General features: G+C 41.7%; 5 protein-coding genes and 1 long non-coding RNA gene across 9 annotated transcripts in view; 5 read left to right on the top strand and 1 right to left on the bottom strand.

Moving 5' to 3' along the window:
- Nucleotides 1-19,403, bottom strand: part of insyn2b (inhibitory synaptic factor family member 2B) — a 33,609-nt gene extending 14,206 nt beyond the window's left edge. For 2 of the 3 annotated variants that reach the window (XR_016113526.1, XM_088987397.1), the window contains exons 1-3: nucleotides 19,268-19,403; nucleotides 6,185-7,926; nucleotides 2,926-3,000 (exon numbers count right to left, since the gene is read on the bottom strand). Coding sequence is in view for 2 of the 3 variants with exons in the window: in XM_088987397.1 (XP_088843523.1) it covers nucleotides 2,926-3,000; nucleotides 6,185-7,662 (1,553 nt within the window). In the remaining variant the exon portion in view is untranslated. The remainder of the gene's footprint in view (nucleotides 1-2,925; nucleotides 3,001-6,184; nucleotides 7,927-19,267) is intronic. The other variant, XM_088987408.1, reaches the window with a different exon arrangement.
- The window catches only part of dock2 (dedicator of cytokinesis 2), a 105,419-nt gene extending 63,677 nt beyond the window's left edge, over nucleotides 1-41,742 (top strand). Inside the window, exons 27-51 of the mRNA XM_088987437.1 lie at nucleotides 24,627-24,725; nucleotides 24,799-24,893; nucleotides 25,067-25,145; nucleotides 25,239-25,339; nucleotides 25,583-25,641; nucleotides 26,203-26,351; nucleotides 26,596-26,681; nucleotides 27,831-27,987; nucleotides 30,328-30,368; nucleotides 32,195-32,285; nucleotides 32,852-32,959; nucleotides 33,486-33,575; nucleotides 33,992-34,096; nucleotides 34,493-34,634; nucleotides 36,142-36,223; nucleotides 36,321-36,405; nucleotides 36,496-36,582; nucleotides 36,718-36,894; nucleotides 37,844-37,927; nucleotides 38,128-38,265; nucleotides 38,998-39,125; nucleotides 40,095-40,296; nucleotides 40,379-40,484; nucleotides 40,585-40,733; nucleotides 41,550-41,742. Coding sequence (XP_088843563.1) covers nucleotides 24,627-24,725; nucleotides 24,799-24,893; nucleotides 25,067-25,145; nucleotides 25,239-25,339; nucleotides 25,583-25,641; nucleotides 26,203-26,351; nucleotides 26,596-26,681; nucleotides 27,831-27,987; nucleotides 30,328-30,368; nucleotides 32,195-32,285; nucleotides 32,852-32,959; nucleotides 33,486-33,575; nucleotides 33,992-34,096; nucleotides 34,493-34,634; nucleotides 36,142-36,223; nucleotides 36,321-36,405; nucleotides 36,496-36,582; nucleotides 36,718-36,894; nucleotides 37,844-37,927; nucleotides 38,128-38,265; nucleotides 38,998-39,125; nucleotides 40,095-40,296; nucleotides 40,379-40,484; nucleotides 40,585-40,733; nucleotides 41,550-41,612 — 2,703 coding nt within the window. The 3' untranslated portion in view covers nucleotides 41,613-41,742. The remainder of the gene's footprint in view (nucleotides 1-24,626; nucleotides 24,726-24,798; nucleotides 24,894-25,066; nucleotides 25,146-25,238; nucleotides 25,340-25,582; nucleotides 25,642-26,202; nucleotides 26,352-26,595; nucleotides 26,682-27,830; nucleotides 27,988-30,327; nucleotides 30,369-32,194; nucleotides 32,286-32,851; nucleotides 32,960-33,485; nucleotides 33,576-33,991; nucleotides 34,097-34,492; nucleotides 34,635-36,141; nucleotides 36,224-36,320; nucleotides 36,406-36,495; nucleotides 36,583-36,717; nucleotides 36,895-37,843; nucleotides 37,928-38,127; nucleotides 38,266-38,997; nucleotides 39,126-40,094; nucleotides 40,297-40,378; nucleotides 40,485-40,584; nucleotides 40,734-41,549) is intronic.
- Nucleotides 41,743-63,533: 21,791 nt separating this feature from the next.
- Nucleotides 63,534-120,232, top strand: trpc7b (transient receptor potential cation channel, subfamily C, member 7b). Its single transcript, XM_088987282.1, has 12 exons — nucleotides 63,534-64,014; nucleotides 66,170-66,932; nucleotides 73,515-73,697; nucleotides 80,537-80,701; nucleotides 85,379-85,595; nucleotides 93,645-93,878; nucleotides 98,014-98,278; nucleotides 113,610-113,805; nucleotides 115,658-115,879; nucleotides 116,106-116,192; nucleotides 117,415-117,490; nucleotides 118,158-120,232. The coding sequence occupies exons 1-12, from the start codon at nucleotides 63,542-63,544 to the stop codon at nucleotides 118,295-118,297; spliced, it is 3,021 nt and encodes a 1,006-aa protein (XP_088843408.1). The 5' UTR covers nucleotides 63,534-63,541; the 3' UTR covers nucleotides 118,298-120,232.
- On the top strand, nucleotides 101,652-103,970 carry LOC148901459 (uncharacterized). Of its 2 annotated transcripts, none has more exons than XR_016113520.1 (2): nucleotides 101,652-101,987; nucleotides 102,346-103,970. It is a non-coding gene; the product is annotated as an uncharacterized LOC148901459 (long non-coding RNA). The 2 variants fall into 2 exon arrangements; XR_016113519.1 differs by having other exon boundaries at nucleotides 102,256-103,970.
- Nucleotides 120,233-133,852: 13,620 nt separating the features above from the next.
- On the top strand, nucleotides 133,853-137,714 carry smim32 (small integral membrane protein 32). The gene is made up of 3 exons (XM_089017023.1): nucleotides 133,853-134,584; nucleotides 136,430-136,810; nucleotides 136,905-137,714. Exon 2 carries the CDS (start codon nucleotides 136,454-136,456, stop codon nucleotides 136,799-136,801), a length of 348 nt encoding a protein of 115 aa, XP_088873149.1. The 5' UTR covers nucleotides 133,853-134,584; nucleotides 136,430-136,453; the 3' UTR covers nucleotides 136,802-136,810; nucleotides 136,905-137,714.
- Nucleotides 137,715-139,031: 1,317 nt separating this feature from the next.
- LOC148901456 (uncharacterized) lies at nucleotides 139,032-142,578 on the top strand. The gene is made up of 2 exons (XM_089017010.1): nucleotides 139,032-140,752; nucleotides 142,360-142,578. The coding sequence occupies exons 1-2, from the start codon at nucleotides 139,559-139,561 to the stop codon at nucleotides 142,384-142,386; spliced, it is 1,221 nt and encodes a 406-aa protein (XP_088873136.1). The 5' UTR covers nucleotides 139,032-139,558; the 3' UTR covers nucleotides 142,387-142,578.
- The last annotated feature ends 1,601 nt before the right edge of the window (nucleotides 142,579-144,179 follow it).

The following is a 144,179-nucleotide window of genomic DNA, read 5'->3' as shown; positions in this document are numbered from 1 at the left end:
CGGGGTCAAAAATTTATTCCTTTGTGTCCATCCATTGACTTTAATTAAGAACGACAAAAGTAAAGTATATTTTTGCAGCCAACCCACTTAAAACGGATTTTTTTTTATATTACCAATCATAAGCGATTACGGTTCAATTTCAGGTCCATTACTCATCTCCATTGACAGAAATTTCCTTTAAGAGATATACAGTAAAGTCTCGTTATATCGATATTCAAGGGAGTCCGAAAAAATATCGATATAACCGGGACTATCGATATATCCGACCCTGTTTGCATATAATTTTCTCCGTGCGTGCATAGAAATAGTATCGATATAACCGGGACTATCGATATATCCGATATCGATATAACGAGACTTTACTGTATAAATACATACATTGTACAATTATAAACAGAACTGACTTTTTCTGTGCATGTACGTCATTTAGTCTGGACAGATCCCTATGGAATGCATGCGTCGACGTGCTGTGATACGTCATTGTGGAATGATTACATAAATAAGATATGAAATTTTAAATCTCGGAGAAACAAAACAAAGTCCTTTTGTTTGTTTAATTAGCACCCGCTTAACGCTCAATGTATTTGCATTTATAGAGGGCAAATGTTTGCATTATATTGTACTGTAGTTTTAGTGTGTGCATTCAATGCTGTAGGAATGATAAAGGCTTTTGGCAATTGCCACATGGATCCAGGCTTCAACACATGACAATACATAATGATGTGAGGATGATATAACAGTAAAGTCTCGTTATATCGATATCGGTTATATCGATAGTACTGCTTATTACGATACTATTTCTATGAACGCAAGGAGAAATTTTACATGCCGCAGGATCGGATATATCGATAGTCCGGTTATATCGATATTTTTTCCGACTCCCGAGAATATCGATATAACGAGACTTTACTGTAATAATAATAATAATAATAATAATAATAATAATACAGTAAAGTCTCGTTATATCGATATCGGTTATATCGATAGTACCGCTTATTACGATACTATTTTCATTTCCCTTGCACATTTCTAGTCTTTTTATGTATAATTAGTACCGTTTAGTACGATACCCGGTTATTACGATAATCCGGTTATTACGGTGCTCCTTTTCATCCCCCGCCGGCCATTTTTGTTGTTTATATCGATATATCCGTCGCGCCATTGGTCGACTTGGTCACATGAGCCGCCATCGGTCGCGCTATTGGTCGACTTGGCCGTGTGACTTTGTCACGTGACACGCCATCGGTCGCGCCATTGGTCAACTTGGTCACGTGTCTTGGTTACGTGTCACGCCATCAGTCGCGCCATTGGTCGACTTGGTCACGTGTCTTGGTTACGTGTCACGCCATCAGTCGCGCCATTGGTCGACTTGGTCAGGTGACTTGGTTACGTGCCCAGCACTCGTGTAGCAGAGCCATTTTCATTTTCAGACGCTAGCTCGTGTGTAGCAGACGAGATTGAAGTGTTTGTGTTAAAAGGTAAAAATGGGAAGCAGAAGAAGATTGATGACTTTTTTAAATTGTATACATAATACAGTAAGATGTAAGTGTTGCAGTTTCCCTGTTGTGTTATGTACATGCCCACTGTACTGTATATGAATGCAATCGTTTTTTGCAACAATGTTTCTTGTTTTGTCTGCTGAAGCGCGATGATTTTGAAAATTATTAACATTCCATACTGTGTATTAAAGGACAGCCGATGTCACTTTTTACTCAAATGCAAATAAAAATGACTTCACGCCAAGACGTCTTGCATTGCTTGTGAATCCAAACAATGGCTTCAGATTCGGTTAATATGCTTTCTTGTTACACATCCAGTTATGAATATGTTTCAAATACACTGTAGTTCTGAAGATTAAAGCATACATGTTTACAATCATTAAAGAATTATATGTGCCATTTTGAGGCAACATTGGGGGAACATCTCTCACCCAAAAAAAATGGGAGCTAATGGCCAGCTCCGTTTCTTATATGGCCCTTGGCTGCCCTCTTTTGGCGGCTTTTGTTTAATGCAGTTCGGCGCAGGATCGGATATGTCGATAGTCCCGGTTATATCGATATTTTTTCGGACTCCCTTGAATATCGATATAACGAGACTTTACTGTAATCAATTTTATTTTAAGCACCTTTCAAAGCTCTCAAGGACACTTTACAGTCACAGGCAGGCATAGATACTATAATAAATAAAATAGAATTACAAATAGAATGCAATAAATACAATTATACAGACGACACAGAAAATGCTATTTTAAATAGGTGCGTTTTGAGATGGTATTTGAAGGTGGGAAGGTGGTCGATGTTACGAATGTTGGGAGGAAGTAAGTTCCAGACTTTGAGGGCAGAGCAGCTGAAAACTATGTACCCCATCATGCTGAGACGGGCAGGGGGGAACACAGATGTGAAAGGAGAAGAGGATCTGAGGGAACGAGAGGGAATAGAAATTTGAAGAAGGTCAGATAAGTATGGGGGGCAAGGTTATGGGTAGCTTAAATGTATAAAGCAGAATTTATGTTGTGTAAGGAAGTGCGAATGAATACCCCTAAACTACATAGGATCACGAAACTTTGATTTATTACAGGATTAAACTCGCTCTACAAAGACAATACTGACATGACTGATTCACTGTTGTGATGCGCTTGGACATTGCTTTGTTTAAATAACTATCTGAGGATTCACATTACATCACTCACGTATTGATAAAAAAATAGAGATGACTGTAAACATTTCAAACATCCAAACTGATAAAATAAGTGAGTACTGTCTTTAGTATTAGGAGCAGAATGGGCAAACTCAGCAGGAGACCAGGTTGAAAAAGTGCCGGGAAAAAAAGAATGGTGTGATGAAAATGTTTTGAGGCAGAGAAAGGAAAGAGAGAAATAAAGTAACTTCAATACCAAAACAGATAATGTACAGCTTTTGTTATTACCTGTAGATGATGCAGGCTGTCTTTTGGCAGGTGGGACAGTTGTTTATGTCCTGACCTGTTCTGTATGAGCTTCGACTGCAGAAAGAATAAACTTTTTTTTATGTTAAGTACTTAACATATCACACAGTATCAGATCTGACAATATTATTCCTTAATAAATAGATACATACCATTGTATCTAAGTGATAATACTCATGAAAGTGTATATGCGAATACTTTATTTTGCACACTATAAGGCACTTCAGAAGACGAACCTTTAATGAATGGCCTATTTTAAATCCGTTTTCATATATAGGGGTCATCGAAATAACAAGATGCATAGAGTAGAAAATACAATCCACCAGATGGAGCTACACCAAACGGAATACAATCGAATGTTCAAGCACATAGGGACGCCACACAGAAAGTCCATAGCTCGGAATTGAATTCATGACCCATGAGACATGCTCACCAGTCAACCACTGTGCCAATCCCATGAAAAAAAAGTGTATTTTTCTATGAGAAAAAAAAATCACATTCTCTTGGTTCAATAAATTGCTCTTTGTCCAAATATTGGGGTATGAAGTTTAATTATGAAATCCAAATTTTAAACAAAATTACAAGTGGTCATTAAAATGAAGACTTTGAAAATTAGGACTTGAACAGTACCAACCACCAATTCATCGGCACAACTATCAAATATACTGTATTTAGGCATGCAGTTTATTTTTGACAGTAATGTGTAATATACAATAACAGAGAGTATCTCAAACTAGATTTGCATACAGTAAACCTTCTTCAACTTCCACACCTGGCATTTTGCCTGTCACTTTAAAAAAATAGTACTGAGTCACAAAAGTCACTCAATATTGTGAAAACATAGCTAAATTGCCATCAGTTCCGACTCCTGCTTGTTACCCCACTTGTTGGTGCATCCCCTGAGAGGCACATTAGATAAAAACCATAACTTTCAGAATAAAATCACACAGTTTATCTTTTACTTTGTGTTCACGGTCACTGTGTAAACTGATCAGAGACTGTGCACATGCCGGATGTGGTCTGCGGTGGTACTATACAATGTTTGTTCGATACAAATCTGCAGTTTTGCTATCAGAATTATTCCCAACGCAAAGAAATACTCCATATTGGTGGATAGAAAACATAGCATCCATCCATTTTCAAAACCATTAATGCTAAAGAGAGTCGCAAAGAGTTGCTAGAGTCAATCCCAGCTAACTTTAGCGGAAGGCAGACTACATCATGAATTTGTCGCCAGTCAGTCACGGGGAAAATATAGACGCAGAATGTTTCACATGCACATTCACACCGTCACTGAGTCGGAATAAATTCCACGCTGTCCACACACAAGTCGTGTGTAACTAAATAATTATATCTATGTAGGCCTAATAGGCCTTTTATGGCTATTTCCTGAACGTATCAGCCACATATTTCCTTTCATTTGAGTGAAATACTATCAGCTAAAGTTAGTATTCAAAGATATGTTTTTTTTTCAATAGTAGACAATATGGTCACGGTGTGTGTGATTGTGTGAGCTGGAAGTAATTTTCTTTCTTTTGGCTGAACTTGTCATGTCACAACCTTTCTCGCTCTATCCACCCACTCACACTGCACACAGTTGTGTCTCTTTGTTATTGGTACCAAAATAGCATTGCAAGCTTTACAGGTGAAATTTATCTCTATAATTTGAAATTGTTGAATAGGAGCTTTTGCCAAATGTTTTCAGAAAGACAAATATGTTGTATATATTTTTTTAGTTTAATCTGTTCAAAACATGACATGCATATCCAATAGGTGCAAATTCATCAAAAGAATGGTGCCGCAGCACTCAAGAGGAAGTTTAAAGGAAAAGGCAGTTGGCTAGTTGGTGCGGTGGCTGGTTGGTACCTGATCATTTATTTTGTCTTATCAGAACAGCATGGGTCTTTTTGCTTATCACAGTTTCCTTCTGTGGTCTGGTCTCTTTTTTTGACCTTGCACATTTTTTTAATCATGATTCTTCCATTCAGCTCATTGTTTTCATCCTTAATTTTTCAAATTCTTAATGTGAGATACAAAGGCCCACAACACTCAGGTACTCACACAAAGTGCAGAAGAGCTTGCATATTCAGTTAAGGAGCCTTAAACATATAATTGCATTTCACAAATGTAATCTGATAGGGTTTAGCCTGCTGTGCGAGACATATGTCGGCCCTGAAAGGGAACGAGGGCACTCCTGCGTTTAAATAAGAGTTTAGGTGGACATGCTACTTGGGGAAACCTGCCAATGGTTGCATCTGTTAAATAGCCATGCCAATGAAACAGTCGGGTCCCTCTTTATGGGAAGGGAGATTAATTACCTGCTCAATGCAGTTGCGATGATACACTTACCGGCCACCATTACCAAATGAACACCAACACAAGTGCTATGCATTCTGTTTTGAGAATAAGACCATGAGGTGTCCTTAAAAATAAGTTAGATGTCAAGTTTGAGAGTGCAGCATGGTAGGTGAAGAGGCAAACACTAGGGAGCCACAGCAGATGTATCATAGCCCATGACAATGTACTTAGGTTGTCAGGATGCAAGCAGATGGCAGAAGGCGAGAAAGAGTATACATGAGGGTTGTTAGTCAGAAAGGTGATATGAGTTTCACAAAGAAAGACATATAAACAGAGAGATATGTCTCTAGCCCTGCAAATCATCTGAATACCATTCTATAGCTGGGAGCTGTTCAAAGAGAGAGAAAAAGTACACAGCGTTTTGGTAAATTAAATGAGGGCATTGGCCAATTAGGATGTATGAGAGATTCAGGAATAAAACAAGTAGCTTGAGTGGGCTTGGGACTGATTTTTTCCCCCTCTTTTCGGTTCAATACCTCTGGAAGGAATGTGTTACCATGGTGACAACTCACCTTATAAGATAGATGAGAAATAAGAGCGTAGGATTTGCAAGGAATTGACTCAATGCCCTCAGGATTTGAGATAGGATTACAAGGCATGGCTCTTAAAATTCATTGCATTATATCTGAGGGCCGGTGAGTGAGCCATATTTCCCTCAAATAGTGTTTGAAAATGTAGAATTACACAATATTAAAGCACCAGGTTTTTATTCACAGGTAAGACATTTCTGAAGTAGACAACACACCCGGCGATCAATGGGGTCTGATCCATCAGACCCAAGACCACTGTTTTATGAATTCTTGTGAAATGTATCCTCCACAAGCTTGTGAACTTTATCCAACTATCCAAACACGGACAAGTAATGAACACCACATTCCCTCACCCTTCGCTGAAGGCCTTGCTTTTCTCCAGGTCGAGGATGACATTGAGGAGGACTTTGATCTTCTCTTGATTGGACATAAGGTTCTCCTCCACACTCTGTAACTTGCTCTCCAGGCCACGAGGTGCACTCCCAGGCGGTATTGCTACCGGAGCTCTGTTACATTGCACTGTTTTGTGCGTCTTGCAAGACTGAGTGTGATCGTCTAAAGATTTGCTCTTCTGTTTTGTGTAGTTCTTCATTTTAGTCTCCTTGGAAGAGTTTGGTTTGGGACTGTTTATTGTCTTTTGTTTGTTTTTGTTGGGGTCTGTGAGGCTGGAGGTTTTGGAGGCAATAGATTTGGTTGGTATTTTTACAGTGAGAGGTGGAGGGGTGCTACATATTACACTTGTTTGACCGGAAGGTTCTGTAGTTGTTGACTCTAATTTTTTTTGCTTGCTTTTGTTTTGCTTGTTTTTGTCTGATAAAAGTGGTTCTGTTACCTCTGTTTTAGTGGGACAGTTTGTTATTGGTCCCTGTGGTGCAGTCCTGCCATCGTGTGCTTCAGCTGTTTGTGTGGCTGTGTTCTTGCAGTGTGTAAACTCTGTTGAATGTTGCCTTGTATGGTGATGATTTGTTTTTTTCTGAGTTTGTGCTACATTGCTAGAGGGTGAAGTGCTTGTTTTTGGCATTGTGTGGGACAGATGTGGTATTTTACTGATTTTCACTGATGCGTCTTGGGTTTTTGCATCCAAAGCCGATTCCTTTTTTGACTGGTTCTGCACTGCACCCTGCTTCCATGCAGGATGTGGCAAAGTCTGGCTGGATGATATTTGAGGTGCAGCCCTTCTGCGACATGCGCCTGTGCAGTGGGTAAGCTGTGACCGTTTCCTCCCACATGTTCCACACAGCTGGGGCGAGGAGGTCGTCGGCATCCGACAGGGCCGAGTTGGGGTGTTGTGAACGGTCGTGCAAATGCCCCCGGTCTTTGACACAGAACGATGCCGCTCCCCACGTAAAGATTGAACCATTCTTTTTTCTTCGATCTGCTCTTTGCCTTCTTGGGCCTCGGTGCACACGCCTCCCAGCATTTCAGAACCCACCACGCTGCCATTGGTGTACTTTGATGTCCTTTTCCTTTTTGAGTCTGTTGGGTTTGCCCTGATCATTTTTATCTGGCAGTAAACACCACTGCCCGACCCTTGTGACCCCATGTCATCCTGTGTCTGGTTGTTGATTTTGTTCTGCGACGTCTCCTTGGTCAGAGGCAAACTGTTGCTGTCACTCCTGATCAGTCCTGCTGTCTCCTTCACACTAGTTGCCATGGTGAGGGCACGCTGCGAGTTGACCGCTTCGCTGACGTGTTGTTTGATGAAAGAGAGAGTCTGCAATCCAGGAGATGTCTGCACCCCAACACTGCATAGCGGTCCCCATCGTCCTCCTGCCAGCGGAACCCCCAGTGCAGGAACAGGAGTCGTCGGATCGGCCACCCTGCGGCCCATTCTCCTCGGCAGGTTGCCTCAGCCCCCTGAGGTGCTCAAGAGGGACGCAGCAGGCAAGGACATCACTCAGAGTCAGCCAGATTCCATCCAATCGAAAGCAGGGTCAGGAAATTAGTACTGTCCTGGAATGTATTTGTACTGAATAGCCACTCTAGACCCAAGGACTCAATGCCTCTTCATCAATGTTCCCCTTGGTCGTTCAGTAACTTGGAGTTTTTCCAATTTTCCGGTCAATGACCCGCAAATGATGAGTGGACACAGCATCTGTGGAAAAAGAGAGACAGTGATTGACAGTTATATACACATTAGCACCATCTGTAAGCTTCAAATGCCGGGTTGGTGCTGTATCAATACAAGTCTATCACGCTCATGGACTACTGGACTACATCATCACAAGACAACGAGACCAAAATGATGTCTGCATCACGCGGGCCACGTGTGCGGCTGAATGCTGGACTGATCATCAACTGATCAAGTCCAGGCTCAAGCTGAGAATTTGACCTCCTCGTAAGAAACAGCAACCCCAAAGGCGTCTCAACTCCATGGCCCTGGAGTCCCCAGAATGTGCAGCCAGCACATTCTGGCAAGTCCCTGGAAGGACAAGGACACCAGTACAGTGAACTTGATGTTGAAAGCAGGTGGAAAAAAACTGAGGAAAACAATTCATCAAGCTGCCTCTGAGACCAACGGCTTTACTCAGAAATGTCACCAAGACTGGTTCAAGAACAGCTTAGGTCCCATACAAGAGCTTCTGGAAGCCAAGCGCAAAGCCCATACCACACTGCTCTCCAACCCTCACTCTCCACTTCTCCTCTCTCACTACAAGGCCATCCATGGTGAAACACAGAAACAGCTGAGGATTATGGAAACAAGTGGTGGCTCAGCGAGGCCCAAGAAATCCAGAGGCATGCAGACAACAACACACACGCCTTCTATGATGCTGTAAAATCCCTGCATGGTCCACAAAGACAACACATTGTTCCAGGTAGATCTGCACACGGTTCTGTGCTACTGAAGGACAAACAGCTAAAACTTGAGCGCTGGGCAGAGCACTTTGACTCCCTGCTCAACCAAGTAAATCCTTTAGACCCATATGTCCTTGACTCCCTCCCAGATCTTCCATCAGTACTCTCCCTTGATGAACCTCCTCAGTTCACAGAGGTCGTCTCTGCAATCCGGAGCCTTAAAAACAACAAAAGCCCTGGCCCTGATGGACTTCCAATCAGAATCAGAATCAGAATCAGAATACCTTTATTCGTCCCGCAATGGGGAAATTTGCAGTCCACAGCAGCAATTGAAGAGGGATGGGGTTGGGGTGGGAGTGAAAGGATAGAAAACAAGATATTCTAAGCAACTGAGGTTTTCAAGAGCGGCGGTGACCTCCTGACACGGCAGATATACCATCTCATCTGCAACAACTGGCAACACGGGACACTTCCTCAGGAATGGAAAGACAGCAACATTGTCACCATTTATGAAAGGAAGGGGGGCAAGTCAGTCTGTAGCATCTCTCTGCTTTCTGTTGCTGGCATGATTCTTACAAAAGTAATGCTGTTCCGTCTTCCATCGCACATTACCATACTGCAGAAATTTGCCGTCCCCTTCAAATTTCTCGGCATCCTTAAACAGTTTCACAGCGGCATGCAAGCAACTGTACTTGTTGGTGGCCATCAATCTTCCCCGTTCCCTGTGGAGGTCAGGGTGAAGCAGGGCTGTGTACTGGCCCCTGCTATACTCAACCTGTTCCTGATGGCAGCTACACTCCTCTTCCTTAAATCCATCCAGGACTGTGGCGGCGAACAAATCCAATTCCGCCTGGATGGTAGCTTTTTTAACATCAGACGCCTACAGGCCAAGACCAAGACCCTGATCAGCGACATCCACAAGTTTCAATATGCAGATGATTATGCTCTGCTGGCCCACAGCCCAACTGCCACGCAATATGCCTTTGATACCATGTCCTCCAACTACCGATCACTCAGTCTCGTGATCAATGTAACCAAAACAGAGGTCATGGCATAAGAGAATTCTCCACCCCTCGTGTTCACCCTCAGTGGCACACCCCTCAAGGTTGTCCAGCAATTCAGCTACCTCGGCAGCATTCTAACACCCTCCTGTCTAATTGATGATGACATCCAGGCCCACATCAATCAAGCCTACAAAGCTTTTGGCAGATTGCATACTCGTGTGTTCGAAAACATCCATTTAAGAACAAAAGTCGCAGTCTACCAAGCAATGTGTGTGTCCACGCTGCTATATGGCGCAGAAGCCTAGACCATCGACCGACGCCATGTGATACGCCTCGATGCATTCCACATCAAGTGCCTCCAACGAATCCTTGGCATCACCTGGCAGGATCATGTCCCACACACTGACATCTGTCAACGCACTGCCTCCACCAGTATAGAGGCTAACTAGCAAAGAGCCAACTCCGGTGGGTTTGGGCATGTCATCCGGATGCCTAGCCCCCGCTTGCCTCGACAGGTGCTTTATGGACAACTCTTGTCAGCGAATAGGAAGCCAGGTGGTCCTAAGCTGCGATAAAAAGACCAGTTTAAACAGACTCTAAAGAACTGCAACATCAAGCCCAGCGATCTGGAGTCTGCTGCAGCTCAACAGGCCAGTCTGGCGTTCCTTATGCCACGAAGCGATGACACACCTTGAAGACAAACGCACGAGGATCGTGCGGCACCAGCAAAGACACCTTTGTGCTGCTCCAGTACTGCCGGGGCAGCCTGGTTCTGGCCTCACATGTCCTGAATGTGGCAGGAGTTGTGGCTCCAGAATCGGGCTTCATAGTCACCTACAGTGGCATCGCCGCCAGCAACAATAACCACTGTCCAATACCCCACATAAGAATGGAAGCTATGTCATCTTCGAATTTGATGGACTGCCGAGAGAGAGTGCATGCCATATTATCACGTCATGCAAAATAAAAATACAGTGAACAGGGGAAAGGGAAATGGAAAATACATCACAGGTGATAATTTTCCACAAGTGAGATTAGTGAGCCAGACAATGTTTGTACGTGAGATTGAGACAACAGTTGTCTGCATATGTAAGAAAAATGTGTACTCATGTTTCTTCTTTGGGATTTCGCCAGTCAATTTAAAGCAGTTTCACTTTATCTAATTTGTAACGCTTGTCTCTACAAACGGCAGCCGTGCCAGATACAATGTGTATGTGAACATTACATCTTCACCTACTTCTTAGCAGTGCCTGTCAAATGGTACTCAACATCACCCAACCCACCCCCCCCCACACACACACATACATGGTCATGAGACTGCAAATGTCTTTATAGCCTATTATGCCACCCACCACATCTTTGCGCCCCCCTGCATTCCTGTTACCCTTGCTCTCTTCATTTGTTGCATGCCCACTCTCCCATGATTACAGCGGCCAACAGCATTACCGCCCCTTCTTCTCCCTGCTCATTTTTCATCATCAGGTGTGCGATGTGGGTGAAATACAGAGTGACCAAATAGGGAAGGCTGAGGATCAGAACATGTGATCATCAATTGACAGCATGACAAAGATTTGAAAAAGTGGCTATGAGCACGGAAAAAAACATATAAATCAACAGTGGCAAGCGGTAGTGGTAGAACACACATAGGCGAGAGAAGAGATGAAGAACGATTGTGCATGAGATGAGAGTAATATACAAAAGTCAGGGGAAGAAATGGAAAGGCCAATATTCCCAAGTTGAAATCGCCCAATGTGACAAAAAGAATTCTCCCAATGGAATAAAGACAGGAGAGGAAAAAATAAAAGTGGGGCCAGGAAATAAGAGACATAAGAAAGAGATACCCTTGCTGCTTGGGTGAAATCAATATGCAGTGCAAGCATGCATGAGCATAAAAATTCACAGACGCTTTAAATATGACTGAGTATTAAACAGTGTCTTTTTTTTAATTTACTGGAATGGGTTTCTACATGCTGTGAATTTAACTTGCCAGTTGGCATGGTTGTGCTTCTCCCGAGTTGCCTGCAGTGCAAGCAGGCCTGTGGTCACTGTGAGCAAATGCTCGTGTCTGTCTATGTGATCTCTCCATTGTATGTGGCAACCTAATTTGTGTCGATGTTTTGGCTTTTGGCACTCAAGAGGTGAAGCATGATGATTGCGTCATCGTTATTTTGGGCTGTTTGTCTTCAGATGAGCCTGGGGCCATCATCAAGGTGGAGGTAAAAGTTGAAAAGTTCACAATAGCAGAACGTAGCCATTCGTCCATTTTCAACAGCACTTAGCCTGAGGAGGGATTGCGAGGTGTTGCTGGAACCTATCCCACCTGACTTTGACAACACGCTGAACCGGTCTCCAGTCTCTCACTGGGAACATACAGTATATAGACAAACAACATTTCATGCTTCCATCCACACCATTACTAGATAGGAACGTATCACACGCTGCCCGCATACAAGACAGGCAAGTGTACCACCACTGCACCACCATAGACTTAGCAGAACACATTTTGGTTAAATTAGAGGCACGTCCAATGGCTGCAAGACGTGACTTATTAAACGATAAGAGTAAATGAATCCATAGGTCACAAATTTTGAAGCATCTGTGTTTTCATTTATTCTATATTTGATTTGGTGCCTCAAAATATTGTTTCCCAACGAGAAGGCTCATAATTACATTTGTGTGGGAGGTGGGGGGGTAAGTGCATGGCCACACACTGTTCTGCACTCGAAACAGATCACTAACACATTTCAAGGTGAGGTGCATTATTTAACTGGTATTTGATGTGTGTGTGTGCGTGTGTGTGTGTGTGTGTGTGTGCGTGTGTGTGTGTGTGTGCGTGTGTGTGTGTGTGTGTGTGTGTGTGTGTGTGTGTGTGTGTGTGTGTGTGTGTGTGTGTGTGTGTGTGTGTGTGTGTGTGTGTGTGTGTGTGTGTGTGTGTGTGTGTGTGTGTGTGTGTGTGCGTGCGTGCGTGCGTGCGTGCGTGCGTGTGTGTGTGTGTGTGTGTGTGTGTGGGCTGTGAGAGGAGCGATTACAAATTTGGGTTTCTTTGACATGAAGAATTCCACTCCAAACCAATAGTCAACGGTTTTTACAGATGGGTGTCCTTTACTGTAATATATAGTAATAGTACATTTCAAGGTGCCTCACGATTTAAAACAGACCACTTGTAAACATCAACTGTAGAAATAGAAGATACATCCCCATTGGCAATAACCTTGAAGGGTCCTCTTCAAATGAATGCAAATAAGCCTGCAAAATTGTCACCAGAGATTTCTTTGCATATTTGTGAAAGCCAACAAGCACAAAGCCCTGATCCGTGCACAGATCTATGTCTGCCTGCAATTTTTTTCACATACAGAGGGCTCTAATGATTGCTTTGTCTTCATAGAAAAGCTGAGCTCATTGCTGACAACAGATACTGAACTAAATATGAAAATAAATATTTGAACATGAGAGCATTTGTGTGGGAGATGTTTCTCACCCCCCACCCCATTTTTTTATTTACCATTTCCCCCCTTCCCCATTAAATGGTTATCATTTTTGCGGAGTCTTGAATATTCTGATTTTGCAGATTTAGGTCTTCTGCCTAATCAGCATCTTTATCATTTTCAACATTTCATCGAAAGTGTCATGATGCGACATTTATGCCCACACCTCAGAAAAGTAAGCATGTGCAAAAAGATAACGAGCAGAAAAACCAAGCCGGTTGTTTTCTTCCTCACTCATTTTTGCTGTTCACTTTAATTAGATGCCTCTTTAATTTTAAGGCACAATGCGCTTTAATCATATTCTCGACTGAAGAGCCAGATGTCACCAAAGCTAATCTCCAAATCGTGCAAAAAGAAAAACATGGCACCCCCGCCCGGCCCAATTAAACCCAAAAGTTCACACTGAAGCAGCACGAGGCAGAATGGACTCGTTCCTCTTTTTTTTTCTTTTCAAGTAGCCCGGAAAGGTACAACATTACATTCACACATTCAAAATCCACTCTGGTAATAGAAAATGTAATTTGAGGCTTTATGATAAATTTACATTCCAATTTTTCTGGCTGTTTCACACTGTATTTTCCCCACATAGCTTTATCATTGTCACAGGCTGCAGCTGTTGTGTTTTTTACGCCCAATATTTGGTTGTGTGTGTGTGTGTGTTTATGTGACTTGAACAACATTGATGTTAGAAACATTTGTAGTAGGACATTAGCACGGCTTAAAGGACAACCGACACCACCAACTGAAATCAGAAAAACGTTTTATCGCATCTAAAATACCCAAAACACACAGGCTGATATTTTTAGTCAGATACAAAACGCGAATAAAAATGACTTGAAGTGTCCCCAAACTGCCACAAATTAGCTCGAAACTGGGTTGATTCAGAAAGTCCCGTCCCCTTGTTCGGTATGTCACGTCAGGATACTCCTTCACAAACTGCCTTGCTCCAGAATCAAAACAATGGCTTCAGAGAGTTCAGATTTGGAGAATACGCTTTCTTGGTACTCATTCAGTTATTAATATGATTCAAATAGTTCTGAAGAGGAAAGCATAAATGTTTGCAATCAATTATAGAAGTCCATCCATATCAGTTTGAGCCGTCTGCAAGCGATGAATCCGTTGATCTGAACTCCGACGTAGCGCCCAGAAAATGCACAAGATGGCGCACAAGCTGCATTTTTTCCAGTATATAAAGCAGCTTATCAGAGCCGTAAAGCCGCCCGTGATTGGTTAAAATCCGTGGTAGAAGACAGAGGGCTGGGTTTTACGCACACACACAAAGGAGACCGCGACACAAACATCAGATGTAGAGACGAGAGAGAAAGCTCCGATAGCGCTCCAGAGTAAAAAATGACACGGTGGAAAGTGGATGTTTGTCTGATCGGGTTGCTCCACTAATATGGCCATTGTTCTCTTTCACCAGGTGAGCTCACAGTTAGCATGCAGTGTGACTAAATGAGTAAACATGCATCAAACTTCCGCTAATCAAGCGCCGAATCGCTAACTCTGGTTAGCTTCCTTGTTCGCCTCCGCTGGTGCTCGGCTGCTCTGCTCCGTTGGAAATGGGCTGATTTGTCCGCTGGGAATTTGTGTAAACTTGCACCTTCTTCATGCGTGTTCCCGCAATTGGCTGCGACACGCAACGATTCACCATCGCATTATTTATGTAGTTTTCTTTCTAATATCGCAATCAACACGGTGTTTTCAGGCGAAAAAAAGTCAGCAAAATGCATTGTTTGTCGCTTTCTCGGTCAGGGGCGTTCCGAATGTGACGTCACTTCGGGCATCGTCATCAACTCGAAAACAAGACCTCATGAATATTCAGCGCCAGTCTTAAAACATAAAATATAGCTATATGCGGTGAAATATTTGTAAAATGCGCTCAGTAGAAGTCATTTGAAGTGATTTGACAAATTATAGATGCAACTTTTCCGGATGTGTCGGTTGTCCTTTAAGGAAGGACCTATATGTTTGGGTTCTCATCGAAGTGGAGTTCCAAAATGTAATTTCAACTTAGCGGGCATCCATCAATTTTCTTTCGCATTCATCTTCATTAAGATTATAGCCGAGATGAATTCTACCCCAGTTGACTTCAGGTGAGATGAAAGGTACACATTGGACTGGGCAGCATCCAATCACAGGTCTATAATTACGGTAAACGTGAAACTCAATTAACTGTAATCCATTTTAAATAGAACCTTGGTGCTGAGATGAGGCCATTATGGAAAAAGTAATAATTGTCATTATTTTGATGATAATCACGATTAATAAATTCAATTACAATGATGAGCAGCAGATTTTAATCAGAGATGGCTTTATAAGTCCTTAAACATATTTTTGATGATGATTTTTATAATGTATTTGCATTTATTTCATCCAAGGAACATTTTTTTGACATTTTCTTTTCTGTGTGTTTTTGATCTCCAAAAGCTTTCATACCACATATTTTACCATGAATTGGAATGTATACCCTGTACGTTTCAGAAGAAATTTCAGCTGTTACTGAACAAAACCCTGAATTTCTAAATACGGTATTACTAATTGTATTGTAGCTGATGACGACGATGATGATTATTTTATGAATATCTGATCTACTCCAAAAACTCAAAGTGATGATTCTAAAATAAAGTAGGCATCTTTCTTGTATTTATGTATATATAGAATGTGTGTAAGTATTTTTGTTGTGGTTTTAGTTTTACAGTAAGCGCCAACTGGGATCTAATTAAACAGCACGCTCAGGGAAGGCAGAAAAATATGTTTAATGTGTGATTCAAGTAACATAGCATGTTCAGTGTGTGTTTGCAAAACATGAATTTCTTTACGTGTATAATGCCTTTCAACGCATTGTTACCTGATTATAATGTAGTCATAAACTTGAAATGCCTAAATGAGAAAGAAAATTAAAGTTTGCATTACTTTTAATGACTAAACAGCAGACTGTCCAGGCTTAACATCGGTTGTCAACTTCAGTGTGAATGCGGACCAGATATGTACTGAACGCTCAATTGTTAGTCAACATCACTCACACTTTGGACTTTTAGACCAACTTTAAAATTGTGAAGGAATAATAGGAATAATAAAGGAATAGCTATTCTTTCAATGCTTTTTAACTCATTCACTGCCAGACGATGTGGAAAATTTTTTCCACTGCAGTGCCAGGATTTTTGTCATTATTACTCGAATTCCGGGACCCACAGAAAATTGAGTCTTCGGGCTACATAAACATTCAATGCCGCGTAAGAATGTTTAGATTCTCTTCTTTTATCAAAAAAAAGTTATTCCCTAAATTATATGGTTCTGGAGGTATATGAGCTTGAAATGAGGGTGGCTGTATATTACAATGTAATACATATTGGTTTTTTATAGCGCTTTAAAAGCAGCTGAAGCTGGAACAAAGCGGGGGAAATGGGGGAAAAAGGGACATGCTCCCCCCCTTGCGGAAGGGCAAAAAAGAGAAATGCTTTTCCCTTGTGGAAGGGAAAAAAACATTGCCAGAGGTCTGGCCAGCGCCTTATCAGAACTCAATCAAGCAAAAAAACAAAACCCGAACTAATTAGAGAATGGTGCTGTACGTCATATTATTTAAATACAATTTAAATAAAAGCCATTAATTGGCAGACGCATAATGGATGTTGGAATTGATCATCTAACTGGCTGTTAGCTAGCTAATCAGTCCGTGTGACCGTATACAAAAGCAAACTCAGCTCAGTAAAATATGACCCATCCACAGTCACCCCACCCATATTGATTGAGATTTTGTGTTCCTATGGCCAGTGGCCACCCAACCACAAACTTTCTCCTTCTGCCCTCATAAATAATGGCGAAAAGTCAAAAGTTTCAACTTTGAATGTAAATCCCTGCCATCTGTTTTAGCAAGGGATATTTCCGGCTTTTCTTTCTCAATGGTATGACAAACAGGATGCAATTCTCTGCAATGCGACCTTCAAATCACAGAAAGAAAAGGCGTCTCTTCTTTTGATTTATGAGGAACACTTGTTATGAGTCATTAGCTAGCAGAGAATGAGGATTTTTTAACGGGTATCAATTCTGTCCACCAGCAGAATCGATTTGTGTTGCCGTTGCTTGGCATGTGCTGGTGGTAACTTTTGAACAAAAGAGGACGACTAAGACTTAGTGTGTCTTTATCGAAATTGGCCTCTGTTGCTCCTGCAGTTTTGCTTATTTCACCTCATCTTTCAGCTCGCACCTTTCCACATGCTGTCCTTCTGCTCTTTCCTCCCACTCCATCATTTTATCATCACTCTGACTTATCACTCATCCTGTCTGTATGTTGCCTCAAAGCACTCCATCATGAACCTGATTGTCTTCCTCATATATCATCAGGTTTCCTATATTGACATATAACATCTCATCTCATCTCTCATCTCATTTTCCGTACCGCTTATTCCTCATTAGGGTCGCGGGGGTTGCTGGAGCCTATCTCAGCTGTCTTCGGGCACGAGGCGGGGGACACCCTGAATTGGTTGCCAGCCAATCGCAGGGCACACAAAGACGTACAACAGTCACTCTCACACTCACACCTAGGGACAATTTGGAGTGGTCAATCTGCCTGCCATGCATGTTTTTGGAGTGTGGGAGGAAACCGGAGGACCCGGACAAAACCCACGCGGGTCCGGGAGAACATGCAAACTCCACACAGGGAGGCCAGACCGGGACGCGAACCGGCGACCTCTGCACTGTGAAGCTGGTGTGCTAACCACTCGACTACCGGGCCGCCCCCACTGACCAACAATCAAGCCAAAAGTTCAAAATGTCCTCGTGTTGTGACCATATTCTACCATTTTTGTTCATTTGTACATATATCAGAAAAAATATTTGCTAAATTACCCTGTAGTCATTGGCTATGTTAAGTGAATTTGACATGAAAACACAAATTGCGATTGGAAGTCTAACAATTAAATCTTGGTCTTCCTATGTTGCCCCGCCCCCAAAAAAATGCTCCTGCTTACCAACAATATGTTTTGGGGTCAGGGACTCTGGTTGTTGTGAAAAAGCCAAAGAATATTGGGCAGTTGTTTTTATCTACAGTAAAGTCTCGTTATATCGATATCGGATATATCGATAGTCCCGGTTATATCGATACTATTTCTATGCACGCGCGGAGAAAATTACATGCAGACAGGGTCGGATATATTGATAGTCCCGGTTATATCGATATTTTTTCGGACTCCCTTGAATATCGATATAACGAGACTTTACTGTATTTATTTTGTCTCTTTAAGTTCTGAGTTACTCACATTTTAAAAGTCGGTGTAATTGTGTGCTATTTACAGTAGGGTAACATTTTGAAATATGACACCCCACTCACTGAGTACTCAATACTGGCTTCATAAAAGCGTTATCATGTTTGCAGAACCAATTATTTCCATTTTAATTAGTTTCTACGGAAAGAAACAACAGCTTACAATTGGCTTCATAGATGCCACCAATGGCACTTTGGCACCCTAGACACCTTTTAGGTTGTACAAGTCTACACAGCTTCCAATAATTAAACCCAAAGGTGCAGACCAGTGCAGTGTAACCTGCCGGACACAAATGACCTGTTTCTATAGCCTCGTCCTTTTTCCTGTAGAAAAGCATGCACTTTGTGACTCTCATCTTTCCGCCTGGACCACAGGGTCAGCATTAGTATATGAGTGGAGGGTTATTGCCTGCAATATAATCCCATATTAGAACGATTCGCACGTGGGCTTTTAATAGCAATCAGCTGAGCTTCTCTGCCTTTTTCGCTCACACACGTCTGGGAAACATCTAGAATTGCAAATGTTAATTGTCACGAATACCGAACTCTATTTGATGCCTGCAACTGTGTTACCAGAATCAGATTCAGAATCATTACTGTTAATTTTTCAAGAAAAATCACGCACAGCTGTCACACCTGCAGAGCTGCGCAGCAAAATGCGCTCTCGGTACACTTTGGTGTTGTTTGCTTGTTTGTTTTTGTGATCCATTAGTCCCGCTGGACCTACCCCGCATGTTTGCATAAAGTTGCCATCAGCTCTATTCAATTACCTGGACGTACAGCTGGACGCAAAGTGCTCACCGTAAACTGAAACGGCTGTCCACCAAGGCTCATAAGACATTGATTTGCACATCAGCAGACACTCAGTAAATATACAAAAAGACTTACTTGATGTTTTTCTCATATTTTGATTGTCCCCTCGTCTGTTTGCTCAGATCTCTAATAATCCTTTAGTCCTCTCCGAGTCTTGGGCGCTCTCCTTTGCGATCCTCTTCGCGCTTGATCCTCAAAAATGTGCAGTGATCCACCCTCCCCTCTCGCTCACTGGCTCTCTCACCGCTCTTCTCTAAAACTCTATCATCATGTTGATGTGTCACTGCTACAAATGCAGTCATCGCTGTTTCACTGTGTGTTTGTCCATCCGTTTTGTCTCATGGATCATTGCCTTCTTATGAGTATATCATCCCATAACGTCTGTTCTTGTGGCTCGTGTGTGTATATGTGTGTGTGTGTGTGTGTGTGTGTAGGGGCCTTGGATTTCATCGCTAGGCCTTCAGTAGTGCTATGTCTGAATCGATCCAGACTGAAAAAAGTGTGCTGTTATTTACTACAAGTCCACTAGAGGGTAGCATTAGCTAGGAAATAACCGACCTTCCTTAATGATGTCCATTGTTTTTCTTAAAGTCTGTCTTGAAAATTGCATTAACAGTAAATTTGCAACTAAATCCATTTCTTCTCCTTCCGCAATGTGGGTTGACAAAACCGCTATTAAATAAACACAATATATTTGCTTATGCAGCTTGTGACTGACCGTGTGCTAGCTCTAGGCAGTATTCCTTTGTCACTTGTGGCGAGTGATAACAGCAGTTTTCGCATACTATGATTGACTAGTGACTAGCCAACCATAGTTTGTGAAAACTTTGACTTTAACCAGCGCCTTGGCGTTGATACTCCTTTTGCGTTGCTAACTTGAAATCTGATTGGTTAGAGCAACAGTTTGATCAACACATTTGATGGCAGGGGGCCCGCAAACATATTGTGAAGGCGTCCAGGTAGATTTCTGACCCTGGTAAAAAGTGATGGCTGAAATGTGATTGGTCCAATGCTTAAATATGAAAACACACACTTTTCCTTTTGGCTTTTCCCTTCATGGGTCACCACAGCGAATCAGTGTCCTCGACCTAACCCGGTTTTGTGCATCCTCTTCTCTCACACCAGCTACCTTCATGTCCTCTTTGACAACATCCATAAACCTCCTCTTCGGTCTTCCTCTCGATCTCCTGCTTGGCAGTTCAAGATTCAGCATCCTTCTCCTGATATAATCGCTCTCTCTCCTCTGGACATGTCCAAACCATCTCACTCTGGCCTCTCTGACTTTCTCTCCAAAGCCTCACACATGTGAATGAACCTAGTAAAACTTTGCCAAGATGGACGTTTCTCTTGCCGAGTCATATGCCAGTGCTTTAGCACAAACACACAAGTGTGCATATCAACAACACACGCTCACTTTATTTTTATCTTGGTCTCTTCTCCGTCCATGTTCGCCATTCACTTTTTATCTCTGACCTTTTTCAGATGCTGCCCTCCTCTCCTTCTTCCCCACTTTACCCTCTTGACGCCATTCACATGTTTCCAATGTTACTTTGGTGTTAGCATCAGGCACACAAGTCAAGTGATGTGTTCTTAGTGAAATGAGCCAAAGGCATAATGCATTGGAAAGGCAGAATGCAAAATGAAGCTTAATTATCAATGCCTTATCTGGTGTGCCTTTTTTGTTTGTTGGTGAAGTTAATTTCCTCTGTTATTTATCGAGAGGGATTCTCTTTGAGTGGAAAACCAGATTAAGGCCTAGAACCTGGGTTCATTGAGGCTTCATGTGGGTAGTAATTAATAGTTTTAAAGCAGATGTGCTTGTTAGGTTTTGATACATGCAACAAAAACATACTCAAATCCCAACATGAAAGCGTTTGGTTTTGGCCGTGACTGGGCCACCATCTGGACCAGTGTTTTCATCACATCAAAAATCCAGCACGTCAGATTATACACAATAAAGCTGTTGGTGGATCCTAAATGGCGCCATAGTGCAGATTAGAAACGAGATGGGCCCGAGTGTCCAAACTGAGACATAACTGTTGCTTGCATACATTCTGGGGATGACGCTTGCTGTTGTGGCGCTTCGGGCCTCGTTTCCATTTGCAAAACAGATTTGCCTCATTTATTTTTAACTTCTTTTGACTTTGTCTGTCGGGAAAGGTCCCTGCACGGTTAACCACCACAAACAGACAAGTGCACAAGGTTTTCTTGAAGCCTCAAGCAGCTTTCTTCTGCAGTCTAAGCCTATGTCAGCATGACTCACAATTTGCAATTCTATTTGTGTTGATATTTGGGAATTATTTAGTCCCCTGCCCGTCCTCCTTCTTGTGGATTGTTTATTTGGTGCAAAGTAATAATAGGACCACACAGCAACGTTATGAAAGGTAAGGGGAAATAAGATGATTCAATATTTCAATCACATAATATTTCAAGTCAGAGGACTATTTTCTGAGGCTTTGCTCAGAAAATAAGAATAGAACAGAATCAGAATAGAAGCACTGATTGCTTCTATTGTCCTGACTGATTACTTCTCTATCCTCTGCTCCCCCCACCTTAGAGCAGGGACCTATCAGAACAGAGGGCTGGCACCGCCACCTCTGGACAGTAGGGATATATTTATCGGGCCAGAGCGACCAGCAAAATTTTAGTTCGCTGACAAAGCCTCTTGGATGAGAAGCGAAATGTCCAACACCTTCAAAGAAGTACAGATGATGGCTGAAGAAACCTTTTCATTGATGGACCACTTTGTACGACTGAGAGCTTATTTTTATAAATCTACCATCAACCTTTTCTGCTTAGCAAAAATGTACATTATGCTTTGGGCTCCACACTATTTGTTTTCGCATTTGGTTGGTAAATTCACATGTGTTGGCAGCTAATCCCCTTGTCATGAACAGTTGCTCTTCCACGATCCAAAGGCAGATATTTAACATCTTAACACACAAATTCAGTACAAACAGTATTTTCATTTCCATTGTGTTTTCCATTCCAGTGTGCTGTGTGTTCAAATACATTTCCGACGGTGTTTAACGAGCTTTAAGAAGGTAAACTGTGTCTGAAGCTTGTGCGAGGAATATAACTAGATGGAACAGAATGTACGTGGTCCATCTGTATCACAAATTTTCATCTGCTGCACTGGTATAAACCGAAATGAGAGTAAATGGATTTGATGAATCATTTTGTTTGACTTTTAAAGATTTTTTTATTCGTCTCTTGCATATTCGAAACATTCAAATGACATCATTTGGCAGGGGAACTTTGCTGATGTTTGGATACAGGTGGACGATAACAGGTATTGTTGCATTGTGTATACGGGTGATAAGTGGGGAGGAAAGATGAGGGGAAATTGAAAGAGTGACAAGTAGGAGGGGGAGGGCAAATCCCAGGATCGCCAGCTCCCTAGCATCTGTGTCCTCTTTTGTCACTAATCTCCTCACGGTTGCATAAGACCACACATACACACACACACACACACGCACACACACACACACACACTTCATTATATATTCAATTTTAATGATGTAACTGTATTGTAAACATTCTCTCCCAAGGGATGTTTCATAGCATATACTCATGTATGTAGTGTACTGTAGCTCCATATAGCATCAAAGGCTAATTACTGTAAACTAAAGTGGGGCAATATTGCATGTGACCGGCTGCACTCAAGTTAACTGGTTTGTGTGCTTCTGTACATGTTTGTAGTGCCACGCAGTGTTTCATTTTTTTCGAAATCCAACCATACTCATGTATTAATTCATCCAATTCATAATATTTTTGTGGTCATCTTATTTAGCTGAATAAAAAGGAGCAAATATTCTGAAACACCCCTCAATGTTATGTACAGCCACATGATCACATGTAATTTAATTTAATTTGTGAGGGTAGATGTTTAACAGTACACGCTAATAAATAGTATTTATTACACATGCTGGTACATTTCTCTTAAATTTAGATGTAATTCACTGCTGTTTTAAAAGCCTTTACTAGTCATTTAATAACCAAGAAGCAGTAATGTCTAGCTTAACCATCCAAGTGAAAATCAAAACGCAGACCTCGAGCTCAGTGATTCCCAACCTTTACTGAGGACAAGGCACATTTTTTAAATATTAAAATTTGCTCGACACACCACCACAAAAAAAATGTCCCAAAAAAGGTTACATGTAAATTCCAAACTTTGCTATCCAATAAATCACACATTTGTTATTTCTGTTGTATCAGCATATAAATTGCTGGTGTAGATAGATTGAAAACAATAATTATTTGTGTTTCACCCTTTCAGTAGACAGCTTCTCATCTTCTCGGGTTACAGGGTGCATGAAAGAGGAATAAAAAAGGTTTCACCATTTACGTAAAATGTGACAAATTCCCGCAGAACACTGTTAAGAGCTCTCTCGGCTCACTTACTGCAGCCACTTCCATGCAGCAAAAGTGATCAGAGACTATCCCATTTGGCAAGAACAATAGGCAAAAGCATTTTACTCAACTTCATGAAAAATGAGCATCACAGAGGTCTGTTCTGTCTTTACTGTTCTGTTTGCTTCACTGACCACTTTCTGATGCATTTGGATTGGATTGGATTGGATTGGATTGGATTGGATATGCCTTTATTAGTCTCACAGTGGAGAAATTTACATTTCACAGCAGCAAAGTGATGAAAGGAATGAAAATTTGTTGTACTTTCTCTGCACACAAAACATTTGGTTCACCTACGTATTCACATATTCTGTTTTTATATTGCCACCATCGTAGGTTTATGTTCACGTAGTCATTGCTGGCTTGTTTTTACCTTGTTTTCTTGATCAGTGTTTTTACACTTGTGAAGATCCTCTCCATTATGGGCTGAGCTTGTTTTTCAACGAATGAATTGGTGCGAGATCTCTACTCAAACTTGCTGTTTCTGATACTGGTAGTTGTCAGTTTTTCTTGAAACATTTTGTGTCAGGCATTCCTGTTGGGGGGTAATATTTGTGAAGTGGAATTGGAATGATGCATAGTTTTCACAGTTTCAGATAAATAAAGCTCTGAAAAATATTTGTATGCAGCTCTGCATGAATCATTTGGAGAGCTACCATTCTTTGCAATTACAGCTGCAACTCTTTTGAGGGGCATTTATCGAAACGTTTTGTGCATCGACAGTAAAAATGTTGCTTATTCGTTTTTTACAAAAGCCCAACAGCAGCCTGATTGAATGGAGAGCATCTGTGAATCGCAATTTTCTTGTCAGCCTTCAAATGCCATTCCAACACACCAATTTTCTCTAATCAAAGTAAAACTCCATATTTTTTCAGGGCAATGCAAACAAATAAAATGTAAAGAATGAGTATTTGTATTTCTCTTTTTGTATTTCTCTTTTCTCTTCCTCCCCCCCCCCTCTCTCTCTCTCTCGCTCCCCCTCCCCCTCCTTGTCTTCTGCACCTAAAAATGACCTGAATAGTCCCGTGTGGTGGCCTGCATGACAGCCATCCTCAGTCAGATGGATGACCGTCATTATGCTACCTACATTGAAACCTTTGCTCAAACCTCAGATCTAGTGGTAAGTCCCCACGCATGCATATGTAATAGTTGAGTACATTTTTCACAAACAAAGTCTTTTGTCTTCATTCCAGGACTTCCTCATGGAGTCCTTCTTACTTTTTAAAGATCTGATAGGGAAGCATGTGTACCCCTCCGACTGGATGGCCATGATCATGGTGCAGAACAGGTACTCTCTAATTGTGAATCTTTACAAAGAGTTCAAATGGCATCAGTGGTTCCACGGCTATGGGATGTAGCAGGTCTTAAAGCCACTTCTTTATGGAGTGTTCAATCCTAGTGACTTAAAAGTTTTTGTTGATTAATTACGCTGCCTATGTGGTAATATTTGTTGTGATTTAGGGTGTTCCTGAGAGCCATCAATACTTATGCTGACACCATGAACAAAAAGTTTCTCAACAATGATGATTTTGAAGTACAGGTGAGCAGTGACATGTAACCTTCAGGCTGGATTTTGTCTAGACTGCTCTTTTTATATTAATGCATATTCCTATGTGCTTCTCCACTTGTCTAGTTATGGAATAACTACTTCCACTTGGCGGTTGCATTCATTACTCAGGAGTCTCTGCAGCTGCAACATTTCTCGCCAACAAAGAGAAACAAGATCCTCACCAAGTGAGCAAAAGGCCACATCACAAGCACACCTTCTCCCTTTTGATTTAATGAAACACATCTATTGCAGGATTGTTTATATTCCCACACCAGATTTGGACTACGTGGGCATAGAAAATTCAATTAGGTTCATGTTAAGGCAGGGCAAACTACTGCAGCATTACTTTTCCCAGCGGGATGGTACTTTTTTTAATGGTGGAAAATAAGTCTTGGAATTCGAATGGTTCACTGGCTTTTTTTTTTCAGATATGGAGACATGCGACGGCTCATTGGCTTCTCAATTCGCGACATTTGGTTCAAACTGGGTAAGAAAGTCCTACACTTCATTCAGTTACATAATGTCATGTAAAATATGGCATCATCATACATGACCGTTATAAATAAGTCAAGTAGTAATCATCCAATTTTGCATTTATGTTATAAGAAGGTCTTTCATGTAAAACGAGTAGCCCATTTATGTTAGGTAGAATCCAGAAAACAGTCGTTCTTTTTTAAAAAATGAATGAAAAAAATGAATGCAATTTTAACAAGTCTCTAATGTATGAGGGTGGAGTGTTATTCTGTAAAACATGCACTTCCAATTTGAAAATCAAGTAACCAGCAAAATTATATTTTAAAACAAGCCATCTGTAATGGAGTGAAGTTACTTTATCAAGGTAAGTGAAGCAACAATGCTTTTGAGTTGGATTAATCAGAGCACTTTTCCCCTTTCGTGCATCCTTGTCACCTGATAACATGATTAGATGTCCACTGTAGTTACCACTGGCCTTGAAAGGGTTAAATTGATCGCCTACAGTGGTAATTTTCACATCTATTTATCAGGGCTGAGAAGTGACATGATTTGCGCTTCTTTTCACATCCCACAGGCAGCCATAAAATCTGTTTCATACCTGGTATGGTGGGTCCTATCCTGGAGATGACTTTGATCCCAGAAGAGGAGTTAAGGAGGGCCACCATACCTATTTTCTTTGACATGATCACTTGTGAACATGGACACACTGGAAATTTCAACCAGGTTCATACACACTCTCCATGCCAATGTGTCTTTAATCACCACACGTACAAATGCCTTTGGATTCATGGAAATGCACTGCACCGTTCCATTGATTTTCTTTGACACAGCACATAAAATTAAAACAGACGCCTTCATTCTCCTGGCATAATTAATCCCTCTATCTATTCTATCTCAGCTCCTGTCTTTTGTTTTTTTTGATCATCCTTTTGTCGTTTGTCACCCATTTAACTGTCGTCTTTTGCAGTTTGAGAACCAGATCATTCTCAAGTTGGACCACGAAGTGGAGGGTGGAGGCGGTGATGAGCGATATATACACCTACTGGAAACCATGTAAGACGAACTGCAGGCACATGCTAAAAAAATGGGCATAATTATTGTGCACCTCGTGTTAATCCGTAAAATAATGACTCAGTGTTTGACTTCTGACTCTTACCGAGACATTTTGTGACAAACATTTGCGAGAGACCCTCAACAATTTGGAGAAAATTTATGTAATTTGTTTTTAATATTTATTTATATCATTGGTAGAGCTGTTTTTGTGTATTATTTTACTTTATTATATACCCTGATTTGCTCAAAATGTGGGTCCATTTCCTGTCGGTGCAATGTAAATGTTCCAATACTTTAGTCCTCATGTCCGTTACGTTACAAAATGTATGACTACAATGTCATTATTTTTCACACACCATTAATAACTTCAAAAAGTAAAATAACATAACCGGCCGCCATATTAGTCAAACACATCATGAGATAATGTGTAAACATTAAACGTGGATTCACATTGATATACTGTATACACACATAGCTATGTTGCAAACATAGTGTTATTCCTGAAAAAATGAGCCCATACATATCGTTTCCAGCCAAACTGAAATAAATCAACCAAATGCAATTTCACATTTGATATGAAAGATGCTACACTGGATGGTCTTTTGATGGCACAAAAACCACTTTAGAAAACGAGCAGACGAGAAAATACAGCAGATGGTGCTCATGTACCAGCTACATACACAAGGGCAATCCTTGAATTCATCCTGTATGTACTTCTTTCTTGTTGATGAACAGAGTTCCCTTTACTCCCGTGTCTCGGTGGCTTAATTTACAAGCACGGTTTTCACTCATATTATAGCTGTAACGTCCGCTATACTGTCGCCCAAGCCTACCAGGGATGAGAAGGGAGAAAGCAGATCCTCATTCCGGCAATTTAGCTCATCTCCCATTGCTTGCTTCTTAAATATTCTGTCACCTGTTTGGCATGTCTCTTCTCCAACTGGAAATTACTCATTTCCCGTAAATGTTCACTGCACATGTCGCCTGCCTCCTGTGCATGAGTGCACACGGGGACGGCGTAATTAAACCTTTTGTGACAATTGACATTGTGCAATATCCTGATGATTCAGGTAGATCCATTTTTTATGCATTATGGCTTTGCATTATGGCTTTTTTATGCATTATGGCTTTGTTTTTCTGTTTCTCCAGACTGTTGGACTGTGCTGCACAAAATCCTACTTTGAGACCTCAAGTGCAGCATTTCGTTGCCTTGGTAAAGGGACTCCTCACCCGTCTGCTGGACTACCGCACCGTGATGAGGGATGACAGCCGCAACAATCGTATGAGTTGCACAGTCAACCTCCTTGTAAGTACTTTTTGCAAACGTTTGCTGGCAGGGTTTTTGCAGCTTCAGGTCTTGAGGTCCATCAAATCATAGCTCAATGTCTGTAGTTATAACACATCCTGTTTGTTTCAATGGAAATCATGTTTTAAAGAGGAACATCTGTGTAAGCTCTCAGTCATACATGAGTGGCCCATCGATGAAAATGTTTCTTCAGCCATTATCTCTGTACTTCTGTGAAAGTGTCGGACGTTTCGCTTCTTATCTAAGAGGCTTCGTCAGTGAACTAAAGTCTTGGTGGTAGTTCTGGCCCTATATACAGTATATCCTTACTGTCCAGAGGTGGTGGTGCCAGACCTCTGCTTTGATAGGTCCCTGCTCTAAGGTTGTGGGGAGCACAGGACCATTTCCTGAGGCTACATTGATCACTACTATTCTCCTGACTGATTATGGTCTACGACTGGTCTGATTGCCCCATTTACTCTGGTATCACCTCATCAACATAACTAAGCCTGTGTGGTAACGATCTCAGAAGTGTGTTGCAAGCATGATCCAAATTAAACCGCACACTACCATGGCGATTTAGTGAAGGGTTTTGCTGTTTTACTATGTTTGGTTGCTAGCTTTTAGGTACATATGGACTGCAGATTGAGTCCCACTAGTATTATCCCTGCGATCTTTTTTTGAGAATTTGTTTTTGTCTCCCCAATGTATTGCTCTTTCCAAGATTGTTATAAATTGGGGAGTTTTGCTCCTTACAAGATTGTAATACAGTAAAGTCTCGTTATATCGATATCGGATATATCGATAGTCCCGGTTATATCGATACTATTTCTATGCACGCACGGAGAAAATTACATGCAAACAGGGTCGGATATATCGATAGTCCCGGTTATATCGATATTTTTCGGACTCCCTTGAATATCGATATAACGAGACTTTACTGTACAGAGGAAAACATAGGGATGTCCAAATCCCTATGTTTTAACCCATATGCTCTAATTTCTATGAATATTTCTATTATGTTACTGTAGTCACAACGGGGCGCCCTCTCCTCACTTCATGCATTTCATTTTTTTCATACCCCTTCCCCATTTTAACACTCACAGAGGTCTTTCATGATCTCGTATACTACTTTTATTTTTTGCTAGCAAAATGGATGGTGTTTGCAAGAGGCAGATTGATGTACTGTGGCATTCTGTTATTTCCTTTGTTCATTTACACACCCCTTTTACTGAATTTTTATCTGACTCCCTCGGGCTGATTTAATTTCCAAAACGGCATTCCACTGATGCAGCTGCAAACTAACATGAGCACAAAGTCACACGGACAGCAATAAAGGATCTTCATGTTCGCCCAGAAGGCTTTTTATCCCCCCAATTACTCACCTGCAGACGTCACAGTAGTACCAGTTACATGTTAACTGTTGCCACTTTGATGCATCATCACTTAATGAGCAAGTGACTCACTTCGCTAGAAAGCACTATAGAGAACATGACCTTCATGTAAATGGACGTCCTCCCGTGGGATGCTAGCGCACTGATACTATTCCACATCGACGGTGCGTCTGACCTTTGCAAGAAAGAAAAAATAGTGGCGAGCTCACGGAAGAATGGCTTTTTGCCCCTCAGTGGCTGTGTGTTAACACTCACTTATTAACACAAATATCAGACTATTTAGGAACAATATGTAGATTTGTTAAAGTCAAAGTGATGCTATACAATCATGTCAATGTCAATCAATACACTTTCAATTATCCAGACGAGTGTCATATTTTGCAGTTGTTTTATCTCCAGTCGTATGTATCCCTTCACACAAAAAGATGACTGATCACCCCACCCGTCTTTTAATGCAGCTCAACATAACCATGAGACAGTTGAAATGTGTGAGTTCCAGCAGGACAATAATCCTCAAAACCTCCATTTTAACATTTATTTATTGGTAAAGCTGCTTAATTATTACCTTGTCTTTACCAAAAAAGACCATTATCGGAAAAAAAAGAAAACTTCAAACCTATCACCATGTGACATACAGTATTTGTAAATTCAGTCAAAACTATAATTAAGATCCTTCAGCTCTTATAATGACGATATATAAGTATTATGAAGTGGCTGCTAACTCCACTTTGTGAATTAATATGTCTGGTGATTCCTGTTGCCAAAGGGTTGCACCACTCATCTTCTGATTTATGTTGAAGTCATTGAAGCTGATTAACCAGAGGTCTTATGTGACACAATGAAAACCGTAAAACCATAAAGCCCAGCATATTAAAACAAACGCAGTAGCTCCCGAATACTCCTCAAAATAATGTATACACTGACGCTCTGCACATTATCACTGACCATGATTGCTTTGCATTTGCAGAACTTTTACAAGGACATCAATCGTGAAGAAATGTATATCAGGTATTTGCATGCTGCTTGTGACATATTGTGCATTTGAATTGTGTATGCATATGTGCCTGTGTGTGTGTGCATGTGTGTGTGTGTGTGTGTGTGTGTGTGTGTGTGTGTGTGTGTGTGTGTGTGTGTGTGCGTGTGCGTGTGCGTGTGTGCATGTTTGTGTACTTGCGTGCATGCGTGTGTGTGTGCATGTGTGTGTGTGCGTGCGTGTGTGTGTGTGCGTGCGTGCGTGTGTGTGTGAGAGGCTCCATAATCTCACGAGCGATTATACATGTTCTGCTGAATTAATGCCACAATCCACTGGATCAGCACTTGGTCTGGCTAAGGAAAATCAGTATGAGAACCAAGGCCCTGATGCGCGGGAAGTGGAAGACCAGCTCATAGCACAAGAGGAGATTATGCATTTTGTCAGGTCCCATTGTGTGTATCTGATTACAATTTGTGCTGCAGAGTGCAGACCCAAATCAGTGTATATTTGTGAACGTGACGCCCACACTCAAGTGGATTATCTGCATCATTGTGTACCATTGGTAGGCATGCTTTCAATTAAATGTAATACATCTTATTGGTATTGTTATTTTATTTATTTATTTAAATCACAGCCCACAGCAGTATGTACTGTATACAGTACCTACAACATAGTTGTACAAGAGCACGCCCTTCTTTAAAAATAAATAAATAAATAAAATACCATGAATGTCCAAATATTTTTTCCATTGTTATTTCTAAAATGAATTGAAAAAAATAACTGTCAAATAATATATTGGTGAAGGCGGATGTATTTATTTATGTATCTATTTAAAGGACAACCAACGTCACTTTTTTGTTTTTTAACTGACACCAGAAAAACGTTTTATAGCATCTAAAATACCCAAAAACACGCAGTATATTTTTAGTCAAATCCAAAACACCAATAAAAATGACTTAAAGTGTCCAAAATCTACAAAAAAAATGAGCTGCGAATTGGGCATTTCAAAAAGTCCCGCCCCCCTTTCGTGACGTCACGCCAAGACGTCTTGCATTGCTTGTGAATCAAAACAATACCTTCAGATTGGGAGAATATGTTTTCTTGTTACACATCCAGTTATGAATATGATTCAAATAGTCCTGATGAGCAAAGCATACATGTTTGCAATCGATTAAAGAATTTATTTCGGCCATTTTGAGGCAAACGGGCGGGGGGTAATGTCTCACCCAAGAAGAGGCAGAAAAATGGCGACCAGCTCCGGTGAGGAAATGAATCAGCTCGTTTCCACAGGCTGATACTAGCTTTCCACGGAGTTTGCTTCCCTCTGCTAGCGGCTTTTGGGTGTAAGACATGGTTTAAAAAAAACAGTACAGCAAAATACATTGACGTGATGGAAAGACGCTACAATGCGTCTTTTTTTACGGTGAGGAGGCGGTCCTTTTCTGACGTCACGTACGGACTCGTCACCAACTCAAAAACAAGACTTCCTCAATGTTCAGCGCGAGTCTTAAAACGTAAAATATAGCTATATGCGGTGGAATCTTATTAAAATACGCCCAGTAGAAGTCATTTGAAGCCATTTTACAAATTATGGACATAACTTGTCCGGAGACGTCGGTTGTCCTTTAAGTCTCTTGTATCTCGCATTGTTTGTGGAAGCCTAGTTAGTTAAAGAAGCATGTGTGAGTTGTATAACCATATATTGGTGAGAATTAGAGATGTGTGATGAATACATCAGGTTGTCCAACAGTGTCATCTAGTGGAATGCCACATTGCTCACATTTTGCACTTGTTTTCACTTTGTGTGTGTGCGTGTGCGTGTGTACGTGTGTGTGTGGGCGCGTGTGTGTGTTTATGGCAGGTACCTTTACAAGTTGCGGGACCTTCACCTGGAGGGCGAAAACTACACAGAGGCAGCATACACACTGCTATTACACTCACGCCTGCTAAAGGTATGGGACACGTGAACACATCAAAAGGAATTGAGTCAGTCACATTTATATTTTGCTCTTGAATTGCCTGCCTGCCTGCCTGCCTGCCTTGAGTGAGACTGATACAGGCACAGATACATGATTGTTACAGAGCCAAATAACAGATAAGATACCTGTTACTCTACATAATAACACACAGAGGTCAGTTTATGGCACAACATTGGACATTTCGGCTACATCTCTGCATCAATAGTTGTAGTACATGCAAACACACACACACACACACACACACACACACACACACACACACACACACACACACACACACACACACACACACACACACTTGTGTGTATTACAAGTCATGCCTGTTTTGGGATGGTTGTTCAGCTATCTGTCTATCCATCCATCCATCCATCCATCCATCCATCCATCCATCCCACCCTCCCTCTCTCTACAGTATCTATCTGATATCTATCCACCCATCCATCCATCTGTGAAAAATGAAAAATTACTGTACATTTGCTGCATTTTTTTTTTTTTTTTGGGTGGAGCGTCCCTACGTCTGTGTGTTTTTCCTCTTCCAGTGGTCAGATGACTCGTGCAGCCACTTTGAATTCCGTGGCTCCCAAACCCAAAGGCAACTCAAAGAAACACTCTCTGACACCATCATTGACTACTTTGACATGGGCAAGGTCTGCACAATCTTGTAACATATTTGCAAGTTGTCATTTGTTTAAATTTGCTATGTTTACAAAAGTCCTCCTGTACCCTGAAATCAATAGGTGGCGGATTGTGATTAGTTTTTCTTTCAGTTGAAATCTATTTAGTTAAAAAGTTATTACACCCGCAGCAATATAATGATGAGTTATTTTATAGCCACTTTTTCATGTGGTCGTGGCACTTTCATTTTTGCTCTCCACTGAATCCTTTATGTTCTCTCATGCAGTGATTGAGTCTCTTCATTTGTCACAGAGATTTCCATAAAATGCATAACCCTGAGGACAGCTCGTGGCTGTTTGTCAGCAGCTGGTGTCGTGAATGACACTGTTGTTTTTTATTTTTTTGTCGCACGTGGCGTGCGTGCGTGTGTGTTTGTGTGTGCGTGTGTGTGTGTGTGTGTGTGTGTGTGTGTGTGTGTGTGTGTGTGTGTGTGTGTGTGTGTGTGTGTGTGTGTGTGTGTGTGTGTGTGTGTGTGTGTGTGCGCACACACACACTTAGATGTGGGAAGAGGCCATCACTCTGTGCAAGGAACTAGCTGATCAGTACGAGAATGAGATCTTTGACTATGAGCTACTCAGCAAGAGACTGGTAATGTCTGTCGATTTACAATGTCACATTTTGGAGACAAATAATCTTAAAAAACGTCTTATCTCATTTCAGTATTAATGTACATATACTGCACATGACCATTACTGAGCTATTTCTCATTGACTCCCATTTTTATCAATGTATTATTTATAAATTTATTTATTACCGCCCATCCTCTCTTTACATTTCTCTTCAATTTAGTACACCTGTGATACTTTCGGCGTTGCTGAGACTGCAGTTATATAAATACTTGAAAATAGTTTCATTGTCTTACATGACTACTGCAATTGTCTCAGCGAATGTAGATTTTTGTTGTAAAAATGATCCTGAAAGGTTCATACTTCATTGCTATACCACCCATACATTCACTGTGGATTGATGCAACGAGGAAGGCATACATCTTTTTCTTTTTCCAGGAGAAACAAGCAAAGTTCTACGAGAACATTATGAAGATCCTGCGGCCCAAACCGGACTACTTTGCAGTGGGCTACTATGGGCAAGGCTACCCTCCATTCCTCAGGGTGTGTATTCACGTTGTGTGATAACACAGGTCAATTTCATTTGTACTATCATAAAACAGATGTCAAGTCCATATTCAACACAGAGTTCACTATAAAAACGAATCAGTCATACAGAGAGGAGCTTTAAAACATAGAAATTGTTGCTTGACAGTCTTTAACTTTTTACTTTTCTAATTTTGAAGGGATTGGTTCATCTGTTGTTCCAAAGGTTATGATTAAAAAAAAATCAATTTAATCTTCTACGGAAGCAGGGGAGATGTAGAAGCCTGCAAAAGCCTAAGCTTTCGGCGAAAATGGATACTACAGTGCACAGGTTGCGCACAACGGTTAAAGTGGTCCAAAAATCTAAACAAATTCGAGTGACAACAATTTTTACAGCAGTCTTTTATCCAACAGAACAAGGTCTTCATTCACCGAGGAAAGGAGTATGAGCGCAGAGAGGACTTCCAAAACCAATTGATGAGCCAGTTCCCCAGTGCCGTGCGGCTCAATACCACCACCATGCCTGGGGACGACATCCAGAACTCTTGCCTCCAGTGTATCCTTGCAGCAGAATAAACAAATACACATAAATATTGCACACGCGTGTTGCTAATGCAATGCGTGTGTCTTACTTTGTTGCTGTCAGGCAGAATTCTTGCGTCTCCGAAACTAAACAGAAAAAAAAAATCAAAAACAAACAGAATACCCCTCAAAAAGCTATCTTGCTTTATTCATCAAACGCCATAGCGTTCTATTTAAGTTGGTATTACACCTAACACGGTACTCTTATACAACTGGGCACAAGCATCAACACCACACTACCCCGAAATCATGTTAAATCTCCACTTTATTTCACTCCCTGATTGATTATAACGGACATTAATTTCATCTGTGCTGTATGTCATGCATATTAGCATATTTGACAATAAAGCTGACTTTGACTTTGACATGAAAGTCTGCACTCTTCTCAACTGCCAATCAGATTCCAACATCTTTGTATTTTTACACATATACTGTGTATTGTTTTTTTTTAGCCCATTCACTACCAGCCGATATGCAAAATGTGTCCACTCCATTGCCAGGGATTTTGTCATTGTCACGTTTGGGACCCTTTTACTGAGTGAGTTGCTTGTTCTGTAGCCACAAAGGGACATAAGTCTTCTTGTGCCGGTCCCAAGCCCGGATAAATACAGAGGGTTGTGTCAGGAAGGGCATCCGACGTAAAAGATTGGCCAAAATAAACCTGCGGATCAAACCTCTAAAGGTGGAGGACACTGATTTGAGAAGAAGAAGACTCAAGTTGCAGGGCCCACAGAATATTGAGTGTTTGGACTACATTAACATTTAATGCAGTGTAAAAAAAACGTACGCTCGCTTCTTTCATCATAAATAAAAACAGTTAAAATGTAAAGTTATATGGGTCTGGAGTTAAATGAGCTTGAAATGAGGGTGGCTGTCCAAAATACAATGCAATACATACATATTGGTTTGTATAGCGCTTTAACTACCGCAGAAGCTGTAACAAAGCGATAATATGGAAAAGAGGGAAATGTTGCCCCTTCATGCACGGGAAAAACATTGCCAGAGGTCTTACCAGCGCTTTATCGGCACCCTCGCAAGAAACACCAAAACCCGAACAAATTCAGGAATCACGCTCCACGTCATATTTTCAATTTCTGAATGAATTCGGGGATGCCAGTGATTGAGTTAATTTTAAGGTGACTGCGCGTTTCCAATGCAGACAGTTCAAGTGTGCAAGAGAGTTTGATTATTTGTTCTCAAGCTTTTTTTAAATCAAGAGTAAAAATAACAGCTGGCAAGGACAGATCAATGTTATCAATTCGTGGGGGAAAAATGACTGACCATGTCTGAATGTGTACAAAAGTCTCCATTTGACAATGACAATGTGCAGTAATGGACGTCTCGTGTAACACAAGACAGCGGTTCAAGGACTCATTTTTTAATTTTTACTGATGCGACTTTGGTAGCTTTGAACTCCAGCAATCCTCACAGTATTTCCCGTCGTGCTACATAGTGTTTAAATTCTCAGTTATTTGGTACAGATATTCAGTGTTTCACTGTCCAGCCTGTCCTCGAAATCCCTCCTCGCCTGAAGAATAAACCGGTACCTGACCAGATCATCAAGTCAGTGCTGTCTGAAGAGGAGAAAGTGTGAACTGAGCTCACACTGCAAAAGTGTTTGGAATTTCAATGACACTGACCTTTGTTTGACTCCTTCTAGCTTCTACAAGTCCAACTACGTGCAACGTTTTCATTATTCCAGACCTGTGAGGAAAGGACCAGTAGACCCAAACAATGAGTTTGCTGTGAGTAGAGTTTTATGGTCATCGAGGAGTGAATGTCATTCAATGTCAGTTTGAAACGATGCCCCAAATAGAATTGCTCCTCTCTTAAAGTCTATGTGGATCGAGCGTACAACCTTCACCACTGAGTACAAGCTGCCAGGTATCCTGCGCTGGTTCGAAGCTACTGACATTAAACATGTAAGGTTGAATACATGCACCCAAGGATTTGATTGATGTTTTTTGGGGTGAAAAATCTGTATACTCAGATTACGCCTGGTCATTGGTGTCTTTTAAATCTTCTATCCCGCCATGTATGGATCACTCCATCCCCAGACGACCTTGTCCCCGTTGGAGAATGCCATTGAAACCATGGACTCCACCAATGAGAAGATTCTGGCCATGATCAACCAGTACCAGGCTGACTGGAGCCTTCCCATCAACCCTCTCTCCATGCTGCTTAATGGTATCGTGGATCCGGCAGTCATGGGTGGCTTTGCCAAATATGAAAAGGTACTCTGAGGAAAGCCATAAATGGCAAGCATATTTACACTGCAAGTGATTAGAGCATGCACAAAGTCACCTCTAATTAACGACGTATCAGAGATAAAGTGTGTTTGACAAAGCAAGTAGCTTCACTGTCCAATCAGGACTGCGTGAAGGTGGCCATAACTGGGTAAATTAGCACCACCTTTATGATAGAGTGAATTGCTGACTGGCTTCCTCAAAGTCATATTTTCAGCAAAGGCAGACACTCCGGAGACCCAACTACCAGTAATGTATCTGTTTGCATGCAATTAAAAAGTTCATTTACATAATATGTCCTTTTTAATGAGTGAGTCGTCACTTATAATCAAGCAAAACATTTACTGATCATTTAGAATTCATCTGTCTTTCTGATGATTTCACGTGGCTTTTAGGTCCTCCTCAGTAGCTATCAAAAGTCTCAACATCCCGAGTCAAATGAAAAGTATTTATGATGTTAATATGAGACCAAGATAAATTATTTTACAACTTTTTTTCCCCATTGCGCCTCCTTCATGTGTGGATATGTAACGGATGTGTATGTGATGCATCTACAGTATGATCGCTCTTCTGTTTACAAATGTCATTAAATAGCCAATATATGCTTCATGCGGGTGGAGGAGAGTGCTTGGGAGGGCTACTGCTTACAATCATCTGTGAATCTGCAAAACTGCCCCAAAAAAGTATTACGTGGCCTCTCAAATATGTTTCAGGTGAACTGAAATTTTCTGGGCCTACATCACATGAATAGTGTTTTATTTTGGATTTGTCTTTGCCAAATGTTTTGTACATCACTAATTGACATTTGAATGTGGAATATCAACATATGTACCATATCTTCCATTAATGCTTATTATTTTAGGTATTGTTTTGTAGGCTCATATCAACATCCAATTCTTCTCTAATTGTATTTGATTTGTTTTGCTTTTGCTGTCAGGCTTTCTTTACAGAAGCGTATACTCAGCATCATCCGGATGACAAAGAGAAACTACTGCGTCTCAAAGACCTCATTGCATGGCAGGTACTTAACAAAATGACAAAAACATGTAAATCATTTTAAAATTAAAGTTACAAATATTACCTCTTTTAATGTACTTTTTTTCTCTTTATTAACCCATATTTACAACCCCAAGAAAGATCAAAGATTTACTCTCTTTGCTACTCACTCCTAAATTCACGACTGTTTTAATGTCCTAAACCCATGAATCTTTGTGTTTATAGATCCCATTACTGGGTGGAGGCATTGCTCTCCATGGGAAGAGAGTGACCGATGATCTGCGACCCTTCCATGAGCGCATGGAGGAATGTTTCAAACAGCTGAGAAAGAAAGTTGAGAAGGAATATGGTGTAAGAGAGCTGGTAAGAATTGCAAATTGACCTGACAGGAACTCAGACAGTCATTATTGTCCTTTTTTTCACTGTACCATACCTTTACGGATGTATCGACTAATATTGATCCACAACAGGTCTCGCAACTACTGTCAGCAGCAATGACTTGATTTCCCCCTGTAGAAGTGTGTAGACCATGCTAGGATATATAAACCATGACCCTAGCCTCTACTGTAGCGCCTTATAATGTGGTGTGCCTTACTGTATATCTGGAAAACTTAAAATATGTAATTCATTAAAGTTGCGCCTTATAGTTTGTTGCGTCTCATGTATGGAAAATGTTTGAAAATACATTAATTAGAGGTGTGCGTTATATTCCGGTGCGTCTTATACACCGGAAAATTCAGTACCCTAAAATGGTCCTAAAAGTCATGACTTTGTGCCAAGAAACAGTAATATAGTAATCATTTCAAACAAAAACATGTGCCCTTTGCTGTTAATAAATTAGAATCAGAATAAGTCTTTATTGGCCATGTAGAACACGCAAGGGATTTGTCATCGGTAGTGCAGGCTGCATCATCATAACAAGGACAGAACAAATACCGATTGAAGGACATTCAATAATGTAAATGTACTGTTGAGGGCCAACTCTTGAAGATCAGTCTAAGGTGCACACATGAGATCAGATGAAAAGCAGGATAGAAAATTGATAGACGGAAAGATAGATCTTCCACAACTCTGCCACACTGTTTTTCTCACCAGTTGGACCTGGATGACAGAAAGTCTACTCGACCTTGCTCCATGCTGCGGTCTATTCGTCAGTCCATAATCTCCATTTCCTCACTACAAGGATCCGAATGCGCAACGCCAACCAAACTCTCTGTTGATAGGTAAGCAAAGTGACATTATCAAAAAATGACAAAAGAATGACTGTAACAAAGAGTAGATTGTAAGGGACTGGTTATTAAAAGGCTGCTGACTTAATCGCCACAAAAATCTGGTTACTGGCCACATCCAGAATTCTAATGGCAGGAAAGTTAAAAAAAAAAGCCCGACAATTTATTTTGCACCTCCTAATTAAAGGGGTAGATGAAAATATAGATCCATTTAGTATGCACAGTAATTCATGAAACATGAAATTAATTCAATACTTCATCTGAAAGGCACTGTAAATCGGCACCAACGTGCAGAACAAGGACTGCAGTTGGTGATAAGGGGGTGCCAGCCAAATAAAAGCTAATGGCAAAAACGGAGCTTTTCTGTCTATGTACATTTACGAAATGCTTGAAACAAATATTTCCAACTCAGCTATTCAGTTTTTTAAATGTTCGATGATCTAAATGTGGAAATGGGGCGTTCATGCCATACCACCTTTGGGAATATTGTATATATATTTTTTAACTCTTTTGTTTCTTTCTGGGTAATTTCATTGCATGGTACAATTGTTACTGGCCTCTCCCTTCGAACATTTTATCCCCCTTAGAAACCATAAACACGCCCAATTTGAATGTGCGCACCGTTTGTGTTTGAAAGGGATCAGAGAATGAGTGGCAACATATTGAGCATCTGATAGCCTCTTCCATTCACACTCCCAATTCCATCACTTTGTGTGTGATTTTGCACTTGTGGAGTTTTGTGAAAATGTTCTTGGTGAAAACCAGAAATGTTGCCTGAACAAAAACAACCAATTTAGAAAGGGAGGTATCCACCACATTTACATCCATTGCCAATTTTGCTGCAGTCTCTATACACACCCAACAGCAGTGTATTAACATTGTTTGCCATGAACACACATTGTAGTGCCCGCTTTTTGGGATTTGTAAATTACACTCCACAAATCTTCCTTTTCCTCTTTGCAGGGACTTCCCCCCTGAGTCATTCCTGAGCAGCACGTTTCCACATTCGAGCGGCAGCCTTAGCGCTAGCACACAGGATGACGATGTTGTAACTGTGGGCGACTCTGAGGTGAAACTGAGGAAAAGTAAGAAGAAGAGAAAGAGGAGTAGCATGATCTTCATTACAGAGGAGAGAGAGCAGACCAACACTCTGGACTGCAAACGGGTGAGCATTGATTATCACTGTCGAAGTTCTGATTTTGAGCATCTGTGTGGATGTGTCATGACGATCCCGGTCACCACTCCAGTTGTCCAAGAAGCAAGAGTTCCGTAGTGACACCAATTTGTCAGAGCCTAACAATGGAAACACATTGCTTAGCGGCACCAATTCCAGGTCGCTGCCTACCATAACAGGTAAACTACTGCTGCACTAGTATCTACGAACTTATTTATTTATTTACTTATTTGGAAAAGGGGTACGGGTGTAATTTGATTAGTTGTACTCATACTGTAGGTTTATCATTGGCTGTGGTGGGTGGGGCGGATGATGTGGACACCACCCGAGCCAGGAGAGACAGTAAGTCCATGTCCCTTTGCATCACCTCAGACCGAACAGCGGACAGACGCTCTAAAGGCGTCATGGGGCTCTTCTTCAAGTCCAAGGTAGGCAATCCATAAATCATTTAACGGCACGCATCAGTAAAAATTATCATGCTGCAACTAAAACCTCTGCATCATTTACTGTGGGCTTAAAAGAGCAGAAACTTCTGGTGTGACACTCGTAACCCCTAAACGTCAAACTTTGCGGGGAACCTTAAGGCACATCCTCAGGCAAAAGATTCATGAGAGTTGGGGGCAGTTCACATCCAGATAGCAGCTTGAGGAGGCTAACTTGCTACCCTGCATAGAAATTCAAGCAGAGAATCTGCAAAAATCTTCTAAGTTCAACTGATGCAAAACTTTTTTATTTCAGTATGACCTCCTCATTCTGCAAACTCAAATAGTATCAGTGCTTTATAACCTAACAAATGTTTTGAAACAGCCATAATATTTGACAGAGGGCATCTTTTTTAACTTAAAAATATTTGCCATTTGAATAGAGAAAAATCAAAGAAAAATATTTGCAAAATGAATTAAAATACAGTATACATCACCTTCCCTCTGACATGGTAGAACTGCATAATTTCTAACACAAAATCATAGAGTGAGCTTCAAGCTAGCCATGCAACATGATGCCTATAGTGTAATGTCGCATTTTGTGTACCTGCAGCATATTGAATATTATATGTCACACTATTGAAGAACCCGACCAAAAGACATATTTAAAATACAAAATAAAAATAATGACAATGTATAAACCTGTAAGGCTTTTCTATATATTTAGAAGAGAAAGTAAAACACTTTAGAAAATATTTTGTACATGTTTGTAAATACCAACAATTAAGTCTTTACATGTCAATGTGTTATTTGTGTTCATAGAGCTCAAAGCCGGACGATGGACTGAGCAGTGATCCAGGCAAAGACACTGACAATCATTTTTGAATCCGTTCAGTATTTCAACTTCTGATTTCTCTGCCTCAAAGTTCTGCTTTCACATACTGTACTCACTGAATGTCCCTTTATATTCGTGATTATACTGTTGCCTTCAATAAATGCTAAATTTTAAGAATGAGCTTTGAGAGTAAGTTTAATGCTTTTGGCACTAAAGTCATCGTGTAGCTCGATAACCCGTTTTGCTGGAAACGCCACATTGCCATGCTTGATTAAAAAAAAACTGAAAAAAATATGCATAGCTTTCAACATAGTAGTGGAAATAATGATTTGGCACATTCAGAAAGGTTGCCACGTCTCTCGAAAGACACTGAGCAATGTATTGACATGTACCACCGGGGGCTTCTTGCTATTTGTTGCTTTACAAAGGTTGTATTTTCCATTTTGGTCTTTTTTTAAACAAAATTACAGTTTCAGCTCAAAGTAAATAAGCCTGAAACATATTTCGGGCCGACACCAGCAATCTACTCTAAATTCACCTTGTGACTTTATCTCAGTTCCATAATACAGAATAGATGTACCAATTTTGTGAGTTTTTCTCTTTGATCCAAAACACAAATAATTGTGGTGGTTGTGTTTTTTTACCCAAGTAAAAAACAATAATAATAATAATTGGATTGCAACATTAAAATAATTTATTAAATAGACAGGAGGGTTGTTCTAAAAGTCTATAAGTACACCTCATGGTGTAATAATGGTTTATTGGACAGATTTTTAAAAAATGCTTAAATGTGAAGCAATATCTCCTTTGTTCCAACAGTAATTTTGTTATTTTTATTTCCGCCACATGCTGAGGGTATAAAACCATTCAAAACTGCAATGAATATGCAGTTGTAATTCTTATTTCATTAATCCTGGGAAAGTGTGGTGCGATATGCAAAACTTGGATTGAAGTTTATCTGGCACTGATTAAAACTTTTTTTTGAATAGCACTCATACTCAAAGATGAATATATTCTTTAGTCCCTCTTGTGTCATCATATGAGATCAGAAAAACAGTCCGAACGTTTCTATGCTCTGCCTGCAAATGACCACACTGGTGAGTAGATGGTGTCAGTCAAAACAAGCACAGACTGAGATCGGCAATGAGTGGGCCCTGCTTGATTTTTTGTCTTGTAAGCATTGGCTTTTCGAAGCTCCATTTCTGTTGATTGGGTCAGTAAAAGGCACAGTGTTGTATTAAAATACAGACTATGATTTCTACAACACTGGGGGTGACTATTGAAGAGTCTATGCTGGACCAAACGGCTGTAGAATAAATCGAATGGTTAACTAGAGAACTTCACTTGAATTTCTCGAAATGTAAATGGCGGAGGTGAATGTGTTATTTGGGTATGAGATTGTGAAACATTGATGCATTTTCTGAATGTCAAACACTTCTCTGGCTTTCCTGAATGAGCTCTACATTTTGAAAGTGGGATGGTTTGAACAGTCGATTCAAACAGTACTCTTGTTCAAATGTCAGGTTTTTATGATAAAAAAAAAATCAATTCATCCATTCATCTTCTATTTATACCGGATTGGGTAGCAGCAAAAGCACCCCAGACCTCTACCGCCACCTGCCGAGCTTCTTCATCCATCTCTTCCCAGGGAAATCAAAACTAAGTTGCCAGTTCTAACTGAATTCAAATGCTAACTGAATGGTCACATGCATATGATTGCAAACCCGTGTTCTCGTAAATCAAGTATAGTAATTTGTCGTCATAGATTTGGTGCATAAGGTATTGTCCACTAGAGGGCAGTAAATTACTAGTGAGTGTAGTTTTGTCACCCCCCCCCCCCCCCCTCAGAATCAACCATTCCGTTTTTGGTCTACAGAGGGCGGTGTTTAAAGTCCATTCTGTTATGCAGTTTGGGAGATGCTCAATTATTGCTTTTAGCACCAAAACTCAATAAATCGTGGATTATAACGTGTTAGTTAGTAATCAGCCATCCTTCTCTCTGCTGCCCATTTCCACTCGTTGACTGTCAATTCACTTTCCACACGCTTCCTCCTTGCAACACTGCCTTTTCACTCCATGCATTCTCACCTTGTGTTTCCAGCCCATTTGGCCTCTTGCAAGAATTGCCTCTTCTCCATCTCTCTTTCTCACTTACTCTCTCCATCTTTCTGACAGGGTGTACAAACAGCTGATGGCAGAGCAGCAAGTGGAACAGTGCGGTTGTGAGCCTTTACAGGGCAATTTTGTAATCATGAATTTGACAGATTGTCAAGACATGACTGCTCTGAGGTTTTTTTCCAACTCCACAGCTGTAGTACTTTGGGGTACTATTTCTTTATGACATCTTTGCAGAATTGTGTTGGGTTTAGAAGGACAAAATGTGTCTACTCCATGGCCAGGGTTTTTGTCATTTTCACTGCAATTCCAGGACCCGTGTAATATTGAGTTTTAGGACTACATAAACATTCAATGCAGCATAAAAACCTTAGACTCTCTTCTTTCATCACAACAAAAGAGTTAATTCCTAATACATATGGGTCTTGAGTTATCTTCTTCTTTTCCTTTCGGCTTTTCCCTTCAAGGGGTCGCCACAGCGAATACTTTTCCCCCATCTTCATAGGTTTGATTCGTTTGTTTTGGCCAAGCTTTTACGTCGGATGCCCTTCCTGACACAACCCTCTGTATTTATCCGGGCTTGGGACTGGCACAAGAAGACACTGGCTGGAACAAAGCGCTAACATGGAAAAAGGGAATGCTGCCTCCTTGTGGAAGAGAAAAAGCCACTGCCAGAAGCCAAGGCCAGCGCTTTATCAGGACCCAAGAATGAAAAAACAAAACCCGAACAAATTCTGGAATGGTGCTCTACCTCATATTTTCAATTCCCGAATAAATTTGTGAATGGCAGTGGATGAGTTAACCAGTGACATTTTCCATCTGCTCTTTCTTTATACGTCCAGGGATTATTTCTCTTTGCACAAGAAAGACCTGGATTGACCCTGAGTGACTTCAGTCTGTGATGTTGTTGGTGGTAACAGGGTACAGGAGAGAATTTCCATTTGCTAAGTGGATTAAACAGTCGCCAAGATATAGTCTGGATCTCTTCATTTAGTTTGCATTTCAAGTATGTAAAAGTCGGAACATCGGTACTTCATTTTGCATTCGGTTTCTCTTCAACTTGTGCGACATGACGCTCCTAAGAATGTTTAGATGGGCTTTTACCAAAGCGAGGCACAGAGAATGACATTAGTTCTGGGTGTGTCATCTTAAATTGCTAATTAATGGGTGATGGTCATAATGTATGTCTGTTTATGTAATGTGTCAAGCACTTCCTGGTGTGTTTGGACCGTCTCAGTGTCAGATAATTAGCAGTCAGTTATCTGCAAGCCTCAACGTTACTGTGCTTGCACGACAGACATACAGAAGACAGACTACCCAGAATCGGAAATGGGCAGAGTGAAATAGGAGTATTTTATCTCCGAGTGGTATCCTGTGTTGTCAGCCTTCAGATTCAATTTTGAGAACAGCATAGACCAAACTATTGATGACATAAAAAAATTCACCCCCCATTCAAATGTTTGTTTTTTGTCATATAACAAAAAAAGACCAAGACGCAAATTTTCAAAACTCTGATACATAATTTAATTAGTTTTCCACACTATTTATGTGACATAGCACATGTACAACCAAATTGGAAACAGATCTTTTCGAAGGAGAAAGCAAAAACAAGCAACTGAGAAAAGGCGACTGCACAAGTGTACACCCCCTTTTACAGGTAATCTATGGCAACATTCATAATTAAGCATTCACATCACCTTTGTCAAATATTAACTGAATGCAAACACTGTTTTAGTGAACTTTTCCTTGTACTTTACATAGTGACAATATCCACTCACTTCTCGTTGTCACTTCTATTCATCTAAATAAATGATTTTACCGACATACATTTCCAGGAGTGGCGGCCGACATCGACTTCACAGTGCAGAGGTTGAATTCCAAATTGTCCCAAGTTGTGAGTGTGAGCATGAATGGCTGTTTGTTTCTGTGTGACCTGCAATTAGCTGGCAAACAGTTCAGTATGTCCCCCACCTACTGCCCAAAGACAGCTGGGATAGGCTCCAGCACCCCATACGACCCGAGTAAGTATAAAACAGATCAGAAACATTTCCTCTATCTTCAAAACTCATTTCTGCAAAATAACTTGTCCATTAAACCTGGCACGCCCACTTTCAATCTGTACAGAAGAAATCAATTACTGCTTCCGCATTGACTGTGCATTTCCATGGTAGATGCCCCTATTCTTATACTATTCTTTTCTATTCTACACGATTGAATATGCATTGAAGTCAACATTAATGTGCAAAGTTTGATTGTATCGCACTGTGCTGGTCTGTTTCAACAGTATTTTATTTGTTTGTTACATGACACATTTACGTGCAGATTTTGCAAGTAAAAGTCCTGGGCAAATTTAGTGATTTACGCTTCCAGTTATTCTACAATAAATTGGGCTTTATCACAATGAAGTGATCCAAAAGAAGCAATAAGGCAGAAAAAGATCATTTTATGATATATGATTTTAGTTTTACATTTAATACCTGTTTACTGCCCGAACAATGTGTTCTTTGTAAGAGTAGTCACAAATAAAAGTTACTTTCACAAAATAACAAAGCAAAAAAAAGTAGACCAGGTCCAATGAATCATTTGGGTAAAGTGTCCTTGAGAGTTTTATAAGGCGCTTCTAAATGAAATGTATTATTATTTATTATTATGAACTCATTCACTGCCAGACATGTGCAAAAATGTGTCCACCCTTGTGCCAGGATTTTTGTCATTGGCACTTGAATTCTGGGACATACAGAATAATGAGTTTTAGGACTACATAAACATTCAATAATAATAATAATAATAATAATAATAATAATAATAATAATAATACATTTCATTTATAAGCGCCTTTCAAAACTCTCAAGGACACTTTATAGTCATAAGAAAGCTTAGACTCTCTTCTTCCATCAGAAAAAAAAGTTCATTCCTAAATCATATGGGTCTGGAGTTATATGAGCTTGAAATGAGGGTGGCTGTCCAAAATACAATGCAATACTGGTTTATATAGCACTTTAATAGCAGCTGAAGCTGGAACAAAGCACCAACATGGGAAAAAAGGGAAATTATGCCCCTTTGTGGAAGGGAAAAACATTGCCAGAGGTCTCTGCTAGTGCTTTATCAGCACCCAAGCAAGAAAAAACAAAACCCAAACTAATTCGGGATGGGGCTTTACATCATATTTTCAATTCTCAAATAAATTTGTGAATGGCAGTAAATTACTTAACCTATATGGAAAAAAATATGAACAGTCCATCTTTTGGTTTCTGGGGGTCCTGTGCTGCCATGTGTTTAGGGTGGTGGTGGTGTTTTTTTATGTTGTTGTTTTTTTGGATGCGACCTGAGTTTTTCATACAAGAATCACTATTTGTGTTGTCATATAAATATTACCAGTGATCCATAGGTTTAAACTGTCTGCTCACTGATCAGTTCGTCATTTGTCATCAGAGGTGTTGTTGCCATGGTAACTGCCCTCTGGCCCTTCCTGTAGGGATTTGCTCCACGCTGCCATCTTGCAGTACAATTGCTTTGTTGCAATTTACTTTGATATCAAGAGAGGCCTTCCTCACAAAAATTGGCGTGTGCTTGTACAAATGTGTGCGCGCGTGTAAGACGAAGACAGGGCCATTTTTGTGTGTGTGTGTGTGAATTGGTTATGCAGGATGGTCACAGTATCCCTGTGGTGATGGAATCTGATGTCAATCTGTTGTGGAAGCTCAAAACAAATCAAACTGCTGCCTAACGTATCCAAACTGATGTTTGTACAACTGTCAACAAGCCTCTCGACCGAAGTTAGATGGGATTGGTGTGAGAAAGACAGGATTAACAAGGACTTTTTCTATGAAATAATGTGTTTCTATACCACACCAAAATGTTGAGAATATCAAGATGACACTCAAAATGCGTCAATGTCTTTATGAAGATGAAACTTTTTAATTTACCTCTTATCATGGACCTTTTTCATTGAAGCAAGTGTTCCTGGTATTGCAACAGGCTTTTTAATCATGTGTAACAACACTGGTAAAACGTCTGTGTAAGCTCTCAGTCGTACAGGAGTGGTCCATCGATGAAAAGGTTTCTTCAGCCGTCATCCGTACTTCTTTGAAGGTGTTGGATGTTTCGCTTCTTATCCAAGAAACTTCGTCAGCAAACTAAAGTCTTACTGGTAGTTTAGGCCCTATATGTATATCCCTACTGTCCCGACATGGCGGTGCCGGACTCCGCTATGATAGGTCCGTGCTCTCAGGTTGGGGGGAGCAGAGGACTACACCCTGAAGCTGCTCCACTGGTAGTTCCTGTCGTTCTGACTAACGACTGGCCTGATTGCCCCACTTCGACCAGTATCACCTCAACAGTATTACTAATCCTATGTTGCCTCAGCAGGCTATTGTATGAACGATCCAAATTCAACCTCACCCCACCAAACCGGTTTAATGAAGGATTTAGTTGTTTTATGAAAATCGCTTCTTTTACTCCCGTTTCAAACATTTAAGTTCTTTCGCTAAGATTTTAACCTCATTGTCGTCAAATGAGTGGTTGCTAGTTTTTAGGTGCATATGTACTGCCGATTGAGGCCCACTAGTATTATCCCTGCAATGTTGCTAAAGTGTTTTTTTGAGAATTTGTTTAGTCTCCCCAATGTACTGCTCTTTACAATTTTCATTCTTACAATCATCATTCTTACAGTTTATTCACTACATTAAACATCATGATGCTGGATGTTCTTGAGAAGCATTTGCGCTGTTCTCCCAGATTACATTCTTCCATTTTATTTTAAGCCCACTTTCTTGTGTGGAAGAGTTCATGTAGGATCGGCCAGTCCCACAGGACAGGTCGTCCTCGGCATGGGTCTAATTAAACACAGCTTTCTCATTTGCACCCTTGCTTCTTCTTCTCATCCCTTGTACCCCCCACCCCATGCGCACCAGGCCCATTAATTACTTTAGAGATCTATTTCAATACCATCACACCTACAGGGAATCCAGAAGGAACTGCAATTGTTAAAGTTCTTTGTATTGTTTGGAATCCTTGAACCGGTGATAATGTTTTGTTTTGAACTTCCATTAACAGAGGTTATTTCTTTCTCAGAACTTTTCACAGTTCTGCTGTGTACCATTTTATCGCCCATGAGAATATAACACGCTAACGCACAACATGTAGTTAAATAAATCAAGTCATAGTATTTGAGTCACAAATCTGTGAATGCAAATATGTTCTTCATCCCTTGAAAAAAGTGCATGTGTGCATGCGTGTGTGGTATGTGCAATGTCTTATTCATGATGGGGAGGACACCAGCCATTCTCAAAGCAATCATCCTCGGATTAGGTGTCATACGATGGACAAGGTAACGGGGTTTGCAGGATCTTGCCAAAAACATAGGAGCGAATCAGGAGTCTAATCTCTTTCTGTTAGTCATTCTAGTTCTTTTCATCCACAAATGTGGCCCCGTTAATCCTCACAGATGTGGTTTGTTTGATAATCATGCATTCATTTGGAGCAAATAAATATTTAAATGAACATTTACAATTGTTCCTTGAAATCAATTGCTGAAAAGTGGCTGAAGCTGTCAGCTTAATATGATCAATAAATCATTAGAATTGGAAATACCTTGCTAATGGATGCAAATAAGGTGGTGTGTCTTGAACATGCTGCAAAGAAAAACAGATAGTTGGGAGAACCAATTATATACACCTGATTCGGTCCAATGCATCCTAGGGATACCCAATGGCTCAAGTGAGTCTAATCAGACATTTGTTTCTGGTCAAAAGACCAGCAAACGTAAAGGGCCTCTTAAATACCCTTTAAAGGTGTATAAGCCATCCGTACAAGAACTTGGATTAGTTGTGGAGACTGCTCGGATTTGTTTGATGAGTTGCTGCCTCGTCTGTCCAAAGACTGCCCGGTCATGTTGAATGTTAATCGAGCTGATATTCATCTCTGCCGATTTTTTTTTCCAAGCGGCATTGACAGTCAAAGGACAGGATACATAAATGCTAATGAGCTTGAAAGTTAACAGAAAGTCATTAATTAATAAGTAAAAGATTATAAATGTATTTCCTTCGCTCATTAAAGGGGACAATCAAATGCCGGCTGTGATTTGCACAAGAAAACACAAATCATTTTTTTTTTGCCCTGCAGCTGGCTGACCGCTTGTCCACGGTGTATAAGGGAAACGCCACACCTAAAAATTCACAAGCGAAAAGGCCTTTTGGATTAAAAGTGAAACGTTTTCAACAAAAAAGAACGAGCCCAGTTGCCTATGTTCAACAGTTTGCTATGAAGAATACTGTCTTTAAAATGCTTTATTTATATTGGATCAATCAATTGTTGGACAATTTTTGGATTTTCTACAGTTAACTGTGGTATGTCATTGTGGACATGTGGACACTTGAGCTCTCACCCCCCCCCCCCCCCCCCAAAAAAAAAAACAAACAACAAAAAACAAACAAACAAAACAAAAACAAAACAAACACACTCTGACAAGACCTTTGCAAAATCTCATTCATCCTTTCAAAACACATCATCAAGACAATGGGTTTTGGTCCTCTGAGAAAGTTTTTGTGAAGGTCAGGTGGGACAGGAAATGAAAGGATTGACATTATTGACATTTTAAAGGCTCTGGCACTGTTGTCTTGTAATCACAGGATGAAAATTAAGGCTGACATTTGTAAAAGATGTTAATAGAGGACACTAGTCACTGGCCGGCTCAATATGTACACCTGCAGCATTCAATCAGAGACAATAAAAGAGCTAAATTGAAGATCCCTGACAAGTAAAAGTAAAGTAAAAAAAGTGATATTTAGTTGACTCAGTGGTGCATTCTGGTATGTCTAATAGGTGCGAGCACATCCTACGTGCCCAGCAGTGCTGGCACTGCTGGGGAAGAAGGGGCTTGTGGGGTGGCGCAGAAAAAAATGCTCCCTGTGAAACACTTGCAATGATTTGGTATGACTTGATGGATCATGACATGTTTAGTCATTGACGTTTACATGGATGACTTGCCAAGTTCCACTTTGAGTGGAGGATGCCACTGTAAGTAAACATTGCTGACAAATATTTCGCGATATCTTCCAGAACCCATAAATGTTTTCCGTGATGTCCCAACTCAAGAAGAAGGAACGCAAAATTGATATTTTGCCTGCAGCCGGTGCATAAAAGTTTCAAACCATAGGATACTGTTATATACTATTATATCTATAAGCCAGAAGTATTAATGTAGGGTTAACAACGCTGGGCCTACAGCATAATGGCCTTTTGTTTAAGCACCACATAAGTGCCTTGGTATTGTTAATTACACAACAGTTAATTTGTAGTGAACTTTGAATGGTTCTGTTTCCTTCTAGAGTCCTGATCTTTTAATTGGCTAGAAAAGTTCACTCTGCTTGTCTTGGAAGAAGTCTACCGTATTTTCCGGTGTATAAGGCGTGCTGGAGTGTAATGTGCAACCCCAATGAATGGTGTATTTTCAAACTTTTTCCATATATAAGGCGGACTAGAAGGCGCACCTTTATGGAATGAAAAATTTATATAATTTATGCATAGATAAAAGTTTTCCAAATATAAGGCACACCGCATTATAAGGCGCTACAGTAGAGGCTGTGATTACGCACTACTTCTGCGGGGGGGAAATGGAGTCAGTGGCTGCTGACAGTAGTTGTGAGACCTGTTGTGGCTCAATATTACTTCACATATAAGGCACACCTGCGTATAAGACGCAGGGTCATCTTTTGAAGAAAGGCTTTTGGGTGCATCTTATACACCAGAAAATACGGAAGAAAACGTAAGTTTTGGAAACAAAATTTTATTTTATGTAAATGGAAAAAAAACCAACAAGGCGAGCTCATTCAACTGGGAATAGGGCTACAGAACCTTCAACACAGCTTGAATGCATAGTAGCTGGTAGTTTAGCTCTGCACTTGTTAATCTTCCTCTCAACAGGCTGTTTTGTTATCGACAAACATTTTTTTAATCTCATCGTGTCATTTCTTTGCATAGCTCTGCCACAATTTCTTTTTCATATTTTACGACTGTACTTAATTAGACTGTAATTACAAAGTTTATTGTAGCCACAAGGGGGCACAAGCCAGTGTCTTATTGTGCTGGTCCCAAGCCCGGATAAATACAGAGGGTTGTGTCAGGAAGGGCATCCGACGTAAAAATTCTTGCCAAAACAAATATGCGAATTAAAACTCTGAATCCCATACCGGATCGGTCGAGGCCCGGGTTAACAAGGGCCGCCATTGGTACTGTTGACCTTCAGGGTGCCAGTGGAAAATTGACTACTGTTGGTCGAAGAAGGAGAGGAAGGAGGTGTGCCCGGAAGAAAAGAGAGACATGGAACTCCAAGAGTATGGAACTAAGAGTAGGAACTTTGAATGTAGGAACAATGACAGGTAAAGGTCGCGAGCCGGTTGACATGATGCAGAGAAGGAAGGTTGACATTCTGTGTGTCCAGGAGACCAGGTGGAAAGGGAGCAAGGCTAGAAGCTTAGGGTCAGGGTTTAAGTTGTTCTATCATGGTGAAGACAGAAAGAGAAATGGAGTTGGGAAAGGCAGCCACTCTCGCGGCGCCGTCTTGAAGTCAAACAAAAACAACAAAAAAGCAAGGCTCATGAGAGCACTTGCTGACGGCTGCCTACTCGGGCGCCATCTTGGACTCCTATGTGCCCCACAAGTAGGATGTGAGCTGGCGGCGAAGGATAAATTTTGGTTGGACTTTGATGAAGTCATACAGAACATCCCGAGAAGTGAGAGGGTTGTAATTGGTGGAGACTTCAATGGACATGTTGCCGCAGGAAACAAAGATGATGAGGAGGTGATGGGCAGGTTTGGACTCCTGATGAGGAACGCTGAAGGACAGGTGGTAGTAGACTTTGCTCAGAGAATGGAAATGGCTATTGTGAATATTTTTTTCAGAAGAGACAGGAACATAGGGTGACCTATAAGAGTGGAGGCAGAAGTACACAGGTCGACTACATTTTGTGTCAACGGCGCCATCTAAAGGAAATCAGTGACTGCAAAGTAGTGGTTGGTGAGAGTGTAGCCAGACAGCTTAGGTTGGTGGTGGAAGAGTGTGGAAGAGTGTTGTATGACATTTAGGAAGGAGGTAAGACAAGCACTGGGTGGGCAAAGGGTCCTTCCAGATGACTGGCAGGACCTTTTGATTCTACAGCTTAATTTAAATTTCTCTCGCTTGTGTTTCTGTTTAATTACTGGTCATTTTTGTTTCTTGTTGGCTTTGCCATGTCACTTGTGCATCTGCCTCAAAAAGGGGGGGGGGGGGTTTTAAACATTTCAATTCCTGAATGTCATTCATACTTGTCAGTGTGTGGTAATAGATCTCTTTTTTTCTTGTTTGTTGTTTTTTCAAGAAAGTCTGGCAAATGATGACAACATTTGCATGAAAGACCATTATAAATTGCAATTCTTTGACAATCCTTCGTCTAATAGAAATTGTCATTCCTACCAAGCCTTCTTTGCTCGTCCTTCCTCACTTTTTTGTTTTGCTTTGAAGGCCATACGAAGATAATATGCAAAATTGAGACAAGCGAGAAATGAGGAACTGTTAATACGTGTTATATCTTTCAGGAATGGACACCCATGCTTCAGTAATTTAATTAGCAATGGGGGTGGGTGGAATGTGTAGGTTCAGCAACTCTGTCGCACTGGATCTTCTATGCATCTATTTTGGACCATGTGTCCTCTACAGGGCCATAGACAAACTGGAACTGACTCTGCGATAGCTGACGTTGGGACTTGAAATTCCGTGGGAAATTTATATTGTATTTAGGTTTAGAACATTTGACCATTTGCAATTGTTTTATGTGTGTATGTTAAATTTAAATGCATGTTTTGTATTATTTTTTTTTTTTTTTTTCAGTTTTTTGCACCTGCAGCAGTATTCCTGTGTTTTTAGCGGTTGGACACCCAAGATGACAGTTTATCCCCCAATCACACTTTCTCCTTTCATAGTCAGATTGAATTATTTAAATAGTGTCATATAAGATGTCAAAACTAATTAACTTGGGCAGGCCACAACTATGATGGAAAATTAAATGATTAAATTTTGAGAGTATTTTTTATGTTAAATTATTTACTGTATTACTCACATGTAATGATTTGGGGGCTATGGGGTACGAGCAGGGTAATTTAAATTGGAGAAAGTATTTATGTAAGGATTACAGAAGGGGAAAGAAAAAGGTGAGAGCGTATTTCTGGTCACGTTATACCATATGCCTCTGAAAAGCAATTCTTGAAATGAAGTTTGACATCCCACAGCTGCAGCCTTTCGAGTCTCTATTGGTCAGAAAGTATAAATCACCGCAAGCTTTCAGCATACGTAGAAATGTATCGCAGTGTAATTTCTGATTTAAACTATTTAAACACAATTCACCTTCCTTTCTTCTCGATGTATCCATTGAGTTTGCCTCGCTTGGAGCATGATAAGAAATAAGGATGAAAAGGAGACATGAGCGACAGACTCTCGATCAGCTTGGCAATTCCGAGTCAGTCTCATATCTACTTTTGCTTAGATGTGAGGGCGCAATGACCTTTTGTCAAAGTCCTACCTTCTCTATCCTTAATCTCCATCTTTATTTTTGTTTTGATAAGGGCAAAGTAAGTCACCAAGGATGAAGCGGGTACATGTGCCTCACTTCTGTTCTTCTCAGTGACGGTCACGATTTGCAAGGTGCTAGTGGTGATGGACCTCAAAAATGGAGGCAGGAAGTAGGAGCAGAATGTATTTGACAAACTGTATTACAGTAATTAAAGTCAGGGAACAAAATCTCAAACAATATTCATCAGAACAAAAATGTCCAAAGTAGCAAATAAAACCAGAAGTATAACATGACAAGACGAAACAAACCTGACAGGGTGAAACACACAATGACCCGACACTGAGTGGTCATGCCGGGAGTCCTTTTAACTGCCACTGATTAAAATGACCAACACATGTGCAGCCACAGGCAGGGCCCTACAATGCCACCTGTTGATCACAAAATGAAAACTGTGCCATGTGGTTTCTTAACAACTCCAATATTTAGTCCGACTTTTGCCCCAAAACAGAAAACCCGGCACCATCCAACTTGTGAACAATCTATCTGTCCATCTATTACCTAAACGCTTATCCGCACAAAGTTCACAGTCGAAAAGAATATGCAGTATAACCAATTGATGAAGGGATGTACATCAGATACATTAGAAATGCACATTAATTTAATTTCAAACCAATTCATGTCACAAGCTGTTAAAACATCCATGAATGAAGTATTTGACATTCATCATTTGTTTAGAAACATGAGGGTTTAGGCCAAAAGAGAAGATGAGGTCTTTTAAATTGCAGGGTGATTGTCTACCGATGACTGACTGTTTTTGTTTACAGTGCTGGTAAAAACATTGTGGTCAAACAGCAGTTTGCATGGACTTTGAGGTTTTCAAATGGCATTGTCTGGAGTACAGAGCTTGTGCGGAGAAGATATGCACTGGAGACGGAGAATGAAGTTCAGTCACGGTACTGCAGTGGAATGGTTAGGTCACAAGATGTAGAGGCAGAGAAGCTGCATGAGTTCACGTACTCGGGTTTAACCATGCTCCTGAGTGGACGAACTCCATTTTATCACATTGCGGGAAAGCAATTTAAGCTTTTATGGCAGCAATAATGTGTGTTGTAACATGGTGATTTATATGGCAATGACTACTTCATCTGGATACTAGCGATAAAGAGGCAAAAATATGACTCCAAATCACAATTCATGGGTTTAAAAAAATACTGCAAATTTATTGAAAAATCAATGAGATATTTCAAGCACAAACAAAAATCACTGTCGTACTGCAAACATAAAAAAACTATATGAGTTGGGGGTGAAAAAAAGCCCACAAAACAGGAGACACAGCTAGCCCTGTACTAGTTATAGATTATGAGATTTTCTTGAGACCAAAAGCTAAAGAGATAAGGTTGATAGGCCATGCAAAGGACGGACTGTGAAATGACAAGATGCAGAAGACTCATGAGAGATGGAAAAGAGTGATTCTCTTTTAGTCACCATTGAATAGCGCTAAGCTAAATGGGAAAGAAAACTCATCCGCCCAACTCATCAGCCCGTGATGGATAGCTCTATATGATTACTGCTTCTGTTGTTTTCTTCTTCTTTCGCCTTGGGCCCTTTACTCAATGTGTCTAACCCAGGGGTGGGCAAACTTTTTGACTCGCGGGCCGCATTGGGTTCTAAAATTTGACAGAGGGGCCGGGCCATGAGCATTTGGAGGGAGTGTTTGGGCCGGAAATATTAAACCTAAAGCATTAAAGGACAACCGACGCCACCGGACAAGTTATGTCCATAATTTATAAAATCACTTCAAATGACTTCGACTGAGCATATTTTACAAAGATTCCACAGCATATAGCTATAGTTTAAGTTTTAAGACTTGCGCTGAATATTCATGAAGTCTTGTTTTCGAGTTGGTGACGATCCCCATGTGACGTCACGTTTGGACCGCCCCTGACCGAGAAAGCGTCACACAATGTATTTTGGGTACTTTGTTTGGTCTGAAAACTTCGTGTTGATCCGTGTTGATGGCGAAATTAGAAGGAAAACACATAAATAACGCCATGGTGAATCGTTTTGTGTTGCACCAAGACAACTATTTGATATTCGCTGACATAAATTCCCAGCTGACAAATCAGCCCATTTCCAACGGAGCTTGGGCGCAATCTTCTGCATTTTCTGGGTGCTACATTGCTGTCATTGACGGCTCGGATTGATATGGGAGGACTCCTTGAATCAATTGCAAACATTTATGCTTTCCTCTTCAGAACTATTTGAATCATATTCATAATTGGATGAGTAAAGAGAAAGCATCTTCTCCGAATCAGAAGCCATTGTTTTGATTCTCGAGCAAGGCAAGACGTCTTGGCGTGACGTCACGAACAAGGGGGTGGGACCTTCTGAAACTGGCCATTTCCGGATTCATTTTGAAGTCATTTTTATTGGTGTTTTTCATTTAACTAAAAATATCAGCCTGCCTGATTTGGGTATTTTAGATGCTATAAAACGTTTTTCTGATGTCAGTGGGAAACAAACAAAATGGTGCCGGTTGTCCTTTAAATGTAGTGTGTACAAACCTCATAGCACAGTAAGAACACTACAACCCAATTTATTAACTGTCTTTCGAATGTGAAAAATATCCCTGATTAGTTAATAAATTTGTCTCAAGGAATATGGCGTTTATATACTATTTCGCAGATACTTGGAGGAGGAAATGGAAATAGATTAAAATAACATATGCACTGTGATTTATTAAGATTGCGTCTGTTTTTAATAAGTTTTCATTGAAGGAGCAAAGTTAAAGAAATCAATATTTATTGAAAAATGGAATCACTTTTAACATTCAAAACATATTATTACACAACAAAATATTCAAGCTCAAGAATACCTACTTGTGTTAAATTCCGCCAAATCATAGATGGTTTGTCCTGACCGCGCGCTCAACAAACTCTCCACTGACGCCCTCGCCTTCACGCGCAAACAATACACGTGTACCGTCGCCGAGCACACAGACATAGGCTACCTGCAGTTGAAATTTGCATACTCGGCACGGCAGCCAATCAGAAGCCTGCTTCTCTCTTCCGGACTTTCGCAAGCGTTATAAAGTCGTGCAATTGCATGTCATTTTCCAAAATAGATGCACAGAACCTCAGCCCAGAAGAAAGATTCAAAAGAAGCTAACAACATATGTGACGCTACAAAACGTAAATTTACATTAAACCGTGACTGTACAGTGTACGTAAGACTTATGAAAGGGGCTTAGTGGCTCGTAGGAAGCAATGCAAACGTTGCATTGTGCACCACAATGACAATCGACTACTGCAGCAAAATCTACTGCCATGCACATTTACCGTAAATTAAGCACGGTAGCATTTGTAGTAGGTACATTCTTGATTTTAAAAAAACTTTATACTTTGTGGCAATGTTTTTTTAATGTGATTTGTTGTCTCATTGTGCTTCAAGTTGTGACAAATGGGGCAGGCAACTTTTCAGTTATCTGCCCTGTTGTCCGCTAACTTTTTGTCATGAGTTTCAGACACTGTTTTTACTATACTTTAGGCAAGTTCGGCGGGCCGGATTAAAAAGCCTAACGGGCCGCATGTGGCCCGCGGGCCGTAGTTTGCCCATGTCTGGTCTAACCTCAGATGGTTTGCACTATCTATTTTTTTTGTTCAACCTGACATCCCCCTATGATGGAGAAAAAACAAAAATGCTCTCGAAGTTACATTAATAACAGAGATATAATGCCACTGTTTTTTTTCTTCAGTTTGTCAGGGGTTTGTTTGCATTTGTCTCGGCAAAGCCACCTGAGTCCAATTTCTTGAACAATTGCCATACACACCCACAGAAATACACCCCCCCCCCACACACACACACACACAAACTATGAGAAGCTAACATTGGTGCAGATAGAACACAATTGTTCTTTATCTTTTGGCCGACAAAATTTATTTCATGTTACTTTCCAGTTTGTTCATTGGGAGAGACAACTACACTATTTAAATCCACTCAAAAAGACCTGTTTTAGTTCTTATATATTTAATTTCATTTGTCAGCAGGCTGTTGCAACATGTGAGATCATATGACAACCAAGGAAGGATGTTCACGTTTTGAAAAACGCGAGACGGTGTCGGTCCAGACGTTTTTGTCATACAAATGACGATTTGTCCCTTTCTCCTCTGGTCACTCACATTGAGGATGACATTCCAAATGACAGAGACTTCAACTGAAATCAAGAGATAGATCGAAGTAAATGACAAAATATAGGAACAGCCTTATCTTGGGCTCATTATTTATATTCGTAGGTTGCTAATTTCTACATGTTTTTTGTTTAATAATGAAATATTTCGCAGCTTGTAGTTTCTGAATATATTCAGTTAATGTTTTTTCACCCAATGACAGGAATGGACAATACTAAGCAAACCATATTTTTCAGACCCAAAGGCAAACGTTAAATCCTTGAATTTTCTCAAAAGCAACAGTGAGTGCGCCTTGTAATTCACATTGCAAGAATTCGAAAGTAACTGCTGATTTTGTTTTCTCCAGTAATTGGTGAGATGGAATAAGTTGTCGTCGCTGATCTTTCAAAAAGATGTTAGTGGCAAAATAAATCCCAGAAGTATCTCAATGTACAGTGTTTGTAAACAATATTTTCTGGTTCTGCTTCGAACTCCTTTATAAGAGGAAAGGTCATTTAATGATTTTTTTTTTTGTATTTAAGACCCGTACATACTTCAAAACTTCACGGCTATCCTCATCTAACATTAAAATGATGCACTCATGCTGTAAACCCTTTGATGATTAGTAATAATAATGTTGTTCACTTATTGTATTGCCTTTTATATACACAACCTTTGAGATGAACACTTTTACAAGCCTTTTGACCTTTATATGGGAACCTCCGCAAGAACTAGAAGTGAGTGACTCACACATACTCATTTTAACACCATTTGTTTGGAGAGAGGGAGCAAGAGAGGGCGAGAAAGAGAAGAAGGAAAATCCAGCCAGTCACTTCATTCTCACTGGACCTTTTTCAATTTGTGCAATGGATTTTCGTGGCGGGAACTGGATGGGGCTGTGATGATTTACACACACACACGCACGTATGCACACGCACACGTACACACACTCACACGCGCACACATGGATAGGCTCATAGGTTCACTTTAAAGAGATGATGCAAATAGGGAAATAAATGAATAACAACTTTTCAAATATTCACAGCCTATCCGTAAAAAGACGTGGAAGCATACTTGACATTAAAATGATAATGTGAGATATTTCCACTTCTGCAAAACTGATATGACGCTGTCACAAAACCTTGACTGATTAATATAATTGCTTCGACTCAATGGTAGAGTTGATTTGTTTTGAAAAGACAGGTGTGGAATATTTGTGATTGATAAAGTCCTTTAATCGCTGTAGTCTTTCCAGAATAACAGTACGAATTTAGATTTCTATTTGAAAGGGAATGATATGTGGTGTTTAAGCTAGCCCATTTTGATGCGGTTATGGGTTTATTCATGCCCCATTGCAAACCAAATAGCCGTTGTCGACGTTAGGATGTATTATTGAATAATCAGGCCAAATTTGGAGTAGCCAAGTAAAGTAGAAGCATTACATGTTGAATTTCAGTAAATCTGTAAGACGTTGTTATTGCTTCAGGTAAATATTAATGCATATACATTCAAAGGTATTTGCTTCACTAGTGTTGACGTAGACATCAATATCAGTTACCAATTTCAATTTAGGCGTGGTGGTGTGTGTGGCTGATTCGTGTCTCGAGAGGACATCATACATTTAAAAAAATCATTTTAAGGATGGACAAACAAAGCAGCAACAGTGCAAAAAGGTAAAGATTTTAATATTATACTACAATATGGTGAACCTGCAAGTGATTCAAAATTCCTCCAAAACGAAACAGTCGTATGAAGGTGGCCTCTATTTCAATCCAAAACACCTTTTTAAATCAGGACAATTATATTCATTCATATTTTAAATTTTAGTAAATCTGCGTGAATAAATGAATAACTCACCACTTTCAAAACCCTCCCTACACAGAAATATGGCCACACTACTTCACTCTTTCCAAGTTCCTATGCCGTGGTAGGAGTCAGAAGAGGAACCAAACACAATTTGCCCAGCAATCGGCACCAAACTTTATGTGGACATCTCTACTTTTGCCCACTTCAATCTCTGAAAGTACCACAATTATCCCATTCAGAGCTCACTTATTACGAATGAAGAAGTTAGCGGCTTGCCTGCAGTTTCTCTCATGCGGGATCTTTCTCTCTTGCCAAGTATACAATACAATACAATACAATACAATACAATACAATACAATACGTATTGATTTGTATAGCGCTTTAACAACAGCTGAAGCTGGAACAAAGAGCTTAACATGGAAAACTATCATAAACAGCAGGGGTGTCAAAGTCATTTTTTGTCACGGGCCACATTGTAGTTATGGTTTCCTCCCGAGGGCCGTTATGAAGTTGGGGAAGCCGTTAGAATGTATAATCCCCTCCACATATTACACATAGAGTGCGCAACAAATTAATGAATAACTTGTTTTCAAATCTGAAGTCAGAATAATGACTATTATTGTGGCTTACATCCAAACATATGAAATTTTGGTGAAGATTCTAGCAAGTATCATGGAATTTTACAAGTTTGATTTGCTTTCACGGGCCGAAAAAATGTTCTGGCGGGCCGGATTTGGCCCCCGGGCCTGGACTTTCACACCTGTGATGTACAGGAAATAAAACAGTCACAAATATTGTACAAAACACCAGGAAGTAAAAATAAGATAAAGTCTGAATCATGATGAGTCAAATGCCAAAAAGTACAAGTCTCTAAAATTTGTACAGAATATTTCCAACAGGCTTTCCTTAAACTTATTTGCAGATTGTTATAGATTGAATTTCAGGATGTCAGAATTACCTTTACTTTTTTATCCCCCTGATTTATCCTCGAGGGGTTACGCCTGCCACTTAAAAACTGACAATGAGAGACATGGATTCTTGGCTACGCATCCCTTCACCTGAATTGAATATCCGCACTCGTGTGGGAATTACACTGTTCTCACTGCATGAAAAATGAAATCTGATAATATCACATATGGGCAAAAATATTAGAATATTAGCGGCAGTGTGAACATATCCTTATGGTTGAAATTTTTAATGGTCAGCAGTGTCTCGATGCAAAATTATTTTTGATTCAATTCTGCATACTCGTGTAATTTACCTGAAAGAGGTTATTTTCTTGATCTAAATTGGCTCTGGCATTCTGCCAGACCTGATCTTTTCGTCTCTGGTGGAGAAATGTCAGTTGGATTTGTTCATAAGCAAAGCCCAATCTAGTGTAGAACATTTATGACAGCTAAAACTTTCTCCACTACATAAACCATTTTCAGAAATTGGGCATCATTCAGGCTTGCGAGCTGCCAGTTGTCCAACTCTGATTGCGACTTTTGTTGAAGATAAACCTTTGGGAATTATGAAAGCAGAGCTCTGTTGAGGACTTAAACATTTTCCCTCTCTCTATCTTTGTTCATTGTGCAAGTTGTTTGGCTGAGAGGGCAGCTCCATAACCAGAGTCATGGTCCATACTCCTTTCATGGCCCACTGAGGAGGGTAATTAATGGTCAGGTCTGACTCCACTGATTTACACTGCACAAAGGAATGAAGCCACAGCGGACTCCTTGGCTTGACTTCAAACAGGCCACCGGGTAAGTTTTCGTTGCAGTATCCGCTACCTCAGAAGGAAATGCATCAGGATATACAGGGATATTAATCCCCTGTGACTTAAATAACTATTCCACAATGATTTAACCAATAATGTGCAAGCTTACTTGCTTATTTGTCATTGTCAACAAAAGGACACTCACCAACCGTTGCAATGAAAATGTTTACTGTTTATGCTGCTTCAGGGCTTCATCACTGCAGGACTGTGTCACATCATTTTATAGCCATGCAGAGGCAATATGTCTCAATGTGGACACCTGACTAAGTGTTTATTCAGTGGGTAATTTAGTCATACTAACCGAAGCCTAGTTTGTCTAAGCCGCCAATAGACACCTCAAGTGTGTGTATGTGTGGGTGTGCGTGTCAGTGACATCATGGATGGAGGGCCACGGCTGGCGAGCCACTGCCAAAATCAGATTTACAAGCTAATGAGCCAAACAGAGTGATCTGTTTGGCATGATAGCAGCCTGCTCGGTTTGAAAAGAGTGGGCTGTTCTCTGCCCTCATGTTTGAAGCAGATCTTTGAACTGTGCCAGTGGTCTTCTATGTTTAATTGCTTTTTCGAGGTTTTCTCCAATTTTAAGAAACGTGTCAGCACATCCTCAATGTTTCATTGAAGAAACATTCTTGGAATGAATGAGCTGAATGCTTTACTTCAGCGAGGACAATAAGCACCATAAGCACAATATCCTCTACTTCACCTCACTTCTTTCAAAGTGTCTTTTTATTTTAAGTTGGATTTTTTTCACAATTATTAAGAGAATGCATTCATCTATGTAAACTACAATTTTAAAATTTCATTTTACTAAATTGATTAAAATGACTTTCAAATATTTGTGGATGGTTTTAATATATAAATCAACACGTAATGTACAGTATTGTATTGTATTTCCAATTTACAATGTGTAAAGTTATCTGAAAAAGTTGTCCTCTCAACCCATGCAGTGAGTGAGGGAGTGTGCCATTTGACATGAGGTTTGGTTGCTTGCTGCCACATTTCACCTGTCACCCATGTATGGGCACTTTGCACATCGTCTCATGCACTGACAAATGTGAATCAGACAGTTTTCTTTTTGCAAAATGGCTCATACTGTTAGCTGTTCATGTGATATGCTGTATGTGCAATGACTGTTTGCCTAAATGGAACATGATAAACCGCTATAATTTGGCGATATCATGTGAATGCACTCGTTTGTGTCTTGTATGCAAAAAGTCTGTCATATGCAAACAGAAATTCAATAATTTTGACAATGCCATTTTGCACATTATTGAACATAAAAGGAAAATAAATCTGAACCACACACCAGAATGAAAATTGGGTTGAATCGCTCTTTGTTTACTTTTTACACCCTCCTCTGACTGCAATCAATAAATGACTGCAGATGTCACTTTTGATCAGTGTCTTCCATTTTAGAAAGGGCTGACACCTAGAGCGCGCTCTGGCTGGAGCGCGCGTGCACATTCACTTAAAGAAAGCTGGACTCCGGCGGGTTACCGCGCAGCCTCGTTTAAACTTGCCGGGGGTAAACTTTAACAGACGCTGTGCAATGTCTGTCAAATGAACGAGGACTTTTAAAAAGTCTACTGATGTCCGCAACTGTGCCAATGTCTGACGAAGGGGAGGAGAGCGATGGCGGAGAAGAAGAGCGTCGCTCCGCGTCTCCATCTCCGCCTTTGTGTCTCCCCCGAGGATCGCCTGCCCGTCGGCGGCCCCTAAAGCTCTTCTCTCCCTTCTCTCCACTCCTGGGGGGCGCGGATCTGCCTTACCTGGCTTCACCGGACTGTTTACAGTCATTTCCGGAGAACAGAGACCTTGTGGAATCCCCTCAGCCCACGCCGTCAAAGTTCCGCAACCATACCGGGGACTCTTCGCACCTCGACGTGGTGTGCGAGCACGACCACGAGTCGCTGCCGCCCTGGAAAGGACGCGGCCCCGGCTTTGACGCAGATCTTCAGCACCGCGGACAGAGAGCCCAACGAGTCCCGAAGCCCCTGCACTGTGGAAACCACCGCGCCAACGAGCACATGAGCACCGACCTGAACTCCGACTCGCGGCAAGGGTGAGTTTTTGTAATTCACTTTTATTTCTTGTTTTGGTCCAAGAATACAAATTACAGCAATAAAGATCTTCCCTGTTCCATTGATGGTTCTGTACACCCGTAATTTTATCAATTGAGTGGCTCTTCTTGAATGCAAAGTACTTATTGAACCCAGTGCATATTTTGGCCACTTAACACACAGTGAGTGTCTGTTAAGTGGGCCTCCTTGCCTCTTTCTATTTGATGTTTTTTCCCGCTAATCTGTTGTACATTCTATGCGCTCTTAACCTAGCATGATCATGTATTGCAAAGCATTCACATTATGAACAAAATGCGCGTGAGAAAATTGCGCCTGAATGTGTTCAATTCAATTTGTGTCTTCACCTTTTGCTATCGTTCCCAAAGCAGTTCTTAATTCGTCCATAGATTTACCCACACAAACTCTGGATTGATTCCACAGCATGAATCCTCAAATAGCACACCAACAGCAATCGTGTCTATTCTACTACATGCCGAATACATTCACTGTGAACACTGTCACCTGAATGCAGTGATTCCATGATCTGCGAGAAGCGCTCACGAGTTCAGACAAATGGGAAATGAATGGTGACTCTTAAATGGGTGTTCATGCTCCCCAGGCGGCTAAGGGAGGACAATTGGATATTGAGAGTGGCAGTTCACACTGCTGGCTCTTTGATCATCTCCTGTCTGCAGCTTTGACACAACAGTGTTCGGCTTGAAAGGAGCTGGGGATGCTCAAAATCACTTGGCTGTGTCATGAACACGCCTGTTTCTCATTATGGGGGAAATGTGAAACTAGCCAAACTAGCCTTGATCCAGAAAATGAGCCATTTCTGTGTATGTAAGTCTGCTGACCACCTGTCCTCAAAAATATGATTTCAAACCTGATTGCACCTGGCTTTTATGTTTCATGCAAATTGGCACATCTTTTTAGTAGACATTACTTGCCTGCTATTTGGTGTCCAGTAAAGCAGAAGGGAAAAGTCTTGATAGAAAATGTATGTACTGTATTTTCCGGTGTATAAGGCATACCCAAAAGCCTTGATTTTCTTCAAAAGATGACCCTGCCCCTTAGACGCAGGTGCGCCTTATATGTGAAGTAATATTGAGCCACAAGAGGTGTTGCAACTACTGTCAACAACCACAACTCCATTTACCCCTGTAGAAGAAGTAGTGCGTAACTGCAGCCTCTACTGTAGCGCCTTATAATATGGTGTACCTTATATTTAAAAAACCTTTATGCATTTATATCTTATATTTGGAAAATGTTTTTCATTCATTGAAGGTGCCCCTTATAGATGGAAAAATGTGAAAATACACCATTCATTGGGGATGCGCCTTATACACCGAAAAATATGATATTCCAAAACCAAGGATTGATTCCATCCATCCATTTTCTGATCTGCTATCTTGTCACTAGGGTCACAGGCATACACGACCTTACCCCACCTGTCATTGGACAGTAGGTCGAATTGATTGTAAACCAATGGTAGGGCACTCAGATTATTCTACCCATATTACATTCACAAATAAGAACGCATCTCTTGGACAATGTACCCATGAGGACAGTTTTGATGAGTGGTGATCAGCTTTGCACGTCTGCTTCAGTAACCGTTTTTCGATACCTGCAGACATGGTTGCGTTCAAGGACAATACATCGGCCTAAAGGTTCATGTTTTTGGTCCTGACATGTCAAGGTTTGCAAATGCTGTCGAAATTCAGATGCCTGTGTAACTACGTGCCACTGTATTGCAGTTCAAGGTGTAATCCACCTTTTCCCCAAAAGTGTGCTCGGAAAGGTTCCAGCTCATTGTGACCCCGAATAGGCTAAACGGCATTGAAAATGGATGGATGCCAGAGACAATTAAGGTGATCGCTTCATCTCTCCATTTTAGGCATTGACCGGAAATCACCTAAGATTTGACCTGTGGTTCATGCATGGTGGATGCATGCTTGGGTGGAATGGAAAAAAATCAATTTTAAACACTGCTCATTGAGTTTGACAAACCCCCTCCAACAGAATTGCTAATGAGCCTTTCAAAGCATCAAGGGTGGTGGATTTAATGATATTGCCCTTTCTTCTTGCTGTCTGGCATTGTTATCACACTTTTTTTTATTCATATTGCCAAAATTGTACCTCATCATTTTATCACAGGGTGGAAGCTATGAACCGTCGGCACACCACGCTGAGGGAGAAGGGGCGTCGCCAGGCAGTCCGCGGCCCAGCCTACATGTTCAATGAGCGTGGTTCGGCTCTCACTGCAGAGGAGGAGCGGTTCTTAGATGCTGCTGAGTATGGGAATATTCCTGTCGTGCGTAAAATGCTGGAGGATTCCAAAACCCTCAACTTCAATTGCGTCGACTACATGGGCCAGAATGCACTGCAGCTGGCTGTAGGCAATGAGCATCTCGAGGTCACTGAGCTGCTCCTGAAGAAAGATGGCCTGGCTCGGATTGGAGACGGCCTCCTTCTGGCAATATCCAAGGGTTACGTTCGCATCGTTGAAGCCATCCTTGGCAACCCGGCCTTTGGTGGAGGTCTCCGCCTGGCTTCGAGCCCACTGGAGCAGGAGATGCGCGATGACGACTTCTACGCTTACGATGAGGACGGAACACGTTTCTCGCATGACGTGACACCCATCATCCTGGCCGCTCACTGCCAAGAGTATGAGATAGTCCACATCCTCTTGACGAAAGGTACTCGCATCGAGAGGCCTCACGACTACTTCTGCAAGTGCTTAGAGTGTATGGAAAAACAGAAAAAAGACTCGTTCAGTCACTCACGCTCAAGGATGAATGCATACAAGGGTCTGGCCAGTGCAGCTTACTTGTCGCTCAGCAGCGAAGATCCAGTGTTGACGGCATTGGAGCTCAGCAACGAGCTGGCCAGACTGGCCAACATTGAGACGGAGTTCAAAGTAAGTTTCAGACATCTACTTGAGTTTGTTGGTCTTTCATTCAAAATATTGTCACAGATGCCAGATAAGTGTTAAATAGATGTAGACAATTTAATACAAGGTACCTTAATTTGGCTACCTATCTTGAGGTTCCATTTTGCGGTCAATAGTTTACTGATGTTCAGCATTTTTTGTCATTCTTTTCTTCACCGACCCCTTTTTTTAAGAATAAAATTAATTGTTTGTCTTGATTTTCAAAAAGATGTGGAAGGGAATAATTTGTCAATGAGATTGGGCACGACTTTCCATTCCACCGCGAATTCCATTCTCTGAAAAAGGGATAGGCCTGTGGCCCATAGTCTGAGTTGTCCCCGCAGCTATAATTTTCCGCCAAAATATCTTTTTTAACTCATTCAATGTGATTTTTGAATTTATTCTGCAATTGAAAACATGACGTGGAGCGCCATTCCCGATATTCTTCCGGCAGTTTTGGTTTTTCTTGCAGGGGGTTGCGATAAAGATAAAGTTTTTCCCTCCCACAAGGGGGCACCATTTGCCTTTGGTACAGCCACCCTCATTTCAAGCTCATCTAACTCCAGACACATATAACCTAGGAATAAACTTTAACTTAAACTTAAATAAACCTAAAACTCAATATTCTGTGTGTCCGGGAATTAGAGTGAAAATGACAAAAACCCTGGCACTGGAGTGGACACATTTTTGCATGTCTGACAGTGAATGACTTAAAGGAGTGGGCGGGATCTCAATTCTTTTTTTTTTTTTAGATGATAAGCGTGTCGTGTAAAAGACAGCTTAATCAGACATTTATTAATGAGTTTAAAAAAATCCCACTTTGCCCAAATATACAAGCATTTTCCAATTGTATTTCAAAGGCCATTCAATTGGATGTGCATTTTTGCCTTTTGCAGGTTCGCCCACATTTTCAATGGCATGTTTGGCATATATCTACCTGTTTATGAAGTGAAAGACTGACCCCTCTATATCCTCCATGTAGTTCTTAAAACAAATCATGGCCCCCCCTCTGTCATATAAATTGTCCATCAGTCACAAAATTCTCGTGCACAGTGCATAATTCATGGGTCATGAATTTTTTCTCAAATGAGTAAAAGCTATCATAGTAATATAGAGGAGGCCAACTCCATCATGTGTTTTTCCATTTTCACCTCCTGCTGATGTAATGGCCAAGGCTCACAATATGTTTGGTAACATCATGCAGTTCCAGTTGATCATACGCTACATTGTATTTACACTCTAAATCACCATATCAGATCATAATGATCTGATAACAATTTCAATTTAGTTGGTGAATCTTTTCGGCCCACGTGATTTTTCTCTTTTAATTTCACTCTCACCTCATTTATCCACTCTTCCGTCTCTCTGCCCAATCTTGTTTGTCATCCAGCCTTTACCACTCTGTGCGCTCCCTATGTCCAGACCAGTTAATGAGAAGGCCGCACCTGAGTGAACACAATTGTGTTGACACTCATCTGTCTCATTATCATTTCATTATCACCAACCTGTCTTCTATTGCTGCCTTTTTTTCTCCAATTCTTTTTCCTGTCAACAGCTCGCCACATATCGAAAAAGGTGCAATCAGTGAGTTCGTGTGTACATGTGTGAGTGTGTTTGTGTTGCATCGCATTGACGGCTCCAGCTGCATTGACGACTCCAGCGTGACCCCAGTGTGGCATTCAAGTTTGGGAGATAAAGATCTGAACCTTCTTGTGCGCAAAATTTGCTCTCTGCCCTTGAGACCAGAAACATTTGTTGGGTGTCACAGCATCATTGTGAGGGAAACCAGTCAAATGATAAGAACACGGTGTGAACTGCACCATGACCTCACTTATACGCGGGAGTGTAGCTATTAGCTAGCTATTCGGTAGCTAGCTAGTTTTCTATATACAGTAAAGTCTCGTTATATCGATATTCTCGGGGGTCGGAAAAAATATCGATATAACCGGACTATCAAAGTCAAAAGTCAAAGTCAAAGTCAGCTTTATTGTCAAACGTGCTAATATGCATTCTGACGTAGGAGTCTCTGGTCTCCGGGTGGGTGAGCGCTGTGTGGAGAGCAGTGGAGATGGCATCATCGGTAGAGCGGTTGGGCCGATATGCAAACTGGAAGGGGTCATGGCTGGGAGGGGGGGCAGCCTTGATGTGGTTCATAACTAGCCGCTCGAAGCACTTCATGAGGATGGGAGTGAGTGCGACCGGGCGGTAGTCATTGTGGCAGGTGGGGGACGACTTCTCAGGGACCGGGATAATGGTGGTGGCTTTGAGGCAAGTGGACACAACAGCCTGGCTCAGAGATGTGTTGAAGATGTCCGTGAAGACATCTGTGAGCTCCACAGCGCAGTCTCTCAGAACACGGCCAGAAATGCCGTCGGGACCCGGGGTTTTTCGTGGGTTGGTCCCTCTGAGGGATCGCCTCACGCTGTCCTGGGACAGTGTCAGCACCTGTTCGCCGGGAGGTGGTGGGGTCTTCTGTGCTGGAGTGCTGTTGTCTGCCTCGAAGCGGGCGAAGAAGTCGTTCAGCTGATTCAGCAGAGTGGTGGAGTTCTCACAGGTCTGTGGAGAGGGCTTGTAGTCTGTGATGGTCTGTATTCCACGCCACAGATTCCTGGTGTCTCTGCTGTCTCTGAAGTGGTTGGCGATCCTCCTGAAGTGCTGTCTCTTGGCCATCCTGATGCCACGTGACAGGTTGGCCCTGGCTGTTCTCAGGCCCAGCTCATCGCCAGCTTTGTAGGCAGCGTTCCGAGCCCGAAGGAGCTTGTGGACTTCACCCATCAGCCATGGCTTCTGGTTGGCCAGGATGGTGACAGATCTGGTGACAGTCACGTCATCCATGCACTTCATCATGTAGGAGGTAACAGAGTCTGTGTATTCTTGGAGGTCGGTGTTGTTGTTGTAGGTGGCCGCTTGTCTGAACATGTTCCAGTCAGTGTTGGAGAAGCAGTCTTTGAGTGCCTCTGACGACCCATCAGGCCACACCCTTATCTGCTTCTTGACTGGTTTGACGACTTTGACAAGTGGCCTGTATGCGGGCATTAACATAATAGTGGAGTGGTCCGAAGCTCCGAGGTGGGGGAGGGGGTATTTTTGTAGGCTCCTTTGTGTGTGGTGAAGACATTATCCAGAATGTTGTTACCTCTAGTCGGAAAGTTAATGTGTCCATGGAGTTGTGGAAAAACGCTTTTCGGGTTGGCATGGTTGAAATCGCCAGCCAAGATAAGGAAAGCATCTGGGTGGGCTGTCTGTTGCTCGCTGATGTGCTGGTAGAGTTCATTCAATGCCGCGCTCCTGTTGTTAATTGAGCTCGGGGGGATGTAAACTGCTACCAGCAGTATGTCACTAAATTCCCTCGGCAGGTAGAATGGCCGACATTTTATGACCATAAGCTCCATCAGTGGTGAACAGTGTTTGCATACCACAACAGCGTTGCGGCACCAGGCATCACTGATGTAGACACAGAGTCCCCCGCCGCGAGTCTTCTCCCCCTCGATGAGCGCTCTGTCTGCCCGGAAGCTAGTTAGCTGGGCTAGCTGGATGGCACTGTCCGGTATGATGTCGGTCAGCCATGTTTCCACAAACACAAGGGCACAACACTCACCCACGGTCTTGGAAGTTGAGCGGAGAAGTCTGATGTAGTCCATTTTATTGTCCAGCGAGCGCACGTTAGCCAGCGTAATGGTACGGATGGACGGCCGGTGAGGGCTAGCCGCGAGCCTAATGCGGATACCTCCACGCTTTCCCCTCTTCTGTTTCCTCATGCAGCGCTTCTGGCGCCTCCACTCTGGGTTGGGTGCAGCAGTGGGGGTCGGTGGAAGAGTGGGGGTTAGTGGACGAGCCGACTCTCTGAGCAATCCATGCTTGCGTAGCACTTCTGCTTCAGCTGGTTTTGGTTTTAAAAATGAACTGCCGATGTCAAGCAGAACCTCACGGGAGTAGGTACGCCTCGGGTGTAGCGAGGCAGACGGAGACGGACATTTACATGAGTGAGACAAACATAATAAACACGGAAAAAACAATTTGCCGGGAGAGAGAGGAGCCGCTGCGTGTGCACGCGCCGCCATCTTGGAAAAAAAAAAATATCCGATCCTGCGGTATGTAAATTTTCTCCTTGCGTTCATAGAAATAGTAACGTAATAAGCAGTACTATCGATATAACCGATACCGATATCACGAGACTTTACATGTATATGACTTATTCCGGGTTAAGTGAATGCTGGCGCGTGTGGCTGCCACTGCTCGCCCACTGAGACTGTAAAGTGACCTTGAGAGTTTTGAAAGGCGCTTATAAATGAAATGAAAATGATATTATTATTATTATTATTATTATTATTATTATTATTATTATTATTAAGACTTCTGAATTATTCAAGAAACAAACAAACAACCTTTGTCAAGAGAAATAATCTATAACCATTTCTCTTGCGTCTGACACTTCATTTCATTGTTTACAGATAGCGTCCTTGTCTGACTCCTGACATGGTTGCTATTAATCATCTGATTCAGACTCATCCTTGTTGTCAACATGTTGATTAAATGCATCACATTACAATATTTTTATATGACATTTGACAAAAGGGAACGTTTAATCCTTTGTGCATAAATACAAGTGTGAACAACACACATTTACACAGCCTGTCACAACATAGGGATGAAGAACAGTTTATGACTTCTGGCAGTTTAGGACTTCTGGCAGAAAAATATTTATCTAAAAAAACACGATTTTCTAGACAGCACATCAATTTCTCATAAGAGACCCTTGGACACATGCAGTCTCTCAACCACTCCATCATTTGGAGGGTCCCCATGAGGGACAGATGGAAGTGGTGATGTTCAGCTCAAATAACCTGTAAAATGAGGCACACAACCCTAACTGGAATTATTACCTGACCAAATTGGAGGCTGGGTTTCTGTGTGACAAAATGTAGAAGAATAAATTTAAGATGAGTGGTGTTCACCTTTTTTAGAAATAGGAAAAACTATTATTTTTTACCCAACTTCAACATCTTGCATTACAGTACTTCACTTTATATTTGAGTCAGTCGACTGTGACCGATTTCCCTTTACTTCAGAAAAGGAGCTCCAGTTTCATCCCACATCATTCTAACGGCGTTATCTCAATCCCCACGGCACCGACCACAGACCCCGAGTCGTGAGTGGAATTGCATATTTGCTCGTAATGATGCGTCTTACAAAGCAAGAATCCTTAATAGTGTCTTGCAGAACATGTTTTATCCCACAGTCTGCTTTTCTCATTTTCTTGTAACCAGGCATGATTGTTATAGCCTATCCTACAGTATGTGTGTCTTTTATTCTTCACTGTTAATCCTCAACTGGATTTTCTCATACTGTGAATTGAGAAGCTTACTGTTCTTAAATACCATTCAGGTCTTCAAAAAAACAATATGTACTTGGCCTGACAGGTTGGTATTATGTTTGTATGTGTCATGTCGATCTGACAAAAAATAGTGGTGTAGTCTTTATTCAAAAGTTACAATCGGCCCCATATGAATTTCAGCAACAATACAATACAAAATACTGTTTCATATAGTGATTTAACAACAGCTGAAGCTGTAACAAAGTGCGTACATAAAATGTAGTGACAGCTGCGCTACATTTTGTCTACACAGAAGTTTGGAACAGGGTTTACTTGTTTTTATTCATATATAGTGTGGCTCTAACTCACCATACCATTACAATTGTCACACTTATCATGATAAACTCAACACATGACACAAACTCCTCTCTTTCCCATTAATGGCTAAACCTACTTAAGAAGGGCCTAAATCAATCTTGGTAACTGTCAGAGATATTCGCTCGGACACTGTGAACAAAGGCTCGAACACAGGAAGATTGCCCTTGGCTGCCGACAGGGGGCGCAGTTCTCATGAAGCCACTTTGTGTGCACTTATTCCACCGACGCCTGACCTTGCAGCTCTCTGTCCAGCTATTTATTTGAGACAATATGCAAATTCAAGTGATACATTAGTAAAACAGCCTTCTTGATTTGAATACCACACCCCTGGACATCCCATGGTACAAGCACTAACATCTATAAACCAACAGAACGTTAGACATTTTAATGGGTTCCATGAACTGATAGACTTGCTACCTAGCTAATGAGCTATTCCTGTGAAGGAGTTTACCAAGTCATAAAGTCCTCCCAAGGCTAGATTTCCTACCCGAGGATGACAGTTTAACAGGCCTATTCACCTCAGATTGACCCCAAATTTTCTGTGCTTCCATTATGGGCCTTGTGTTCGGCCAACGAAGCATTCAACAGCATGAAACTTTTAAATATGATAACTTCTATTTTGTCTATTCTCTATCGGCAACTCAGATGTTTGGATTTTTAGAATCGTGAGTATTCATGCCAATCATAAAGCCATTATTCAATCTAATTGTCATGGAATTGAATTCATTTAACCTTATATTTCATCATTAGCCATTGCGCCTTTCAATTTTAAGTGCTTATTTCACTACTTCGAAAGACAGACAAAAGGTAAAAATGTTGTGGCATTTCTCCCTTGTTATCTGACCCTTTGCCCTTGCTATGTTCTGCCCACACTTCAGAATGACTACCGTAAGCTGTCCATGCAGTGTAAAGACTTTGTAGTGGGAGTGTTGGACCTCTGTCGGGACACTGAAGAAGTGGAAGCCATCGTGAATGGCGATGTCGAGCTGTGCCCCCCAAGCCCCTACAACCGACCCTGCCTCAGCCGTGTCAAATTGGCTATCAAGTATGAAGTAAAGAAGGTAAATTGCTTGAATACTGTTTCACAATTGTACGACTACTGTTAGTATTTTCTTCAATTAGATGATTATCCATCCATCCATTTTCCGTACCGCTTATTCCTCATTAGGGTGGCGGGGGGGTGCTAGAGCCAATCCCAGCTGTCTTCGGGCACGAGGCGAGAGACACCCTGAATTGGTTGCCAGCCAATCACACGGCACACAAAGACAAACAACAGTCACACTAACACCTAGAGACAATTTGGAGTGTTCAATCCGCCTGCCATGCATGTTTTTGGAATGTGGGAGGAAACCGGAGGACCCGGAGAAAACCCACGCGGGCCGGGGAGAACATGCAAACTTCACACAGGGAAGCCACAGCGGGGCGCGAACCGGCGACCTCTGTACTGTGAAGCCGGCGTGCTAACCACTCGCCTACCGGGCCGCCCAATGAGATGATTATACTACATTAAAAAACAGGTGTACAAAAAACAGGTGTACAAAAGCCAACTCTGCAATTTTAAATGAACAGAAAATGTAGTCCTAAATCCCATAATTGCCCTCCTACCACTTTATGACCAAATCTCATATGAATGAGAGCCTGATTAAATATGATGCCTTCATGAAGACAATAATGGTCAGCTGGAGAGATATTACTCAAATTACACACAGAGAGGTGTTCATTAATATTTCACCTCTATCGTAAATCATGGAACCAAAATATCGGCAACAGTTTTCTAGATGTCTTACACAGCCTTCCAAATCAATCACCCCCCTTCCCGATATGTTCCTACTTTTGAAACTAAATTTTGTCTGATTCTATAGCCTGTAAATGAAGTTGTTTTACCCTTTTCCTTTTCATTTCTTTCTTTTCATTTATTTTCATCCACCTTGTTTAACGCCTCATTTCTCCACTGAAGATGCTCTCGCAGCCATGCATCATCGTCGGAATGGTTTTCTTTTCATTATTAGCATTTTCAAATTACACGTGTGTGACTCTGATCCATATTAACCTATTACAGTCCAACCCAACTAAAATAGGAGACAATACAAACTGGGCCTCCATGTAAAATGTGTCCAATTAAATGTGTCTGATTAATCCAAAACAACATATCGAATTCAGGCCACAGACAAGGTGGAGAGAATTTCCACTTGCAATAATTTTTTCTCTCCGCATTTTTATGTGTGAGTTAGCCTGTATGACTGTTTGCAATTCGGAGAAGGATAAAAGCCAGAAGTGACTTTCATGGCATTTAATTTGGTGACAACAACCAGAGGTCAATAGTCAGCTGAGTGACATGACCTTTTAAACTACTGCCACATTCATTCCAGACCACATGTTGGTCACCGCATGCTCAGAAGCTGCTCCAGATCTGTCCCTTATTTCAATTGTACAGGAATCTTTTGCTCAGTACAAAGTCTCATGGAGCTTCTTTGCAAATGCAAAGCGAGAGTCTGTGCTACAATAAATATAACCAATTCCCATTTCCTCCTCTACCTCTCCTCTCTGTTTCTTTCTCACACTTGTATGTGTGGTTGCTTTTGTCACACGCATATTTTGACCAGACTGTTTATGCTGGATTTAATTCCCTCCCAAGAAAGCACAACCAATACTCAGGAGATAATTGCACAGGAGACAAACAGAAAGGGAGGTGGCTGATTGCCATGGAAACCAGGTGGTGCACGACTGTGGCTGGTGCATATTACTGGATTCAGGGATAGGAATTGTTTCGGTTCAATGCATATAAATCAATCTGATGTATTGTCAGTGGAATGCATGTCTGTATTTCTTGGTGTATCTGAATTAGTGCAACCTCATCCTCCGAGAAAATTAATCATATCAAATCAAACAAAACAATAAGGCAATGAAATGCCTGTGTTACATAAGCGTTCCAAACTTTTTTTTTCAAAGGCACGAGTGATACACCACATCTACGTATGTGGTACTTACACACAGCTTACTAAAATCATGTATTAGGCAGAAATAAATGTCCATGCACGTAGCTTGTTATGCTGCATTTTTTTACCCTCAAAGAAGGGTGATTTTTTTTCATTTCAGACATTCTGCATTTTCATTTTTCTGCTGCCAAGTGCTAGCACCAGCACTAGCAAGTGCTAACACCACTTTAAATTGGATACTATTGCTTCACTGTAAATGACGTGAGGTCTTCTTATGCCCTGTCTCTGACATAAGCAAACATATGCAGCTTTCAACCGAAAATGAATGTGTAAGTGCCCAAATCGACCAAAAACACAGAAGGGGGGGGGGGGGGGGGAGTTTGTTTTGGGGAATTTTTCTAAAATTTCTATCGAGTTTGTTTTGGGGAATTTTTCTTGCAGTCATCAAACTTACATTAAAGCACGGAACTTCTGCAGCTAACAGGTAACGTGGCTGAAAATTGGAAGAGATTTAAGCAACGTTTTGAACTGTATTTGTCTGCAATTGGAGCTGATGAAAGCCATTCAAAGATGAAAGCATCCATGTTTTTGCACGTTGTGGGAGAGGAAGCTCTAGAGGTCTACAATAACTTCACATTTGATGCTGAGGATGACAAGATGAAGCTGTCAAAAATAATGCAAAGGTTTGAAGCTTACTGCATTCCGAAACGCAATGTGACGTTTGAAAGGCACAGATTCTTCACATGTGTACAGACAGTTGGAGAAACTATTGACCAATATGCAAATGAGCTGAGAAACAGATCAAAGACATGTGAGTTCGGTGGATTAACAGAATCACTGATCAAAGACAGAATAGTGTGTGGCATTACAGATAATAAACTGAGAGAAAGGCTACTCAGAGAATCAGATCTGGACCTGGAAAAAGCCTTAGCACTGTGTAGAGCCGCTGAGACTGTTAAATCACAGGCTAAAGAGTTGTTAAATGATTCTAGCTGCAACGTGGATGCAGTGGAAAGAAATGCACACAGATTCAACAAAAACAAGACTGCTGAGATCAAAGCAAGAGTGAGAAAACCCAACAAAAATAGGATACTCAAACAAAAATCTTGTACTCGTTGTGGTACGCAACATCCCCCAAAGCAATGTCCAGCATATGGGAAAATATGTAAAAACTGCGACAAAGCAAATCACTATGCTCGTTGCTGCAGGAACCAAGACATGAAAGGCAAGGTAGATGCAGTAGATGATCATTATGAAGTGGAGGAACTTTATGTGAATGCTGTAAAAGATGAAAGAGAAGAAAGAGATTGGATCACTACGCTGAAAGTGAACAACATTCATCTAAAATTCAAATTGGATACTGGAGCCAATGTGAATGTCATTTCAGAGACTGATTTCATGAAGATCAGGCCGAGACCAAAAATACATAAAGCAAATATGAAAGTAACAGCTTACGCGGGTTCAGTCATACCAATGAAAGGAAAATGCATTGTGAATGTGACACATAAAGGCCAATTACATAAGCTATCTTTCATCATAGTTCCAAGGGATGTGCAGGGTCTACTAGGATTGTCGGCATGTGAGAGACTACACCTAGTGAAGAGAGTTTTTGTTGTGGATAGACAAAAAGAGACAGCATATGATCAACTGATGGAGCAGTACAAAGACTTGTTTCAAGGGTTAGGCTGCCTACCAGGAGAACACACAATCAGAGTGGACAAAAGTGTGCCACCAGTCATACATCCATGCAGGAAAGTCCCGTTTGCTCTTCAAAAGCAACTAAAATCAGAATTGGACAACATGGAGAACAAACATGTAATAAAGAAAATTGATGAGCCGACTGACTGGGTCAGTTCCCTTGTTGTCGTGGACAAAAAGAATGGAAAACTCAGAATATGCCTGGATCCCAGAGATCTAAACAGAGCCATCAAGAGAGAACACTTCAAGCTACCTACTCGTGAAGAGATTATGGCACAGTTTTCAAAGGCAAGGTATTTCAGCAAGCTAGATGCTTCTTCAGGATTTTGGCAAATGAAGCTGGATGAGCCAAGTTCCAAACTATGTACTTTCAACACTCCGTTTGGAAGATACAGATTCCTAAGACTACCTTTTGGAATTGCTTCAGCTCCTGAAGTTTATCACAAAACAATCAACATGATATATGAGCACTTGGAAGGAGTTGATACCTCGATGGATGACATAATCATTTGGGGTGCCACCAGAGTTCAACATGACGAGAGACTGAAAGCTGTGCTAGAAGCAACAAGAAAAGCAAACCTGAAGCTGAATAAAGAGAAATGTCAGCTAGGTACAACAGAATTGACATTTCTGGGAGATATCCTAAGCAGTGAAGGTATCAGACCAGACCCACGAAAAGTGTCTGCTATAGAAAACATGCCAAGGCCACAATGCAAAAAAGATGTGCAACGGTTTAATGGGATGATCACTTTCATGGGAAAATTTATACCCAACCTGTCAGAAAAGATGGCCCCACTGAGACAACTAACTGAGAAGAAGATAGAATGGCAATGGAATCATGAGCATGAGAAGGCATGGAATGAACTGAGGAAGCTGCTCACAGAGGAACCAGTACTGAAATTCTATGATCCAGAAAAACCAATCAAAATATCATCGGATGCATCACAGAGTGGGCTTGGTGCAGTACTTCTACAAAAACATGAAGGCTGGCAACCCGTAGCATATGCATCGCGTTCGATGACGGATCCGGAAACACGTTATGCACAAATTGAAAAAGAACTGCTCAGCATTACGTATGCCTGTGAGAGATTTCATCAATTTGTGTCAGGACAAGAAATCAGCGTGGAGACTGATCACAAGCCCTTAATAGCATTGTTTCAAAAGCCACTAAATGACTGTCCACTCCGTATACAGCGAATGATGATCAGGCTACAACGTTACTCACTGAAGGTCGCATACACCCCTGGAAAACTGATGTATACAGCTGACACTCTATCCAGAGCTGTTGACCCGAAGGAGCACTCGAAGGCTAAACTGGATGAAGAAGTTGAAGCTTACGTACACATGATCACCAGTGCATTGCCAGTTGCAGATGCAAAGATGGAGATTATACGGATGGAAACAAACAAGGATGAGACACTGAAACAATTGAAACAAATCATCAAAAATGGATGGCCCGAAGTGAAACAAAATTGTTTACCAGACGCAGCAGAATATTGGAACTACAGGATGGAGTTATCTGTAGTGGATGACATCATATACAAAGGCAGTAAGATTGTCATTCCAAAGACTTTGAGAAGTGAAATGCTCAAAAAGATCCATGAAGGACATCTTGGAATTGAAAAGTGCAAGAAAAGAGCACGACAACTGATGTTCTGGCCTAGAATGAATCAAGACATCACAGATCAAGTGTCGAGATGTACAATTTGCCTCAAATATCAAGCAAATCAACCGGCAGAGCCACTACACCCACACCAAGCACCAGAAAGACCATACCAGGTGGGTGCTGACCTGTTTTCGTGTCAAGGTAAAGATTATCTTTTGGTCACAGACTACTACTCCCTGTATCCAGAAGTTTGCAGACTGCAAGCTACAACAGCAGAAGCAGTGATAACATGCATAAAGGCCATATTTGCTAGAAACGGGATTGCAAACCAAGTGTTTTCTGATAACGGTCCACAATTCGCCAATGAGAAGTTCAGAAAATTTGCAAAGGAGTGGGACTTTAAACACATAACCTCAAGTCCACATTTTCCACAATCCAATGGCTTGGTGGAAAGTTCTGTCAAGACTGTGAAAAGACTGATGTACAAGGCAACAGACAGTGGAACGGATTTCTACCAGAGCTTGCTGGTGTATCGCACAACGCCGCTCGAGTGTGGTATGTCCCCGGCCCAGCTACTCATGGGACGCGTGCTGAGATCCAACTTACCCATCCCGGAAAACTTGCTGAAGACAAAGGAAGGGGAGAAAGTGAGGAAGATCAAAGAACAACAGAAACAAAAACAAAAGTTCTACCATGACAGAGGAACACGGAACCTACCTGAACTACACACCGGTGACCAAGTACGGTACAAAGACAAAACAGACACATGGTCACAGAAAGGAACTGTTCTGCGTCAGGTCCAACCAAGGTCATACAACATTCAGACAGAGGAAGGTGCTGTTTTAAGAAGAAACCGCCGAGATCTTCTCAAAGAACCAACCATAGCAAGTCAACGAACAGAGACTGTAACAGAGACTGTTGTAACACCTCTAAATCCAGGACATGCTATCCGTAAATCCTCAAGGAAAGTGAAACCACCTGAGAGACTGATTGAAACCATTTAACATGTTTTTCTAAGTGATCATGGTGGAAAAAAAAAATGATGTGAATGTTTCATTTATAGTTGCAAAATTTAGAAATACGTTATTCAAGTTTAAGGTTGCTAATTACTGACATAATTAAATTCATTACATTTGTTAAAAGTAAAGAATTCCATTAAGAAAGGGAGATGTAATGATATGAGCAAATCGTATTTGCATGTTCTACTAGTGATGCCTGGCTTTAGATCAAAGGAGCATGCGCGCTGCTGCGAGTCAGTCTGATGAGAGCCTACGAGAGCCACACATGTGAATTGCCTTCTCCCTCCAACCAACACAGCCGTCCTAATAAAGAACCTCAACTCTATCCAGAAGTTGTATCATTTACCGAACCCGCTTACACAAAGTAACACAGGAACTATCAAATAATTGACAATGTTTCTACTACAAAGTAGATACTCCACCCATGCTTGGGATGACTAAAGCCACATTGGGTGACATTTTCAAATTTGCAATGTAGAACCATCCAATATGCCTGTGTAAAGGACCTCAAGTAGAAAAATTGAAAATGTCATAGGCTACCGTTACCATTATTTTCCTCTTCTCTTTCCACAATTTCTATGTAACTTCTTATCATTATTATTTGTCATGATTAATTTAACTGCGTCCCCCTTTCTCACCAGTTTGTCGCCCATCCGAACTGTCAACAGCAACTGTTGACCATTTGGTATGAAAACCTTCCTGGTCTCAGGCAGCAGTCCATTGGAGTTAAATGCTGGACCGTGCTGGGGGTCACCATTGGACTGCCATTCTTGGCTGTTGCCTACTGGATCATGCCATGCAGCAAGGTATGAACATATTGTAAATTTGTCCCGCAATATTGTTTCCTAAAGTTCATCACCATATTTGAAATACAGTACTGTAGAGTCAAACGACTGAACAGTACAACATTTGAGGTGATTTGTTGTTTCATCTATTCTCCTGGTCACCTATTACTTGCTCTTCTTGCCTCTTTTAGCTTGATTGAAATCTAAAGTGCCATGTCGATGATGAGTGAGCTGGGATCCAAATCTTCAGATTTGCATCTTTTAATCGTCTACCTTATACTGCACTGTCCCTGCATGGGTGTACTTGTGCAGAATAGGATTAGATAAAGCCTTACAACTGCTTCAAATACGTCACTGATTAATTTTTTCATCAAGGTGAAAAAAAAATGCTGAGAGAGCATGTTCAACATTGGCTTTGGCACACAGCCGACTTATTTTTGAAGGTGAGCTTGTTGTAAGTCGTAGCTGTAAATATTGAGTTGAAAACGTTGAGGGAATTCTCATCTCCTGCAGAAGCATGACAAACATGGTAAATATTGGAAGCATCTTCTGCACTTGCTCTGCCACCTTTACGAATGCAAGCTTTTTACTGGTGTGTGGAGATGTTCTGTTGTCCTCCTGCCATGAAGTGTTGTTCTTTTTTGAAATGTGTTTAGTACCTTGAACACTTGTCTCCTTGGAGATACAAACCCAAGGCGCTACGAGAGAAAATCTATGAATCAATTCCCGACATGGCAGGCACAATCTTAATCAAGTTGTCGTTACTGGTTTGAAATTATCTCATATAAACCACAATAACAGTCATTATTTTTTACCTGAAATTGGAAACTTAGTTGTTCATTAATTTGTTGTGCTCTCTCTCTTTGTAGTATGTAAAGTGGATTAAACATTCTAATGGTTTCTTCAAATTCATAACAGGACCCAAGCTAGAAGAAACCGTAACAACAATGTGGCCAGCGGCAAAAAAATGAGTTTGACACCCTCGGGCAAGTCTGGCCAACCCGCGGCTCGCGAGCCTCATGCGGCTCTTTGGCCGATTTCATGCGGCTCTTCAGGGGCTTTCACATGACAAGCATCAAAAATGTTTGGCGCTGGCGCTTCCATTTGTCACGGGCGGATTGACAGCTGGGGCTTCCTCATCGACAGACATTGTATTTATACGGGTCGCGGTCATCTCACTAGTGCCAGATTATTGATGTTCACCTCGTATCTCGCCCGTATCCTGCACTATCTTTCTCAGCTTCGGTGCGTGTGTTGATCAGGTCCGAGTCTTTTCCCCCTCGCGTCCCTCGTAAGTGTCTGCCTTCTTTCGGGATTGTGCCTATTTCTGCACCACCGCCGGTTACTTTGTTTGTTACGATTCCGCTGGTCCACCTGTTTTTGGCCCAGTGCCATTTGTTACATTAATAAACACCCTGCAATGATATTCTGTCTCTGTCGCCTGCTTGGAGATCCAAACATCCCACTTCGTTTCGATGAGTCTGTTACTTTCTGCCTCGTTCGGAATGCGACACCATTCATTCAGTATGTACCGTATTTTCACGGACATAGGGCGTTTGGAGGACATTTAAGACTTACAGTCGTGAAATTACCGTAGCAAGCTGACCAGGTGACGTCAACACGCATGTGCGTGAGATGAAAATCAATCATTTGAGTCGTAAACAATTTGTGTCAAGTTCGCTCTCAAAATGGCAGGACAAAAATGCACAGCAAAATGAAAATATGAGAATGAACACATGACTTTTTTTTAACAGAGTGGAAGAGTTTATATTTTTTGTTGAATGTAATACCAAGCCATTCTGCCTTATATGTCAGGCGACATTAGCACATTTCAGAGCTTCAAATCTTCAGCGCCACTTTAGCTCACTCCATGCTAACAACGACCAGGAATTTCCAAAAGGGATTGAACTTCGCAAGCACAAGTTGGTCACTTTAAAAAGACAGATAGTTTTTCCGAAAATTTACGAAGCACCCAGAGACCTGTTGCTGTTGCTCGTCGTGCATGCAATTTTCGTGTGTGCATGGTTGTGCACGTGTGTGTTCGTCTCTGCACGTGCGTGTGTTTGCATGTGTGTGTGCATCCGCGCATTGTGAGTGTGTGTGTGTGTGTGTGTGTGTGTGTGTGTGTGTGTGTGTGTGTGTGTGTGTGTGTGTGTGTGTGTGTGTGTGTGTGTGTGTGTGTGTGTGTGTGTGTGTGTGTATGTATGTGCGCGTAAGTGCGTGCGTGCGCCATCCCTGCCCCCGGGCGAAGGGATTAGGCGGTGTTCATAATCCTGGTCTTGATAGTTCATCAATTAAAATGGATTTTGTTTTTTGTTATACAAATCATTTGAAAAACAGTGGGGCCTTGGCTTACGAACTTAATTGGTTCCCAGACAGAGTGCGTTAGGTGAAAAGTGTGTATCACAAAAATGAATTTCCCATAGGAAACCATTAAAATGAAAATAATCCATTCCCAGGTCTCCATAAAATATAATTTTTAAGTAAATAAGCCTTAAAACTCCACACAATATACCTTATTCTACGTATAATAAATGTGCTATTGTATTGTAATGAAAGAAATAAACTGCACTGTATAATAAAGTCACTTTATTTACATTTATGATGGTCATTGATGGCTCTTAATTGACACCTGTTGCTTTCTGACTTGTAAGGTCTTACGAAACTGAGGCATCACATTATCATTCGCCATGTTGATCAACCAATCAACCAATTCAGGGTGTCCCCCGCCTCGTGCCCGAAGACAGCTGAGATAGGCTCCAGCTACCCCCGCGACCCTAATGAGGAATAAGCGGTACGGAAAATGAGATGAGATGAGATGAGAGATGAGATGTTGATCATTCTCATAGCCACAGTCTTTTCTGGATGGAACTGTTCAATAAAAGCCTGCACATCATTCCACTTAGCCAACAGTTTCGTGATGCTCTCACTTGATGCTGCAGCCATCTCCTCCTCCTCGCCTTCAGATGACAACTCCTGAATGGCTTGCTTCTGCTTGTCCTCTAGAAGGCAAATCAAATCCTCTGTGTTGAGGACCTAATTATGGTCAGCAGCAAGCTCCTCGATGTCATCTGCATCCACTTTGAGTCCCACGTTCTGTACAATGGAAACAATATCACCCAAAACAACAGAGTCATGAGGATCAAATCCTTCAAACTCCCTCTCAAGGATGCATTCGGGGCACAAATTCGTCCATGCTGCTTTCAATGATATCAGAGTGAATTTGCCGTGCTTTCTCGCATATACAGTAAAGTATATCGATATCGGATATATCGATAGTCCCGGTTATATCGATACTATTTCGATGCACGCACGGAGAAAATTACATGCGCGCAGGGTCGGATATATCGATAGTCCCGGTTACATCGATATTTTTTCGGACTCCCTTGAATATCGATATAACGAGACTTTACTGTAATTGCTTTATTCACGCTGTCGCCGGATAGCGGTAACACACGCACCTTTGATGGCTTCTCTGTTGCGAAGGATGGTAGCAGTGGTGAATTTAGCATATCCGTACTGGGCCGCTAAGTCAGACAAACGCACACCTCGTTCGTGTTTTTCAATGATCTCCTTCTTCTTCTCAACTGTAATTTTGTTTTGTGTCTTCTTCGGCTGAACACGAGCCTGTGGTGGGGTCTTTTTTCGTCCCATAACAGCAAAAGTATCAGTAAAACAAATCTCTGGAGGCGATTGACGTGAGCACTCAGAGAAAGGGGGTGTGGAAAGGTAGGCCGGCTGGGGCGCTGTTCGGTCGTGTGCTTTGGTGTTCTTCCGCCGACGATTACTCCGCCAACTGTGGTGGGGCGGCGCTCCGTGTGTATCCCGAAAAGTAGTGCTTAATCCAACGTTTAATTTTCATAAATTTAACGTTCGTAAACTGAAAATTATGAAAAGCAAGGTGTTTGTAAACCGAGGCCCCACTGTAATTTGAGTGCATGAGTTTCTGTAGTTCTTTTAGCACAATTGTTCGTGAAATAAATCCACATTATCATTACAGCAGTTGAAGTAAGAGTTGTGATAAGAGTATGTTTTCCCAGGAGGTTTTTGCAGAATCGGCTATCGGCGGTTTCGACTTTGCTAAGTGTGTGTGTGTATTTGTGCGTGGGTGGATGTGCATGGCATTGGAAACACGGTGAGACCTTATGTGCTGCAGTGCCCGCAGACAGACAGTAGTGATCTCCTGTGGGAAGATATTATTGAAAACAGCAGGTGTAAAGACTGGCGCTGAAACTGTGCACACATATGCGTGTGGCATATTTTTACTCAATTGGCACAATTTGGTCTTTTTATAACTGATTATTTGCGGCTCCCTCGATGGTCTCTGTCTTCACTGAGTTCCAATTAAGAACATGACAGTTTTGTTCATTTTCCTGCATATTCCTTTCAGTTTGAATATACTGAATACTGTTTGTGATCAACACATATGTCTCTTCTTGATTGAAAAGGATCAGGGTGACTGAAGAAAAAAAATGTTGGCAGGATTCTCACATTTATCTCAGAATTCTGATTCTCAGAATGCTCACTTAAAAGTTACATTTATGACCTATCTGACATTTAATTGGAATTCTCATTCTGGAACTTGAGAGCTACTCTTAAAGGGTTTAGTTGAGTTGTGTTAGAGCAACAGAGGGTGCAGTTTGGAGAGAGGTAAATAGTACAATGATTTTCCTTAAGTTTTAACCTTTTTTCTTCCAGCTGGGTCAAATCCTGCGAAGTCCATTCATGAAATTTGTGGCTCATGCAGTCTCATTCACCATCTTCCTGGGTCTCCTGATTATCAACGCTTCGGACCGCTTTGAAGGTGTCAAAAACCTGCCCAATGAGACGATTACGGACCACCCGCGGCAGGTGTTCAGAGTCAAGACCACACAGTTTTCCTGGACAGAGATGTTGATCATGAAGTGGGTGTTGGGTGAGTTGTGACAGGTTTAAAAGTTGCCTTCATGTCATGTTCATTTAACATGCACTGTGTATTCTGGAAATCGAGCCCACACCGAGTGTGATGAGATGCTTACTTCTCCGTTTTGAAAGGTTGTTTTAGCGAAGAACATATTCTTCTTCCCTGTTTATGTCAGTTGTGACTGTGTGTTGTGAGAAATCGAAAATTGTGACACACTTTGCAGTGTGAAGACATCTAGGTTTTCACATTACAGATGCTCCCCAACTTACGAACATTCGAGTTACGACGTTATGGTCTACTTTTCCTTTTGGCTTTTCCCTTCAGGGGTCGCCACAGCGAATCGGTGTCCACCATCTAACCCTGTTTTGTGCATCCTCTTCTCTCACAACAGCGACCTTCACGTCCTCTTTGCCAATATCCATAAACCTCCTCTTTGGTCTTCCTCACTGTCACATCTCGTTGCCATCCGGGGCGCGCCCCGCCCCTCCTGTCACCTCCTCCGCCAATCCTGGGAGACGGCCCCTCCAATCATCGTACACCTGGGTTCCCACAGCTGATTGTCATTTCACTGATGGTGCCTTCTGACTATATCTGTCTCGCGCTCACTACCGTCTCCGTCGGAGTATTCTTGGTCATTGCCATTTCCACTTCCGTGTTGCCAGGTCTGCTATCATTCAGTTATCTTCCTTCACTCATCCCTGTTTGTTATTATTTGATGCTGTTTCCAGTAAAGACTCTGTATCCATCCAAGCCTGTAACGCCGTGTATTTCGGGTCCTTCCCTAACACCAAAAGTCCGTCGCTCGAGGTCTGCCTCCTAGCACTCGAGCGTTCGTCACACAATACTCCGACCACCCATGGACCCCGCCGGCGTTGACAGGTATGTTACCGCCCTTGTACAAGAGGCGGAGCGTTCGAGCCAGCTGGCCCAGGCGATTGAGGAAATGCGCCACGCCACTACCTCGCTGGCTCAACGCCTCAAGGAGATGGAAAAGTGCATCGCCACCCTCTCTGTTCCTTCCCCCCCGCCCGTGGGCAGGCGCACGCCCCCGCTACCCCAACCCTCACGCTACGCAGGCGAAACCGAGCGCTGCGCTCAATTCCTAATGCAGTGTGCGCTCGTGTTTGAACAACATCCTGACGCCTACGTTAGCGATGAGGCTAAGGTAGCCTTCATCACCAGCCTGCTCGCGGGCGAAGCCGAATCATGGGTGCTGGCGGTACGAGAGTCCCGACCGGAGCTGTGCGCCTCGTATCCGGACTTCGTAGCCGAGATTCGCCGGGTGTTTCACCATCCAGTGACGGAGGTCGAGGCGGAAGGGAAAATCCTCGACTGCGTCCAAGGGGCCCGTTCGGCCGCAGAATACTCCGTCGCTTTCCGGATCCAGGCCGCTGGCAGCGGCTACGGCGACCGAGCGTTGAGGGGGGTGTTTCGTCGCGGCTTGAATTCCGACCTAAAGGATGAGTTGGCTACCCGCGACGCCGGCACCACCTTCGACGACCTCGTCGGGATTGTCATCGGCTTGGATCAGCGTCTTCGAGAGCGGCGAAAGGAGCTGAGCGACCGACGGCCCGAGGTACCCCGAAGCCGACCTCGGTCGACCACACCCGGCAGCGACCGCGCGCAGCCCCAGGAGGGACTCTTCGAACCGATGGTGATAGGGGGGGGAGACGACCACGCCAACCCGAGGGCTCGTCGCACCCGAGGCCCCCAGCCTAGGACCCACGGCCAATGTAAGTCCCCGCCGAAACGGAATCCGTTGGGGGCTAAGTCCACTACACGAGCCACACGGTTGGAGCTGGAGAGTGAACTATTTGGCCCCTCCAGCTCCCAAAGAGTGTGGGCACTAGTGGACTCGGGGGTCGACGGGTGCATTATCGACCCCCACCTGGCCGACCTGATGGGCTGCCGACTTTTAGATCTCCTTCCCCCTAAGGAGATCGTCGACCTGGATGGCCGATTATTAGCCCGGGTCACCCACCTCACGGCCCCACTTAAGCTCCGAGTGGCAGGCAACCATGTGGAGCACCGCCAATTTCTTGTTATGCCCTCCCGGAACGCGCCATTGGTCTTGGGTCTCCCCTGGCTCAAGGCCCATGACCCATCCATTTCTTGGGAGGGCCCCACCATTCAGGGCTGGAGCCCCTACTGCTACGCTAACTGCCTGCGGTCGGCTACGGCAGGGCGTAACCCCTCCCGCGGTGGCCCGCCCGAGGCCATCTGCCTCAAAGGCGTGCCACATTGCTACCACGACCTGCGGGAGGTGTTCAGCAAAGACAACGCCCAATCCCTGCCGCCCCACCGACCGTATGACTGTGCTATAGACTTGCAGCCAGGGGCTCCATTACCGGACTCCAGACTTTACCATATTTCACAACCGGAACGGGAAGCCCTGAGCACTTACATAGACTCCTCTCTAGCGGCAGGACTCATTCGGCCGTCGCGTTCCCCGCTGGGCGCAGGGTTTTTCTTTATCGACAAGAAGGACGGATCCCTGCGCCCATGCGTTGACTACCGGGGCCTGAACGACATCACCATCCGCAACAAATACCCTCTCCCCCTCATGGATTCGGCCTTTGCGCCCCTTCAGTCCGCCACCATTTTTTCTAAATTGGATCTTCGCAGCGCCTACCATTTGGTCCGAATCCGTGAGGGGGATGAATGGAAAACAGCCTTCAAGACGCCTTTAGGGCACTTTGAATACCTGGTGATGCCGTTCGGGCTCACGAACGCGCCGGCCGTATTCCAGAATTTAATTAATGATGTGCTCAGGGACTTCCTCAATGTTTTTGTTTTTGTTTACCTCGATGACATTCTTATTTTTTCTCGCTCTGCAGAAGAACACCGGCAACACGTCCGACGGGTCCTGGCGCGGCTCCTGCAAAACCGGCTCTATGTGAAGGCAGAGAAGTGTGACTTCCATGTCCGCTCTCTGTCGTTCCTGGGGTTTGTGGTGGAGCAGGGGCAGCTCAGGGCCGACCCCGCCAAAACCAAGGCGGTGGTGGAATGGCCGATCCCAAAGACGCGCAAGCAGCTTCAGCGGTTTTTGGGGTTTGCCAACTTCTACCGCCGCTTCATTCGCGGGTATAGTCAGAAGGCACTCCCCCTCACTAACCTCACGTCCACCAAGCTCCCTTTCAGGTGGACTCCCGATGCTGAGGGGGCTTTCAACCGCCTCCGTCGTGCCTTCACCAACCCCCCCGTTCTGCGTCATCCCGACCCGGATCTCCCGTTCACGGTCGAGGTTGACGCATCCGAGTCCGGAGTAGGGGCCGTCCTTTCCCAGCGCTCTCCCACCGACCAGAAGCTACGCCCATGCGCCTTCTTCTCCCGCCGGCTCAGCCCCGCCGAAGCCAATTACGACGTCGGCAATCGGGAACTGCTGGCGGTCGTCCTGGCCCTGCAGGAATGGAGACACTGGCTTGAGGGAGCTAAACACCCCTTCACCGTCTACACGGATCACAAGAACCTGGCGGCCATCCGGTCGGCCAAGAGACTTAACTCACGGCAGGCCCGATGGTCACTCTTCCTCACCCGTTTTGACTTTTCTCTCACCTACTGCCCAGGGTCACAGAACACCAAGCCTGACGCCCTATCCCGTATCCATGAGCCGGCAGAAAGGGAGGAGACCACCGCCAACATCCTGCCGGCCCAGCGCATCCTGGGCGCCCTGAGGTGGGAGGTTGAGAGAAAAGTCCAACAAGTCCAGGGAACCACCACCATCCCCAGGGGCTGTCCCAAGGATCGCCTGTTCGTCCCCCCCCCTCTACGCACCGAGGTGCTCATCTGGGGGCACACATCTAAGATAGCTTGCCACCCGGGGGTCAACAGGACGATCCAACTCATCGCCCAACGGTTCTGGTGGCCGGGGTTTAGGAGGGACATCACCCTCTTCGTGAAGGCCTGCCCGACCTGCGCCCGTGGAAAGGCCTCCCACCAGCCCCCGGCCGGACTCCTCCAGCCCCTACCGGTTCCGTCCAGACCCTGGTCCCACATCTCCGTCGACTTCGTGACAGGCCTCCCCCCCTCCCGTGGCAAGACGGTCGTCCTCACCGTAGTGGACCGATTCTCCAAGTCGGCCCACTTCGTTCCGTTAACCAGGTTGCCGTCCGCCACCGAGACGGCTCAACTCCTGGTTAACCATGTCGTCCGTCTCCACGGGATTCCGACGAACATCGTGTCGGATCGGGGACCGCAGTTCGTGTCCAAGGTATGGAAGCGTTTCTGTCGGTCCCTAGGGGCATCGGCGAGCCTGTCGTCTGGGTACCACCCCCAGACCAACGGACAGACGGAGAGGAAGAACCAGGACCTGGAGGCGGCCCTCCGGTGCGTGTGCCTCCACAACCCGGCGGCGTGGGCCCTGCACCTACCCTGGGTGGAGTACGCCCACAACTCCCTGGTCTCCGCAGCCACAGGTCGGTCCCCATTCATGTCCGCCTGTGGCTATCAGCCGCCCTTATTTCCCACACAGGAAGGCCAGGTGGAGGTCCCGTCTATCGATCATCACCTCAGACGGGCCCACAGAGTCTGGAAGGAGACCAGGGACGCCCTGTCACGCACCGCATCCCGGAACCGGCGGGTGGCAGACCGCCATCGACGGCAAGCACCCAGCTACCAGGTCGGGCAGGAGGTCTGGCTATCCACGAAGGACCTTCGGCTGGCAGGGTCCTCGGCCAAGCTGGGCCCACGCTTCACGGGTCCCTTCCCCATCGAGGCCATCCTCAGCCCGGTCTCGGTGAGGCTCCGGCTACCACCCACCATGCGGATCCACCCCGTGTTTCATGTTTCCCTCCTCAAGCCAGTGGAGACCAGCCCCTTAGCCCCCACGCCCGCCCCCCCACCTCCCCCCCGGATATTGGACGACGGACCAGTCTACACCGTGCGGGAGATACTGGACTCCAGGCGCAGGGGCAGAGGAGTGCAGTACCTGGTCGACTGGGAGGGCTATGGACCTGAGGAACGTCAATGGGTCCCACGTGCCTGGATCCTCGACCCATCCCTCACCCGGGCGTTCCATGCGGCTCACCCATCCAAGCCTGGGGGGCCGCCGAGAGGCGTCCCTTGAGGGGGGGGCACTGTCACATCTCGTTGCCATCCGGGGCGCGCCCCGCCCCTCCTGTCACCTCCTCCGCCAATCCTGGGAGACGGCCCCTCCAATCATCGTACACCTGGGTTCCCACAGCTGATTGTCATTTCACTGATGGTGCCTTCTGACTATATCTGTCTCGCGCTCACTACCGTCTCCGTCGGAGTATTCTTGGTCATTGCCATTTCCACTTCCGTGTTGCCAGGTCTGCTATCATTCAGTTATCTTCCTTCACTCATCCCTGTTTGTTATTATTTGATGCTGTTTCCAGTAAAGACTCTGTATCCATCCAAGCCTGTAACGCCGTGTATTTCGGGTCCTTCCCTAACACCAAAAGTCCGTCGCTCGAGGTCTGCCTCCTAGCACTCGAGCGTTCGTCACACTCTCGGTCTCCTGCCTCGCAGTTCAAGGCTCAGCATCCTTCTCCCGATGTAGTCACTCTCTCTCCTCTGGACATGTCCAAACCATCTCAGCCTGGCCTCTCTGCCTTTCTCTCCAAAGCCTTTAATATGAGTTGTCCCTCTGATATACGCATTCCTGATCCTATCCAACCTGGTCACTCCCAAAGAAAACCCCAACATCTTCAGCTCTTGTACCTCCAGCTGTGCTTCCTGTCTTTTCTTCAGTGGCACTGTTTCCAGTCCAAACATCATGGCTGGTATCACCACCGTTTTATACACCTTTCCTTTCATCCTAGCTGAAGCCCTTCTATCACACCTGACATTTTTTTCCAGCCGTTCCAGCCTGCCTGGACATGCTTCTTCACCTCTTTTCCACACTCTTCATTGCTCTGGATAGTTGACCCCAAGTACTTTACTTAAAATCCTCCACCTTCTTTATCTCTTCTCCCTGTAGCATCACTCTTGTACTTAGATCCCTCTCATTCTCACACACACACATATTCTGTCTTGCTGCGACTGATCTTCATTCCTCTCCGTTCAAGGGCATACCTCCACATCTCGAGTTTCTCCCCCACCTGTTCCCTGGTCCCGCTACAGATCACAATGTCATCTGCAAACATTATGGTCCAAGGAGATTCTTGTCTAACATCGTCTGTCAGCCTGCCCATCACCAAAGTGAATAAGAAGGTGCTCAGAGCTGACCTCTGATGGAGTGCCACCTCCACCTTGAATTTCTCTGTCATTCCGACAGCACACCTCACAACTGCCTTACAGTCATGATACATATCTTGTACCGCTCTGACATACTTTTCTGTCACTCCAGACTTCCTCATACATTTCATACAAAATATAGCACTGAAGCAATTACGAACAAATTCACCTTACGAACGACTGCTCGGAACGTATCTCGTTCGTAAGGTTCACCGTACGAACCTTACGAATCAAAAACTCTCAGCAAAAATTTGCCAACAAACAAATCCACACCCATTAAATCATCTTAGAGGTAATATAAATACAAAATAAAATTACAAAATGATTTGCATTTTCAATTAGCTACTGTTGGTATTAGTCATCCATGATGGTTCAGCAGGAGAAACCACTGAGCCGTTTTATGTTCAAATTGAATCTGTATATTAAAGTTTTCTGCACCATGATGATAAGACAGCATTGCACCTTTCCAATTTTCATATCATCCAGAGTTACATGATGAATACACCAGTAGCGTTTTATTTTCTAAGGGTCAAAAGAAAACTGGCAGAAGCAAGGTCTCGGCTAGAATCAGGATGGAAATGCAACTTCAGCATATCAAGTGTTACAATGTGGTATAATGAGAACAGATAAGGCCTTGGAAATGAAGAAGTGGTATTGAACAACGAAAGAAACATGGAGATGATCGATAAATAAATGCAATTTCTATCAGACTCTTTCACAACCTGTTTATTTGTCATTTGATATACTACCTGCACAGTAGACAGAGACATATTTGCATATTACAATTCTAACAATGTCTATGGTGTTTCATATATTAGTTTGGAGTACAGGTATCGTATGACATTACTTGCTTTGTGCTTATGTGTGAGTGCAATAAATAGTCATTAGTTTAGGTAGAATCGGGTTCCAGCAGATTATTTTCAAGTCCATTATCTTTGCAAAGATTGCACCCATTGCTCACGCTTTGGCTCTGAAGGCGTCAAAGCATCACTTTTAGGTGGGTAAATCTAGGAAGATGTCTATCGATAATGAGTTTACATTTTAACTCATTCACTGCCAGACCTTGTGCAAAAAGGTGTCTACTCCAGTGCCACAGAATATTGAGTTTTAGGACTATATAAACATTCCATTCAGTGTAAGAAACTTCAGACTCTCTTCTTTCATCAGAAAAAAAAGTTATTTCCTAACTTTTATAGGTCTGGATTTATATGAGCTTGAAATGAGGGCAGCTGTCCAAAATACAATGCAATACATACATCTTTATACATGTTTATGTGTGACGGGTGTCACAACAGTGACTGTCTTCATCCTCACGATGCTGCCGTATTAATGAAGACGAGACTCGTGGATGTGTCTTTTTATTTCTTTTATTTCTGCAACACTGCAACACAGTATGGCAGAAGGGATGGGTGAAGTCGCATGGGTTTCGTCTTGTGATTAACCTGAATCTCCTCGAGATTGTTCTGGAAACTATGGGCGGGACATAGTGCCACACTGTGCGCCGTTGCGTCACTTCCTTCATAATTTAATAACCTAAGTGTACAACTCCGTTACATATGTAACATTTTAACAACAGCTGAAGATGTAACAAAGCACTTACATGGAAAAAAGGGAAATTCTGCCCCTTGTGGAAAAGAAAAAAAACTTTTCCAGAGCCCATGGAAAGTGTTTTATAGACACCCAAGCATTAAAATAACCAAAGCCAAACAAAAATTCGGGAATGGCGCTTTACGTCATTTTCAATTCCCAAACACATTTGTGAAGGGCAGTGAAGAGGTTAACATGTTATTCTTTTTTATGTGCGCTTGAGAATATTTGTGTTCATCGAATGTGAAGAACCCTCTACCTGCATGCCATCAACAGGTATGATTTGGTCCGAGTGCAAGGAGATCTGGAACGATGGGCCCAGAGAGTACATCATGCACCTGTGGAATGTTCTGGACTTTGGCATGCTCTCCATCTTCGTGGCATCTTTCACAGCGCGATTCATGGCATTCCTCAAGGCATCCAAAGCCCAGCAGTATGTGGACATGTATGTGCCTGATGAAGACCTCAGCAACGCCTCGTTGCCTGATGACGTCGCCTACTTTACATTCGGTAGGCTTTTCACTGTTCGGTAATCACTTTTCAAAGAGAAATCAGCTCACATTATTTTCAACAAAATGTTCCCAATGTGCCAAGGGCTTTTCTTGTGCTGCTTATACATATAACTTGCTTACCATTTACATACATGGAGATTTTGACATTCATATTTGATGTAAACATGCAACCCGTTTGAGAAAAGCCATCTAAGCTGAAGAATCTGCACTGCAGCTCAGCATCAACATAAGCTGAATTCAGTGGGAGCCTCAGATACTGATAAAGCTTTCTCCATTCCTACTTCAGGTTGATGAGGATTATAATGTTCCGCTTACAGCCTTTGAACGACCTGAAGTCGCAACAGTGTTAGCTTTACTGCTCTCAAAAGCATAAAAAATGTGAATTGAGCTTTCTTTGATGCTGATCTCTGGTAAAGCCCCGTGGATCAAGTTTTGTCAGTCATTTGGGAAAAATATAAAGTAAATTGGAAATGATGAAAAATGTAAGGTTTTTCTTTGTCCAAATACATGTCTTCACTTCAGTGACGTGCGGTGAGGTTCATGGCTGGTGAGGCACTGACGTCATCACAGTCAGATTTACAAACATATGAACTCCACAGACTAGCTTATTCACCATTTAATTGGCAATAGTTAACGTGTTTGCTTAAAATGTCATGTCAGCATTCTTTATATACTGTATACAAACTGTAGCATAGAAAAAAAAGAATTAAAAAACTTTATTATCATGTTACCTTTACTTATAAATTAAGTTCAAGTCTCTCTGTCTCAATGGAGAACACTGCTGGAATAATTTCAATGAGATCCTTCTTGGTCAAAAAGCTGAGAAGCTGTACGGGAGATTTACATTCATCCCTCACAAACGGTGAGGGATGAATGTAAATCTCAGTCCGGTGTTGGTCTTCCTTTAATTATTATCTCCTGCTTCGATTGAAAATTCTTTCAATTTAGATATGTAATCCACCATTCTGAAAATAAGACCAAGCAACACGAAAAAATGACTGGATGGTTGCACTTAACTTGCTGTTTACTGTAGCTTGCTGTCACTAATTCTATTATTCTGCAGCCGAGGAGTCGCTAGAAGAATCTCTAATCACCAGTGCCCCCGTCATGAGACAGGAGAACTGTGTGCCTCACCTATGCACAGAGTTTTGATAAAAATAAAATAAAATAAACACTGTAGTACAGTGTTTATAATGTACAGTGACTGTACATTATATACACCAGCTAAACTGTAGAAATTTAGTTCATATACTAAACGTGTTTGAACGCTTTAATAGCGACATGCAGAGGGACAGCAATGCGGTCTCACTGCAGTGCAAGCCAGCACAGTTAGCATCGGGATTGCGCAATCCATGGTGAGGCTCAGCCGGCTGCTGCCTCACCGCTCGTCTCTACTTAGTATTTGAACGGTAAATGTGAAAATTCAGCGATTTTGAAAACAAATAAAAAAATGGTGAAGTTAAATGTTAAAGAATGTTAACGTACAAATCACTAAATAAATATAACTGTTTAATTTATTTTGTCATTTGATGTTTCCGTGATGACAGGTGAGGCACAGCCTCACCTGCCTCCCCTGACTGCACGTCACTGCTTCACTTGTATTTGGGTCATTTTCAGATCTCTTCAGATCTGAAAATGTTTAAGCAGATTCAAGGGCATTGACAAAGTGACACTGAAATTGTGCCATTCTTGTGTTGGCTGTGTGATTTGGGTCATTGTCGTTTTTGGTTATGTTTCCCCACGTAGTCTGAGGTCCTGATCGCTCTGGAGCAGGTTTTCATTGAGGATATTTCAATACATTGATGCTTCCTTTTTCCCTCACTTCTGACTTGTCTTCCAGTTCATACCACGGAAAACGTCTCCAAAAAAATTGCTTTCCATCACCCACAAATAAAACAAAACGCAAAGTACAATTACTACAGATAACTCGACTCCTCACAATTGCAAGTCAAACTTCTGATATTCTATCACTTATAGTTACTGTCCAAAAATATGAACGTGCAATAGAACTTTAACATGCATGAAATGCATTTTAGTCATTATTATGATGTAACAGCCACAGTCAAGGGTTTGTAGCATTGACTCCTCTACATACAATGTAGCCAAATATTTAAAAACTATTTTAGCTCCGTTGGTTGGTAACACAGAATACCACGTAGAGAACACCACAGGGTTTGTAGAGAGGATCAAAGACCTCATATTGGAACCTGAGGAAACTTTGGCATCATACGATGTGACTTCTCTCTTTACATCTGTCCCAACCCCAGCAGCAGTCTCAGTGGTGAGGACGAGGCTGCTGGCGGATGTTTTTCTGCATGAAAGAACCAAACTGAAACCGGATCACATCTGCCAATTATTAGAAATCTGCCTTAATACTACGTATTTTCAATTTCGGGAAAAATTTTATAAACAAATCCATGGTTGTGCTATGGGCTCACCAGTTTCACCCATAGTGGCTAATCTTTACATGGAAGAGATGGAGAAACAGGCCCTCACATCCTTCCCAGGGACTAAACCTAGACACTGGTTTAGATATGTGGACGATACTTTTGTCATAATTAAGAAACAAGAAATTCAATCCTTCACAGATCATCTCAACTCTGTAGACTTCAACATTAAATTTACTCGTGAGGACATTCAAGAGAACCAACTAGCCTTCTTGGATTGTAAAGTAATTATAAAAGAGGACAGAGCGCTAAAAACAGAAGTCTTTAGGAAGGCTACGCACACTGACCAATACTTACTTTTTGACTCTAACCACCCTTTACAACATAAACTAGGAGTTATCAGAACCCTCCAGCATAGGGCTAAACTAATACCAACTAGCACTGAAGGTAGAGAAAAGGAGTCAAAACATATCAGGAGAGCACTCACTAACTGTGGGTACCCTCAGTGGTCAATTATTTAAATCCAATCTAGACAAAGATGAGATTAAAAAAACAAGCTCCAAATTTACAATGAGAAGAATTAATGTATTAGAACTTGAAATCAGGCCATTTGCAAGAAAATATTTCCAACAACCAGAAATAAACAATCATGTAATTTGTTTACATCCCACGGACGCATCAACCGATTCTATTTGAAGAAAAACGAGCAGTACACTTGTCCAGGAAAATATGCAGGAAGGTACTGGCTGCAGTTTGCATATTGGAAGAGATAGTGTCATCTAGTGGCCTGACTCTGTCACAACATATTAACGAGTCACGTAGGAAACACATGATTTATGATTTACCTTCCTCATTGTAGTGATCATCATTTTTAACTGCCCTCCATATGTCTTTTGAGGGCCAACAAACCTATTCTCACATGTAGTTGTTCCATCTTTTTCCATCCTAACGAATGCCTGCTGTTGTTTTTCTTTGCTTTATTTACTTTTTTATGTCACGGCCATTATTGTTTCTCGCTTGTGTGTCTGCTCTTAATTCTCTCCAGACTATTTTTGTTCTTCACAGACAAAACATCCATCGTTTGCCATTGCCACCTCTCGCTCTGTTTAACCTCAGTTAATAACGGTCATTTAATCTTTGTCCAGCTTCTTGTTTGACCTGAAAATAGGTCACACAAAATGTTAGGTTTTTTTTCCCTGCAAGAAATAGAACTACTGTTATTGTAACCTCATATTAGGAACACCTGCACTATTAATGGAGCTATGCCTCTTATTCATAATCATCTGTTGTAACTGACACTGTCATAAATGGTTTTATTGCAGAAAATCGCAGCCTTTGCATCTGAAGGCCCCACATCAGCACATTGAAATAAAATGTTTATAGCAGGGGTGTCAAAGTCATTTTTTGCCGCGGGCCACATTGTAGTTATGGTTTCCTCTCGAGGGCCGTTATGAATTTGGGGAACCCATTAGAATGTTTAAATCCCTTCAAATATTACATATAGAGCACACAGCAAATTAATGAATAACTCGTTTTCAAATCTGAAGTCAAGAATAATGACTTCTATTGTGGTTGACATCCAAAAATATGAAATTTTGGCTCAGATTTTAGCAATCATCATGGAATTTAACAAGTTTGATTTGTTTTCGCGGGCCGAAAAAAATGATGTGGCGGGCCGGATTTGGCACCTGTGGTTTATAGCCTCAAACATCATCTTACTCTATCTTTTCTGTCCTTCTTCTCCAGCTCGGAACAAGTGGCGCCCGTCAGACCCCCAGATTATCTCTGAGGGTCTGTACGCCATTGCGGTTGTGCTGAGCTTCTCACGCATCGCATACATACTTCCAGCCAACGAAAGCTTCGGCCCACTCCAGATCTCGCTGGGACGCACAGTCAAGGACATCTTCAAGTTCATGGTCATCTTTATCATGGTGTTTGTGGCCTTCATGATTGGCATGTTCAACCTGTACTCTTACTACCTGGGAGCCAAATACAATCCAGCCTTCACCACGTGAGTTACACCTGCTATTTTTTCTTTATTCAGCTGTGACACACTCTCCATTTTGACCACTTCCATCACTCAAACACTTGTACTGCAAATCATTCTTATACATGTAAAAGAATTGCAGTTCCATTGACTCATTCACTGCCAGATGTGCAAAAATGTGTCCATTCCATTGCCAGGGTTTTTTGTCATTGTCACTCAAATTCCAGGACCCACAGAATATTGAGTTTTAGGACTACACAAACATTGAATGCAGCGTAAGACACCTTAGACTCTCTTCTTTCATCAGAAAAAAAGTTAATTCCTAAATTACATGGGTCTGGACTTATATGAGCTTGAAATGAGGGTGCCTGTCCAAAATACAACACAATACATACAATGGTTTATATAGCGCTTTCACAACAGCTAAAGCTGGAACAAAGCACTAGGATGGAAAAGGGGTAAATGATGCCCCCTAGTGGAAGGGAAAACATTGCCAGAGGCCATGACAGCGCTTTATCGGCACTCAAACAAGAAAAAAACAAAACCCGAACAAAATCGGGAATGGTGCTCTATATTCATATTTTCAATTCCTGAATAAATTCGTGAATGGCAGTGAATGAGTTAATCAGTTACAGTGACTCAAAAAAACAGATTGTTTGAAATGTGTTTCTTAATAGGAAAGATAGCACACAACAGTGTTGTACTGTGCAAACATATACAGAAATTACACAATGTTGAAAAATATGAATTTAAATAATTAAACCTACGGTCTCACACTTGCAACCGGGGAGGCGAGTTACTGTATGATACCCAGAACGATCTTTTGCGGCCTTCTACTTTGCCTCAAAGTCAAATGGTCAAGTGGCCTTTTTTTTCTCTGTTGGTACCCTGGACATTTTGTGGACACAACTCCACAACATGTATTGAAGTCACAGACAAAGTTGTGGTGCTCAAGAAATTAGACGTCATTCATCAACCAGACATACCAATTAGTATGCAAAGTAGCATGTAGATGAGAGAGAGGATCGACTCACCAATCTTGTTCATGTTCTGAAGAACTGATAATATTCTAAACTGTTCTTAATCAAGATGGGTAATTTGATTACTTTTGTTGTCTTTTGAATACTTGAATTTGGGAAATATATTATGCAGCCCAGACTCAATATCTAGTGACCCTAAGACAAATTGAGTTAGAGACCCTGAATGAAACCTTTTGTGCATTGTGCAACTCATTCTGGTGTGCACGCTTTGACCGGCAGTGGGTGTTAAAATACCTACAGACACACCACCGCTATAGCTAATAACGCAAAACAAGGGCAGCATGAAATGGCACAGTCACTATACTTTTGGTTAAAACAGAATATTAATTTGGGCATGTAGGGCTTTCAAAATGAAGCGGCTTCTAGCACCAATGATTTATATCTTGCTGAAAATGTGAGGATTAGTTGAATGCTGTGACAAGTTTACTGTGTTGTCACACCACTGGTTTAATCCTCAGATCCATAGAAGTAGGCTGTTTGATGTTATGAAAGAGTTAGATTTACAATACCTTGTTGACTAATAAAGAAAGTAATGAAACACTTAGGCAATAATAATGTATGCAAACCTCAATCATGCATTTGTTTGAATTGTATGGAAATAAGGCTTATCGTTAGTCTGAAAATTCAATCTTTCAAATTGTATTTTTTTGAAAAGATTCAATCTGATAATGCTGTTCATCATTTGCATAAATTACTCTTTTTGGCTCTCACAACTGCCAAGGATCAATGAGGAAATGTGAACATGTGCATCAGTTTGATGCGAGATGGGTAATTTTGACACTTTGTTTTTTATGATAATGTTTTCAAAATTGCTGTCAGGTTTTAGCATCTGTCTTCTTTGTGGATATCTATAGCATTTGTTTTCCGCTCATGGCGGTATCTTCAAACACTCCTAGCAAAATCCTTATAGGGATAAACGGTGTCGTTTTGGACCTGCCTAGCAAGGGCTCCACTTTTCTGTGCTGTGCATATAGAGCAGGTGCTCCGCTGAGCTGCTGCAAAAGAATCTTAGAGGTGGTAAGTTCTGCTTGGCTGCTCAAACAGAGCCAAACATCCAGGCTATGAGATGAGCAAACAGACACCGGCTGCAATAGAGTGGGTCACCCTCAAGGAAAGGAGACAGATGGTTGGGAAGTATTCCAATGCTGATTTACTTAATATTTGATTCATTAATTTTTTTGGGAGCTGTTTCAACTTTGGGAATAAAAAAAACGCTCATTATTCAAGTGCCAGTCAAGTACTTTCGGTAGTTTCAACTAAGTTAACCGAGTATTTTGAGTTGCAAGAAAAATAATAGTGCCCCAACCATCCAATAAGCAAAAAATTGTTCTGATTCACTTTCACTTTCAATTGCCTTAAGTTTTCTGTGAAATGCAGATGGGGTAACAAATATGCGTAATTCATTCAGTTCAACAGGATACACTTTGCGGTTGTTACTTTTCCCACTAGGGGTCAGCCTGGCTTTTGGTGTCAGGAATCTCTCTCTCAGGATTCCCCCAAGCTGGCCTACACATATGACCAGATCGTCAGCACGCTCTGAGGAAGCCTGGCATTGAACCTGATTTCAAACAGTTACAACAGGGAGATTTGGAAAATAGGCAGGACAGCGGCCTTCCAGGACCCGAGTTTGACAACCCTGACGTTTACGATAAAATGAGGATCAACGCAAAAATCGTAATAGGTATGATGCCTTCTTTAAAAAAAAGTTATCTATTTTTCCAATTTGCGATGTTTATTTCAAATTTCACAAAAGGTAACAATGTAATAATGTTCTCTTCCTACATGAATCAGGAACCCATTGCACATTACTATTACGATAATAATAAAGTCAATTAAACTCAATCTCAAGGCAGTGCTCTAGCATATAATTTGTGTTTTAATGGTGAGGTGATCCAACAACCTAAATCTCCTGGCTGTAGGGCAGACGGTGTAACCTCTAATGGTCCATTAGCTTTGACCAAAATAGTAGCCCCTTTCTTCTTGACGGCCTGTCTTCATTAGGGGCAAATGTGTGAGATTTAAAATGATGCTCTGAAGCAACAAGATGTCAAGAAACCCAGGTAGAGGTGTTAATGATACCTCAGGAGGGGCCATTTGGGCTGGTAAACCTTAGTCTGGATGGTCTATGTTAGTTTTGGAATAGGTGTGGCATTATTAGCATCCTCTCACTACACGTGATGTCACTCAATGTGAATAATGTTTAGTGTGCCAGCCTTCTGCGCTCTCATTTTTAGGATTCTCTGTATGATCAGCAAGCACTGATTCTTTCCTCCAATGAATGTCATGGTCAAATGCTCAAAAAAGCATTCCACGATGGTTCCATGTGTAACGGAGTTGTACACTTAGGTTATTAAATTATGAAGGGAGTGACGCAACGGCGCACAGTGTGGCACTATGTCCCGCCCATAGTTTCCAGAACAATCTCGAGGAGATTCAGGGTGAGTCGCAATTTTCTGTTGGTCTTGATTAACGCGCATTTTCATGACAATATCTTATTTTGTTTCCCCTTTTGTACTGTCTAGTGTTATCTAATTAGTTCCCTTATTCATTTCGAGTCCAGATTACTTTTTGTGTCATTATTTACTTCACGTTTTGTCGAGTGGAATTTAGGAATATGCGCTTTTCTATCGCAGTTAATCACAAGACGAAACCCATGCGACTTCACCCATCCCTTCTGCCATACTGTGTTGCAGGTAATAATTGTTTCATTTCGTTTTATTGAACAATATTTAGTTTCTTGTGTCGTGTCTCATTTGCCCGTGAGTGTCCGTGGCTGGTTGAACTGTGCGCCAGCCATTACAAGCGCACCGCGTGTTCTGCCGAGTCTCCGCCCATGATGCGTTCAGGGACATCTTGTAAATAACAGTGAACTTGTGTTGTATTCTCTTTTTCTGTAAATAACCACTATACGATCACACGTTGTTAATTCTGTTTTGTTATCTACAATGTTTTGCATTTGAGAACAATCTCGAGGAGATTCAGGTTAATCACAAGACGAAACCCATGCGACTTCACCCATCCCTTCTGCCATACTGTGTTGCAGTGTTGCAGAAATAAAAGAAATAAAAAGACACATCCACGCGTCTCGTCTTCATTAATACGGCAGCATCGTGGGGATGAAGACAGTCACTGTTGTGACACCCGTCACATTGGTGCCGTGACCCGGATCACAAGTGACTCTCCACTTCGGACCGGGACCGCGATGCTGCACAATGAAGACGCTGTGCAATCCCATCACTCGGTGGACGGTGTGTCGACCCCGTTCTTTAAATTGTGTGTTGATTGTCTGACCTGCTGTTTTGCAATTAGTGTTTTTTTTCATGTACGTGTTTTCATGTGTTAAGTCTAAGAATGAGCTCCTTACAAGTAATAAGTAGCACACCTTTGAATGAGTGTGTTGGTAGAGGTAGAGGCTTCCCAACCGTGTAACAGTTGTGTAGTGTAATCCAGAGTGGTGTAGGTTGTACAGAGGGGAATGGGCAGGTTCAATCTGAGGCCACTTATGTTAGTGGGGACAGAGTTCCTTCCCAGACCCAGTGCAGTGCATCTACGACGAGCGCACAGACAACTGATACACCAGCAACAGATACCTTTCTCCAGTCTGTCACAGTTATGTAGTGCTATGCAGGGTGATGTAGTTTGTACAGAGGGGAATGGGCAGGTGCGAGCTGAGGCCACTTATGTTAGTGGGGACAGAGTTCCTTCCCAGACCCAGTACAGTGCATCTCCGACGAGCACACAGACCCTGACACACCGGCGACAGATCCCTTACTCCAGTCACCTGACGTAGTTGGTCAGATGAGTGACATAATTAGACAGCATTCTTGTACATCCTTGCCCGATAACCTTGTCTATTGTGCCTGTTGGTCTTTCTGTTGTCTTCCGTGTGTATGTTGCCTCACTTCTGCATAATTTAAGGGGGGTGTATGTAACGGAGTTGTACACTTAGGTTATTAAATTATGAAGGAAGTGACGCAACGGCGCACAGTGTGGCACTATGTCCCGCCCATAGTTTCCAGAACAATCTCGAGGAGATTCAGGGTGAGTCGCAATTTTCTGTTGGTCTTGATTAACGCGCATTTTCATGACAATATCTTATTTTGTTTCCCCTTTTGTACTGTCTAGTGTTATCTAATTAGTTCCCTTATTCATTTCGAGTCCAGATTACTTTTTGTGTCATTATTTACTTCACGTTTTGTCGAGTGGAATTTAGGAATATGCGCTTTTCTATCGCAGTTAATCACAAGACGAAACCCATGCGACTTCACCCATCCCTTCTGCCATACTGTGTTGCAGGTAATAATTGTTTCATTTCGTTTTATTGAACAATATTTAGTTTCTTGTGTCGTGTCTCATTTGCCCGTGAGTGTCCGTGGCTGGTTGAACTGTGCGCCAGCCATTACAAGCGCACCGCGTGTTCTGCCGAGTCTCCGCCCATGATGCGTTCAGGGACATCTTGTAAATAACAGTGAACTTGTGTTGTATTCTCTTTTTCTGTAAATAACCACTATACGATCACACGTTGTTAATTCTGTTTTGTTATCTACAATGTTTTGCATTTGAGAACAATCTCGAGGAGATTCAGGTTAATCACAAGACGAAACCCATGCGACTTCACCCATCCCTTCTGCCATACTGTGTTGCAGTGTTGCAGAAATAAAAGAAATAAAAAGACACATCCACGCGTCTCGTCTTCATTAATACGGCAGCATCGTGGGGATGAAGACAGTCACTGTTGTGACACCCGTCACACATGTGACATTCAATAAACAATGAATGACAAAAAAAACGAGAAAAAGTACCAATTAGATCAAACAAAAAACATAAAAATAATAACAGAGCTGTTGTAAGGACTAAATAACCCTGATTTTGATTATGTTACAATGACGATGATTATTGTAAAGTCTGAATTTTCAAGAGTGCATTTGTCAGATCAAATTATACATCCTATCAGCAAAAAAAGTTGGGTTTTTTTTCGTCAAGCATCATTCCTTTTTTTTCTCCAGTGCTACTATACTTTAAAAGCTCCTTGTTTCAATGTTTGTACAATGGTTCTTCATTATATCAGTGTCTGAAACTCATGACAAAAAGTGAGTGGACACCCGGGCAGACAACTCTGAAAAGTTGCCTGCCCGGCCGTGAAGTTATTTGCCCCATTTTTCACAGCTTGAAACACAATAAGATGACTAATCGCAAAAAATAACCCATTGTTGCGAAGTATAAAGGATATTTTTAAATTAAGGAATTATCTACCACAAATGCTCCCTTGCTTAATTTATGGTAAATATTCCTTGCTTAAGATTTTGCCCCAGTTGTCGTTTGTCGTCGCAATGTTTGCGTTGCGTTGTCTGCTACAAGCAACTAAGCGCCTTTCATAACTCTCAAGTACACTTTACACTCAAGGTATATTCCAAAGGACGAAACAGGCTTCTGATTGACTGCCGTGCCGAGTATGCAAATTGCCAAACGAACGATCGTTTGGCAATATATATATATATATATATATATATATATAAGATGTGGTTTGACTATTCTCTGGACTGTACATCAGAGTTGTGTGAGATTTCATTTGTTTTTGGAATTGTATGGCGAGCAGTGTCAAATGCTCCTTTTGAGCCATATGTGATGGTTAGTTCCTATTCCGCTCCTCCATGAGCCTATTGTTGTGTGAGTATCCCCATATGTACAAATCCACAAAGATACACACTGCATAATGCCTGTGTTCTGCATAATTTAACAGGTGTTCAAACAATTATGGCTGTACAATTTAAATAAAACACTTGCATACACTCTCCCACACACACAGACACCCACACACATGCTCACAGTTATCAGGATTCATATTTGGCCAGGACTGGTGAGGGGAAATGACCTGCATGTCTCGATGTTCTACTTCAGTGGTTCTGAAACTTTATACCATAGTACCATCTCAAACATTATATTTTGGTATTGAATATGAGTGTAAGCACAGTATGCAGATTAAAAATAAATAAATAAATAAATAAATACATAGATAAACAAATAAATAAATACATGAGTAACTAAATAACCTGAAATGGAGGAAAACAGGTATCAGATACATGATTAAACCTTGAACATTACACACAACTTGAATATTGAACTTGGGGATTTTCACATATGCCCATATAGCAATTTATGAATCTCTGTTTCATCAATTGTTTGTAACGCACTCCCCAGAGCAGTAATTGAGTCGAAGAAAGAAAAGACAAAATTATTATTGATCAAAACAAGCAAATGGAAAAATACACCTGAATTAAAGTGACAAAATGGAATAAAATAAATAAATTGCAACTGAGGGAGATTTCAGTGCCACAAACAAAAGGGGATAAAGTCTGCACTGCATGAAAGAGGAAGCTGACAATAGGAGATGGAGGGAATAGAGGATGGAAAGAGAACCACAGAGACGATGCAGATCCAGAGCGAAGGGCATTTGGGGCTCTGCAGTTTATTCAGGCAAAAAATGTGGGAGAGCCGCCAGGATGCAAAAACAAAAGGAGGGGAAAATGAGTGGGGAGAATGACAGAAGATGAGAGAAGGTCAAGTTGACTGTGCAGCACACAGAAGTATTGACACGCAGATTTTGCCCACATGCGATTGCTATAATAACAGATTGGTCATGAGAACCTAAATTTAGCTTATGATCGTGACGGGAATATGGACTCTTTATTTAAAGTGTCTCTTTTTGTTGGACTGAACTGTGATCGACATACAAAGAATTGTAACAAAATGTCATCAAATGTTAAATAAGTACATGGTAGAGGGAATGTAAAGGACTGAAAAGAACTGCAGGAGTGAAGGCCAGAATTGAAAGTCAATGTGACAAGTAACAAAAAGGGACACCATAAAGAAGATAAAAGAAAGGAAGCGTGACAGAATGTCTAGCTTGACGGTGAGGCTGGCTGAGTTGGAGTGTAAGGGTAATCCTGGTGAGAGAATCAGAGGATCAGATGATAGCTGGGAGTGCGCAGCGAAAGTGGAAATTTTATTAGCTCGGAGAGAAGTCACACTCAGCTTCCACAAGCCGAAAAATAACAAATAACTAAATAAATAAATAAAAAGGAGGAGACCCAATGGTGAGAAGGCAAAATAGACCTTTAAAAAACATGATGAGAAAACAACAGAAAACATCCTGGTTTCTTATGAATTTGTAATGAATTTTCTATGAAAATGCCTCACCACACTCACTAGAACCACTGTCATGTAGCTGAATAACCAAAAATATGAGAAACAAACATTAAATTTAATATGGTGCTACTCTATTGGAGAACCTCTACACTTCTACAAATTACCCACCATCTCTGTTGTTGGATTGATGACTCAAAAGAGCCTTTGCTGTCCTCATCAGAATCACTCAGTTATCATGCAAACGTTGCAGAATAATGAAATGGATTGGATTGTATTAGCCTTTGTGGAGAGATGTACATTTAGCAGCAATAAAGTGATGAAAGTGAAAGGAAAGGAAGAAGTAGAAAAACAAATACAGGAGATGCTGTAATGCGGTGCTAACTTAAAATCGAAAAACAAAAAGAAAAACGAATTAGCAAATAATGTGACACAACACAAAAGACACAGACACTCATTCAATCTTAAGCACTTTCTGCACCTTCTTTGTTGCATGAAGCAGTTCTAGATGAAATAGGAGAGGATCAAAGCATCCTTTTCACCAGTGGATCAGGGACATAATAGTGGAATGTGCACGTCTGTTATAAGCTAAATGTCGAAAGCAAACACAAAGGTGTACTATGTTTGTCTGTGACTTTAAAGTGTCCTTGAGAGCTTTGAAAGGCGCTTAAAACATAATTTATTATTATTATTATTATTATTATTATTATTATTATTATTATTATTAAAGGAGATTGTCTCACGTCTTCTGCCCCACGTAAATCCGCTTTTATTCCAAGCCGCGACAGTGCCACATTTGCATTGCCGCTCTGCGCTGACGCTCATTTCCTCTCACTGCAGGCTCCTCAAACCATGCAACCATGCAGTCGCAGACTGTCCAACAGCACCGACCTTTCCGCTGAACAAAGCGGGCTGTTAAAATGCTGCCCATTACAGGTGCAAAAAGCACAGTCGTCTCAGAGCTGTCCAGCGATGACAAACAAACGGCACTGACATTCCTCCCAAATCAAAAATAGTGCTGACATATTCATGCTGCCGAAAAGGTGCAACCACTCAGCAGTCTCCTCCTTGATAAATTTATTGGCCAAAAATGCTGATAAACAATCTGTATCCGTTTCACAAGAACTCATAGTGACAAAAGAAAACACAAAAACAATAGAAAAACAACAAAACAAGCAAGGCTCGGGAGAGCACTTGCTGACGGCTGCCTACTTGGGCGCCATCTTAGACTTCTTTTGTGCTGAAATGCTAAAGTCTTATTCTAAAGTGGCCATGATGCACACATATAGGTACAATGACAGCTTTCTGAAAATGTGTTGTTTATTTTCTACATGTGATTTTGGAATGCTGTAATTTGCAGAATGACTTGAAAGTGGAACCAACATATGGATGTAGCTTTTCATCAGGAAAATTAAGAACAAATGCATGGTACTGCAACTTTGGACAATGGGAATTTGGGAACTTGTAATGTTGATCTCAGCGATTGGCTGGCGACCGCCTTGTGTGCCCGAAGACAGCTTGGATAAGATCCAACATGCCGTGTTTGCCTTGACAATCATTGAAGTGAGAAAGACCTGTCGATACTGTAGTTGAAAAAAACATCACTGTAAACTATGTTCACGCGTCACTCTAAAATTAATTTGCAGCAGCTACGGCTCAGGTGGTCGAGTGGCCAGCTAATAATTGGCAAAGCCTTCGTTCCCTTCAAACATTCCCAGTTGTCTTGAACAAAATAGTGAAACTGCTCTGGTGGCTCTGTCATTTGCATCTGTATGAACAGCATATAGCTTATCCCTCTAGCATTTAAACTGTATGTTCCACTATTTGTTTTAACCAGGCACCTTAGTTAAAGTGCCCCTGTGGGAGAAGTGGCTGTACGAGTGTTGCCCAGTTCTTATTTAATCAACAACAGGAATCTGTTCACATGCTCGAAACTAAAACCACAACAACATATTTTTTGTCTCTTATGGAATTACAAAACCAAAACACAGTCAAATCATTGTATGGTATGCAAATATAAACACACTTCAAAACCAGGTTCCATAATTTCCTTCAAAGTGTGTTGCTTTGTGTAAGCGGGTTCGCTAAATGATACAATTTCTGGATAGAGTTGAGGTTCTTTATTCGGACTGCCGTCTTTGTCGGAGGGAGAAAGCAATTGACTTGGGTGCTTCTCATACACTCTCGTATGACTGACTCGCTGCAGCGCATGCTCTGTTTGGTCTATAGCCAGGCATTGCTAGTCAAAAAGCAAATATGATTTGCTCATATCATTACACAAAGAAATGCTACATGGCTGCCACCTCTACTTTCACCGTGGCACCAACAAATATATATAATATTCATAATAAAATATATATAACTATTCGTCTATATTTCTCTCTCAGCCAGAAGAGATTGTCAGTCACTATCAGAAAAGACACATTCAATATTACTGTATGTATATCTATATAAGATCATATTTGAAAAGGGTCAAAGAGCAGAAATTAAAGACCTGCGATGAACAATCCTTGTTCAAAGTCTACTTTTACATTAACTGTGAGCTATATGTGTGAATGTCCCTGTCGGTCACAAAAGCAGGAGGGGTGTATGAGCTGTGTGTGTTGGGAGATAAAAAATATATCTATAATTCAAAGGAATAGATGAGGGGTGGCATAATGGCAAAAAGCTGGCGGGAAGCACAATGGAGTGAGTGTCGATTAGAAGACAGATATAAAGGCAATAGCAATGGGATTACAATGAAGAAGCACTGGTAGAGCGAGCAAATAAAAGAGAGAGTGACAAGAGAGCAAAGACAATGGAGGCAGTGCAGAGACAGTAAAGATGAAGCAGCACAAGAAACATGTCTTTGAGGGGGACCGGGTTGATTTGGCCCTGTCAATGATTATGGAACAGCTCCTGTAGAGTGAAGGTGACTCACACAATCACGGCTCTGCGTAGAACATTAGCACTCTGATCTCTGCTGCATACGTTCAATGTGGTCACTGTGTGTGTGTGTGTGCGCGTGTGTGCGTGTGTCTGTGTGTGTGCTCGTGTGTGTGTTATCATGACAACATTGTCCAAGCATCAAAAATCAGCAGGGGAAGTTAGCCTCTGGCGACAGAGATGGATGTGCTATTATCTATTATTAAGAATGACATTTATCAACAGGCCGTATAATGTGGCGCATAGACGCGTATATGCCCCCCTCCTACCTGCGCCCCGCCCAACCACAAGCATCCTGCCCAGGTGGCCCGGTGTCGAGTGGTAATCGCATCGACCTCACAGTGCAGAGATATCGGTTTCGATTCCAGCTCTGGGTGTGAGTGTGAGTGCAGATGGCTGTTCGTCTCTGTGTGTCTTGTGATAAGATGCCATACGGTTCAGGGTGTCCCCCGCCTAGTGCCCCTGATATAGGCTCTAGCCTGCCCTGCTACCCTTGTGAGGATAAAGCGGCTCAGAAAAGGGATGGATGGATGGAATGAATTTCGGCCGTCAGGAACGCCGGGTTTTATTGTCACATACAAAGCTTGTTGACTCCACAAATGCGCTGCGCAATGTGCAATGAATCCAACTCTACAAATCCAGCACTCACCCGAACACTGCAAAATTATGACAGCTGGCCCAGTAGCCATCACCCCCACATGTTAAGAGATTTTGCACAAATATTCCATGAGATGTGAACTGTGTCAGCCTGTCTATTGTCTGAGGCTCTTCAGAATCTGTGCTGTATATCAGATTATTTGAATTGTCCATAAAAAGGTGGAGTGACAATCAAGGAAGATGCTGGATGCTCCAGAAAGAGGACATTGTCGAGAATCAAGATACATATGTGGGCACATATTGACAGACGAACTCAGTCCCATTCATTGTAATGTCACAAATTCTACGTATGTCGCTCGTGTATATTTTTAGCTGCCAATGAAACTATAATTATGGTTAGGTGGTGTTGTAAAACACAAAAACTGTACTCTGTTTATTGAATTTTTTATCTTTTGCCTTATCTCCTGGTTCTACTCTCTGAATGCCTGTTTGTGACGTGCATTTGTTGTACTGGTAATCCAGCTCATCGTTGATGTAATTCTAAACAGAACCATTGCAAGACATCTTCAATTTAGAATTATAGACATTTTTCAGAATGTAATACCACTTATGTGTTGAGTATCTTATCTATGAATTACACATGTGTTTACTTGCCCAACAAAAGCTTATTGTCCAGTGGTAGGTGATTGTTGACAAAAATTGGACCAAGTCACAGCAACAGAGTAGAATTAGGTTAATGTGGGGCGTGCCCTAAAACATTGGATATTCTCTGAATAACAATTCCAAAGATGACTCACACGGACTCTCGTGACAATGACAAATCAGGCAAAGACTGTAAATCGGCCAGAGTACATGGGACAACGCTTAATCGTTCATAGTATTATATCAGTTTAAGTGCACATTGTGAGGTCGAGCTTGGAGACGTTGCCTTTCTTTATGGACTTTAATATACTATCTGTTCAGCTGAACAAACAGTTTTCAGTGGGTGCATATTTGTATAATTGCCCATACATAGTACATTCATCCCTGGGAAATCTTGAATTTTCAGACACATGATTATATAGCCCGGAGCCTTAGCTCATCACCATTACTTCTGTGCCGCAATTCTTTGTGTTTATTTGATGGGAACACCAAATGTGAAATGTGTTTCATACAGATGGGATGGAGTATAATTTTGTTTAAAGCGTAATTGTCACAACGCATCATCAAGACTCCGCAATTACCCTTTGTGTTTCAACGTGTCACATTTTAAAGTGAGGGAGAATGGCGCATTGTAAGAAGAGAGTGCAGATAAGAGATGAGACGTTATTTCAAACGTGAAAGGCTCAAAATAACAGGCTTTCAAGAATAAGTCCAGGAAAATCACCTTGCTCAGCTGTCCTCATGACAGCCTGTTGAGTGTGTGTATGTAGGAATAGCGAGGAAGCCTTTCAGAGGTTTACAAAATGCATCATTGCAGCCAAAAGATAAAATATAAGGTGAGAAGAACTGCTGTTGTTGACAGGGACTGAAGTACCTTATGTCATTTTATGATGTTGCATATTATGCTGGAGATGTTTAGATGCAGCTATGTTCAGGGAACAGGTGAGGCAGATGCCATTTTTTTTTCAATCATAGACATCTTAGTCTTGTTGTGTATGGTTTGGGTAGAACTGTTACTTTGCTGATGAATGAACATCATATAGAAAAGTGTTAATGCATTTTTTTTCTTGATTATTCAATTTGACATTGTATTAGTGTAGCTTTTGCCACAGGCAATGCCGGCGCCTATTCCAGCTGACTTTGGGCAGATGGCAGACCACACCATGAACTGGTCGCCAATTAGTCACAGGGTGCATATAAAAACAAACAACCATTAAAACCCCTATCCACATCATGACTGAGTGAGCAGCGATCCCACGCTGCCTGCTCACAAATCATGTAAGGGTACCATTACACCATCAGCGACTAGAGTTGTCATCATCATTTCTGCATAAGATGCTTTGAAAGGCAATTTGAATAAGGACCCAAAGCATTTGTGGTTAAAATGTGATTTGTTTCTTTATACATGGCATGAGATTGATACTCCAGGATGTACCCTTTCTCTCAGCTAATGTCAGCACAGTTGGGTACCAGCTCACAAGTGATGTAGAAAACGGAGGGATGGAAATTTGTCAAGCTTCCCACCATGGACATTACTTCTGTGACCGAGTGATGTTTGTGCCAACATTTTCTGCTGCTTATCCTGTTCTGGGACTGAAGCTTGAGCCTGCTAACTGAATCATGCTGACATGAATATGTTATGTCTTGTAGTATTTAATAAAGGCCACTTGAAGGCTTTCACAATTGATGAAAAGTGTGAGTTAAAAAAATACATAATAGACAGGAGGGAGTTATTCTAGTGCGACATCATGAAGAAGAGTGTACACCATATGACACAACTCTTGTGGTGATTGTACAGCTCTTGATGGTATTGATCCAACACAAACTAGTGCAATTTGGTGATTTTTGCTTGAATGTCCTTTGAACTTGTCTCTTCTGATTATGTGCATACGCATTCGAAAAAAAAATATTTGCGCATAGAAGTGTAACAAGTTTGATTTGCATTTTCCCAGAAAGTTGATGTCGTTATTTTTTTAAGAACATTGTGAAAAAGAAAAGTCAGACTGTGTGTTCCTCCCTCCAACTTGAAAAGACCCCCCAGCCCCCAACATGCCTTCATCTGGCTCTCTGTAAGCCATTAAAACTGTTTGTTTGAACCAAGTCGATTTGGAAGATACCCACAGAGCCTTATGCGGGGGAGCTGACAGATGCTCCGGCCTTTACCTCCACCTGCCTCAAGCTATCTAACCAGACAGCGTCCTACCAAGCCACACTCAGTTGTTTCCTAGCAGAATCAGAATCAGAATACCTTTATTCGTCCCGCAATGGGGAAATTTGCTGATTCTGATTCTAGCAGTACTTGCAAAAACATATTAAGATAACCTACATGTAAATGACACAATTCCTGCTTCTCCGTTCTCGCCGTGTGTACAAACTGACACATTTGGTTAATGTTAATGAAGGGTGTTTGCTTAAAAATGGACCAACCATAGCAGTTATATTGATCCGAACATCCTCTAAGTAAGAAAAATTGTCTCTTACAACAACCCCAGTACTCATGTTTCCCTTAAATATGGTTTGTAAAGCAAAATCTTTTTATGTTATTATTTTGTTTTCAATGGTTAGCTCCTCCATTACTTCTCATCTCATATTGATCACAAAGAATCTGAAACACCTGTGGGAGAGTGAGAAGATTTTGAATGCACTAACTTGGAAATGTTAGCACAACATGATGGACGACTTTGAACTGTAGCCATCAAAGTCTTCAATGGCAAGATGCGGTTCAGTGTTGAATTCTATTTAGACCCAGATATTCTCTCCATATTTTCGTGTTGGGGGATGGAGGGAGGTGAAACTGTGAGAGGATAAAAAGCCAATTATATGAAGAACAAGTGAGTTTGTAACCACAGTGTTGTTGAGAATAACCTTTCCAAGCAACAAAGCATGATTTTTCACTTGGGAAAAACACAACTTCTTCTTTTCCTTTCAGCACAACTAAAGGTAAATATTGCTTGCTTTGTATGGTTCACATCCCTGTTTTCTTAGCACTTTCATTTCTATAATTACAGAGTGGAGGAGAGTTTTAAGACTCTTTTCTGGTCCATCTTTGGCCTGTCAGAAGTGATTTCAGTGGTGTTGAAGTATGACCATAAGTTCATCGAGAACATTGGTTACGTCCTGTACGGGGTCTACAACGTCACTATGGTGGTCGTCCTTCTCAACATGCTCATTGCCATGATCAACAGTTCATACCAGGAGATCGAGGTAAGTGTTCGCTTTGACATGACCATGTTTCTGTGAAAATTATGAGAAATAACATTTTTGGAGGAGAGATGGAGTGTTCTTCGTCTGGAATTATTTAAAGTTTAGACTGCTTTACACTGTAAAAACACTGCCACTGAATGGAGCAGACGGAGATGTTTCCTTCTATGGAAGTAGTAACCACAATGATGCTAATGCCAGAATGGAAAGGGGTGTGATGATTCACACTCAACACACTTTTCTCTTCACCAGTTTATGTGGCTTGGTTCTCATTTTTGAGTTCCAACATGAAATTATAAAATTGAGATCTTTCTGCTCTATCATTTCACCAAAGTGTAACTATTGTAGTGATCACCATCAAATTCTTTTGCACAGATACCACAACATTATCACATCAGGGTGAAAACTGAAGATTCAGCACTTATTTTCCCATTCTTTTTATGCAGAAGCCAGCAAAGTGGGATATTACCATTACTGTTTCTGTTAATCCCCAAAAGGTCAATTGACGCAACTGGACTTGATTGCTGAAGATATTTCACTTTTGATCCAAAAGGATTCTTTGGGTCTTCTTTTTTAGGAGTGGAATATTGTTATTTAAAACTCTAATGAGTCTGTCACAATATGGTGGTGGTGTTGTTTTTCCCAGGCGTGGCTCATGAAAAACCACTGCATACGGACTCGTGTGTTCACTCACCTCGGTGCAAAATAGCTCATTAAACAGACAAAACAGACAATTTTGGGGGGTTGTCACATCATTGTTTGTTGATACAGGAACAACATTTCGAGCTTTTCCAGAGAAGCTTTCCTTTAAAACTGTTTTATGTTCCTCTCTTCCTGAGTTTGATTTCATTGTCCTCAAAGGATCGTCTTCTTGAAATGCAATAGAACTGCATTCAACATGCAAGGGATTGCATTCATGGTCATTGTCAAATTTCCCGATTGTGGGACTATTAAAGACTTTCTTATCTCATCCCACCTTATCTTATCACATAGTATTGTGTTATATAATATACAGAAATTATAAGCCCGACATACCAGTAACTTTATTCACTAAAAATGAGTTTGGTCTTGATTTTAACGAAATGCCACATTATGCCTGAAAGGAACATTTTATTGTCACTTTTCTTTATTTTTTTCTTGCACTCCACATGCAGGCAGGTGACATACGCAGGCCTGCAAGCAAATATATCCAAAGGATGGGGCGCACAAATGATGACTACTGCTACTTGTTGCAATTACCTTTGTGAGCTGTGGGACTCAAACTGTGATCCTCTCTTTCTGGACAGTATTTATACCCTGAAACCATGATGAAAATGTGTTTTTTTTTTCATCTGGGGCAATGCCTCAGATGAACAGATTTTGGCATGATAAGAACAGATGTTGGCATGATGAGACCGCGTGGCCCACACTGACAGATGTAGTTTGACGACAACTCATTTCCATGAATCCTGATCTGTTTATTTGTATGAGCACCTGCTTATATTTATAACGCTCTTACTTTGGAATAACTTGTGTTCATGTTCAATTGGAAGGACATACAAGAGAAGACCTGTGATAATGCCTCAGGAGGAAAAGATATGTCTTGTTGGGGGAGGGGTAACCAGGGTTCTGGTGCTCGATTCCAAACGCGGCAGAAAATAAATGGGTGAATAGAGAGAAAACAGAAATTGGATTATTCTTGAAAGGATTTGAAAGTTCAGTGACATTTCAAATACACTGGACCTGTTGAACATGTCCCGGGTGCAAGTAGTTTCGCATGTCAGTGTGAACATTAAGAAACCTCTTGCCCGAATACAATAGATTTTTTCCACCCCTAACCCAACTATGTCATTCCAAACACACTCTGTTTCTGCAGGAGGACGCTGATGTGGAATGGAAGTTTGCTCGTGCCAAGCTGTGGCTGTCCTACTTTGACGAGGGTCGCACTTTACCCGCACCCTTTAACCTGGTCCCTAGCCCTAAATCCTTTTACTACCTGGTCCGGCGCATCAAGTCAGGCCTCTTTGGAATCTGTAAAGTGGGCGGTCATCAGCACAACAATGAGTTGGAGCTACGTATGCTCAATTCGCAGGTCAAGGTAAGTAATGCTGCAGAAAATCAAATTAAGTGAGTCACTGTGCCATATAGAGCGGTTAAAAAGTATTTTTCTCATAACATAACCCAAACCAAACATGTCAATAAAATACTTCATAGTCACCACAAATACAACTTAATAATGTAATGTCCTGTGTATCCTGTGTAGATTGTGTTTTGGGAATCAAAGGTTTGATTTTAACATCCACTATTGTTTGCACTTGCACCAGGGTGAACATTTCAGATCTTATCCCCACCCAGGAGAAGAGTTTCTGAATTTTCCCAGAAACTCGAGAAAACATCCAACCAGATATGAGGTGAGTTTCATGCACTGAGCGAAAAGCCACAGATGTTATTGGAGCACCGTAAACTCTAAGCTGTAAACGCATACCATACCAGACCATCCAATTTTTGACAGTGGTTGTCAATGATTAGCTGGAGTCTATCATAGATGACTTTGAACAAGAAACAGAGTTTGCAGTTAACTGCTTGACAGCCTATCGTACCGAACACATAAGCAAGTAATGACTCACACTCATGTGCTTGCATGGCAAAAGGTCATTTAGATTTTTAGATTTTTATTTTAAGATTTGCAAATGAGGCCTGTTTTTTTATTATTATTTTGAGTGAATTTATCAGAATGAATTTGAATGGAAGTCGGTGTGTGCACAACCACACACACACACACACACACACACACACACACACACACACACACACACACACACACACACACACACACACACACACACACGCACACACACACACAAACTTAATGTGGACAAGTGCAAAAGAAAATGAATGGGTGGATTGATCCAATAAGTTGAATTAATAGTGTCAACTTTCAACTTGTTATAGACATATTGAACGCGTGGATTCTCCAAAAAAACTAATACGATCATTCCTAAAAGGTCCTATTCACTCCCCATCCTCCCTAAGAAATAATAAGATCCAGAAAACCTCAAATGGGAAGCTGCTCACAAACTCTGTGATCAATTAAAATATGTAGTCCAGAAAAGCATATAATACAAAATATACGGGGGTAGGGGAAAAAGAAGAATGAATGTGTGGGTGTGAAAAAGATACTGAGTAAAGAGAAGTGTTAGTTGAAGTGGCAAGAAAGACAAAAGAGCAAGATAATGAGGATGAAATGACCCAAATGAGCTTGCTGAGGTGGACACAATGCTGGCACTTAGAAAATGAGCGCTGAAAAGGGATCAGTCACTCTCCTTATTTCTTTCCACATCATTTCTATCCTGAGAGATATGAACAAGAAAATTCTAATAGCTAGTCTACTCCAGTTATTTTCAAATCCAGCATTTTATGATACGTTCGCCATAAATGGAGACGGCCGATGAAGTATTAAGCAGTAAAGGCTTGTTACCGGGTCAGCATTTAATAGCACCTGTATTTGTACCTGAGTGTGTTGGGTGCGTATTCAAATTTTAATGAGAAACTTGTTTGCTGTCTTGACATACATGTGTTGTCGTACCACCTCGCCACCTCCTCATTTCGTTGTGTTGGCTATATTCCCCGCAGAAGATCATGAAGCGACTCATTAAGCGTTATGTGCTCAAGGCCCAAGTGGACAGAGAGAGTGATGAAGTCAACGAAGGTGACAGCCACTTTTTGTGTTTATTTTCTTACGCTGAGCAGGTCCTGAACTGGATGTACAATTGAATGAACCTTTCAGCTTCATATTTGATGCAAGAGAATACATATTCCACCTGGAGGCAAAACACCTTAAATAAATAAAAATAAACTGCTGATACGATGAACTCAGCAGCCACTTCGTCGGGTTCCGCTGCAGCGATTCTATGCAATTTTTATGGACACTATTCGGTTTTCTATGCACAGATTATTGTACTGCAACGGCAGTATATCACATTGAACAGTTTGCCTCTGATATACTTATATACTTACTTTATATACTTATACTGATATCCCATATACTTATGCTGTAACCAACCTATTTTGCTAGTTTTGTACTATTGTGACCTACAAAGACCATCATCTCCATAAGGCTTTACGCAATCAAGCTTTTTGAGGTTGATCAGTAATCAATTCTGGGGGAGAAAAATTCTCGATCACCAATTTGAAGATTTGGTGATCACACAAAGTTGATCAATTTATGATTTATTCTGCAGTCACGCCCACCGTAGAGGAAATGCATTAGGAGAAATCTGAATAATATGTCTACTGATACACATGTGCAAGTACTTCCTGTGCATTTTCTGATGGTTTCCCTGAGCTCACGCGTTGCAATTGTCATGTACCCGTAGGTGAGCTGAAGGAAATCAAGCAGGACATTTCCAGCCTCCGTTATGAGCTTCTAGAGGAGAAGTCAGAGGCTGCTGGGGAGCTGTCTCTGCTTATTCAGCAACTCGGCGAGAAATTTGGCAAGAACACCATGAGGCACTGAAGGGCGACTAGAAAAGTGGGCCCTGATTGTGTCAAAGAGAGAAAGAGAAAACATGAGGAGGGCGGGGAGCAGGATGTTTATGAGAGACGGTAGGACAAAAGTGCAAGCAAAGCATTGAGAAAACAAGTTTGACTTTGCGGAAGATATCCTGTCTTCAGGCTGAAAAAAGAAAATGTTTGCATTTCTATGGCCGAGTAAACATGACTGGGGTGAATGATGTTAACAGTGCAATGCCAGTTAAAATAGAAGACTGTTTGGTAGGTGGTGAAGAGAAGAGAAAGATGCATGCACTTTCAAGGGATATGAGCACATGTCCAATAATGAGAAGATGGCTTGGTGAAAGCTAGAGGAAGAAGAAAACATCTTTATTCACGCTGCACAGGCTTGTTTTCTCACAACAGACGCGTCGAGAGACTACACAACCCTTTATGCACCAGGCAGTCTAATTAAATCATCTTCTTCCCTATTGTGCAACTAGGGGGAAACGTGATTATCTAGAAAATATGTTGGGGTGGATTAGCTCAGAGAACATTTCTCGAGGAAACATAACCTTTTGCTTCAAACACAATGTGCTGTTTCAACACACAGCTCAACGTCAAGTGCTCTATCCTCCAAATACAAAATGATGCGGCTAAGCAGGGCAAACTCTGTCTATATTAACCAACTCTGTCTATATTAACCCATTATTTCAAATTTGGAAACATGTATGTTGTGGCGGCCCCTCTGGCGGCGTCACTCAGCTCGAGAACAAGATGCGCATCTATCATTCAGCAGTTCTTCCAATCTATCCTCTCTTGTATGGTGCGGAATCCTGGCCTTTAAACAATGCGCTGGCCAACAGGATTGGTGGCTTTAACAGCAGCTCACTCAGAATCAGCTCTGATCTGATGGAGTGAAAAAAACAAAAAGGTGTGGAAAGATTTCCTTGAATCTCTGTTTAAAATAAAATAGCGAAAACGTGTTGACCAGTATTATCGGTATGAGTGTACCCTGCTTCAAAATCAGATCATGACATCACTCCATCTTTTTTTCCTGATCAGTATCACACATTGTTTGCTTTTGTTTGTTGGGGTGATGTGCAGGAACAGGCACGCCATTGTCAAATTATGACACTCAATTTTGGTAGCACCACATCAAGAAAGCCACACCTCCAGTAGAGCTGCTGAATCATCTAACACACTGTCCTTATGTATTTATTTTGATGTTAGATTCAAAGGGAAATGTCTATTGTGTATAGCTTGGTTTAAACCATTAGCATATCTAGAATTTACAATGGTCCCGAAGTGCAAAACACAAAAACAAGCCAACAGAAAAGGGGGAACCAAAAACCTAATACACGGGAAGAAAAAAAACTAAACACAGGACCAAATCCAAAAGCACAAATACAAAACAAAATAAAAAACATAACTTAAAAAAAACAGCAACAAATCACAACATCAGAAAAAATAAATAAATAGACAACATCAAATCCAAAGTATTCAAGTTAGTAAATAAATAAATAAATAAATAAATAAAATGACTACTTGAAGAAATGATACACCACAACTAAATTTTTGTTTTTTTTCTTCACATCAGAGCCACCCAATGAGACACTTTATTCATCCAGTCATTGTCTGTTATTACTCTATTCTACATCCATGATTCATGACATGTTTAAATATTAAGCCGACTAATTATGATGCACAAAAGCCACAGCTGGTGTGTTTAGTATCAAGCCACAGAAGTTGTTTTTAACAAGACACACACAAAAAAATATCCATTACTTTCCAAAGCTAGGAGGATGTTTGACCTAAAGCACTGTATTTTCATTTTCAAAATGATATCTTCCAATATATTGTCATATTCTGTTTTTGTTTTGGTTCGTAGAAATAAATGGCATTCATCAGTCTTCATCTTGAATTCATTGCGGTTTGATGTTCAACACCTGCCTTGATATGTGTTTGATGCCAATTTTAGGAATGTAAATGTTTTCTCTTTTTCATGTTTTAAGTAAATGCAGTAAATGCCCCCCCCCCCCCCCCCCCAACCCCTTCACTATCCTTGTGAGGATCAAGCGGATTGAAAAATGGATGGATGTTCACTGATGTGTTTCACCAGGCACAGCCTGCTAACTTGCAGTAGAGAGGCAATTGTTGCCCTGTGACCTGTGATCATAGTTACTATTAATATTCTCATTATGTATTCTAATATAAAATTTCTTCCGAGTACAATTCCCTGATTTCACTGGCAAAGAATGGGAATCTGGAGCAGCAGGAGACGGATGTAAAAGGGTGTCCCGTGCCTCAGCGCCAGATCTCCCCTCAGGTAGACTGTGATTTCCTTGTTACAAACACTCAAACTATTCTATCAACGTAATTTTTTCAGTATTCATGTTGGGGTCCGATATGGCTGTTGCTCATCATGACACGTGAGTGTGATTGTTGAATAAATCAACCACACCGTCAACCCACTTCCTACTCGTGGTGCGTGCTGCCGAGATGTATGCTAGCCCTCACGTTCGCGCGCGCACACACACATATACACACACACGCACACACACGAACACACATACACACAATATGAAACAGAATAAGAATAATTCTCTCCTGGAATATTAACCTCATCCTCACATTATCATAAAAATGAAAAACCACCCTGGTGGCAATCCTTCCAATTCTGCTTTAAAAAATGGAAACATTCCGTGGTATCCTGCACAGTCTCATAATCGTGTGACTATTTTTGTAGGTTGCTGTTGTTTTGTTTGAAATAACTCTTGACAATTATACTGTAGATCCTGTACGTAATTGTTTCCGTGATTATGTTTCGCCTAAATCGTCACTCTCTGCGTCTGGTCCGTCAGCAACATGTTTGGTGGGGCCTGTCAAGATTATACAGACAGCTATCATCAAGATCAATGTCATCCACTAAGCCACAAGTGAATTGACATGTCATCAAATAATTGTCCATGATCATTCACTCTGTTTATTCCGTCACATTCCAGAAAGATGATCTACAAAATGTGAATGAGGGTTGTTTCTAGCTCAGTCATGTAGACAAATCGCATCTTCATTTATTCCAGAGCTTTTCCTCTATGAGTAAGATATATGCTTGTGATGCTTCAAGCATGCTCTGAAAAGTCCACTTTTTCAACCACACATTGCCATATGGGGGGAATTATTTTTGGATTAAATTGAATCCTCCTTGGGGCTAGATCAATTGTTCTTAATATTGGTTCAATCGAGCCTGAGGTTTTCAGTAAATCGGTCTCAGGGTTCAACAGGGCTTCTGCTATGGTGGTTAAGACACACCCGACTGAACCCATAAATTAGAGATGACACACTCGCTTGGTCATCACAGGCTGGTTCAAAAAAAACTCATAATTTATAATTGTACTAATTTGGTTTATTTTTTTTCTGTTTTCATAAATGCGTTTGAAAAGGATATTTTTCATTTTTCACTCATGACTGGTTCGCTGAATATACATATGAACCAATTGGCTTCTGTACCTCTAAGAAGGTTAAGAACCACTTGTCTTAATGTATAAATCCCATATGATATCAATCATAATGTATACCATAATACTAAATTTTTCAACCAGCTAGCTAATATCTAGCTAGATAGCTAAATAGCTATATAGATAGTATCTAGCTAGATAGCTAGCCAGCGAGCCAGACAGCTAATATATAGATAGCTAGATAGCCAGACAGACAGACAGCTAACGGATAGGTAATAGATAAATAGCAAATAGATAGCAAATAACTAGCTAGCTAGGTATCCAGCTAGGTAGCTAGCTAGATAGCTAAATAGCTAGATAAATAAAAGAAGTGAAAAGAGGAAAAAGCTAATAGATAATAAATAGTAGAGAGCAAATAGATAGCATATAGCTACGTAGCCAGCTAGATAACTAAATAACTGGATAGCTAGATAAATAAAAAGAACTAAAGAGATGAAAAAGCTAATATATAATAGTAGATATGATATAGATAGCATATAGCTCCCTAGCTAGGTAGCCAGCTAGATAGCTAAATAGCTGGAAAGCTAGAAAAATAAAAACAAGTATAGAGAGGAAAAAAGAAATAAGAATAAAGTCAAGAGAAAAGATGAAAGCTAAATTAAAAATACACCATTCATTGGGGTAGGCCTTATACGTACTTCGCTGTGCGTTATACAACGGAAAATACGGTCATCACAATTTGTCTTTTTTTTTTTAAACAAATGCCGTGACTTTGGATGGCACTTGTTGCGGCTGTCGACGGCGGTTAATTTGAATCTTACTTGCCTTTCACTACCAGGCTTCAAGGACAACCGACGCTTGCGCACCACTTGCGTCCACAATTTGTAAAATCACTTCAAATAACTTCTACTGAGCGCATTTTACAGATTCCACCGCATATAGCTATATTTTACGTTTTAAGACTTGCGCTGTATATTCATGATGTCTTGTTTTCGAGTTGATGACGATGCCCGAAGTGGAGCAAGGCAGTGTGTGACCCATAGTGGCGTCACGAACAAGGGGGCGTACTTTCTGAATCTCCCCAGTTTCGAGCTCATTTGTGGCAGTTTTCGGACACTTTGAGTCATTTTTATTGATGATTTGTATTTGACTAAACATATCAGCCTGTGTGTTTTGGGTATTTTAGATGCTATAAAACGTTCTGATGTCAGTTAGCAAACAAAAACATTTTGGAGTTTTCATTATGTAAAGTAAAGACCTGCCTCTACTGCTCCCCTTTAAACTCATTGCTTACATGACTTGACAATTCCACTAGACCACTGCTATTTTTTGTTTTTGTTAATAATTGTGTACAATAATAAATTTCAAATGTATTTCGATGAAAAGGTTTCTTCAGCCGTCATCTGTACTTTTTTGAAGGTGTCGGACGTTTCGCTTCTTATCCAAGAAACTTCGTCAGCAAACGTTTGCTGACGAAGTGTATTGGATAAGAAGAAAGTACAGATGACGGCTGAAGAAACCTTTTCATCGATGGACCACTCCTGTACGACTGAGAGCTTACACAGACGTTTCAAATGTATTTGCTATACATTAATTTAGCGACAATTAATATATTGCCTCTAATTTATTAATTATTATTCCACAATTTATCACAGCATCACTAAAAGTAGAGAGTAGAGACGACAGTCACTCATTTGCTCACGTGGACCTCTTCGCAGAGAGGCTTCGGTGGGGTGGGGGGTCGCAAAGAAAGGTTCTTGGAAATGATACTATTCTAGTTTTATTTACTCCAGTTTGCAACAAAAGTTAAAAATAAGGAATCGAAAAGCTCTCTCATTTGTCCCTTTGGACATAAAGGTGCTTGGAGATGGACAAGTGGTCCCCTGGCACTGACATGACCATTCCCATCAAGTTAGTCAAGTTGGTGACCGCTCTTATCTTTTCATTGTATGCTCCAAATAGTACAACATCAAATCATAAGCATTTAGTTTCGGGCAATACTCCATCATGAACAGGTCAAGCTAGCAATGGAGCTGCCTCAGCGTGCTTATTGAGCTGGGGCAGTTTCTTTGAGCACACTATCAATCTTCTTTGCTAGCTTATCTAATAGCTTATTCTCTAAAACATAGGGGTCAAAGTCAAGACTTGGAGGGCCGCTGTTCTGCTCGTTTTCCAAGTCTCCCTGTTGCAAAACACATAATTCAAATGAACAGGTTTAATGTGAGACATCATTTGAATCAGGTGTATTGCAACAGGGAGACTTAAGAGACATGCAGGACAGCGGCCCTATTGGCCCCGAGTTTGACACATATGCTTTAAAGAATAACAAGTGGTAAGCATGACTACTACACATGGAGAGGTTGTGTGTGTAAATCTCAGCTCCGGTTATTCTCATCCTTCGGTGTAGGTTTTCTCTAGGTACTGTATTGTGATTTACTCCCACATCCCCAAAGCATTTAAGTGAACTATCTCGATATTCTGCGTCGGTGGGAATGTTAGCGCACACGGGTGTTTGTCTATAATGTTCCTTGACAATTAACCAAGGATGTGCCTCTCACCCAGTGTCGGCTTGCATAGGCAGGATCAAATCTGTCATAGTACCACTGTGTAAATAAGGGTGATTGATAAATGAAACTACTGGATTTTTTTTGTGTGTGTGTTATCGAAGGATGAATGCCTTTTTGAGTGACTACACAATGATTAGGACAGTCAGAGGAAGTTGTGTTTATTGCAATAGCAGAGCCGTTGCTCGTAATGTACACCAATAATGTGCTTCAGTCTGTTTATGTTGCTACAACATACTTTGCCTTTTACGGGCTGTTTGCAACACCATTCATCTTGCGGTCCGCTTTGCCTCTCTGGTCACTTTGTTCTGTTTTGTGTTGCTTCTGTGTCATTCTTCATTCTGCTTTACTCACTCAGAGACTGTTTTCTTGTACGCTTTTACAACAATTATTAGGGTGTGTAACAATGGTGTTTTATGTGGAACAAATGGAAACAACAAAATGGAGTAGTCTGCCTAGTCCTCTGATACCCTCTTTAAATAGCAATTTGAACTGTAATTTTGTACAGTAAATAAATAATTCGGTACCTATAAAAGAAAGTAAATAGAAAATGTTAACCTTGGGAGACACAGCAACACAGACAGAACAGAATTGATTTGTTTCCTCCATCCGTCTTACGTATCAGCACGGTAACTTGTAGCAAATCAGAGTTCATAGCGCACCTTTTTGGATACCTCATTAGCTAGTGGGAAAACAAATGCCAAACCACAGCCAAAAAGTAAAGGATGCACACAGTCACTGACGCAATCTCGTTGCTTTTTAATAAACCAAAAGATAACACTAATCATGGATTCATAGGAGCTGCTGCTGGCCAAAATCTACACTCATGCGCTCCACATTCAGACTACCGCGAGTCAAAACCTGTCTTGTCCCCACTTTATGACGTCACACCTTACTCAACTAACCTAGCCCTCAAATACACAAATAACAATAAACAGAAATTACACGATGACACAGAGATACCTCGGTTTACGAACTTTACATTTATGAAAATGTTCCCTTAGCATACGAATGTTGCCTTGGCATACACACTTTTTTTCGTACACGGAGCTGCCTCAATGTGTGATGTGTCATTCGCGAACGAGCCCGTTCTAACAACAAAATGGCAGCCAACTGTTTTTGTCCTCTATTACCGACCCCCAGTCTTCAGTTAAACCCACGTGATTGGTCAAGAACGCAGAAGTGACGGGGTGTTGTTTAAACATTAAAGAGACAGGCAGATGACAGTGAGAGAGTTTCAACTTTGACAGTTCAAAGGCAGAGTGTAGACTGCAGGGTTAAAATATCCCATCAATCAGGCTCCACAAACAACCCGCACAAGCCATCCGTACATTTCATGCAAAAAGCTATCAACCCAGCTAAACTGAACACAATTCAAAAGTCAAGTCAAAGTCAAAGTCAGCTTGATTGAATTGATGAGGAACTAGATAAAATTATCACAGAGAAAGCACCTACAAGGGATCATTCCTCAAGATGATGAAGGAAGAAGATTACGTTCCTCATCAAGTGTTTAATGCTGATGAAACCGGCCACTCCAATCCATCAAGCCATCAATGACCATCACAAAGGTAAGTAGAACGACTTTATTATGCAGTAGTTTATTTCTTTAATTATAATACCATAGTACATTTATTATACATAAAATAAGGTATACTTTGTGTCGTTTTAAGGCTTAGATATTTAGAAAGTAGAAAATTATGTTTTATGGGAACCTGGGAATTGATTATTCTCATTTTAATGGTTTCCTATGAGAAATTAATTTTTGGGATACACACTTTTCGCCTCTGTCTGGGAACCAATTAAGTTCGTAGGCCAAGGTATCACTGTACTTGATTACATTTTTAACATCCACAGAATTAATGATTAGTTACTGTTGTATTGGCTAGTATAGTTCCACAAAACAGCAATAACTTACTGAAAACCAATTTAAGTTGAATCCAGTTTTGTCCTCTTCTCTCACACCAGCTACCTTCATGTCCTTTTTGACAATATAATAATCTATAAATCAATCTATAATCCTCCTCTTTGGTCTTCCTCTCGGTCTCCTGCCTGGCAGTTTAGTTCAAGGCTCAGCATTCTTCTCCCGATATAGTGACTCTCTCTCCTCTGGACATGTCCAAACCATCTCAGTGTGGTCTCTCAGACTTTCTCTCCAAAGCCTCTAATATAAGTTGTCCCTCTAATATACTAATTCCTGATCCTATCCATTTCTCATATTAAATGTCAATAATTTGTGCAGGGATAAATGTCAGAATCAGAATCAGAATCATCTTTATTGCCAAGTATGTAGAACACACAAGGAATTTGTTTCCGGTAGAACACGCTGCACTAGTATCGTCGTCAAAAAAAAACTGCTAAGTGGCACTATACAGTTCCCTTTTGGCTACTGTTGAAAGAGTTCAAAGAGTTAATGGCTTGGGGGAAGAAGCTGTTTAAATGTCTGCTGGATTTGGTGCGCATGGATGGGTGGGTTTAATGAATGAAAAACATGTTGGACTGGTTTGAATCATTTCTTGTAAAATTGAATAGAACATGTTATTATTTACCAATCATTGATTAATATGAGATTTCAATGACACAAATTACTTTCAAAGCCTGCATCTTTCCTGCATGGTGTGATACGGCAGTTCACTGTAATGTGACTGCAGCTAGATTTATTGCCGCAGTGTTAAAATGACTCGTCCGTTCAAAGTGAGGTCATTGCCATTGCATTATTTGTGGATCCTCATGTGGGTCAAATAAAGTAGCTTTTACTCATAACTTTTTATTTTGTGTACTACTATTACGGAAGGTCACACAATGTCTGAAATGCTGACGATGCAAAAGAGGCATTGAATTCAGAAAAATTATTTTAGTTTGTGTATTGATTCTAAAATGGACTGACTAAATGTTGTGGCTAGTGAGTGTGTGCACATTTTATTGACTTTTAGCTTTAGCACATCTATCTGCTTTTTGCTCTCTATCAGCGCAGAGTTGCTTTTGGTGATGAGATATTTCAGCTCACGTACACAAAAAATGAACAATGTTTTATATATATATATATATATACAGTAAAGTCTCGTTATATCGATATTCAAGGGAGTCCGAAAAAATATCGATATAACCGGGACTATCGATATATCCGACCCTGTTTGCATGTAATTTTCTCCGTGCGTGCATAGAAATAGTATCGATATAACCGGGACTATCGATATATCCGATATCGATATAACGAGACTTTACTGTATACATATATATGGAAGGTCAAGGTGACAGTCGTGCCTGTGGTGGTGATCCCCAAACTCGACGCGTGGTTGAAACAGATCCCGGGAACAACATCGGATATCTCTGTCCAGAAAAGTGCAGTGCTGGGAACAGCACAGATACTGCGCAGAACCCTCAAGTTTCCTGGCCTCTGGTAGAGGACCCGAGCTGAAATGGGGGACAGACACCACCCATGGTGGGTGAGACGAGGATTTTTTTTTTATATACAGTAAAGTCTCGTTATATCGATATTCAAGGGAGTCCGAAAAAATATCGATATAACCGGGACTATCGATATATCCGACCCTGTTTGCATGTAATTTTCTCCGTGCGTGCATAGAAATAGTATCGATATAACCGGGACTATCGATATATCCGATATCGATATAACGAGACTTTACTGTATATATACCAGTTGTACCAGTTTTTACCAGTGGTGGATTAACTTGAGCATCATTTGTTTTCGGGTTGAGTGTGGAAATGAGGTGAACTGATGACCACCTCCACACTGGCCAATACTTAAGAGGCTAAATTTACAATTTAGCAACATGGAATTAAGGGCAAATGTAACTGCGGAAATGCCACTACTTTTCCACAAGCATTTTTACACGCTGCTTGAGAAGCAATGATGTAAACAACAAGGCAGACTCTAAGACTATAGCTTATGTTGAAAAGAAAATAAGTGTTAAAAAAACAATGTCAAACACGTCCTTACCAGCAACCTGGAAAACTTTTTTTCCCACTGAAAGACACAGCACTCGATAAAAAACACAGACACATTATAAAGACACCTTCCAATTGTTTTAAAAGACCGCATTAGTGTAATGGCTACAGAACAGTGCGATGCAATGTGTGTGTTTGTAAGGGCAAGTACACACACATAATCTTTGCTGACTTTCAAGGAATTTATTTGGGACTGTGTACCTTTTGTAAATGTGTTTCTTTTTTCTTCAACGTTATTTAAGTCAGAATACTAATTAGAGCTTTCTTGTTCATCTTTATTTTGTTTATCTCAAATAATGTCACATCTCGTCGCCGTCCTGGGCGCGCCCCGCCCCTCCTGTCACCTCCTCCGCTGCTCCCGGGAGACGGCCCCTCCCATCATCACGCACCTGGGTCCCCACAGCTGATTGTCATTCCCTTGATTGTGCCTTCTGACTATATCTACCGATCACGCTATACAGTCGCCGTCGGAGTATTCTGAAAGCCACCCTGTTACTTCCGTGCCGTCAGATCAGCTGTCACCGATCTCCCTCACTCACCTCATCCTGCTGTCATTTTTTTCATGCGTGCCTCAGTAAAGACTTTTGTATACGAGTATCTGTCTCGCCGTGTATTTTGGATCCACACTCCCCGCTTTCCTTTCGTCACTCGAGCCCAGCCCTCGAGCCTCAAGTGACGTGACAAATAAGAAGCTTGGAGTGTGCTTCATGGATGAGCTTCAGGGTTTGAGACAGAGGGGGAGAGAGAGAGAGAGAGAGAGAGAGAGAGAGAGAGAGAGAGAGAGAGAGAGAGAGAGAGAGAGAGAGAGAGAGAGAGAGAGAGAGAGAGAGAGAGAGAGAGAGAGAGAGAGAGAGACAGAGAGACAGCGAGAGAGAGAAACAGAGAGAGACAGAGACAGAGAGACACGGCGACGGAGACAGGGAGGGAGGGAGGGAGGGAGGGAGGGAGGGAGACTATATGAAAGTGGCCATTTGTATTCCTTATTTTTTTTACCACGTATTCATTAGAGACTCCGCATCTGCGTAGAATTACAATTGACCTTTTTACATAAAACTTCCATACTGCTGGCTTATGGTTATTGCGAGCACAATTTGTCACAACCACTGCAAGCCTGCAAAGTCAGCGCCATTGTTTTTTGACTCCTCCACAAGATTACAGTATGGGTAAATTTGACAACCAAACGTATGTAAATGATGTTTTACAACTAGTATAAATAATTTAAATGGCACAGTATATATAGGTTGTTCTTTTGTTCGTCTGTTTTATTTAGCAATGTTGTTGCCTCCATGCTGACGCTGCAGGCTTGTTGTCACTCAGTTGGCCATCTACCGACTATGCACCATTGCATCCATCTTGACCAGCCCAAATTGCACATGACTCATCAGTGAACAGTCTCATGCAAAAAGAGTACAACTCCATCGTTGTGTGCTATGGGTATAAAAGAGGAGAACCTCATATTGTAGCCTCCCATCCTCTTCTTACCTCAGTTCTGTGAAGAACCTTTCAGGGTGGGAGGCGGTGTACACCCAACAGCAGATTTGGAAGACTATTCTGATTTCCTTCAGATACATTCAAACAAAAAGTCACGAATGGTGTAGTGGCACACTTGCCTTACTTTTGTGCAAGCAGCTTGAGGTTGTTTCCCACAAGGTGAGGCTATGTATGTTTGTGTGAACAGTTGTTTCTCTGTGTGTGTGCCATGTGACTGACTGGTACCAGTACAGTGTGTAGTCTGACTTTGCCGAAGTCCTCCTAAAATCAGATGAGATAGCCACTAGCAATTCTTGTGACCTGGTACAGGAAAAGATGTGTGAAAACTGGACGGATGGATAAATTCAAGCAGAGACTGCAAAAACCCTCAAGCACAATACATGCAGACATTGCGAAACTCCTGTCAAATAAGAGTGCTTATGCCAAAACACAATACAAAACAATACAATATATATTGATTTCTATATAGCGCTTTCACAACAGCTGAAGCTGTAACAAAGTGCTTAACATGGACAACTATCATGTACATACATACAGGAAATAAAGCAGTCACAGAATGAGCTCGACTTGATCAAATGTTTGGCATTCAAATAGCTTTTGATAATACAGTAAAGTCTCGTTATATCGATATTCAAGGGAGTCCGAAAAATATCGATATAACCGGGACTATCGATATATCCGACCCTGTTTGCATGTAATTTTCTCCGTGCGTGCATAGAAATAGTATCGATATAACCGGGACTATCGATATATCCGATATCGATATAACGAGACTTTACTGTACTTCAAATTTAAGAAATGTCTATTTCATATGTTTTTAAAACACGACTGGGTATGATCATTTTCACAATTACTTCATTTTTATTTTCGAAAAACCTACCGAGATCATTGGAGGTTAATTTAAAAATATGAAATTATTCTCTAACAGCGACTAACTTAAAAATTATGCTGAATAGCATTTGCATAAACAATTTCTAAAAATCTGAGCGAGAGAATCATTTTCATAAAAAGTAGGAATGGTGTGTAATAGTACCATCTTGTATTATGAGATTCAGTGCGGTTCCACAGCCACTGTCAAATAACATGTCATTAAACACATCAAATGGATTAATCCATCCTAGCCTGTCAAGGAAAAGGCAACACTTGGCATCTGCTGTCAGCCTGATCACATCTGCCGATTAATATGACTTCATCCTGCTAATACTCCTTAGTAATACTGGCAACACTGATAACAACTTGGGGGTATTTTCATTCATATTTCAGCGGGGTTTTTTTCTTCCCCCAGCTCCCTTGCAATGTATTTTTAGATTAGCCTTGTGGATAGTAATGCTGATGATGAGGATAGTGGCAAACCTGCAGCCATGCAGGGAATGTGTGTAATAAACCACAATTACTGCGGCACTCGTCACATGTGTAAACAAAGCTGTAAGCCGTGATTAAATTTCCCATGTGAATATTGTACCCAAAATATAAAAATAAAAATCTGCCCATTTGTAATTGCTCTTTATATTTGCACACAATTTTGTGCCGGGAACTAAATGGCAGCAGTCCGTTATTTGTACAGCATAACCTTGTTTTGTCTCAGGTATGTAGCTTCTATTTCTGTTACAATCAGCATGTTTTTGTTTTTCTTTTCTTTTTTTTCTTCCTTTTGCTGCAATGTGCATGTCTGTGTAGAAAGTTCAAGTGTCTTTGCAGTGCCTGCTCACCCTTTCTGTTGTGGCGGAGCAGGTGCAAATGAATATGAAACAGGCCGCCTGCTGTTTTAGGGTCGGCCCTTTTTGTGTACACGTTCATGTCCAAAACATCATGGAAGAAAAGTGAGTCTGGCTTCTTTGTGTCAATTAGCACTTAGATCAAATGAAATGCACACTCGGCAAGAAACAACAACACATGATGATGGAACCCCAAAATGTGTACATTTCCATTGATTTATCGAAAACCACTGGCAGTTGCACTATTGGTTCATAAAAAGTTCAGTCTATGAAACTTTGATTTGTTGGCTATTGTATTGTATATGTTACAATTGATGACATTCATAATTACGTGCTGATCTGTATATCAACGATGATAAATTAGATGAGCATCTCAGTTAGAGTTGGTAGCCTAAATTTGGTGATGAGCTCTGGGGCCGATGAGAATATAAAGGCAGTTCTAGCTCTTTGTATATTTTAAAATTGATTCATTATCTCGCCTCTCCTAATCCCCTCGTCGTCCATTTGAAAAACTCATCCTAAAACACATTTGTATTCGTGGATCTCAACTCAACATGAGCCTGTTTTAGTGTTTTCTAGTGTTTACACATTTTGCTTTGAATTTATTGTTTTAACTGTCTCCCTTAACTGTCTATTTTTTTAGTCCCAGTACAGCAATGTGTATGCAGCATTGGTTGTTTACAAAGTGGTCTCGATAAATGAAGCTTAGTTGAGTATTCAAAAACCCACTGCCTCTGAATGGTTGTTTGACTATACTGTATATGCGCTGCAACTGACTGAAGACATGTTCATTGTGTACCCTTAACTGCGGGTCACCTGTAGATCAAATTAGGGCAAGTGATAGGACGCCTTCACAATCACTTCTGCAGGCCGTGAAGCACAAAATATGTGTCGATGAAACTGTTGCTTTAGCCAATTAGAGCTGAAGTTGGCAACCCAAGGACTGCTGGAAGGTGCTGGAAACGTCAGTGTTTTCCCAAACTATGATTGGCTAGTCACATGAATTGCTAGTCACTAGCCAATCATGGTATCACCAGACACTGGTGAAGTGCATACTGGCCAGAGGTATCACATCCTAATCGGCGTCAGGTGCGCGCCCCTCCCCTCCCTGCTCTCCGGGCTCACTCACCGTATTCCAATGCCATTGATTGTGCCTTCTGGCTATAAAAGCCACCTGTTTCCGCTTGGTCCTCGCCGGTGTATTCTTTCATTCATTACCCTGTCACCCAGCAGTACGCAGGTTGGTCCCGCTCGGCTGTCCGTGCCTCTCTTTTTGGTTGCCTTACCTTCTGTTTTGTCCTGCGTGTCTCAGTAAAGACCTGTTTTGAACTATACTGTCTCCACCGTGTATTTTAGATCCAACCCATTCCTTCCTTCGTCCGTCGAGTTGTCGCCACTCCTCGTGCGGACGTGATAAGAGGTCTCACACTGTATCTGTAGCAAGCTGCATAAGAAAATATATTCTCGTGTTGATTTAATAGCGGTTTTGTCAACACACAATGGCTGAAGTAGAAGAAATGCATTTGGTTGGAGATTTACTGTTAAAGCCATTTTCAAGATGGACTTTTGATTGAGACGTAGCACGACTGAAGGCCTAGGAGTGACATACATGGCCCGCCACTGGATAAGACTACCCACTTTCTCAGTATTTTAAGACAGTGATGACAAGGACGAGCCACTTCATGCTGAAAAGAGCCAATCTCTACAGTCACACTCATATATGTCTTTTGTTTTGTTTGAATCAGTAACACACACAGAATTTGATGAAGTCGTTTGGAAAATGCTCTTGAAAATGATGTGAGGTTGAGACTTGAGACTGCCCTATCTGTCTGACCTACTTCAAATCTCCTTCGGGCCCTCATCCTCGCTCCACCTCTGTATGCCCTCTGCCCGTCTCACTACGATGGGGTGCAGAGCTTTCAGCCGCTCCGCTCCCACACTCTGGAACTCACTTCCACCCAACATCCGTAACATTGACTATCTTCCTACTTTCAAATCTCACCTCAAAACCCACCTGTTTAAACTTGCTTTCATGGTCTAGTTTAATCTGCTATTTTAATTTTTATTGTTTTATTCATGATTTTATTGTTTTATGTATTGTTTTTATTGTAAAGTGTCCTTGGGTGTTCAGAAAGGCACTTCTAAATTAAATGTATTATTGTGATAGTCATAATGACATCTATGGATGGGCATTATTTGAGCTCAACATTAAAAATGTGCGTGTTTGTTCTGTCTCCCCCCACCCCTCTGTCTCTCTCTCCCTCTCTTTCTTCTTTTAATATTTTGTGTTTGACATCTCCTCACAGCAGTGTGTTGCTTTCCCGTTCATTGCCCAATCACAAATAGCTCTGTCAACATCCTCTCGTTTCTTTGGAGAGAGAAAGTGAGAGCCAAAGATGTATGTCTACTTTGTGACTTCTTGTGGCACGTCCCTGTCAGGTGACACGCCCCAGGCACACACGCACAGATCTGCTCTCTTTGTGTCACGGACGTGCTGAAAAGGGCGAAGATATAGAAGCAAGCTGTCCTGCTGCTCCACCTACAGTATTTTCCTTTATTAATTTCACCGCTCTCCGCTTTTTAACCTCACCGGAGCATTAATCGCACCCACGTGTCTCAGGCTGTACCACCGTTACGGGAGGAGTAAAACGCTGGCTCGGATCGAGGCAAAATTCGGTGTGTCCTTCCTCCGCGATACACAAGCTTGACGCGCTCTAAAGCGCATGTGGGCTCGTCGTGATGCACGCTAAAGGAAGATATACGCGCGATCACTCATCGAAGGAGCTTCAAGTCAGTTCAAGATCACTACTACAGTTTTTAGTCACTGTCGTTTCTATATATGGGTGGGATTCTTTGGTGGGTAATTGTTGCTCCTGAAAGGAACCTGGATTTTGAAATCCAGTTCGGCAGGTGTGTGCGTGTTTTTCCTTTTTAATCCTACCCAGAAACACGTGGACTGTGCTGCTAGAGCGCAGACCACAAGCAGTCGCTCAGCTGCTTTTCCACAACGCGCCCTTGGCGAAGCTTGTCGGCATTCAACGAGGAACCGACAGGAATGCGGAGCCCGGATTTGCCCTATCCCCAATCACCTGTGACACTCCCAGTGTTGCGCACCTACGTAAGTCTTTCTCGTGACTGTTATTGTTGTAATTGGGCGTTGTTGACAAGGACGTTTAATAAAGAGTAAAAGAGGGCATGGTCCAACAGAACCAAACCTAATATTTGAGTGAAAATCCAGGTTTGTACATAACAATTGTTATGAAGTTTAACAGTGACCTTGAAAAACACTTTATGTCCTTACATCCCATTTTTATAAGATAAGCTTGGGTTAAAAAACAGCACTATACAGCAAGGTGATGGTAGCTAGAAACGCTAGGGGGCAATCGGCAATGAACAGGAGCAGGTAGAGCCATAAGTGTGCTCCTGCAAATCAGCGGTCAAAGTTCATGATATCCTCTTGAAAACAATATTGTTAAATGATATTGGGCTAGCATACCTGTATATTTTGATATGCCGGTTTTAAATTGTGTGTGGATTTTGCATGTTCACTCAGTGCTTGCATGTTGTTTGTCCAATTATCTAGCTTCCTCCCAGTTTCCAAAAATACCAATCTAAATAAAATACGTATTCTCAAAAGTGTGGTAAACTAGGCCTATAACTAGTGGTACGTGAGTACCCTCTATCCGTTAAATCCAGTACAGTCCATGTGCTGAGTACAGTTCAGCTGCGTTTGAATTTAATATATTATAGTATTGGCAGTTGCTTTTTTAGAACTGTTTATTTTCAAATATTTATTGAGTTAAAACTTTTAGCAACTCATGTGGAATACATTTTCATTGAATCATTGTTGAAGCAGTTATATTTTCCTTTAAGTGCTTTGTTGATGCTCGAATACAGCACAATGTTGCAGTCAGATTTATTGTTGCGAATTCTTATTTATCTGTACTTGCCCAGCCATTAATTGGTGACCAGGAAACGTGGATTTTGCCTCACACCTGTGATAGGCAATAGTATACTATCCTTTTCTATAGCGGTAAGAACTCTTTTACCCCGTGATGTAAATGTTTTCTTTTTTAGATATATCCAAAGCAAAGTACTCAGAATCATGCAGGCAAAAACCCAAATAAACAACAATATCCAAGTGAAAGTGGTAGAAATATCTCAGACACCAAAGTTTTGGTTTTGGAGTGGAGGTGGCCAGTACTGTCCTCAAATATGGCCGTGACAAATAGTGATGGGGAATGCTTATCCAGATTCACCAATGCTAACCTGACATTAACATTCGTTTACGGTGTCTGATAGACCACAGCGTTGATTTGTCTGGAGAAGTATCAACCATTATTTTCAACCAACCATGTTTTATTTCTACATTATTCCTATCAAATTGCACGACTACAGAAACTGCTGTGTGAAGGCAAGCTCGGCTGCACCGCAGTTAACACGCTTGTCTTTAGTTAGCAGATTTATACGTGTAAACGGTCCACATATTTACACCGGATATATATACTGTATGAGATATATCGCAAAAAAATACATACAAAGGTTTGACAGTTTTAATTTTATTTTCCCAAAATAAGGTTACTCAACGTAACAAATCGGAACAAGGCTGTGGTGGTGAGCTAACATTCAGTGTAGCGCAGTGTACACAAGAAATTATTAATGCTTTGTCGATCACTCGTTTTGTCTGTTATTGGTAAGTTTTCCTCGGGCATGGTGGTTTCTGAACAATAAAATCAGAGAACAAGAGAAGGACCACCCCCTCCCTCCAGACTATTTTACCCTACGACTGTCAAGTCGTATGAACAGTTTTGACAAAAATGACATTTATACAATTAGGTTTTTACATCTTTTCACACTTGTGATTAGGAATGTTGAAGTATGAATTTAGACATTGCAAGAATGTTGCCTCATTAAGAATTTCTAAAAATTATTCAGTGTTTGTTTTCCCCTCTCGTCCAACCAGTCAGCCAGTGAGCCCAGATAGGTCATGCTGAGACAGGTCCTCCTCAACTCCACCAGTGCCCCACACCTCGACATCGTGCTCATGGCACAGTCTTCTACGAGTGCCCCTACCTCTGTCAATGTTTCTCACAGAGGCTTGGTCAGCGTGTCTGCCCTACTGAGACCCACCGTGGGCCGTGGGGGAGGTGGAGGGGGGCTCAGAGATGGCGAGCTCCACAAACCGGACCTGCTCACCTACATCGTCATGTGTCTCCTGTTGTTTCTGCTGGTGCTGATCATTGTCTTCTTCATCAACTGTCAGCTACGGAACTCTTTCTTTGCCTCCATGCCGTATGACAGGTCACTAAGAGAAGCCCGGACGTCATACAAGTAGTGAGAAGGGGTGAGACTCTTGCGTTTTACTGGACCGTGAACTGATTCTACATATGACATTGTTGCCTTTCTCATTTCATGTGGACACTGGACTGTGTGGATAGAACCCCCCTCCCACTCCCAAAAGGAAAAAAAACACACAGAAGATGGGCGAGGTGCGGTTTAAATCAAAGGATGCAACAGTTTTTGCTTTCTGTCATTGAGCAAACTTTGATATGTAATATTTGAAGATTGCGGGAGTAGACCCAATTATTTACTTTCCTACTGGATAATGGCTCTCTGAAAGCTTGTGTGTTTGCAACATACTTTGCTTTTATCATTTTCCTTTGACACATTTGTCTATTTTCTTCAAGTCTTCTGGGAAGTCAGAAATGACATTGTGCGTGTCCTTGGTGACATAGTATTTGATTTGTTTTTGAATGCACAAGTGAAAAATATTTTAGGGATGCAGATATGTAGATAATTATGACACACACCAATTTTCAAGCAGAGCAAAGTGGGTTAAACAATGAAATTTTCTATCATCTATGTATACAGCTGGAAAATGTAATTTCTAAAGTATTTTAGTGCATCACTGTGGGTAATGTCAGATGCATTGAGGCCATATTTCATTGAATTCAGGGTACCTTTATTTGCCCCAGGTTTGCAAATAGGAACATTGGGCCGTTATGGTACACTTTTCCTGTCGTTAAACAAAAGTTCTGACTTGCCAGAATTCTGGAATTTACCATGAATAGTGTTTTAGCATCTCCTTAAGTTAGATTTTTCCTGACAGCTATTATCTTCAGTATGGAAATGTTTGTCTTGTGCAATGATGTGACCAAATCACATTCCCTTGCCGTCTGTAGATTGTACATTAGCGAGTAAATGGCAGACCGCAAGACAACACTATGACATAAAGATTTTGAAACCTTCTTAAAGTGCAGTCTTTTTGTCATCGCTTGAATGCTGGCATTTTTGTTGCAGAGGTCACTGCTGTGATTTAATACAGCTGCTGTGATTTTTTGAAAGCCATCTAACTGCCAACCGTACCATTATTTTCACTTTTAATTAAGCTTTCCTCAATTCATAGTGTCAGTGTCATGAGGAAGTAAGGCTTGAGGCTGAAATACAAGACAACTTGCGAGCAATAAGCCCGACTGAAGCACTGTCAGCTTCATTACCACCAGTCGTGCTTAAATCCTCTTCAGCCTTCTTGTTGGAAACATCTTGCACATACCACGATGGATAAACGAGTCTATCGGTGTAATCCAGTGCCGACAGGTACACACGTTTTTTCAGAGGAAAAGCACTTTGTATTGGACTCTGGGGATTATGTCAAAACAACAGCAATAGGGTTGCTGAATTTCAGCATTATTTTGGGGTTTAAGGTGGACAAGAGTGGCAAAACATCTCAGTGCACCAATAAAACAAACCAAAACAACCAATTATGACAAATACATTTAAACAACTGTAGGACTATGAGCTTTCAAATATTTCTCAGTGAGGATACTAATGATTTGTAAAGTTCTTAATTAACATTCTTTTACAACGTGAGAAACCGCGGAAAACTCAGGCTGTAAGCCTGTCACCACGTTATGTGTGGTGTGCTTCCATACGGATTAAAAATATAAAAAGAACTATTAGTAGCAGATAAAAACATAGAAGAGACAAGTCTAAATGTTATCTGATCTGGTGACAACATTGTTGCGGCAAATTCTTCTCTTAATGTGGTGAATGACTTCTGAGACACATTATACACTCAACCTATTCGAACCAGTTGCTCTTTCATTACATTTGCATACTTAGCATAATTACCAAAGTCATATTTACTGGGTTGAAAAAACGAGAAAATAAACATTGGTAATTTTTTTACTCATTTGGGAACAGTCAATAAACTTATTTGGATGAAAATAATGAACAGCTTTTACATTTATGATTGGCACGCCTGACTATATTGTCAGCAGCTCATTAGGAATTAAAAAATAAAAACCACACATTCTGTAACACTGAAAAATCACCCAAGCCTTAGAGACAACAAAGAACACAGTCTTTGCTGTCACATGTTTGGGAAACAGGGAAATGCTCGAATTTGGCCCAATTGGTGGGAAGTGTATAGCAGGCTGTCGTTAGCAAGTCACTGTTCTTCCTTGCAGTTCACAATTTAACCACCTGGTTGAGTCGCATTGCTTTTTGTTGGTTTTGGTTTTGTTGGTGTATGCAAAAAGACAAATGAAATGAAACGTGCTTATGTGACAGGTTGTAAATTATCGTATTTCCTATTTTGGTTACATTCGCGTAGTTCTCTTGGTTTACAAATGATATATATCGAAAATGTTTATTTAAACATGGAACGCCTGCTTCGGTTCATGTTTCGTGTCGGACCGATTTAGATCGTTGGACCGGAAATTGTTGTGCGCGTACGTTTGCATTAGATCGGGGCATTCGAAGTAAACCACTGTTGAGTCAAGACGTATCACATTGCTTGTCTTGTGGTTTTTTTCCTGGATCCCACAACACCGTATCTCCCTTACTATAGTGGAGAGCGCAACATTTTGGAGGCACCGCTGGGATATTTGCGTTCGAGTGTTGTCTACTCGCCGTGGGTAGAAGCTCGCGCCGAATATCCCCAATCAACCCAGTCGGAGTGGCGTCGCCGTTTACTGGTTTGTTTCTACATGTGCTCTAGTTGCATCTCTGTGCGTACAGCCACCACTAGAGGGCACTGGAAGACTTTGAAGTGAATCCGGCCAGCTGAACTGCGTCTACCCTCTCGAAAATGGCGTTAGAGGAATTACAGTTGGACATCAAAGGCAAGTTATTTGGACTGAATTTTCAACAGTTGTCAGAGTTATGTGCTGAAATCCAAATATCTGGACTGGAAAGAGAGCAACTTACAGGAAAGACTCGAGGCCAACTAATTAATATTGTGTCAACCTACATTGAAAGAGCTGAATTAGAGCTAGAAGATGGAGGAATGTCAGATTTGCTACGTATAAAGGACTTGATTGAAAGTATAAAAGATTTTGAACCAGGAATAGCCAAACCAAGTGAAAAAGGTCGGGATGCAGTGCGAAAGAGAAGCATAGTGCCCCCAGACACTGCCCCCTGGCGCAAAGATTTCAAAATATCTGGACAAATAGGTGAACTCGGACAAAAAGATAAACTCACATTTCCTAATTTGGTCAGACAGATAGAAAGTGGGCTCAGTAAAGGCTACCAGGGGGATGAGATCATCGATGCAGTGGTTCGTGCCATAACACCAGGTCTGCAGTTGAGAAGCTACCTCGAAGGGAAAGAAAATCTTACCCTAACTTCTTTACGAAGGATTCTCCGATCTCACTATCAAGAGAGAGGAGCCACTGAGTTGTACAAGCAGCTCTCATCGGAAGTGCAGACTAATAAAGAGTCCCCACAGAAATTTCTACTGCGTGCAATGGATCTTCGTCAAAGGATTCTTTTTGCATCTCAAGAAGCTGAATCAGGGGTGAAGTATGATCCCACGTTGGTCCAGAGTTTATTCCTGCACACAGTTCTGACGGGGTTACAGAGTGACAATGTAAAGAGTGACATGCAACCTTTCCTCCTGCTAACCACCACATCAGATGAAGTACTGTTAGAAAAATTAAACATGGCATGTGCAAATGAAAAAGAGCGACAGAAAAAAAAGAAAAATGCTGCTGCACGGGTGACAACGCTGAACACTGTCCAGGTAGATGACACACCAGTCCCGATTGGGAAGAAGACAGTCTTAAAGCAGAATACTGTTACTGTGCCGAATGAACTCCTTTCAGAGATCAAAGAGATGAGGTCAGAGATGATGCTGTTAAAAGAGCTGCGTGCAGAAGTGTCCCAGATCAAAGAGACTATTCAGAAACCAACAGCCACTTCTCAGCCCACCAGCGGAGGACCTGAACGCCTGCCTGACCACTACCCTGAACAGGTCGCCTTCACTCCACCTTCACAATATCAGGTAGATCCACCAGCCAGGCACTACTACACCCAGCACTCCCCATCAGCTCTTCAGCAGTACCACCCAGCACCAGGGCCCAGGCCGATGAGGGGGGCAGCACAGTTCCAGCAGCGGTTCGCCCCTCCGCAGTACTACATGCCCCGTCGCCCTCAGCCCAGGTGTTATTCTTGTATTCAGACAGGTGAAGAATATTGTCAGCACTGTTTTAAATGTGGAAGTAGTGAACATTTCAGAGCAGGCTGCAAAGCACAGAACTCAGCTAGGAACCATGGTGTGACCACAGAGACAGATAGGTCCCAGTGTTACAGTGGTGCTATGAAAATGGAATGTAAGCCCCACACACGTGGCCCCGTTCAGAAGAGACATAAGCAGTCATTTGTCGAGCGTACAGATAAGAACCAGTGTGGCAAATTACCTTCGGTCAGGGAGTTAGTGGGAAAGAAATGTCTTATTCGGTGCTTTTTGGGTAACAAAAGGGTTGAAGCACTCTGGGACTCGGGGTCCCAGGTGTGTGCTGTAGATGAGTTATGGAAACAAACAAACTTACCTGACGTGTCATTGAAAAATGTGAATGAACTTATTGACCCTGATAACACTCTCAATATTGTGGCAGCTAATGGAACGGATATGCCTTATGTAGGATGGCTTGAGATATCATTTAAACTTGGTGCTAATGATCCAGGGCTACTTGTACCAGTATTAGTACTAAAAGGTGACCAGCAACAGTGTCCTATCATAGGGTTTAATGTCATTGAGCGTCTTGTGTTAGATAGCCTCTCTAATGAGTCACAAACAGGGGATACAGAAAAGCTCTTGAAATCAGTTAGACTAGCTTTTCCCCACCTTAAGCGCAATAAAGCTGCCACTTTCATAAAAGCAGTTAGTCTGGGACAAGCACATGAGTACCGTGTAAAAACAACAAATGAGAGATTCACTATAGCCAGGCATAGCTCACTTATTATTCCATGCAAAGTACAGGCTAAGCCCTTTAAGGAAGATGTTACATTGGTTTTTGAGCCAAGTGAAAACCCACAGTGGCCAGATGGCCTCGAGCTTTGTGACTCGTTGGTCTCAGTTAAGGCAGGTTCCATCCCTAGGATAGTTGTTAGTGTCCAGAACCCTACTAATCATGATATTAGGTTTCCAGTAAAGGCTATTATTGGTACAGTGCAGTCGGTAGGGTCTGTCTACCCACTTAACATATTTAAAAGGGACCTTCCTTCAGTGGTTGTCAATGAGGTCCATGTCCAGAATACCACCATCGCTCTCAGTGAGCAGTGGGACCCCCCAATAGATCTTTCTCATTTGGACGAAGATAAAAGAAAGACCGTTCAGCAGATGTTGAGAGAGGAATCGGCATCATTTTCAAAATCGGACGACGACATAGGGTGTGTGGAAAACCTACAAATGGACATTTTGTTGAAAGACACTGAGCCTGTTTCAAAGACATATATGTCTGTCCCAAAGCCAATGTACAGAGAGGTGAAAGACTATTTACAGGACTTGATAGCGCAGGGGTGGGTGGAAAAGTCCACTTCCTCCTACTCATCCCCTGTCGTCTGTGTCAGGAAAAAAGATGGTACACTGCGCTTATGTATTGATTACAGAGAGCTGAACCGGAAAACACACCCTGACCGGCACCCCATCCCACGGGTACAGGACGTGGTGGATAGCCTTGGGGGTAACACCATCTTCTCGCTGCTGGACCAAGGCAAAGCATACCACCAGGGGTTCATGTCCAAAGGGAGCCGACACCTGACTGCCTTCGTGACCCCTTGGGGCCTTTATGAATGGATTCGAATTCCGTTTGGACTCATGAATGCACCAGCAGCGTTCCAGCGGTGTATGGAACAATGTCTGGAGGGGTTACGGGACGAAATATGTGTCCCCTATCTTGATGACATTCTTGTTTTCAGCGGGACATTTGACAACCACGTTGAGGACGTCAGACGAGTGTTGCGACGTCTCAGGGAAAATGGAATAAAACTCAAAGCCCGAAAGTGTGACCTCTTTAAGCCGGAAGTGAGGTACCTCGGCAGGATTGTCTCTGCTGAGGGGAGCAGAATGGACCCGGCAGATACAGCAGCAGTGCGTGCCCTGAAAAACAAGCAGCCAGGCACTGTCGGTGAGCTTCGAGCCATTTTGGGACTATTAAGCTATTATAGGCAATACATCAAAGATTTCTCTTGTATCGCTAGTCCCTTGTATGCTTTGCTTAAATCCCCTCTGAATGTTGAGACTCAGCAGCATCAAAGACAAAAATGGAAAGTGAGACATAACAGTGTGTCTTCCAACACACGTGTTGAGTGGAGTGATGAGCATCAGTCAGTGTTAGAGCAGCTAATAGACTGTTTAGTTCAACCACCAGTTTTAGGTTTTCCTGACTTCGCGCATCCTTTCATTTTGCATACAGATGCCTCTAACCGGGGTTTAGGTGCTGTGTTGTACCAAAGACAAAATGGCAAACTTCGCGTGATAGCCTATGGCTCTCGGACATTAACTGCAGCTGAGAAGAATTATAATTTACACTCGGGCAAGTTGGAATTTTTGGCGCTTAAGTGGGCGATCACAGACAAGTTTCGTGATTATTTGTACTATGCACCATTCTTCACTGTGTATAGTGACAATAATCCACTCACGTATGTACTGTCGACTGCTAAGTTAAATGCAACTGGGTGCAGGTGGGTCGCAGAACTTTCTGATTTTAATTTTACTGTTAAATATCGTCCCGGTAAGGAAAATGTTGATGCAGACAGTTTATCTAGGATGCCCCTTGATATGGTAACATATATGGACGGATGTACAAAAGAAATGTCATATGATGCTGTGAGTGCTGCCGTACAAGCGGTTGACCAACAGAACGAGTCTAGTGCAGCTTGGTCTATGGGAATCTCAGCTATGTGTGCCGAGGTGTCACTAAACACACCGATAGCCCCATTGACTGTTGGACAGATCAAGCTAGATCAAGAGACTGACCCCATTATAGGACATATTATTAGATACAAACTGGCGGAGACGAAACCGCTAGGTACTGAACTAAGAAAGCATTGTCCTCAAGTTGTTTGTCTTGTGAGGGAATGGGACAAGCTACACATTAATGACAGAGGTGTTTTGTACAGAAAAACGGCAAACAGAACCCAACTACTGCTTCCTGAAAAACACAAGGTGACAGTGTTAAAAGAGCTGCATGATGAAATGGGCCACCATGGTGTAGAAAGGACTCTTTCCCTTGTAAGGGATCGTTTTTACTGGCCCTTTATGCAAAAAGAAATAGAGGACTATGTACTGAGAGAGTGTGTGTGCCTAAAACACAAAAAGCCCAACCGTGAGACCAGAGCCCCTCTTACTAATATTGTGACTACTCAGCCTTTTGAACTTGTCTCCGTTGACTTTTTGCATCTTGACAAATGTAAGGGTGGTTATGAAT

This window comes from Hippocampus bargibanti, linkage group LG02 (assembly GCF_051943395.1).
Source record: "Hippocampus bargibanti isolate YZ-2025 linkage group LG02, ASM5194339v1, whole genome shotgun sequence".
Lineage (NCBI taxonomy): Eukaryota > Metazoa > Chordata > Actinopteri > Syngnathiformes > Syngnathidae > Hippocampus > Hippocampus bargibanti.
This window is presented reverse-complemented; position numbering and strand designations above follow the sequence as displayed.

Bases quoted from the DNA above. Each gene is read 5' to 3' on its own strand.
- smim32 (XM_089017023.1), top strand. From the start codon at position 136,454: ATGCTGAGACAGGTCCTCCTCAACTCCACCAGTGCCCCACACCTCGAC.
- trpc7b (XM_088987282.1), top strand. From the start codon at position 63,542: ATGTCCGCAACTGTGCCAATGTCTGACGAAGGGGAGGAGAGCGATGGC. The intron at 80,702-85,378 runs GTATGAACATAT...TTTTTCTTCCAG, and splicing joins GGATCATGCCATGCAGCAAG to CTGGGTCAAATCCTGCGAAG. The intron at 93,879-98,013 runs GTAGGCTTTTCA...CTTCTTCTCCAG, and splicing joins CGTCGCCTACTTTACATTCG to CTCGGAACAAGTGGCGCCCG.
- LOC148901456 (XM_089017010.1), top strand. From the start codon at position 139,559: ATGGCGTTAGAGGAATTACAGTTGGACATCAAAGGCAAGTTATTTGGA. The intron at 140,753-142,359 runs GTAGATCCACCA...TATTGATTACAG, and splicing joins CTCCACCTTCACAATATCAG to AGAGCTGAACCGGAAAACAC.